Below are 144,179 nucleotides of genomic sequence, written 5' to 3'. Positions count from 1 at the left end.
AACTCTTCCCTGAACTCCACCTCACAGTTACCCTTTTTCAAATTCCACCATTTGATCCTTGGTGCTGCCCTTACACTCCTCCTCCTCTTGTTGCTCACCAACGTCATCCTAAAAACCACCATCCTATGCTGCCTAACTACACTTTCCCCGGTCACCACTTTACAGTCTCTAATCTCCTTCAAACTGGCCCTCCTACATAAGATATAATCCACCTGTGTGCATCTTCCTCCACTCTTGTATGTCACCCCATGCTCTTCCCTCTTGTTAAAATTCATATTCACCACAGCCATGTCCATCCTTTTCGCAAAATCCACTACCATCTGACCTTCTGCATTCCTTTGCTTAACACCATACCTACCCATCACTTCCTCATCCCCTCTGTTCATTTCACCAACATGCCCATTGAAATTTGCTCCAATCACCACTCTCTCACTCTTGGGTACAGTCATCACCACTTCATCCAACTCACTCCAAAATTTTTCTTTCTCATCCATTGCACACCCAACTTGTGGAGCATATGCACTAACAACATTCATCATTACACAATCAATTTCCAGCTTCATAAACATCACTCTATCCGACACTCTTTTCACCTCCAAAACACTCTTAGCATACTGTTCCTTCAGGATAACTCCTACACCATTTCTCCTCCCATCCACACCATGATAAAACAATCTGAACCTACCTCTGATACACCTAGCCTTACTACCCTTCCATATGGTCTCTTGCGCACACAATATGCCAACCTTCCTTCTGTCCATCATATCGGCTAGCCCTCTCCCTATACCAGTCATACTGCCAACATACAAAGTTCCGACCCTCACTACCACAGTCCTAGCCTTTCTTCTCTCTTCCAGCCTTCAGCCATGCCTTCCCCCTCTTCTTCTCTTTCAGCCAACAGTAGCCCAATTTCAGCCAGCACCCTGTTGGCTAACAGTACTGGTGGCAGTCGTTCTTAACCCGGGCCTCGACTGATCTGGTATGTAAATATTTACTGCTGTCCGCATGAATGTTTTGGCAAAGTTTTATGCCGGATGCCCTTCCTGACACAACCCTCCCCATTTATCCGGGCTTGGGACCGGCACAAAGAAATGCACTGGCTTGTGCATCCCCAGTGGCTGGGTTATAGAGGAATATTACCTCAAATAAATGGGCTGCAAGCCTAATGAATTTTATGGGGACTAGATTGCACCTTGGGACCCTAATTGTTTTATATGAGCTTTAAGTTAAACAGTCTCTAAACAAAATAGTGACTGGTATACAATCAGTATGCTTCTTACACAATTTTAGTCAGGAGTGATTTCAGCTCAAAAGAAAATCCTCAGGGGGCATTTTGTATCTGAACCTTATGAAATATTAACAGCACATTCTTTTAGAAATGACAGACTTAAAGCATTTTTACACTCTAAGTGTAAGGAAGGGCATTGGAAAAAAAACCACACACACACACACACACACACACACACACACACACACACACAAACACACACACGCGCATACATCATGATACTGATTTTTCATTTTGCCAGGGAAAATGCCAGCAGTTCATGAACTGGAAATTGTCTTAGTACTGGAAAACACAAGATCTTTATGAGATTTGCATTTCAGGCCACAGCGCTCATTCACTACAGCTAGTATTTCTTATAGTATTTACTACATATAACACTATCAGCTTGCCTTTTTGAGCATGATTTACTTAGAATTTATTTTTAATTTTGTCCATACATTGGTGCATCAAAAATTATAATGAAAACATGGTAATGACCAAACATTATACTTAAAAACCTAGTAACTAGCTACTCCTCATTGCACCATTATGAGATCTCTCAGAAATCCTGATTCTTTGATCTTAGACATTAGTTTTTTGACAAGTGGGAGTACAATGTGTACCGTAGGACAGTACAGGATTTGTTGAGTTATGTCTCAACTGAGCTCAGGTAATGGGGCACTGATGCAAAAAAAAAAATCAACAATGGTGGAGGCAGGTTCATAAGGGTGGGGTGAGGGTATTGATTGTTTATCAGGATGAATCAGTTGATTCTTACCTTCCCTAAATATTTTAGGGGTTAACGTTCTGCTTTGCAGGACTGTGAAGAAATTCCATTTTTGAAACACAGTGGTCTTTCTGTGGGAGATTACATTTTTCTTTTGTTGCTATAAGGTGGGAAGTTTGCCTACAGCATGCCCAAATTTGTCCCTACAAAGCATAAGGAAGCTTAATGAATCTGTCATCCATAGTTGCTGTGCACATTTTACCCTAAGGACTAGGTTATTTAGGATATCATCTATGATTTTATCAAAGTATGTTAATGCATCATTACCTGTGGGTAAAATTTCTAAGTTATATCAGTTAATGGCCTGGATAATGTGGTTGAACTGTTTTGGGTTTAGGTTTTTGTAACTCCAAAAACTGATGAACCTATGAAGTGGTGCAACTATGGTCAAAGGAGACCTGATGGCAAAGGCTGGCAGCTACTGCTGCAATATGATAGCAGGCTAGTGGCTTGACTGTTACAGGGGCGAAGATACTGTCCTAATTGGTCTTCTTGTCAGTGCAAGTGGGGATAATAGCTGAGTAAGGCCACAAAGTTGTAGAGGACCGTGTCTGAGACTAGACATATCTTTGCCGAAATCTCCAAGGCTCATTAATTCATCCTTGTTAGATTTTACTGTCCATTCTAAAGTATCTTCCAAGAATAACGTCAGCAGGTGCCTTTTTTCTTCAAACTGGGAAATTAACCTGCTTCCACACTTTTGTAAGGCTGGGAGAAAGGGAGAATTTTCCATTTTCCATTTCATAAACATGGTAGTATTGACAACCACAGTGCGTAACAATTTTGTCATGTAAAGCTGCATATGTTGCCACTATTTTTCTGTTTGTGTTGGAGAGTCTAAAAGTGCATTGCTGGGCTAGCTTAGTTAACAATATGTAATAAATAAAAAGGTGTGCAGCCGTTTGTGTAGTTAATGTCAGAGCAAAAGAAAATGGTGTCTTATCCTGGGGTGATGGCAAGTGACTTTCCATGATCTGAGCAATTGCAAAACAAGGGCTAGCAGTCAGTATTCAGACACATCTCTGATTGTACTGTAATGCAGATACATAGTGGTGGTAGTAATTACATTCTTGTACACATAAATCTTGTTTCATGGTGAACCTGAAGAAAAGCAAACCACATTACAAGTTGTCTTTCCTTACCTGCATTTCAGTAAAGTCTGCAAATTCCATTTCTGATTCACAGCTCTAATCTCACAAAAAATATACTTAGTAATGTTCCGCACTTGCAACATAAAAAAAACAGAGACATGTTGCATTTATAAGGTTTTATAATCATCTAATTTTTTTCTCATTATCTGATATATGTTGTAGACAATTAATGCAACAGTAAAAAGTTAAGATGCTCCTTTAATCAAAACTGTTTACAGAAATAAACGTAATGAAATAGTAAGTAACAGTGTCTCAAAATTAAAATAAAAATGTGCTTGTCCCATCTCTATGACAAAGATGGTTAAAGCTTTGATTGTGGCCCAATGGCACAGGATTGGATATAAATCTAGTTGCTGGAGGAGCCAGATAGGGAGGGTGGGATGAAGTGGCTGATGCTGGCTCTTTTGTCATTGGAAGAGGAAGACAACTTGCTTCTCTTCACTTCTTATTCTTTGGTGAGGGCTCAGCGGTACAGCATGGAAGACTGTATGTGCACATGTATTCTTATCAAGTTGAGATGCAGGAGGGACCTAAGCATGTACCATTAGCTAGAATTGTGAATCTGATGGTAAAGATGTCGTGGAAAGTGGGGGTTAAAAGCATTCAGGAAATTCTGATAGCTGCCTTGGATGACAGCCTCCCATGGCTATCTCTCACCCAGGAAGGAACAAATGAGCCTATCAAGTTATATGAGGGTTGATGGTTGGTAGACAGTGGAGATCAAATTAATATTAAACTATAATAATACTACTAATAATAATAGTCCCTGTTAGTACAGCAACAGCATTTGTACTGGTGCTATTTGAATCTAGTTGCAAAAACAAGCACAGTAATTAATGTTGAAGGGAATAACAACACTGCCTTAAATTGGTAGAACTTCAGAATAAACTGAGATATGACTGAAACAAAAAGAAAACCAAAAAAATGAGCCAGAATTCAAGACAGTAGTACTTTTACATTTCTGTAATCACAACCCATTCTTCAGGTAGGTGCACAAAAACACAGATTTATTTATCATTTACCAATAAGCCAAAGAAACTGCATGGCAAACAGCAACATTGTTATGTCACTGCATGTCAGAGAACAAAATACAGTGGAAAATAATGCATCAAGCTACTGAAATCTCAGACCACTGTGCAGAATATCTGACAAAGTTTTTTTCCTCTAATAATGGGTAGCAAGAAACAAATCCAAATCAACTCAGGCTTATAGTGAATAAGCATTTTACAAGTATGAGATAAATACAGAGAAATAGGAAAGCATAGAAATAACCACATGTAGCTAACAATGAATGCAGTTTTGTTTAAATCTATATAAATTCTTACTAAAAATAAAATATTTAATCTATATGCACTGACAAATAATATAGGTGTACTGTCCAAAGACTGACTGCAAAAACAGTTCAAAGGCTAACTGGAAAGACAAGCAACAACTGATGTAAAAATCTGCTAAAAATGTTTTCATCCAAAACTAAAACTCAGTGGATAAAGATGTTCAGTAAAGGTGGCCATCCAGATTTCCGCAGGCCAAAATAAGGCTTGAAATTTAATCAAGCTGGAATAAGGATACCCATATAGTTACAACAGTAGTAGGAGCAAGTGGCCCAAACAAAACGATTTCCAAATATACTTAAATATGTTATCAATGCAGGCAAATCTGTATGAACCAAAGAAAAAGTTCTGGCTACGTTGCATGTGGTGAAAAGAGCACTTTTGGAAAACATCAAATACATGGAAAAATGATTTCATAAAGTTTAACAAAACATTTAAAACACATACATAGGCACCCCCAAATGGTCCTATCGATGTGAGCAAAATAAAAATTCTGACACATGTTCCGTAATATTTTGGTAAGAAATAGTAAACTTACTTAAATATAAAGATTTACACTTGCAAATCTCCCTCATTGGACTATAAGATCCAAAGTCACTAGGTCTGGAAAAGGTGTACTAGTATGTTCAGTGACCTGACTCTCTGACAAAGCAAACACTCCAAGCACTCCAAATGCATGTTGAATAGATGCAGCAGTTAGCACTCAGTTATATCACCTTGAAAACCAGAAGTCTTGCTAGTGTACTCCAGTGCCATGATCTCACTGTGACATATATATTGAGGTACAGCTTTAAGGCCATTGAGCTAGCTGTATGTTATGTGGTATAAAGAAGTTCATAAGAAATCAGTTGGAATATAAACCTCATGGAGGTTAGAACTAAAAATGACATGCCAGTAATGAATTAATACACTGCATACATCTGTAGAGGGTTTTTGTTTGGAGCTACAGAACTACAGTTGCCATTTGCAATACGATTATGTTGCACTTCCTGGAATTCTTTCATGAGAAGTAACTGTGGCTGAAAACTGAAGCCTTGGGTCAAAAATTTGATTTATTCCTCCGTACAAACTGATTAGCTGAAAAGCCTGAAAACATTCAGTGTATTAGATTCCTGTATGTTGTCTGAAATACAGATATAAATGTAGTTAACTTGTTTACTTTTCTTGAAAAGATGAAAGACAAATAGCAGCCCAAATGGATATGTAAGCCTAGAAGGGATTTGCCATTTTTTAGGCATTTGTTCTGTATACAAAACCGCAAGGTCCTAGAGAAACTATAGATACTTATGTTGTTGATACAAAGAATACAACCAAAGGCTGTGATTTTACTGAGCTGCATAATTCTTTATTTAGGTATAAAATAGTTTGTGGTGTAAGAAATGGTGAAACAAAAGACTGGCTATTAAGAGGGTAGTCCTGACCTTGTCAGAAGCTACAAATGTGTAAGACAGATTAATAGTACACAGATAAAATAATTAATGGAAAATCCTTTGTGTAAAATAAAATATGAGTCAAATAAGTAAACAATGAGAAATAGACAGGATGTGCTGTAAAACTAATAGGCTTGCAAAAGATAGCCATCTAAGTGTCCAAGATGGGTAGCTAAATTATTAATACCATATTACTTGAAGGTTATCGTAGGTGTGACTAGAGTCTTGAATAGAAGTCTTACCTTGCATTTAATCAGTTTTGCATGGTCTGTGCAAGAAAGGGGCATATTCAAAGATATGCAAAAGAAAAATATGTTCAAAATAAATGTATGTTGAATAGAAATATGCAAGTGTTCTCTTTGTTAGTACTAAGGAATTGAAAAGATGTAATTCTGTGAAATCTGAAAACAATGTACCATTTTGGACATACTGTGAATTAATGGAGAAAATGTTTAGTTTAATCTATAAACAAATGCAGAGTGCACTGTCTTGTCAGAAAATACTTTTGGGCAGCTGGGTTAGAAGGCTCTGACGAGTGAGACCTGGTTACAAATTGTTAATCTAGGCTGGCCACTGGGGAAATAGTACATAATCAGTAGTACAGCCTTGTTTCTCAAACTGTAGCAATTAAGTTGATTGCAGTATTTTGGGTGTTGTGGCTTGTGAAATGCTAAGAATAATAACGTGAATTCACAGTGCAAAAGCAAACATTTTTATATAGAATCAATCATAATGGCATACAGTCAGATTACATATTGTGCGAATCTATAGCAATGATATGAAACAGATGTATGCTGATTCATTTGAAGGCTTTAGAAACTTTCCAGGAGAGTGTCACAGACAAAGAATAATGCTCTATCATTGATTTATGCTGCCAGAAAAGTACCTGTAGCACTTCAGTGGTAGAAGAACTAAAGAAACAATTAGAGCCAGTACAATAGGTGCATAATATGTTCACTGCTTTAAAGAAGGACAATATGTGCATTTGTGGTGATTCACAATATCTGAACAGAATGATTAAAAAAGAATATTATCCACTACTGACAATTGAAGAAGTGGTTTCGAAAATGCAAATTGCTAAGATATTTTCAGTGCTGGATGCAAGCCATTGTTTTGGCTGATAAAACTGAAAAAATCAATTCCTAGACTGTATAAAGATGCATAAAAAAATTCAATATGCCACTAAGAAGGTACAGGTTCATTAGACTTTCATTCAGTATTTTATCAATTACAAAAGTATTCCAAATAATTGTTGCTTGTGTAACTGAAAGTTTGGAAGGTTTTGTGAAGATAATTGTTTCTCTATTATTGTTGCTTCAAGCACTACAGTAGCATGACAAGAGACTGACATAGAAGGTTTGTAGGTGACAGAAGCTAGCAACAAGTCTTCCTTTCATGTGAAACAATCTGATAAGTGAAATACGTCCTCCATTGGATAGGGAGAGAAAGTTTCCTATGTAGGAGGTCCTTAGTTGAGTTAAAAGGGATATTGTTGCAAGACAGTGTATCTAAAGGTCATGGGTAACATTGCCCCAACTCACTCTGGGTGCAACTGCGAGCTGCCATACTGCAAGGAAGCCATTTCAGCTTTCTCACAGATATAGAATGCAGTGTAGCTTTGTGCTCACCATATGGTATTATTCTGCAAACACTTTCCTTAAACAGTATGCTCTCAACCTCTTTTAGGTTCATAGGTGTGTACTAGGCTAATGACCCTGGGGCCTTTACAAGCCTAGCCATAGGATTATCCTGGCATCATGCCACCCAACCTTAGTTCCCAGTGCCTCTGTTGAGTAGAGCCACTGGAGGTATCCCCAGCGTGAATTTTTGATTTCCCATCCACTCATCAAGATTTCTGTTGAAGAGGGTCAGCGAGGTGTTCTGCTTGATATTTATGGGAAGTCTATTCCATAGCATGGGCAATCTCTGGGTTATGAGCCTGTCCCTCCAGTACGTTCTGTTAATTGTGGTAATGAGGTTGAGGTCTCTAGAGTGTGTGGTGGGGAGAGATTGGGATTTCTTTGTATGTAGCATTTCTAATAGAGCTGGGTCAGACATGGCTTTGTAAGTCAAGCAGAGGTCACCTCTAAGTAGGCAATATGAGGCAGAGAATAGTTGGAGCTTTTTGAGTCTGTCCATATAGGACAAGTGTTTTAGGCCTAGTATCCTCTTTGTGAGGTACTTTTGTGGCCCCTCCAGTTGTTGCAGGTGTCTAGTGAGGTACATACCAAATGGGGTACTGCACTCGATGATTGGCCTAATGAGGGAAGAGTAGAGGGAGACAATGACCTCTTTCCTCCTGGATGCAAAACCTTTAGTAATGAGATGTGCCACATAGAAGGACTTTATGATCACAGTGGCAATATGGTGATCAAACGAGAGGTTGCTGTCAACCTGTGTTCCCAGAACTCTTATAATACCTTCTGTGTTCAGTGGACTACCATCGATGCGGTAATTCATGGGAACTGGGATTTTCCCAAAGGGGATGGTGACACATTTTATGGCATTGAGCTTAAGGCCATGGTTCTGACACCAGTAGTTGGTCTCAGTGAGGCCATTCTGTAGGATGTCACCATCACTTGGGGAGTTAATAATTGCTCCCAACTTGCAATCATCTCTGAACTTTGTCAGCCAGAGTCCCCTCATGTTGGCCTGGACTTCAGAGAAGTAGATACCAAACAGGAGAGGACCCAGGACTGAACCCTGTGAGACTCCACTCATGACTAGTCAGCAGTCTGACCTGGACTCAGCTACTTTCACACTCTGGGTTCTATCTGTGAGCCAGTTTGCAACCCAACTAGTAATATAGGGGTTGATGCATAGCTTAGTGAGTTTTTCCATGATTCCTGAGTGGGGAATAGTTTCAAAGGCCTTGGCCAGATCAAGGTAGTCTGTATGAACCACCTTGCCTTCATCCACAGCTCTGGTGACTGACTCAAAGAAGTCGACCAAGTTGAGCAGGCATCTACCCTTCACAAAACCAAACTATGTGGGATCCAGAGTTTGGAGATTTCCTATATCTCTGTTTATTAGGTCCATGATGATGCGTTCCATAGCTTTGCATATCAGACTCGTCAGGCTAATGGGGCAATAGTTCCCAGGGTCTGTAGTCGCTCTTCCTTTGTGGAGAGGGATGACTGTAACAGTGAGCCATTCAGTAGGGACAAAGCCTGAGGTGAGGCTGTGATTGAACAGGGCACACAGGTGAGGTGCCAGTTCACTCTGTAGTTCATGTAGAACACAGCCAGGGATATTGTCAGGTCCCATAGAAGCTGTATTCTTGGCCTTGGACAGTGCTGTTTTAACATGTGCAGCAGTAATACTGGGTGCCTGGCAATCTACTGATATTGTGATTGGTCCTTTGGGGAGGCTAGAGGGGTACAGTTGGCACTGAATCTGTCGGCCAGTATATTGGCAATATCTGTTGGCTTGGTATAGGAGGTACCATTGTGCAGTAGCTCAGAACAAATCTGGGTATTGCCGTGGAGATTCTTTACATAACTATAGAAGGCCTTGTGGTTATCTTTACTGTCTGCTGCAATTCTGTTTTCATAGCTAGCTTTAGAGGATTTGAGGCGGGATCCCAACTTTTTGTTGAGGCTGATAAGGGAGTTTTTCCAGTCTTGGGACTTCACCTTATTCCGCATCAGTTTCCTCCTTCTGTTGTAGAGTTTGTTTATGACAGGGGACCACCAGATTGGCTTCCTTTTTTTGGAGGAGAGTGTCTTGGTTCTATTGGGTATGGCAAGTTACATGCATTTGTGTATGTGTTTGTACAGTGCATTGGTGTATGATCTGGCTGTCATGCAACTATTCTCCATTTGCATGGGTGCCATGAAGTTAGCCACCTCTGTTTTATGAGCCCAAAGTTAGCTTTGGAGAAGTTTTTCGTAGTGGTTACCTTTGCGGGGGTGGGGGTGGGGGTGGATTTCCAAGGTGAGGTCGGATCTAACCAGGGAAAAGTTGACTATTGGTGTAGAGCAATGGATGCCCATGTTAGTAATGACCAGGTCAAGGATATTGCTACCTCTAGTGGGGATAAGAATGTGCTGGTCCAAGGGCATTGGAATTAATGAACTCCAGGAAATGGGCAACTGTATTGGTACATGAGTAATTTTCCCAGTTAATGGATGGGTAGTTGAAGTTACCTAGTATGAAAGTGTTAGGTTGGACCTTAATATTCTCCAGGGTGCTTAGTAACATGGAGTTTGAGTCATGGGGCATGGCTGGGGACCTATAACAGGCTACTACCTAAATCACTATCTTACCCAATGTTAGCTGCACCTGAAGTATCTCTGATGCGTTATGTTAGGCTATCAGTCTGGAGGTTCTTAGGTTCATAGGTAGGTACTAGGCTATTGGCCCTAGGGCCTATACAAGCCTAGCCAAAGAGGTATCCTGGCTTTTGCACCCAAGAAAATTATTTTCCTGCGCCCCTGTCGAGCAGAGCCACAGAGGTGATCCCTGGGGTGAATTTCCTATTTCCCATCCAATCATCAAGATTTTTCTTGAAGAGTGCTAATGAGGAGCTTTGTCTGATATAGATAGGTAGTTTGTTTCAGAGTATGGGAAGTCTCTGGGACAGGAATCTATCCCTTCAGCATGTTCTGTTTATTGCGGTGACAAGGTTTAGGTCCCAAGAGAGTGTAGTTTGGAGGGATTGGGATTTCTTTAAGTGGAGCATGTCCAACAGCTGTGTGTGTGACATAGCTTTGTATGTTAGGCAGAGATCGCCTCTGAGTAGGTGATATGCGACGGAGTAAAGCTGGAGTTTTTTGAGACGGTCTGCATGGGGCATCAGTTTAAGGCCAGTAATCCTCTTTGTGAGGTATTTGTGTGGCTTTTCCAGTTGTTGTAGATGTCTTGTGAGGTACATACCAAAAAGGGTGTTGTACTCTATAATGGGTCTAATGAGTGACTAGTAGAGGGGAACAATGACCTCTTTTTTCCTGGATGAGAAACCTTGTGATGAGGTGTGCCACATAGAAGGCTTTCCTGACTACTGTGGAGATGTGATTATCAAGGTCCCAAGGTCTCTTATCACACTTTCGGTCTTAGGTAGACTACCACCTATGTGGTAGCTCATGGGTACAGAGTTTTTACCAAAGAGGATGACAATGCACTTTATGATATTGAGCTTGAGGCCATGGATTTTCTCAGTGAGGCCCTTTTGTAGGCTGTCCACATCATTAGAAGTTTCAGTTATGGCTCCTAGTTTGCAGTCATCTGCAAACTTCATTAGCCAAAGACCTTCTATGTTAGCCTGTACTTCAGAAAAGTAGATACCAAACAGGAAAGGACCCAGGACTGAACCCTGTGGTACCCCACTTGTCACTGGTCCAAAGTTGGATATAAAGTCTGCTACTTTCCCAGTATGGGTTCTGTCAGTGAGCCAGCTGGCAACCCATCTTGTGACATAGGGATTTATACCTAGCTTAATGAGTTTATCTATAATTCTAGAGTGGGGGGGATGGTGTCAAAAGCCATGGCGAGATCTAGATTGGCTGTGTGAACCACCTTACCCTCGTCTACGGCATTGGTGACTGCTTCAAAGAAGTCAATCAGGTTTAGGAGACTTGATCTGCCTTTTACAAACCCGAACTGGGTGGGGTCCAGTGTTTGGAGATTACCAATGTCTTTGTTTATAAGTTCCATGATGATATATTCCATGGCCTTAAAGACCAGGCTCGTTAGGCTAATGGGGCGGTAGTTCCCGAGGTCCGTGGTGGCTCCCCCTTTGTGGAGATGGATAAACATCACTGTGTGCCATTCAGTGGGCACAAAGCCAAAGGTGAGGCTATGATTGAAGATGGTGCTTAGGTGGGGTGCCAGTTCATTCTGTAGTTCATGTAGAACACAGCCTGGGATGTTGTCAGGTCCCATGGATGCTGTGTTCTTGATTTTGGAGAGTGTGTTTTTTACCTGTGCAGCCATGATTACAGGAACTTTGCATTCTTCCAGTATAGAAATGGACCCTTTAGGGAGTGAGGGTGGGGTAAAGTTAGCACTGGATCTATCTGCCAGGATGTTGGCAATATCAGTTGGTTTTGTATATTTTGTGCCATTGTGCTGTAACTCAGAGCAGATCTGAGTGTTGCCATTGAGATTCTTGACATAGCTATAGAATGCTTTGTGGTTGTCTTTAGAATCAGTGGTGATTTTGTTTTCATAACTAGCTTTGGAGGATTTTATGAGGGATCTCAGCTTCTTACTGAGGCTGACCAGGGAGTTCTTCCACTCATGAGATTTTACTCTTTTTTGCAACAGTTTCTTTCTTCTGTTGTAGAGTTTGTTTATGGCAGGGGACCACCAGATTGGCGTCCTTTTTTTAGAGTATAGCATCTTGGTTCTGTTAGGGATAGCACGATCCATGCACTTGTGCATGTGCTTATGAAGTGCATTTGTGTAGGATTTAGCAGTTGTACCTCTATTGTCCGTCTGCATGGGTGTCGTGAAGTTTGCCACTTCTGTCTTAAGAAGCGTGAAGTTGGCTTTGAAGAAATTTTTTACTGTGGTTTCCCTAATGGGGGGTGGGGGCGGGATGTGGATGTCTAGACTTATTAGCTTGTGGTCGGTTCTGACAAATGAGGAATTGACCTCTGGTGTGGAACACCAGTGTTGGTTGTGACACTTGTGCCCTGGCCCAGCAATCAAGGTGCCTCAATCCTCACCACTAACACCAGTGAGGGGCATCTCATATAGGAAGAAAGGATAACAAATACACACAGTAAATTGCAATTTCCCTTAAGAGTGCACAGAGATCACAGTCAGACTGGGGCTGGTTGCTGCCTTGCTCTCCGGGTCCCCAATAAGACTCCCCACTGGCACAGCTATAGGGTCCTTATCTCAGCCAGCTGGGCAAGCTAAAATCTCCAGCACCCTCTCTGTCCAACCAGTGCTTTGTGTCCCTGTCCAAGTAGCTCACACACACACACACACACACACACACACACACACACACACACACACACACACACACACACACACACTTTGAGATAAGAGTTTATACAACCACACAGACAGTTTTGGGGAAGGCTGGCACAGGTTCTCCGGCTGTGCACCTTTTACCCAGATTATACGGTAGTAATCACTGCCACCACCTAGCTAATATTTATCAGCTACTAAAAGGCCCTTATGAAAGGGTGTCCAATTATTACTGCGCAATATTATTATCCAATTGGTAAGTGCGACTAAACAGTCCAGGCTTATTTGAAGTGACTTGGACAGTAATCGCTATAAATATGCAATGTACTCTAGAGCTTAAATTATCTCTATACAAAACAGCCACAGTTGAAAGGTTTAAAAATACTAAAATACTAAAAACATAAGACAATACTTCTTTCTACACAGTGCTAGTCAAGAGTTCAGAGATAACGGAGAAATACTTAAAATAATTCAGTAGTACAGTTATGACATCACAGAAAAACACTTAGTCTAATCTTTTTAGCTTCTAGCTATTTCTAAGAGAAAACACAAGTCTAAGATAACTTAACATATAGAGCAAGACAGTGCTGAGTTGGATGGTCAAGACAAAAAATGCTTAATGCCCACTGATTCTCTCCATTTTTAAAATCACATTCCTGGTTCCCATTATATCATTCTTCACACTTCCCTGGGTTCCCAGGCTAACAGAAACTACATTTACATTCTTAACATCTCCTTTTGTTATCTTGCAGCTGGTCAGGAAGCAGAGCAATAAAAATATATTTGCATGTTTAAATCTAGCAATTTAACTCTTGCTTAAAACAATAGAAAGTATGTCTTCATCTAGACTGGCCAGAGCTGACTTTAGATCAAAGGGTCACAACATGTTTTACGTGCTCAGCAAAGAGCACTGTTACATTTTTTTTGCAGTTCCACATCTAATAGCAGACAACAAGCCTGTGGTTCACATTAATATTTACAGATGACAGAATTATCTCCAAAATTCTATCTGGCTAGGCTGGCAGCCTTCACCCATATCTTCACATATCTCCCCCCCTTGAGAACTCAAGCTAGTTTTTCAAGTGACCCTTGACAAACGGTGCTTGAGAGAGTTAGGTGTATCTGAGTATACCTTACCCCATTCCCTGTCTTGAGAGCCCATCTGCATTGGCATTGCTAATTCCACTGCGGTGCTGCACTGACATATCATATGCTTGCAACCCCAGGTTCCATGTTAACAACTTGGCATTTTGCTGCGTGGCTCTATTTAACCATGTTAGGGGGTTGTGATCATAACAGTGAATTTCCTTCCATACAGATAAGGCTGAAGTTTCTGCAGTACCCATACTATGGCTAGACATTCCTTTTCTACAGCTGCATAGTGTTCCTCCCTAGGTTGGAGCCTAGGACTGAGATAAACCACTAGGTGCTCTTCTCCCTCTGAAGAGATCTGGCTAAGTACAGCCCCCCACCCCATGGTTCGAAGCATCCACCTACACAAAAAATTATTTGCTGTAATCTGGACTTCCTAACACAGGGGGGTCCTCCCAAAGCCTATTTAAGCTTCTGGAAGGCCTGCTCACATGCTGGGGTCCACACTACCTTATCTGACCTGTTCTTCCTTGTCAGGTCTGTGAGGGGAGCAGCTATGGTACTATAACTGGGGATGAACTTTCTGTAGTACCCTGCTGTCCCTAAAAATACCCTCACCTTTTTGGTAACAGGTGCAGGCCATGCTTGAATGGCTTCCACTTTGGCAGGTTCTGGCCTTATCTTACTGCTCCCCACTCTATGTCCTAGGTAGGAGACCTGTGCCATACCCATCTGACATTTGCTCAGCTTAATGGTCAACCCTGCCCTCTGTAGTCTGCCCAGCACCTGCCTGACATGTTGAAGGTGCTCTGGCCAGGAATGGCTCTAGATGGCAATATCATCTAGATAAGCAAGGGCAAACCCTCCTGCTCCTGCTAGGATATGATCTACCAGCCTCTGGAATGTTGCTGGGGCATTCTTCATCCCAAAGGGCATCTTAATGAACTCATGCAAGCCAAAAGGAGTCACAAAGGCTGACTTCTCTGTAGCACTGGGAGTCGAGGGCACCTGCCAGTAACCCTTGGTAAGATCAGTGGTTGTAGGATACTTAGCCCCAGCCAGCTGCTCTAGGGCCTCATCTGCCCTAGGCATGGGGTAAGCATCTGACTCTGTGTGACTATTTAAATTCCTGTAGTCCACATAGAACCTGGTGCTGCCATCCGTCTTTGGCACCAGCATCACTGGGAAGGCCCAGGGACTGTTGGACTCTTGGACTCTTGAATCACCCCCTAGTTCCAACATCACCTGTACCTCCACCCTCAGAGCCTGTTTGACTCTCTCAGGCACTCTATAAGGGGCCTGCCTAATAGGCCTTTGGGATCCTGTATCCACCTGGTGCTGCCTCAGGTGGGTGCATCCTAGTTTCCCAGTGAACATGTCCCCAACTTCCTGCAACACTGCTCGAATTTCTTGAACCTGGGAAGGAGATAGCTGCTGGGACATTGCTACCCCTTCCACTGAGGTGTCAGCCCGAGCCTCACTGAGAAAATCAGTCCCCAGATCTCTCTCAGACTCCTCCTGCAATCCACTGCAAATGCTCAGCACAAGGGCCTTCCTATCATGGTAGGGTTTCATCATGTTAACATGGTACAATTTGTACCCCTGCCTTCTGCCTAGCAGTTCCACCATGTAGTTAACATCACTTACCTTTTTTACCACCTTGTAGGAACCCTCCCAAGCTGCTTGCAGGTTGTTGTGTCTGACAGGAATGAGAACCATTACCTGCTGTCACACAGCATACTCTCTAGCTTGAGCATTCCTGTCATACCACACCTTTTTCTGTTGTTCGGCTTGTGTCAGGTTCTCCTGGGCCAAGCCCGTACGTTCCCTAAGCCTTGTCCTGAAGTTTAAGATGTATGCCACAACAGACTCCTTGTCAGGCTCACACTCACCTTCCCACTCATCTCAAATTAAATTTAGAGGTCCCCTCACCCTATGCCCTTACAGCAATTCAAAGGGTGAAAAAACTGTGGATTCCCGGGGAACCTCTCTCTAAGCAAACAACAGATGGGGCAAATATTTGTCCCACTCCCTCTTAAACTGATCTGCAAATGCCTGTAGCATGGACTTGATTGTAGAGTTTAACCTCTCAACAAGACCATTAGTCTGGGGATGGTAGGGGTTGGTCTTCATGTGCTTCACCCCACAGGACTTCCACAGACAAGCCAGCAGGTCTGAAATTAAATTGACACCTCTGTCAGTCAGTATTTCTTTTGGGAAACCTATCCTGCTGAAAATCTCTAACAAAGCATTTGCCACCTTCTCTGCCTCAGTGAAGGACAAAGCCACTGCCTCAGGGTATTGTGTAGAATCCACTACCACTAGGACATACCTTTTCCCTGTGGAACTTGGGGTACTCAGAGGGCCCAAAATATCCATAGCTACCCTCTGAAAGGGCTCCTCAATCACAGGCAAAGGCATCAAAGGAGCTCTCACCTTGTCTCCTGCCTCGCCTACCTTTTGGCACTGCTCACAGGTCCTGCAGTACCCTATTACATCTCTGGAAAGTCCAAGCCAATAGAAGTTCTGCATAATATGCCTCTTTGTTCATTTTATGCCCATATGACCTGCAAAGGGAATATCATAGGCTATGGCTAGAAGCGCCAGATTATAGGCTCTAGGCACTGCCAACTGCTGTACTCTCTCACCGTCTAGCCCTCCCTCCCTCAGGGGTCCACTCACTGTATAGTATCCCTTTGTCCCAGTATAGAGATTCCCCCTTTCCTTGAGAATCAGGTGCCTCCCTAGCTACTGGCCTCAGGCCTTGCAATGTAGGGTTTGAGAGCTGAACCTGTCTCAACTCTCTCCTTGTAACCCTTCCAAGCTCCCCTTCCACGGGAAGTCTGGCATCCTCTGACAGTGGTGCCTCACTGTCAGCCTGGGTACTACTACTCACCTTTACCTTTGCAGTTTCTCTGTCCAACGGACCATCAGTACCCACAAGCAGCTGTGGCTCACCTTCAGTCTCATTGCTACAGAGTAGCTCCCTTCCTGAAGTAACCAAGTCACCAGTCATGGCTGCAAGTATACAGTCTGTCTGAGTCTCCCTCAGGCTACCAGACTCACATGCTTGTCTCCTAGCCTGACTGCGTGTAACTGCATAAACACATGGTACTGCCTCATCCAAATCCTTCCCTATCAGGACATCTGCAGGATGGTAGTTTGGTACCCCTGTTGTCTCAAGACAACCTACTTATTCACATTTTGTCTTTCCCACTTACTGGCTCCCTCACCTTTTGTTCTCCACCTTACCTCCGTGGACACCTGTATGCCACATGGCCTCACTGGTTGCATTCAAAACATTTAACCCTAGCTCATGGATGTGTACCTGGACTAGTGGTTCCCCTGCTACTGGCAGATTCTATTGGAGCAGTCTGTGCTGCCCACCATGGGTTCCTTTAGACCCATGAGCAGTACTGGGTTCCCTTTCCTGTGCAGGGCTGCCCTGCTTGCCAGATATAGGTCTCCCTTCTTCCCCAACTCATCTGACATAGCACATTGTCTATTAGCTAACCAGATCCTCATGTCCTCAGGCAATGTGCTAAGGGCTTGTTCCCTCACCAAAAGGTCTGCCAGCCCTTCAAAAGTGGTGACCTGACATCCCCTCACCCACCTATGGAAATAAGTGCTCAGTTCAACAACATATTCACACACACTTTCATCTGCCTTGTGTCTATGATCACAAAACTTTTCCCTATACGTTTCAGGTGTTAGCTTAAACAATTCTAACAAATGCTTTTTAACAACAGTATAATCAAAACATGCAACGTCAGACATTTTTAACAAAACAGTTGCAGCTTTACCATAGAGTAAGGGGGTCAGGAACCATACCCAGAGCCTTTGGTCAACATCATACTGTTTGCATACCCTCTCAAACATATGCATGAAACTATCAAAATGATCCCCCTCTTTAAACTGCGGAAGAAATGTACTGACCTGTTGTGCTTCTGAGGTCCAGTTACTCCCTTCCCCATTACCTCCATGACTCTGATGAAGAGTCAGCATCTCCTTCTCAAGCTGCCTCTGCCTCTCCTTTTCCTCAGCTTCCAGGCATAGCAGTTTCTCATTCTCCTCAGCCTGCAAACATCACAGTCTCTCAGTTGCTTCTATTTCCGCATGCCTGGCCTCCAACTCAAGTCTCTTTAGCTCCAGATGGATTTTTAAGTCCTCTACAGAAAGGTTGAGCTGTCCATTCTCCAAGGGTATTATATCTTCATTGCCAGTCTGATTGTCCTCCTGGTTGCTCTTTTCTGCTGCAGCTGTAACCAAGGCTGCAATCAGGTCTGCCTTAGTCAGGTTTCCATGCACCAGTCCCCTAGCCTGGCACATCTCCACCAGCTGGCTCCTTGTCAGCTTTCCATACACCTCTGCTGACATGCTGCCTGCTCACCCTGACTACTAAGCTAACAAAAGAAATAAAACAGTTGTGATCTGAACTCTGAGTGTTCACTGCATGGTCGATTTAGAGTACAAAACACCTTCATAGCTCACTGTACACCAGCTACAGGAATTCACTCTACCCACACCACTACAAACCAATTAGTATTTGCCAACCAATTTATATATATGGTGTGGATATCCCACCACTGCCAGACAATTAATATGTGACACCCATGCCCTGGCCCAGCAATCAATGAGCTTCAATCCTCACCAGTAACACCAGTGAGGGGTGTCACATATAGGAGGAAAGAATAACAAATACACACAGTAAAGTGCAATTTCCCTTAAGAGCATACAGAGATCACAGTCAGTCCAGGGCTGGTTGCTTCCTTGCTCTCCAGGTCCCCAATAAGACTCCCCACTGGCACAGCTATAGGGTCCAGATCTCAGCCAGCTGGGGAAGCTAATATCTCCAGCACCCTCTCTGTCCAACCAGTGCTTCATGTCCCTGCCCAAGTAGCTGACACACACACTTTGAGATAAGAGTTTATACAACCACACAGACAGTTCTGGGGAAGGCTGGCACAGGTTCTCCAGCTGTGCCCCTTTTACCCAGACTATACAGTAGTAATCACTGCCACCACCCAGCTAATAGTCATCAGCTACTAAAAGGCCCTTATGAAAGGGAATCCAATTATTACTGTGTAATGTTATTATCCAATTGGTAAGTGTGACTAAACAGTCAAGGCTTATTTGGAGTGACTTGGACAGAAATCACTATAAATATGCAATGTACTCTAGAGCTTAAATTATCTCTACACAAAACAGCCACAGTTGAAAGGTTTAAAAATATTTAATAATAAATACTAAAAATACAAGACAATACTTCTTTCTACACAGTGCTAGTCGAGAGTTCAGAGATCACAGAGAAATACTTAAAATAATTCAGTAGTACAGTTCTGACATCACAGAAAACACTTAGTTTAATCTTTCTAATTTCTAGCTATTTCTAAGAGAAAAAAAAGTCTAAGATAACTTACATATAGAACAAGACGGTGCTGAGTTGGATGGTCAAGACAAAAATGCTTAATGCCCTCTGATGCTCTCTGTTTTTAAAATCACATTCCTGGTTCCCATTAAATAATTCTTCACACTTCCCTGGGTTCCCAGGCTAACAGAAACTACATTTACATTCTTAAAATCTCCTTTTGTTATCTTGCAGCTGGTCAGCAAGAAGAGCAATAAACAAGTAATCTCCGTGGTATCCCCGAAGTCTCAAAACAACCCATTAAGTGTAGTGGGTCTAAAAATAAAACAGTGTAAGAAACTTCTCTGTGTGGAAGATTTTCAGTCCATATATTTCTAGTTAATCTTTACTTCCACCTGTGTGAGAACTTTGTACATAGTTACTGCATATTTAGTGTTTCATATTATTAGCAGTTTACTGAAGTATTTTGCTGTAGATTTTTTTCATTTTTTTTACTTTACATTTGACCAGGATAGTCATGCTGTTTTCTTAAAGGAGTGTCATCATTACCACCACCACCATCATCAACCATCTTTTGTATGGAGATTGGGGAGGTGTGGGCAAGTCACCAGCCAAAGTCCCTTACTCCTTTCATGCATGTTCATTTATATCTGGTGCAAAATGGCTGGGAGATAGAGGAATACAGTGATCCTAATATAAAAGTTATTCATGCAAAACATGTGGAGTTATTTCAGTGTTTGGATGTTACTGAAGAAAACAGAAAGATGATGATGGAGAGAAAGAAGGCTGTAATCATGGAAGTATCAGAGGGTGGATTAGATGATATGCTATTGGAGAGACGTCTGGATGAGAAGGAGCCAAGGGATAGTTCTGAGTTGTGGGGAAAAGCTTTGCTGTATACTGATCCCCTAAGCAGTGTAACAGTAAAAATAGTGTTTCTGGTGGAGACAGGATAACCATTGTACAAGAATTGAAAAACAATTATGTGAATGGTATGGAGAAAGTGGTGAGAGACATTTTTTGTTGGTGGTGATATCATGAGAGAGTTGCCACAACAGGGCAGACATGATAAAAGAGCTTATACTGCAGTGGCAAGTATGAGGGGAGAATGTGAGACAAAAAAGATGCATCTTATTTGGAAGCCAATTGGAAGCCAATTGTAAGAATTTCAACAAAGACTGATGTACACGTTAGCAGGTATGTCATGTGGGATGAAGCCATTTAACCATTATATTTTGCAGTGATACAATGAGATGCACAAAAATATTGTAAAGTGACCTTTGATACTCCTGTGTTGCCTGAGATGTTTTCAAAAGGAAAGACAGATATATCAACAGAAAAATTAAGGCTAAAGAACTTACTAAAACGATGATGCCATCGCATAAGAAGAAGAAAAAAGGAAAATATCACCTGTTTAGGGAAATATTACAATTTCCTGAATGTACAAAAATAAATAAGAATATTAAATGGGAAATTTGTGAAACAGAAGAAGTTAGTATTCCGTCTGTGCAATGGATGGCATGCTAAATGTATGAAGAAGAAGAAAAAGGAAGACTAATGTGAAGAAGTTTACAGATGATGGGCTGGAAGAAATGAAGTATTACAAGAAAAGAATTAGAAAATGTTATAAAGCAAACTTAAGTCAGAGAGTGCCAGGACCAGACTGGATACACTATGATTGGAAGGAGATACTGCTGCCAGTGTTAAATGAATGGGTAGAAAATGAAGAATAGAACAAAAAAACATATGCAGGAATAATTACATATGTGTGAAAGAAAAATGAAAAGGTGAATTTAAATAATTAGAAACTGATTACATTGTGTAATTGTGATTATAGAATATTGATAAAAATCTTGCAGATTAGATTAGGAAAATGACAAAAATATTGTAGGAGAACGTGTATGTGGTGCACAAGGTAAACATGCAAAAGAAATGTTGATGCTAGTGTAGGAAGTAGTAAGTAGGATTTATAAGTTGAAAAGGATGGGAAAAATAGTCACAAGCGATGTAGAAAAGGCATATAATAAAGTGAATTCATAGGCAGTTGTGGAGAATTCTTAAGGAATGTGCTTTTGCAAAGAGAAGTCAGTCTATGACAAGACATGGGTTATAGTATAAGTAAATCGTTTGACATATGAAAATTAAGTAGAAAGGGAAGTGAAACAAGGATGTCCTTTTGGTGGGGTTGTATTTATTTTGCTTATGAATGTCAAACAAGAATATCAGAAAAATGTGAGTGGAGTAGGACAGGAAATAAAAACAGGAATAATAACGTTAATGATGGCATATACAAATAATTAAGTTTTGAAATCAACAAATAAAAATTGAATAAAAGAAGTGATTGTGAAGGTAGCTGGCCAATTATGAGTAGTTGGACTAAAGTTAAATAAATGGAAAAGTAAAAGACTATGGGATGTGGTAAATATAGAAGGTATTTGTTTTATACAAGTAGAGACAAAGGCTTTAGGGATTAACTTTGGGTAATAGAAATGTATGAAGAAACAGTGGAAAATGTAAGAAAGGAAATGAATGGTGTATTTGTGGAAAACTTTTAAGTTGAGTTTTAGAAAAAAAAATCTATGTAATTATATGCTAATGAGGAAGTTGGAATATATGGCAAATATTTATGCCTTTTTGGCAGGGAAAGAGTTAAAGTTATTGTCAGCAATCTTTTGAATAATATGGGTTCACATCTGTATCCAGTTACAATAGGGATTATTTATGATGTATAAGAAAAAGGTGGGTTAGGTTTAATTAACCCAATAGTGTATTTAAGTTCATAGGCTTACAGTCCAAGGGACCCATTAATGAGTCTGTTCTAAATTCCCAGTTGCCCCAAGCACTGTCTGTCCAAGTGACTTGCTAAAGGTAACACAAAAGGCAGAGAGACTTGAGAGCGTCAAACCTTGTCCCAGCTGCCATACCACAGTTTGTTGCATTTATTCTGGATAACAAAAATGGGGAAACTGAATATAATTGTCTATTAAGTAGGCTGCTGAATTAAAAACAAGCAAAGAATTTTAAGAAAATTGTCAAAAAATAAAAAAAAAGATGAAAGAAGGAAATGTGCAGAAATATTACAGGAAAGATGTGTTTTGGAAGATGAAAATGGAGTGGAAGAGAAAATATGGTTAAATAATATAGTAGAAAAATAATATTTAATCCATTATTGGAAAGAATTAGAGATAAAGGACAAGAATGTAGTATGGAAAAGACATAACAGATTTATGGAAGTGGGGTAATGGATGGATTTTATTGTGGAGACTAATGACAGGAAAATTACCAGTTAAATTTGCAAAGAAATACAATAGAATTAGTGTAGAGGAAACTGGATGTAAAATGGGGGGTATAATTGCTAAGGAACTGAATGTAAAATAGAAAACACAACTGAAAATATTATGTTTGGCTTTAGGCTTAGTGACAATATGGGAAGAGTAGATGTAGAGAAAATGTATGGTTTATGTATGACAATTGTTTGGTTTACCTGAATAGGAAGATTGAAGGAACATTTATGTAACAAAGAAATGGATTATGAGGAGGGAATTAAATAAAGTTATGGCTGTGGCAAAAAGAATGGGACAGATAGTAGAACTGAGATAAGAGGGTTTTTTTGTGTCTTTCGGGCTTTTCCTGGTTAGGTGTCGCCACAGCGGAACTCCGGACCGCTAGTGATTGGCAGTAGATTTTCATGTGCTGGCTTGCCGGGCCTAACACACAACGTTCAATGAAGGAACGCCCATTCACACATGTCGACACACAGAAGACGCTCTAACTGAGAATCGAACGGGCAACGTCTAACTGTGAGGCGACAACGCTACCGCAGCACCACCACCGCGGGAACTGAGATGAGTGAGTTTTTTTATAAAATGAAAATAATGTATGACAAAGTAAACACATGTAATTTTTATGTTTTCTAAATATTTATAAATTGTTTATATTTATAGATTTTAATGAATGTAAATTATTTATGAGAAAATGTAAATAAAAAGGTCCTACTATAGTTAAGTACTGTGGGATCTTTTGCATCTACCTGAGCTACTACCAATTCACACAGATGGGACTTTAGATTTACATTTCATCTGAAGGGCAGCACCTCAACAGTGTTTTACATTGCTCTACAGTGTCTGTAATGGAAAATAAATCCAAGCATCAGGAGCGAGAATAGAACCCATAGCTGTCTGACCTTTCCAGCATCAAAGGATAATCTGCTACCTATTGAGCCATTGGCAGTGTGTGCTGTCTTAGTGTTATAGATTATTGTTTGTACGTTGTAATGTTTCTCACCCTATGGAGCTTTCCGGCTTGAAGAAATAAAGACAGTTCTTTCCAATCCTGAATTTATATAGGAGTCACCTGTAGATGTACTTTTGGAGCCAGAAAGAGCAGCGTTAGTCATCAAAGGGAAAATCAAGTCAGGCTAGGTGAAGCAGCAGGTGGGTTATAACTTAGTGTTACAGTGACCTTTCCTGAAAAGATCTACTGTCATAGTAAGTATATTGCACCAAAGTACTTTAGCTTTATCTGTATGCCTTCTGATTCAAATCAACTTTTAGATGTACTTAGTTTAGCTTTGCAACAGACTCATTCATGTTTTTTTTCAGAACCTAAGCATAACCCCCAACTTTCAGAAAATTAATTTCCTATTCTCTCAAATAAGGCATTTCTCCCATCTCTTGTAGACGTAAAGTATGCACATTTCCCTTCCTCAAGAAAGGACTCAAACTATGATGGAGTTTTAAATGCAGATTGTGAAAGGTATGAATTGACATTGGAATAAGACATGCAATAATATAGACATCAGAAACAAACACAATGTTCATGTCCAAGTTGCAATGTATCTGTAACATGGTCTGGAAATGCAACCTGATCCAGTAATACAGGAATAAGAACTGAATTTAGCAACAGGGACAGTCTTCGGTGAACAACACGTATTAGGAATTTTGAGATTCATCTCAGGAACAGGGATATTTATTGGAATGTCCTCTGGAGCTGGAATGCTGGATAACTCACTCTGAGATAATCTTTTTTCACAGGCTAAATGCTGTGGTACAGTCTCAGACACATCAAATGTTTCTGATTCAGGCTAAACTCTACTCCTTGTGATTCCACAATGTACGATCTCGGCTCTGGGCAAACACTTTTCACAACTCCAATCCAATCAAAACCTTTGCATGTTTGCATTCTCACTGTCTCTCCTTCACACAATGCATTGAGCGGTTTGCTGGACTTATTGTAATAAGACTTCTGGGCTAGGTGTTTCTTTAACAGATGGGCTTTCACTGATCTGTTATTCTTAGCACTTGGAATCAATAAACTACTGCTGACTGATAATGTTGACAGAAGTCTCAGGGCAGGTGAACCAAGAGGTTTATCATGAGGAATATTTCTGAGATATAAGAGATTCAGGAAAACATCACTATTATCTAATTTCGACTTCTCTAGTAACTGTTTAGCACTTTGAACTGCACGTTCTGCCAAACAATTTGACTGCGGGTATTCAGGACTACTTGTAACATGGATAAAGTCCCATTCTTTGGTGAATCTTTTGAACTGCTGGCTAAAAACTGTGTACCATTGTCAGAAATAACTTTGTGCAGACTACCAGAGACTGCAAAATGATGCTTCATCTTAGTAATGACAGTACTGCAGGCTAGATTAGGAAGTAGGTCAATCTCAAACCAATTAGAATAAGAGTCTACTAACACCAAGTACTGCTGATCATTTCATTCAAAAATGTCAGTGGCTACTGTCGAACCAGGTAGTTCAGAAATCTGGTTTAGCTGAAGTGGTTCCTTCTGTTGATGTGGCTTTGTACTATTACATACAGAACAAGATGAAAATACTCTCTCGATGTCTTGTGACATAGGAGGCCAAAGTACTAGCCCTCTCGCCTTTCTCTTGGTAGAATCACTTCCTTTTTGGCCACGATGCAAGATAGCAATATACTCTGGTTGCAAGGACTTTGGAACAATGACATTTGGACCTTTCATGACGATACCATTGTCAGACAAAATCTCATCTCTGTAAGGAAAATAAGATTGCACTTCTTGAGGTAAACTAAACTGCGTTGACGGCCATCCTCGATTGATAAACTGGTTGAGCTTCTGTGGAACAGGATCTGAGGCTGTGTGATTTCTAAGCTCATCAAGACATGTAGAAGAAAAAATTCTCACTTCCATAACTTCAAAATCAAGTTGCTCATTTTTATGTTGTTCAGTGGTATTTCTGGGAGATCTGGATAAAGTATCAGCAAGGTAAATAAGTTTGCCTTTTGTGTAGACTAGATTGAATTTGTACTTCTGCAATCTCAGCATCATACACTGCAATCTGGCTGGAGCTGTATGCATAGGCTTTCTCAAAATAGTGACTGGAGGTTGGTGATCTGTTTCGATCTGGATAGGTCTACCATAAATATAATCATGGAACTTCGAACATGCAAACACATTAACCAAGAGCTCTTTCTCTATCTGAATATACTGCATTTCAGTTTGGGTTAGAATTCTGGATGCATAGGCAACAGGCTGACCCTCTTGAATGATTGCACCAAGACCAAATTTAGAAGCATCACAGGAAAGAGTAACTGGTTTGTGAACATCATAGTCTCTGAGAGTTGGTGGACTGGCAGTTCTCTGCTTCAGGACATCAAATGCTCTCTGGTGCTGTTCCAACCATGACCAGGATACATCTTTACGTGTCAGCTCTCTGAGCGTGCTGCTAGTTGGCTCAAGTCTGGAATGAACTTGCCTAGACAGTTAACCATGCCAAGAAAGCGTTTAAGGGCTGGAACGTTGTCTGGATCTGGCATCTCAAGAATATGTTTGCTTGGAAGGGTCTGGTCATAAGCTTGAACTGGTAAACAAATGACCAACGTAAGTAACTTCTTGTAACCCGAACTTGCACTTCTGAGGATTCAGCTTAAGATTCACTTGACGTGCTCTTTCCAGAACTTTCTTGAGGTTTCTGTCATGCTCACCTTCACCATTACCTCCTACTAGCAGATCATCTACTATAATAGCACAGGGATACCCAGAAAAATATTGTTCCATTACATGCTGAAAGACTTCACTGGCAGAATTTAGCCCAAATGGCATTCTCAAAAATCTGTACCTGCCAAAAGGAGTACTGAACGAACTTGGCAAAATTTGCCCAAATGAACTCTCTGTATCTAAGACAGAATAAACAGTGGCATTTGTCATCAGTGCTGCAACATTTTCGACTCTATGCATTGGATGATGAGGTATTTTCAGTGCTTTGTTCAAATCTCATGGATCAATACATATTCTGATATCATCTGAGCTTTTTTTATGAGCTACCACCATGGAAGATACCCATTCAGTTGGTTCTTCAACTGGACATATTACACCTTGTTGCACCATTTTATTTAGCTCAGTTTTGACTCTGTTCTCCATAGCTACTGGAACTTTCTGGGCTGGCCTGACAACTGGGCTGATATCTGGGTGTAACTTCATGGAGTACACAAATGGCAGCTTGCCTAGTTGTTTGTCTTCGAAAAGATCCGCATAGGTAGAGAAAATATACTGGGCAAAATTAGAAAAGTGGTCTTTTAAGCTAACATGATGGACTTCCTTATTAAGTGAAAGCAGTCCCATTTTCAAATTGTCTCTCAGCCCTAATAATGACTGTGCGTGCCTCTTGACCACATAAAATAAGTTGTAGCTTCTCCCAGCACAGCAACATGAAAGTACTACTGAGCCTTCAGTTTGAATCTCTTCACCACCATAAGAAACAAGCATCGCACATGTTGCCAAATCAAGCTTCTCACCAGCACTTACTCTAGCAAATGTTTCTGCAGACATAACATTACACTTTGAACCTGTGTCAACTCTAAGCTCTATGGGTCTTCCATTTATCTGAACAGTACAAAATACTTAATTCTCTGCCCATAAATCTACTGCATTGACTGTTTCTTGATGCACAGACACACCATCAACATAAAAGGTAGGGTCACAGCTTTCTAATTGATTAACCTGTTTCTTTGAATGTTCCCCTTTAATAAAAGAATGTGTGTCTTTTGATTTAAAAAAAACTTTTGAAATGGTTCCACTTATTACATCTGTGACATCGCTGACCAAAAGCTAAACATTTTTCCCATTTAGGCTGATGACTTCCACTAGTTATGACAGTTGGCAGTAAATCTGGGTGGGAACCCATTCTTTGAGATTGCTGACTCACTCTTATGCTTCACTGAGACTGTGCATACTCTGTAATTTGTTAGAAAGGTATGGGATTTCCCAGGGACTGTTGTGGGGTTTACAGTTGCTGACATGTGCTTGAGGCTATTTCTTTTAACCACTTGCTGCATACTATCAACATTAGCCTTAGAAGTTACTGGAAGCATGTATCTCTCATTTGTAAGCATATTTGTGTGCTTTTCTGTAAGTTCATATATCTTGCAAATCTCAGTGGCCTTATTCAAAGTTAAATCACTGTCATGAAGCAAAATCTTTCTCAGAGAATCATCTTTAATACCACACACGTCTGCCTTTTATCAACTCATCCCTTAAATCACCAGATCTGTATGTTTTAGCCTTGTTTCTCACATCAGTTATATACGCTGCAAAAGTTTCATCAGGCTTTTGATCTCTTGTGTAAAATAAGTGTAATATTCATTTGGGGGTTGCACATTTCTCTAAATTTACATTTTGAGCACTCGGGATCTTCCCTTGACTCAGCAAGTACAACTATATGATGGTTTTCCCTCTCTCCTGCAAAGACAGCAGGTGCGTACAGAAATGAACGCTCCCTTTCTATGGCTGCTGACCCAGCTAAATTAAGTAGAATAAATGCCTTTGTACGGTTATCTTTATCACAAAATTCAGCCTGTATGAAAATATTGTACTCTTGCTCAAACACTCTCCAGTTCTCAGCAATATTATTGTCAAACACAAGATTTTGCTTCGTGACAGTGATTTAACTTTGAAGAAGGCCATTGAAATTTGTCAGATATATGAACCTACAGAAAAGCACACAAATATGCTTACAAAGTGGACCTGGTTTTCGAAATCTGTCTGTTATGCCAACAAATTATGCCCAAACATACTATAATAATATGGCCCTTGTAATTATATATAAACAAGCTGCTATGTGTGCCCGTAATAACATTTAAATGCACAATAAACTCTTCGAAACAATGTACTTTGGAAAATATTCTCAAAAATGGCTGTACTTCATGAAATAACTATACTATAATACTGCACAAGCATGCAAACACTTCATACACTTCAGACAACGGAATAGCTTTGATTAATGCGAAAAAGTAATGTTTAGTGAAAAAATTTGTTTTTTCCCTTATTTTATACATTTTATGTTATTCAGACTTTATTTCAAACATTTTCTGTAGTTATTTTGAATATTTACCTGTGGAAACATGGAGGTGTTTAGGTGAAATGGCAGTGGAGTTTTTAACCAGATTGTTTAATGAAATCTTGGAGAGTGAGAGGATGCCTGAAGAATGAAGAAAAAGTGTTTTGGTACCTATTTTTTTTTTAAGAATAAGGGTGATGTGCAGAGCTGTAGTAACTACAGAGGGATTGAATTGATCAGTCGCAGCATGAAGTTGTGGGAAAGAGTAGTGGAAGCTAGGTTAAGAAGGGATGTGATGATTAGTGATCAGCAGTATGGTTTCATGCCGGGAAAGAGCACTACAGATGCGATGTTTGCTCTGAGAGTATTGATGGAGAAGTACAGAGAAGGTCAGAAGGAGTTGCATTATGTTTTTGTAGACTTAGAGAAAGCATATGACAGGATGCCTACAGAGGAGTTGTGATATTGTATGAGGAAGTTGGGAGTGTCAGAGACGTATGTAGGAGTGGTACAGGATATATACAAGGGTAGAATGACAACGGTGAGGTCTGCGGTGGGAGTAATGGATGCGTTTAAGGTGGAGGTGGGATTACATCAAGGATCAGCTCTCAGCCCTTTTTTATTTGCAATGGTGATGGACAGGTTGACAGATGAGATCAGACAGGAGTCACCGTGGACTATGATGTTTGTAGATGACATTGTGATCTGTAGTGAGAGTAGGGAACAGGTGGAGGAGACCCTGGAGAGATGGAGATATGCTCTAGAGAGAAGAGGAGTGAAGGTCAGCAGGACTAAGACAGAACATATGTGTGTGAATGAGAGGGAGGATAGAGGAATAGTGCGGATGCAAGGAGTAGAGGTGGCGAAGGTGGATGAGTTTAAATACTTGGGGTCAATAGTTCAGAGCAACGGTGAGTGTGGAAGAGAGGTGAAGAAGAGAGTACAGGCAGGATGGAGTGGGTGGAGAAGAGTGTCAGGAGTGATTTGTGACAGACGAGTACCTGTAAGAGTGAAAGGGAAGGTCTACAAGAGGGTAGTGAGACCAGATATGTTATATGGGTTGGAGACAGTGGCATTGACAAAAAAGCAGGAGTTTGAGCTGGATGTGGCAGAGTTAAAGATGTTAAGATTTGCACTGGGTGTGACGAGGGTGGACAGGACTAGGAATAAGTATATTAGAGGGTCAGCCCAGGTTGGAAGGTTTGGATACAAAGCCAGAGAGGCAAGATTATGTTGGTTTGGACATGTGCTGTGGAGGGATGCTGAGTATATTGGGAAAAAGATGCTAAGGATGAAGCTACCAGGTAACAGGAAAAGAGGAAGGCCTAAGATAAGGTTTATGGATGTGGTGAGAGAGGACATGCAGGTGGTTGGTGAGACAGAGCAAGATGCAGAGGACAGGAAGAAATGGAAACAGGTGATCCGCTGTGGCAACCCCTAACGGGAACAGCCGAAAGAAGATGATGATTTTGAATATTTGTATTAATATGTTACAGCTTTGGATATTTCTGTTATTTAGAAATTTGTTTAAAGCATTTTGAATGCTTTGTTTCATATTTTGCGAATAAGAAATCATTTAAGCAAGTTTTAATACCTGAAATTTGTTTCTGACCTGTTTTGCGTGTTATACGTGCAGAGATGATACACTCCTGTATATTCCTTCAGTCTTAACTGAGTGGCTCTTGGTCTCACATCTGAGGAACCTGGATTCCATTCTGGCACCATGTCGCTCGTCCCTCTCTAGTATACATAATGAACAGGTGGGGTAGTTTGTTTATATGCGCTATTACATAGAAACAGGATGGACAGCAGCATTACAAAATATAAACAAACGGAACTGATTAACTGGCAGACTACACAGACATACATGCTTACATCTCAACAGCTTACTACAAAATGGCAGTCAGGCTCACATGTGCTCAGTATTTATACACTTGTGCAAGCCCCTAGAAAGCTTCTTAAAAGCATACATACATATTGATCTGCATCTTCCTTCCTTTACATTAATGGCTAGCTGCCTTCACTAGACTTTACTTGAGGAAGTACTGATAGTACTTTACAAAACTAAAGAACTACAGATAACGCCATAAGAGACTGCAACAGAGTTTCTCTTTCTTACTTCACTCTTGAATCAAAAGATACCTACAGATGTTTTGGAATCTGTACAGAGAGTCATCCTGTAAGGCACAAACATCATTAGCTTTGGTCTACGACATAAAGAAAAGAAGATATAAGTGTTGAAAAGATGGCTATCCATCTGACTCTGAAATCTTCTTAGCCAGTTCTAGTTTAGGTACTCTTATAAGTAGCTACAGACAGTGGGTTCACTACTATCTGTTGAAATCAACCAGTTCTAAACACAGGTGCATGGCAACAACTGAACAAATCTATTTGCTGAAGTACACAATAACATCTAAACACATGTACCTGAACAAAAAAAAAAACAGTTTTGTGCAGCTACAGGCTATACCAAAGCAGAGAGAAAATGTTTCTTTGAAGGTTGACATGCCCCCCACCACACCACCTTATGTGTTAGGCTTTGCCCTCCCCACAACCTGCTTACTTTATTATTCCCATTCTAATCAAGGTAGCTCAGTCTCAAAGAATAAGCAATCAGTTAAAAACTAAACATACTATCTTGCACTTTCTCTAAGATGCTATCATCTTGGCGTATACTGCATGCTTGTATTTTAGCCCACACACATCACTGCAGTAAATAATGTTTAAACAAATATGTGCACATGATATCCTGCACAAGTATGCCCAAGCAGTGTGTAAAACTTGTCAGTAAGATTTTGAGCACCCCTATACACACACAATGCAGACTTGCCAGCTAAGCCTCACTCTACAAGATATTTGCATTCCAAGCCAGCAAGCAGTGTCAGACTGTTTGAAAAAAAAGATGGCTGATATGGAATAAGCTACCTTAATGCATCAAGCAGTGCAACACATTGGCAAATTCAAAAATACTAAACATTTGGACGGGCAATTTTAAATTCACCCAGGGGCAATCCTTGATCAGTGAGCCTCTCCCATCCAATTATTCTTGGGCTTAGCTGGCTAGGCTTTTTAACGGTCTTCTGGACTACATGCCTATGTCAGTCTGTCATGAGGAGAAGCTGGCCAGAGACATATTTATGCACAAAGTAAAGAAGTGAAGCTATCTAGAAAGACATCTTTTTGCAGCTAGTTCTGTGTGATTACCTGTGAAAATGAAAACCTACTTTTGACAGAAATATTATGGTTAAATAGCTTTTGAAAGATATTTTTTTCACTTGAGACCACCTAGACAATCAATGACTCCATCTTAGGATCTAAATTGCATAAATAAAAAATTAGCCTTGCTCTGTTTGATTCCACCTGTTCTAGTGGCCTCAGATATTTACCATGGAAGACCCTTTTGGCAGTGGCACTTACACCATTCTGAAAAAAAATGCGAGCTTTAATGTATAAACAGGAATATACAGTGTTCCAAGAGGGCATCTTTACAAAAAAAAATAAAATATCTTTTATGCCTAACATAGTATCTGGATTTACTTTGAATCATTTTTACTTGCTTCTTGCTGTCTTTGCCAAATAAGAAAATAATGGAGATTGCATAGAATACCATAAAGCTTTTAGGTATTAAATAAAAAGGACCAAAACCAACAAGAGTATAATTGTTTGACAGCACAGGTTGATTTATCATTGAGTAAAGTAATTCTTGATAAAATGTAGAAAACACAAAACACTGAACCTCAAAATACAGAAAAAAAGACTGAATGCGCAAAACACTGACTACTACAAATACTGAATCACAAAACACTGAACAGGTCTCTCCTGCTAAACAACATTTTATCAATAAACTTCAGTTACAAAACCAAGATCAAGTGTCATCTTGGTGGTGATACTGTTAGAGAAGGGGGGGGGGTTAATAATGTAATGTAATGTGTAGTGATGAAGTTTGGAGCAGAGTTAGAGTTAGCACATATGAATACGGTAGTGCAGCGGAGGGAACTCTTGTGCTAACCCCAACCCTATAGATTATCTTACTAAACAAATGTTCCCTAACAGTACCACTACAAAAACGGAAATGGAACATGCAGAACAATAAATTTGCACATCACTAAATCAATTCCGTTACCTATCCCTTCCTGTAACCCTAACCTACAGATTATTAGATTATCACAAATGTGCATTTAGTCATTTATGCATTCTATATTTTGAGTATTTAATAAAAACTTTCTATATTTTGAATACTCCACATTTTCATTTGCAACTATATATATATATATATATATATATAAATATTTGTGTGTGTGTGTGTAAATAATGGGGGGAATTCAACAAAGCCTACACGGATAAATTTTCCATTTAGGCATAGCGGCACGGAGCTTACACGGAAGTAAGCAGCCGTGCGACCCAGTAAATGGAGCTGAGGGGCGTGCACGAGTGTGCGAACATGGAAGTGTCCATGGCATGCAAATCACCTCATAAGCAGGAGAACTGCATGCAAATGAGGATATTGGAGCGATCCAGCAAGCAAATAGGCATTATTGCAGACCCTGTGTTGGTGTCCAAAGTGTACACGGAAAAATTCCATGTACATGAGATACAAAAGTGAACAGGGGCTGTAAAAGCCCAAGTAAAAGGACAGAAATAAAATAGCAGACACAAATATGTGCAAAACTATGCCCTGTGTATCCAAAAGGTAATGGAAAATAATGTAAAATCATTTTCTTTAATAACCATATTATTTTTGCGAGGCTCGCAGCAGCGGGCAAACATGCCGTTATGCAAAAAGAAAATAATTAAAAGTGTAAAAACCAAAAAAATAAAATATGTGACAATAATGCATTGGAGGGCCTTGCATGGAGTATATACAATGGTATATTTCTGTGGTTGCTAAGGAGGATTGGTTGCTAAGGAGGCAGGGTCTGGAATAATGTGGTTTTCTGGATGTGTGTATGGATCTGTATGCAAAGGAGCTGGGATTACTAAATAGCAAAAATGGGTATTCGTGATCGCAGATCAGAGGTAGCTGACATCAAAAAGGGGTGTGTCTGTATTTTTTTAAACACAATGGCATTCAGCGGTGTCTGTTTGCCTGCCGTGCCACTCAGCTGAGCAGGGTAGTGTGTCCAGTGACTGCTAAGCTTTCTTTACCTTCAGGGTGCATGTTTTAGCTAGTTTGAGTATATTCGCGCGGTGCGTCATTATGCTGAGTGTGCCCATCTATGGTGGTGTGTCCATTGAGTGCTGAGCATTGTTTATATTTGTGGTGCAGGTTTGAGCCCACACCACTGTGCTTAGCAGGGAAAGATGTTTAAAAAAATGCCTGGGAAAGCCAGTCTTATATAAATTACTGATGACCCCTGTACCACTTAAACTGGGCCATTAAAACACTGATAATGATGTACTTGGCAGGTAGAATGCATCATAGGTAGCCAATCACACAGGCTGTACCTACAGCAGAGCACTAGGAAAGTTGCATACACCCTACAATCTGATATCACCCCCATACTCTGCACCAGTGGAGTACAAACATGGGATGTTTAACCAAACCAATGCTAGGGGCTGCTGCAGTTCTGCTACATCTGTATGTGCTAGATGATAAGGTCATTGCTGCTGCTGACAATAAGCCTAGACTGAGAAGGAGAAGAGTGTTCAGGCCCAGGGTAACCTTCCAGGAGCTACATGAGCTGGAGATTATAGAGCACTACAGGGTAGACAGGGACATACTATAAAAACTCAACGAGGTCTGCTGCCCTCAACTCAGACCCAAAGCCAACAGAGGGGAACCCATCCCAATGGAAACAAAGGTATGTGTAAATCTTAGGATACTAGCTACAGGTATTTTCCAAAGACCAACTGGGGACATGATGGGGGTCTCACAGGCATCAGCATCCAGGGTTCTCCACCAGTTCCTGGATGCCATGTTAACACATGCCAGTGAGCACATTTATTTACCCAGCACCACTGAGGAGAGAGCTAGTACTATGTGACTGTTCTACCATGTAGCACACTACCCTGAGGTACCAGGTGCCATAGCCTGCACTCATGTGCACATCAAAGCACCGCCTGCTGAGGAGGGTAGAGTCTACGTCAACTGCAAGGGGTATCACTCCATCAACTGCAGGGTCGTGTGCAATGCCCAGGGCACTATCATGAATGTGTGTGCTGGCAGACATGGCAGTTATGACTCCCATATCTGGCATGCATCACAGCTGTACCAGATGTTTGCTGGGGGACATCCCACATGGCCATCTACTGGGAGATGCTGGCTACGCACTGGAACAGTGGATGATGACACCCATCAGAAATGCACACTCACCCACTGAAGAATGCCATAGTGAGGCACACACACAAACTGTGGACATCACAGAGTATGTATTTGGGCTGCTCAAGTCACAATTCCAATGTTTAGATATATCTGGTGGAGCTCTGCAGTACTCTCCAACCATATGTCCACATATGCTAACAGTATGTGCCATGCTACACAATATGATACTGTGGAAACAGCTGTGGCAGGATCATCAGAGGGAAGGGATACACAGCTCCCTATCAGTGCCCAGGTCCTTACAGCCACACCCTCAGAGGGACTCAGAGGAGGAGGAACCCCCTGAGGCTGTGCCTGTAGGCAGACGTATGTGTGCCCAGTATGCCCTGGTCTTGGCCAAGAGACAACACATAGCACATGCACTGACACCCTAGGGTCCTAGGGACTGACACTTTATTCCGACTCGTATACATAGTAAAAAGCATGCCAGCTAGACCACACAACCTGTACCTAACCATGTATTGGCTGTGTACTGCGTGCATCAGACAGAATCAGCCCTGAAACACAGGTCTCTCAACCACTGCATTTGCAAGGTAAGTCACTGTCCTATACAACAAATGTATGGAGTACTAGACTATGGTAACATATATATGGACCTGATGCATGTAAGCAAGGGAAATGAGTGTGCTACTGGGCTACTTGCAGAGAACTAACAGCTACTTGAGACAACAGGTACTCTGCCCAATACTGGGTGCCTCATAATATGCATTAGGCCACATGGCTGGAAACCCCACTGCATTATGCAAGGGAAATGCCAAACAGTGGGGTCACAGGACAGATTCACAACTGTCAGTGTCAGAGTCTCCTACCCCCAACACATCTGCATTCCCATACAACTGCAGTAACAGTATGTTTGCAAGGCTATATCAGCAGATCACACAATTCCAGGGCTGTCACAAAGAACCTGGCCACATGTATTTTCCACAAAATGCAGGGGTTACAGTAGGAGTCACAGTGTATGTCTGTATGCTGTTGATAGTGTGAGGAATTAAACCTCACTTTCTGGAGGCTGGTGTGGTTCACTGGGCTAAGGACATTAGCATGGTTGATGGTGTTGATGGTTCAAAACTGGCTGCACCTACAACTTTTGCATGTGAGTTACTCATATGGTAGGAGTCTCACAGGCTGTCATAACACCGTAATCTGTTACTGCAAGGAAGTTGGACAAAGCCATAGAAAATAGGGAGAAAGAGGTCCAAACCTACAGACATTATACATGCTCTGAGTAACCTAAAAGGTGGCTAGTATAACAGCAGGTTGCAACAGATCAGATTAGCCGCAGTATGTAAAGGCCATCACTTATCTGTGTCAGTACTTACAAGAATTCAGTGGACTGCATCTTATTTTATATTACCAGAAAAACACAACTGTTTGAGGAACAGAGCAGACATATGGGGCAGAATGCTGGACATTCTTCAAAATCATGTACGGTGAGAGGTATGAAGACTGTCACCCTGTGTGTAGTGTTACTTCATGTACCCCAGTCACATCATACCTCTCAACCTCTTAGAGCAGGGAATCTGGACAAAGGCCCAAATATAAGAAGAAGGATTATCTATTGTCCAGACAAATGTGGAAAGTTGATAGAATAACAGGTCTTGCATTAGCATGAATCTCTTGAAGTGTATGGAGTCAGTAAAATGTCTGTTATTGTCTAACATCAGTCTACAATATTTTGCCCTAATCTGCCAGAAAATCACAATGCTATGTAAAACGTACCAAAAATATGACACAATACTCTACATATTCTATTACAATTTGTACAGTTGATAGGTATGGGTCACATATTGCATTCAGCAAAGAGCCAGGGAATCCCTTGGACAAAATATAAGGGAGGTGCTGGACTGTGGAAACAGGTCCAGCAGCCAATTGGCTGCAGCACACAAAATCCCGGACTGGAGTACAGGTAGGTCTGGCCTGCAGTCACCTTCTATTTACTGACAGTCTCACTGGGCATGCTTAGCTAACTTGATCCCATGTCTGTTGCCTCATATGAGCAAAAAACTGCTATGTGGAAATATGTCTGTGCATACAGATAGCTACATATACGACTCTCCCTATCTCCCTTACGCACAATTTCCCTATCTCCCTTACGCACAATTTCCCTAACTGTCAGTATGTGGCACATATATTTAATATATGATAAGTAGTAGATATAGTAGATATAATATATATATATATATATATATATATATATATATATATATATATATATATATATATATATACATAGCTAAATAAATTTGTACACTGATATAGACTCTCGACATATATCTACATAACACAGTTACATAACGTACACACAGCAATAGTTAAGATGACATCCCTGTTTTATCCACACACACACACACACACACACACACACACACACACACACACACACACACACACACATGTGCATATGTGTGAGGGATGTACAAATATCCCCACTTGCAAGCAGAATGCTGGCATTATCTGCACCTACACATCACACCACTTGTCTGATGGTAACAGACCAAGGCTGGAAAATGACATAATTTACTTACTCCAGAAGCCTGTGCCTGTGGAATATCACCGTGTAGACAGACAATGGCGAGCAGGTGGTGTAATGTGCAATGGTTGCAATGCAGGACTTGGACAGGCCATATTGTCACTGGCCAGTTGTCCATCTACAAAACTGCAACTGTCCAGACATGGCAATACTGGTAAATGTATTAACAGGTAGCTGGGGCACTAGATACAACAACAGCATCAAACAGGTTCACTCTGCAGGCCACACATGCTAACACAAGGCCACTTAGGATACTGCACAAGTACTGTGCCTGCTTCAACATATACAACAGATGTAACCTGTGGTACGTGCGATAATTACAGTGAACTGTAGTATGTAATACTAGTTAAGTTGGAGTTTTAATCTTACATCCTCCAATTCTGTGAGTGTGTAACAACATATCTCCTCACAGCACTATGGGCATGCTCAGATGTGCTGTTGCCGGGCAATAGTATGCATTTTTGGCCCTACGACTGGCTGCTGGCCTCTAAATTCCCTACTCTACAAGGCCTGCTGATGTCATCCACCTTAAGAGCACTGGCTGTCAGTGTAGTTGCAGATAAACAGCATGGTGCATGCGATAAGTACTGCAAGCTATAGTGTATAATACTAGTTAGGTAGGGGTTCTAATCTCATAACATCCAAGTGTGTGTGTGTGTGTGTGTGTGTGTGTGTGTGTGTGTGTGTGTGTGAGTACATCCCCTTGCAGCACTTTAGACAAGCCCCTGTGGGCTATCTCTGTGCAATGGTTATGCATTTTTGACTAACTGCTGGCCTCAAAACAGTGGCCTCTGTTACAAGGCCTGCTGATGTCATCCACCTTAAGAGCACTGGCTGATAGTGTAGTAGCAGATAAACAGCATGGCACATGCGATAAGTACTGTGAGTTATAGTGTGTAATACTAGTTAGGTAGGGGTTCTAATCTCATAACATCCATATGTGTGTGTGTGTGTGTGTGTCTGTGTGTGTGTGTGTGTGTGTGTGTGTAAGTATATCCCTTTGTAGCACTTTAGACAAGCCCCTATGGGCTATCTCAGTGCAATGGTTATGCATTTTGTGCCCACTGACTAGCTGCTGGCTTCAACGGTGGCCTCTGTTACAAGGCCTGCTGATGTCATCCTCCTTAAGAGCACTGGTTGACAGGGTAGTAGCAGATAAACAGGGTGGCACATGTGATAAGTACTGTGAGCTATACTGTGTATTACTAAATAGGTAGGGGTCGGTTCTAATCTCACAACACTTGTGTGTGTAAATATGTCCCCTGACAGCACTATAGGCATGCCCATGTGGCCTACCCCTATGCATTGGTTATGCATTTTATGGCCCTGTGACTAGATGCTGACCCTAAATTGGCCCCCTCTATGTAAGTATAATTGATGTCCACCACCATCTACAGTTGTATGTGCAGACTACCCAGTTGACATGTATCAAGGGTAGTAGAGTGTGTCACAGATTATAAGAGCATGTTGATTCTGACTGTCCCCATTGCCCGTGACACAATGTTCTGCACATATGCACCTAGGGAGCCATGCACATATACTGGCATACTTGATGTCTTATCTCTGCTGTGCTGCCTTGTCATCCTGTGCCACTCTATTTCCACCATGTGCCCATAGCTGTATCACTCAGACTCCTGGGACAGAAACATACACAGCTCCATGACACTCCTGGCATTCTGTAACACTGCCACCAGTGTAACATCTGGCAACAAAGATGCACAACATGCGATGTGTACTCCTGACACATGCCAGCATACAGTACCTGTTGTGACCCACAACAACTGCCATGGCATAACACTACTGCACTACACAAACACACGTAAAGTTATATGGGCACCCTGTGCATCAAACACATATATGCAGGTCCCCACATTGATGGCATGGATGGCAGGGATGTGGCACAGGTATCACATGCATGGGGTGTGGTGTGGTGGTGGCAGAGGCCTAGGCTGTGCTAAACAGTTGACAGCATGTGTGTGAGTCAGGAAGGGGTGCTGTTGACATGGGTCATGGAATGGTGCTGTGTGTATCTGTAGGTGACCTGCATGTGACAGTGGTGTTGGAGTATGTGCATGTACACAGTCAAGCTCAGTGCTAGTCCTACACATGCATATGATGGACAGCTGTAGACCATACATGGTAGAGTGGACAGTTCACTATCTCCTGTCACGAACACGGGAACTGGCTCCTCCATGAGTAGCTTGGGCAGCACCATGGCCAAGGTAAGATGCAGTGCTAGTACCTGACAGTGAGTGCTGTCTGCTGGGCCTGTGTTCCCCATGGGACCACTAAGGACGATGTGCCCATGGCCTGCCATGTTATGGTGTGGATATAGCACTGGAGGTGCTGTCACTACAGGAATGAGAGTGTGCATGGCCACGTGGACTACAAGCAGATGGTTTTGCTGGCCTACATCTACATGTCTGATGCCCAACCCCAACCACATGTTTCAGCACAGACAATGTGCACTCAAAGACAGACACTGTCTGAGCCCATCTGTCAACTACATCAGTGAAATGTTCCATGGTGTCACCAATGTGGTGGAGGAAGTCATGGATGTCAGACTGTGCTACATCTATAACCCTAAGCATCCATCTGGTGTTGCATTCAGCTCGTGCCTGTGCCTCCATGACTGCCCAAAACATGTGGTGAGTGACCTGTGATGCGACACCTGTAACAGAAAGTGGACGGGCACCAGTCCTCCTTCGAGCATCCCTGTCACTCTGCCTGTGTGGGATCCCTCCAGCTGTCTGGCTATAGCCTGTGTCTACACTCACTGATGCAGTAGTTCTCACACTGTCTTGTACTATGTCACCCCCTCTAACTGTGCAATATCTGTGGCCTCTGGTGACTGGGTATGTGTGGGCATACTGACTGTGTGTGGGGACAATGGGGGCAGGAGAGGGATGTCAACCTCTGGGACAGATTCAGCCACTGACAACCCCACCTGTGCCTCACTATGGCCACCATCATCATCATCAGAGTCCGATGAGACACGGACATCAGGTTGTGAGGGGGACAGAATCCAACCCCTCTGTTTACCTGTGAGAAGCAAGACAAAAGCAGTACAATAACACCTGCAGTATTATGTATGGTATTCCACACAGACTCATACAGACAACTGCATCACATGTCTCACATCTCATCTCTGATCCCATACACAACACACACACCCACACCCACAGTAACATACACAGACAACTCAGGCCTTGTATAACATGCATGTCAGCTACATCCGGGTAACGTTGCCAGTCCAATACATCTATGAGGTATGCAATATGACACTGTATAAGACAGAAATACACATTAAACCCAGTACACCTATCTTGACAATGCTATGTATGCTGTAGTACCACTGCCTCAGGTGTGTACCTTCCCCCTATTGTGTCTGAATGGGCATCTTGGAGTAATTGCTTCATGTGTAGCATGCATCATAGTTGCTCATAACTATAAGTGTAAACACGTCAATGTTTGTAGAAATACACACTTGTCATTCCCTAGGCTATGCACTGTAGTTAACTGCTCTGAAATGGAACATACAATTATTCTACTCTAGCTAAGCAGAACACTTGTGCAAAAGGCAAAATGGCTGCCCTTAACATTCATAGGGTATATCTGATCAGGCAAAACAGGAGTATAACACCTTTCAGGTACAGGACCACAAACTCCGGCCACACATGTCATATCTGTGAAAAGCTGAGGAACAGGTATTGTCAACAACACCGAATGTTGCAGTGTTACAAGGTAATATGTGCTGATATCCACATGTACAGTAGCTAATGTGAAACTGGCTATATTACTGTCATTCTGAGTATGTCTGCACAACTGTGTTGAAAAGCCAACTCTCCCTCCAATGCAGATTGACCTGACACCTATGTACTGGTCTGTAGAACCTGCCACAGTGTCTGCAAATGTATTGTACTGGTGAACAGAGTTGGCTTACCTGGATGTTCATCTGATATGGATGCTGTGGCACCCACCTCCAGGATGCATGGCATGATGGTTGGCTGAGAGCTGTGGGTTGATCCTAGGTTCACCAGGAATTCCTCTGTGGCTGAGAGTGGTTGTTGTGTTGTAGGCCCTCCACTGGTGGCAGTAGGATCCCTGGCAACCACAGCTGCCCTTTGAAGTGTGGCATTGGCCATGTCTGTGGCCCGGTGTCAAACTTGATCTTAGGTCCTGTCCTGTTGGCCAATATCATTAGCAGCCTTCACAAGGTTGGCTCACAATGCTGCCGGCTGTTCTTGATTCTGGTGACCCCTTGACAGCAGAAGGTGATGGTTGAGTCTGAGGGCATCTACTGTAGTGTCATTTTCTGCAGATGAAAATGGAGGATGTTTCTGTCAATACATTGTACCTGCAAGACAACAACAGAGGAACACATTACAGGACCAAATACATGGATTCCATGATGTGCAGACCCTGCACATCCAAAATGGGCTGCACTACCCACCTCTCCCTCACACGTCATACCCCGCAGTCTATCAACACACTACATATGTGGCTATTAGCAAGATAGTAGCAATACCGGTTATGTCCCTGTGTGCTGTGACAGAGTTGTCTGTATGTCTCTACACCCATCAATGCAGTCTACTGTGATGTCTCCCCTAAGGGCAAAGTCCCACTACTATGTCATATAGCCACTGTCAGACAAACAGCTGTGTGCTATTACAACAACTATATGGGGGAGACAATCCAGCAACACCAGTGTGCCACAATGACAGACAGCAATGCAAACCTGCTGTAGTATATCTTCCCTGTAGGTATCATACCTCCTCACTACACAGATGTTTCTGGAATGTAAACATGTGCCTCATAGATGTGGTCATTGCAGCACACACATGTGGATGTCTGACAAATGGTTGGCTAGTCATTGATGGTTGTCGTCAGAATATAGAGAATCTGGCTGTCACACACCAGGCCCCTCAGAAAACACTTGTGCTACAGAAGTATCTGTTGGTCTATTCATACTCTTACTTTGTAGGGCCAATATGTATACTCTGTTACTGAATTTGGGACTGTCCCCCCCACTAATTATGGCTATGACCTGAATTCCTGCTGTAAGGGGTTGATAGGTATGTTAGCCATAACTCTCATGCATGTCAACAAAACACTGACCTAGCCAGATTACATCAGGGACAGTCAGGGATACCTTTACAATGTCATAATTATTTGTGTGTGAAATTGACAGACCGAGATGAGGTGAATTACAGTACATCATTTCATATTATAGCTTTGTACACCCTTAATTAATGTCAATATGTCTAACTCATAATCCACTAGCTTTGCTACAACAGCCGACCATTGTAGGAGGGAGTAACAGAGGCAGAGGTGTGATTTGATTCAAAGCGGGGACAGTTGAGAGGCCTGCCTACAGCTGTTGGACAGAAGAGTATCACCAACATTTCAATACCAAAGATGTATGACAGGCCTACTGTTGTAATCCCTATTCTCCATACCTCCATCTGCATCCCATTGTATGGGGACATGTATTACATACCTGGTAGAGTGAAGTACTCCTATTTTGACCCAAAACTCTGCAAACAGCTTGGAAAACCATTGTCTGTCTGAGTAAAGCAATATACAGACCTGTTCCCCATAAGCAGTTAAATGCCTTTTGTAGGTTATACTCATTAACAGGTTATTGCCTGTACACCAATATGTGGCTCAACTTGCTAATTGCATCCAAAACAGCTGGGTTGCACTTTCATTAGGAAATGACAAGGCACAACAGTGCAACATTTCAGGGCTTTATGTAGGCCTTGGCCCCTTTGTTAGTCTTTGAGATGGACAGTATTGAGGTGTGGAGACTACAGCATCACAGAGGGTAGGTCCACAGTTTTGCATGATATGTTTAGCTATTGTCACATGACATTGTGGTTATCTGGCAGTTCAGTGGTAAATATTGTTGGTTGTGGCCAGTAAGGAGAGAGAGAGAGACATGTGAGTGTCAGACATCATACCCATCAGAATATGCATGCTGATGCAGTAGCTGCTATTCTGTCAGCTCATTATCTTTGTAGGGTCAAGCTGTGAAACATGCCCCCTGTCACTGGACCTTTGCCCCCCCTTTATGTATGGTTTTGTATGGATCCCTTGTTCTAGGGGGTTGTAAGGTATGGTAGGTCTGTATCAGCTAGCTTAACATACAGCTTCATATGTCCCAGGACACATAGGGGGGAGTGAGAACACTTTGGAGGACAGCAAGGAGTATGTGTAACTGAGGCAGCAGTGTAAGCTCTGTTGTTACAGCACAGCCACGGCAAGGGTACCCTTTACAGTCCAGTCAAGGCATGTGCTTAAGGTACATTTGTTATGTAACAGTGCCAATCGCACTATACGACTATGTGCAGTGTGTTCCTACCTACAAGCCTTTGACTTCCGAACACTGGTAGCAGTTAATTCAGTATCAGCAACCTGTGTGGGTTAAAAGTGCATGTTTTGGTCATTACTTTCAGTGTTCACAACAATGTAATTAAAGTGCAACACACTGGGTTCGAACCCAGGACTCTGGGTGGCAAAATGTACTGCATGCAAGGTGTTTAGACTCCAAACTGGAGGCTAAGCTCTCTCAACTCAGTACTGGCATAACCAGTCAGGAGGAGAAGGAAACCACACTCACTACAATTCCAGTCTCACATAGACCTACCACGACAGCAAACCAAACACATAATCACACAAAAACATACTCAGAGGCTCTAAATAAAGATCTGCCTAAGCAGCAGAGACCTCCAAAGCAGACACCCAAGCAACTGCTACCCCAAAACAAAACTCATGCAACACATATCTCACAAAACCAGTGTGCCGAACAGTCACAGCCCTTAAGACTAAACAACACACCTGATACACTTCTAATAGATGACTCTATCATCAGGCACACTGACGTTCCGCTCACCAGGCTGAACAAGGAGAGGGTCACGGTGAGCAGCCTGTCGGGCGCTAGGATCCGCCACATAACACAAGCACTCAGGTCACTCCAAGGCAAGTACAAATATGACTCAGTCATTGTCCATGCTGGTGTGAATGACCTGAGACGTACCTCCCTGGACTACATGAAAAGAGACATAAAGGAGCTCTCTGAGCATGTATCCCAGGCTGGTATGACCCTGACCTTGAGTAGCATCTTACCCTCACCAAGAATGATGCCACAATATGAAGACAAGATGATCAATTTCAACAATTGGCTTAAGTACTGGTGTCATTGAAAGGGGATCCAATGCCTGTCAGCTTGGGATGATATGCTCGACAAGCCATGATGCTTCGCTAGGGACGGCTTGCACCTGTCACCCCTGGGCTTTTGGATATTAGCAAAGGCTCTTGCTACCCCCATAGTGCCTTTTTTAGGCAAGGCTCAAAAGACAAACCCACCTCCATAGGTATCACAAGGGATAAGAAACTAAGAGTAATGCTACTCAACGCCAGAAGTCTAAACATCAAGATGCACGCACTCGAAACTCTCCTTAGCATGGAGAACATCGATATCTGTGCAGTAACAGAAACCTGGTTCAGGGCTCCCGAGAGCACCCCAGCACTACCAGGTTATACCTCATACCATGCTTTTCGGCCCCAAAACTTGGACCGAACCACAAAAGGAGGGGGAGTATTGATATTCATCAAAGATACCCATACCTCTAGGTTGGTGGCAAAGCACGAAGCATCAGAGACTATCCATGTGCAACTAACAGTGGGTAAAACTGCCTTCCAGTTTATAGCCTGCTACAGACCACCCTCCCAAATCCAGGAACCCCACTCAGCCTTTCTGAGAACACTGGAAAATTTGAAGGTCTCTCCAAACACCATTCTATTGGGCGACTTCAACTACCCAAACATAGACTGTGAGCATTACTCTAGCTCCAACACCCTAGCCCAAAGGTTCCTAGAATTTATAAACTCAAATGCTATGGAACAACTTGTTACCACTCCCACAAGAGGGAAAAACATACTGGACCTGATCATCACCAACATGGGGACTCTATGCTCCAGATCAGAAGTGTATCCCTCACTGGTAAGATCAGACCATAAACTAATCTCACTGGATATTCACATCCCGACCCCACCCCCTGCCCAGAAAACCACAGTGAAAAACTTCTCTAAAGCAAATTTCACACTCCTCAAAACCGAGGTGGAATCCTTCAAAGCCCCCGGGCCTGTGGAAAATGCGGCCCAGACCGCAGAATCCTTTATAAACGCATTCTATGAACACCTTCAGGAATGCATGGATCATGCAATCCCAAATAAAACCAAGACCCAATCCTCCAAAGGCAGACGTCCTGTCTGGTGGACCCCAGCCATAAACAAACTATACAATAGAAGGAGGAAGCTACTAAATGGTAGAGCAAAATCCCAAAAAGGGAAGGCATCACTGATCAGTATTAGCAAAAAACTACGGGCACTCATAAAATTGTCTAAGGCCAGCTTCGAGAGAAAAATTTCACAGGACACTAAGGATAATCACAAGGCTTTCTTTAGTTATGTTATGAACCTGGGTGGTAATTCCCAGATATGCTCAGAATTAGTCCAGAATGGCAAAAAATACACTGAACCCACAGACATTTCCAACATCCTAGCTGACAGGTTCAGTGCAAACTTCTCCCCCCTTCCCCACCAAAAGGGCAAATATCTATCCCAGGAGAGTGCTGCCCCTTGAAATCTCAAATGCTCAGGTAAGAGCCGCCCTCTCCAAAGCAAAAAACACAGCATCAATGGGACCAGACGGTGTCCCGGGCTGCATCCTACATGAACTACAAGAAGAGCTAAACCCAAACATAAAACTACTGTTCAATCTCAGCCTTACTACAGGATATGTGCCCAAAGAGTGGCGTACAGCAACAGTGGTCCCTCTCCATAAAGGTAGTGCCTCAACGGATCCTGGAAACTATCACCCCATAAGCCTGACTAGCTTGGTCTGCAAAGCTATGGAAAGGATCATCATGGACCTCATAAATAAAGATATTGGGGACCTACAGACACTGGACACTACCCAGTTCGGCTTTGTTAAGGGCAGATCCTGCCTCTTAAACCTGGTTGATTTCTTTGAAACAGTCACCAAGGCCATTGACGAGGGGAAGGTGGTCCACACAGCCTACCTGGACCTCGCAAAAGCCTTCGATACAATATCCCACTCGGGCATTATAGATAAGCTCACCAGCTTAAATATAAACCCCTATGTCACTAGATGGATTGCAAACTGGCTCAAGGACAGAACCCACATGGTTAAAATTCCTGGAGCCATGTCAGACTCCAACCCAGTTACAAGTGGTGTCCCACAAGGCTCAGTCCTGGGACCTCTCTTGTTCAGTATATATTTCTCGGAGGTACAGGCCAACATGGAAGGACTGTGGCTGACCAAGTTCGCAGATGCCTGCAAACTTGGCGCCATAATCGACTCTCCAGCCGACACAAGCATCCTCCAAAAGGGCCTCATAGAAACAGACAACTGGTGCCAGAGCCATGGCCTCAAGCTAAATGCCAAAAAGTGTATAGTCATCCCCTTTGGCAAAAACAAAGTGCCCACAATTTACCACATAGGTGGTAATCCATTAAGTACAGAAGAAGTAATTAGGGACCTGGGGACCCAAGCTGATAGCAATCTCTCATTTGACAACCACGTGGCCAAAGTGGTTAGAAAAACATTTTATATAGCCCACCTAATCATGAAGGGATTCACATCTAGATCAGGGGAAGTCATCGTGCCTCTTTACTCATCCCTCATCAGGCCCATAATTGAGTACAATGCCCCTTTTGGGATGTACCTTACCAGACACCTGCAGCAACTGGAAAGACCCCAAAAGTACCTCACCAAGAGGATCAAAGGGCTCAAACAGATGCCATATGCTGCCCGGTTAAAGAAACTCCAGCTCTACTCAGTGGCATACCGCCTGTTCAGAGGCGATCTGTGCCTGACGTATAAAGCCATGTCCAACCTGGAATTAATGGACATGCTGCACCTCAGAAAATCCAAATCCCATCAAGCTATGCGCTCGAGAGACTTGAACCTCAGCACTGAAATAAATAGGACATGCTGGAGGGACAGATTCATAACCCAGAGGCTCCCTTCACTCTGGAATAAAATCCCAGTCCAGGTTAGGCAGAGTCCCTCATTAACTCTTTTCAAGAGGAATCTTTGTGAGTGGATGGGAGATCGTAGGTTTACCCCGGGTATCACTTCTGTGTCACTGTTAGACAGGGGCACAGTATACTAACCTTGAAAAAGGGCATAGCAAAATAAATTTAAAATGGGTGGTGAAAATCCAAACACATTCTGGCTAGGCTTATAAATGCCCTAGAGCAGATAGCCTAGTATGAACCTATGAACCTATGATACTGAGTCAGTGCTGCAGCAGGTGTATTTGCAAGATATATGTGCAGACATGCAGTCTGTGACACACGTCTGCATCCATCATTATGTGCATGGCTGTCAAAGGCAGTTGTTCTGCAGCAGGGTCCCAGTTGCCATTGGTGCCTTAGCAGGTGTGGTTAAAGATGTTGCTGATAAAAAGGTACATTTACCTGCTATCCCAGGCCTCATGTACATCCATTATTATTTATTTGGCTGTATACTGGTGTATTTTTGCATCAAGAGTCCCAGGGACACTCCCATTTTTACCAGTAGATGTACTTGCAGTCTGTCAGTGGCAGTCACTATATTCTGCTGGAAACATCTGTTTTAATTAAGACCTGAGTGGCCTAGTGGGCTAATGCACTATGCTGTAGTTGACAGGGTCATGGGTTCGAGACTTGGCAGGGGTGATTATTTTGTAGATGTGCTTAACACTGTGAGAAAAACAGAAGATCATTAAGGCACATTAAAGCGTATTTAAGTGGGTTTGTGCTGGCTTGTATGGCATGTTGCTTAGCTCCACGCAAAAATTTCAAAAGAAAAGAAAAAGGGGGTGAAAGGACAGTGGTGAAATGGGAGCACCAGGGGGGAAAACATACTGAAAGGTAGGTAGGGATGTGCAGGACAGGTGTAGGAAAGGACCATAGCTTTTAATTTCTTGTACAGCAACAGCTGCACATTTGTACAGATTTTGTATATGAATTTGGACCCTCAAACCCCAGGTGAGGACAACACAAATGTGTTGTCAAGTCAATTGGGCCAAATTAGGTGTGTCCAGTGGACACGTGCACAAATGCAGAGCTATGTATGGGGTGATATATATTTTTTTCTTGTGGGACAGGTGCCCATTTTTTTAAGGAGAGTGGAATGTTGGGGAAGGGATGTAAGTACATGTGGGGAGGTAAGATGAGTAGGAGAGGTTGCATTTGCAGATAGACAATACAGACAAAACAGCATACAGGGGCAGTGTGTGGCACATGAGGGGGGTACACACCTTGGACAGGGAGGGTGTTGTGGAATCAGAGATGCATGTGTGCCCCCAGATGGCAGCAGTGTGACTGAGCTCCCCATTCATGGGCAGTCAACATTGCTTCTTCACTGACCCAAAGGTGGCTGTGCTGGAGGCTGGGCATCAGGGCCACCAGGCCCCATCAGGTTGTTGAGCCTGCCCTCAATCTGGCGCAGGCATTGTTCATAGCTCCTATGCACAGTCCTGTGCATCATGGCCGGTAATTGATACTGGGTGACTACCACCCCTCCACCACTCCGGGGGGTCAGGCCCCATCCCCTGAAGTGGTTCCATCTGAGGGTGGTGCAGGGCCTGCAGAGGGGGCACTACTAGCTTGGGTCCCAGACGTGCTGGTACCCAGTGCCACGGATGGCTGAGGTAGGGTAGGTGGATTAGCAGGAACCAGCCTACCCTGCCATGCTGAGGTGCTAGAGCTATAGCAATGTGTATAGGTTAGTTATGAACAAAACATTTTGTTAGTTATAACAGCATGCCAGAACACTGGAAATAACCCATTAACATATCAATGCATTTTATATGGAACACAACAGTAAATAACATAACAGTTAGTATATTAATGGCTTACCAGTAACCATTACAGCATAAGGCCAATGACATAGATAATTCAACAAGATATGCTAATGTGCAACCATTGTAATACATAACTGTCACAAAAGGAAATATTGCCAGCCTAGCTATCTGGAATTTTGTAAATAATTATATGTCATTTGAGAATATTAATATGATTTATACAGAAGTGTGACAGAAGGAAATACTGCCAGCACAGCTGTCTGGAATTTTGTAAATAATCATATATTTGTGAATATCAACATGATTCATATACTTGTCTTACAAATGTATTAGAACTGTATGTTATGTCTATATTAAACTGCTGGTATAGAAGTGTGTGTTGAACAGAGTTTGTACAGTACTGAGCCTAGATGTGTGACCACAGTGTACCCTGCTGGATTAGAACAGAAATGTATATAAACTATTGTACCTGTGTAAATATACATGTTTTAACAGGGGAACTAGAACCTATGCAGAGGGTTAACTTGCAAAACATCAAGAAAATAGTTGAAATTAAATTGTTTTATGATTGTGCTATAAAAGTTAGTTTCAATGCAGCAATGTCTACAACTAGGGAGCCTTCTGCATTATGTTGTGTTTTATTGTTTTATGACTTCCATGATCTGTAAACGTTTGAAGGCTATATATTTTCACAGGGAGATGCTAGATGCTGCAAGTGGGGGTTGTTTGTGAGCCTAGGAACTGAAGTCAGGTAACAAAAAGAGATGTCATGCTGCAAATATCCCAGCAGCAGTATTTGAGATATTAATTTAAGAACTCCCTGAGAGAGAGAGGACATTTTGCATGTTGTCTTTGACCTGGAAACATCCACTCACCACGTCTGCCTGTTTATTGTTCTGTAATAAGTTAACTAGGGTACAGTAATTTCTCTTAGATACAATTAGGAATATACTGAAATATAGCTTAGATGTTTTTTTTTTATTTATTTGAGACTGTCCTGCAATGTTGTTTAAATATTTCCTGTGATTTTGAACTCTGAAATTACTCTGATGATTTATTGAGTATTTTCTTATTCTTGTATTATTTATTATTAAATATATTTAAACCTTCGTGGCTGATATTCGTGAGACATATTTAACCTCTAAGAGTACTTGCACATTTATTTGGTAACACTGTGGGCCACTCCTAATAGCCTTGTCTCTTGATCAAACTACCATTTGGATTAATAGCAACATTACACAGTAGGATTGGACACCCTTTATTAGGGCTTTAAAGTAGTTGATAAAGAGTTGGCTAATGGCAGTGATAACTACCTTATCGTCTGGGCAAAAGAGGGCATAGCTAGTAAACCTGTGCCAGCCTTTCCCAGGTGTGTGTGTGTCTGTGTGTGTGTATATAAATCAAATATCAAAGTGTGTGTGTGTCAGTTACTTGGGCAGGGACACGAAGCACTGGTTGGACAGAGAGGGTGCTGGAGGTCTTAGCTTGGCCACTCAGCTGAAATCTCAACTCTATAGCTGTGCCACTGGGGAGTGTTATTGGGGATCTGGAGAAAGAGGGAGAAACCAGCTCCAGACTGACTGTGATCTCTGTGTGCTCTTAAGGGAAATTGCGCTTTATTGTGTGTGTACTTGTCATCCTCCCACTGTGTACATTCCCTACTGTTGCCAGTGGTGAGGATTGAGGCTCCTTGATTATTGGGCCAGTGTTGGGGTGTCACAATAACAATAATAAAACACATGCCCCAAAATAAAGTTTAGAAAACAACATATGTTAATAGTAAACCATAACCAATGAATGACAATAATAAATTTAGAAGAAGATAAGGGGTGGGGAGAGAGAGAAATACAGTCCATTAATACTGGTATAGGCTATATAGTTTACAACAGTACTGCTGTATGCTCTACATGTCTGTCCTTCCTTTATGTTTAACAGTACCCTATAGCTGCTGTAGCACATATATACCTCTCAAGCTATCTGCCTGGGACAGTATGGGCCAAGCAGTAACATCTGGAGGTACACAGCTACAGAGAATACTTAAACATCAGGTGGACCTATATAACTACCAAGGTGTACTGTAGACTGATGTAGTGTGACTGTGTTATTGACATAATCATGTCAATGATATAGCTGTGACAGAGGGATTACACAACAGTAATTACATTATATGACAGCATGACACTTGAGAGACATGTATGTGTACAGTACAGACAGTAAACAACTATCATGCCTTCCTTGTCAGGCATGGGGATAGAACTTCAGCAAACTTTCACAGATACTCCAGGCATACAGCCATACCAAGATTACAGATTTTATTTTATTTTATTATTATTGTAGTTTTTGCCTTTATTTTATGAAGTCATATCACATTCTTGGTCAATGCTAACAGTCTGTTACATCTGAACACACAAATTATTTACACATAATAAGGGGTACTTCACCCATTTACCTGTATTTCTTGTGGAGAGAACATCTGTCATCAATACGTAACTGATTTAGTAATATTTATCACTACATGGCACTGGATTCGAACCCTGGTCTGTGTGTGGCAAAATGTACTTCAGACAGAGCATTTAACAAACTGAGCTACTGAGCCACTGCTGATTACTGATTGACCGATGTTTGCCTAGAGCTCACCTGGAAACAAAATATGACCTGGTAATAGTACTACAGTTGTATACTAGACTGCAGTGACAGTTGAACACACATGCATGAGGTTCATGCATGACAGAGACACTAGGTAAACTACACAGTACTACATAGACTGCAGGTGTACACAATATACTGTTAGTGGGTGAAAATATCTGTGAAGTCTACACACCATATTAGATTACTGGGTTGGCTACATCACCCATATACAGTTGCAAATAGTATATTTGCAGTCTACAGTTATTACACTGTCATACTTGCCTGCAGCACTGTACCTCAGAACGTGAATGCATATAGCTGAAATGCAATGGTTAACACAAGACAATCCTGATATACACAATATATCTTGGGTATTAATGCTATTGCTTCAGATGTCATTGTAGAACAGCAATCATAATGCATTTCTTGTAATACAGCTCTGAATCTACAGTTATTTCATAACACTATTAGCTATAACTTGAGGCAGGTAGTGGTATTCTTTTTTTGTTTTTATTTCAGAGCAGTTGTCATAATTGATTTCATGCAAAACAGCCCTAATTACACACACACACACACACACACACACACACACACACACACACACACACACACACACACATTGGTAACAGCTTTATTAGGGGTAACTAAATGCAGTTAGTGCTATAGTTTTGAGTCTTTATTGCACAACAGTTGATGTAATGCAGGTGTTGCAATACAGCTTTAATTCCACAATTATTGCAGTAAAAACTTTATTTCATTTACATTATCAGGGTTAATGCTTTAGTCTTCCCTGTTTATTGCTCTAAAGTTTGCAGTTGTCACATTGCAGTACAGACCTACGTCCACATTCATTGCAATACACAAATCTTTACTGTATGTACCTATTGGCAGTTAATGCATTTCACTTTCTTGCCTATCTGACTATAGCTTGCAAATTAATCTGTACTCACCATACTCATGGCGCAACCTGGCCAAGCACCCAGCATGCACCTCTAGGTTGCGAGCTCTCTCCTCTGGAGCTGTAGGGAGAGTAGCACACCATTATTCATACCTTTCTAGCAAACATTCAGATTAGGTATTTGTAAAACAATGCTAACAGTAGTTACAAACTTGTGGGGCATTCCCAGCTCAAGCTTCCCAGACCCAGGTCTCCAGAAGATTCCCCTTCCGACATTTCAGGTTGTAAACCCAACAAAGCGAAGAACAATGTACAAAAATGCAACAGGCGTATGCAGAAACAGAAGACTCCCAAACAACAAGCAGCTAAAATTGCAAGCTTTTATTGTGAGCGCTTTCGTAGAGGTCAATACCCCCACTTCTTCAGACAACTTGCAAACATCATTTCAAACCTTATATATGTTTAATTGACATCCTTAATTGTTTAATTATTTCTCTAATTGGTAATTTACTGCTACTAAAAACATAAAATAAAAATCTGGAATAAAAACATATTGGTGCACTACTATATAAAATAATAGCCCAACATATACATTATTTAAACAAATACTTTTCTTGAAAAACTTTTTTATATGTAAATACATATATTATATATAAAAATATATATGTCATATCAAAATAAAACTAAAAATATGAACAACATTAAAAGTAACTAGCAACTGTCTATTATATGTTTTTTGCACAATTTCCATATCGCAATAACTCAACCATTATCTACATAACGCTTTGAGCTTTAAAATACTTTTAATAGACATATATTCATTTAGTCCAGGGGGGGAATATGCTGAGGTTCTTATTTGCCAAAATATTTCTTCTTCCTCCAAGTTGAGCTGCCAAGGCCCTCCTCTTGGATCATGGGGAATTTGTTGTAACACCGAATATGTAAATTTATGAGTTGGGTGATCCATAGTGTGCTTCGCTAAAGCGTTATTGGTATCCCCCTTTAGTATACTATATTGATGTTCATATACTCTTTGCTTAAGCTTTCTTTCGGTTTTCCCGATATAAAAAGACGAGCATGAGTCACAAATCCCAACGTATACTACACCCTTTGATTCACAATTGAATCTCCCATGTATACTGTATGACCTTTCCTTTACTAAAATAGAAGTCCCTGTTTTAATAAACCTACAGTATGAACATGCTCCGCATTTCCTCATTCCTATAGAATTAAGTTCAATACCCTTCACATTTCTCATATTTTTCTCTCTACTATACTTTTTAGGTTTAAGCCCCTTCTACAGGTAAACTTGGGTCCTAAACCAAATGGCTTGCTAATCATATGGTCCTCTGATATAATGGTCTAATTTTTAATAAAAATTTCTTTAATCACCCTAGAATCAATGGAAAAAGTGGACAGAAAGTTCAAAGTTAGATTATTGTTTTTATTTTTATTTAGTTGGCCCTTGTTATTCGTACTTTCTTGAGATGGTGTATCAATACTGTTTACATCCACTTTATTATAAACAAGGGGCTTAAAATGTTCAGTTTCCCTCTTTGCTCTAACCTCAAGAATGATGTCTGTCAATAAGCTAAAAGGATAGCCTCTTTTGAGGAACATGGTTCTCAATTTTTCACATTCCTCAAGAAAATCCTCATCATCGGACACCATTCTTGCTGTCCTTACCAACTGACCCTTAACCACAGCTTTCTTTTGGTGGTAAGGATGACAACTGGAAAAATGTAAAAGGGCATTGGAATGTGTGGGTTTTCTGTAGATTGTAATTTTATACTGACACTTACTCCTATCCTATTGAAAGCGCTCATAATAAAAGCTCGCAATTTTAGCTGCTTGTTGTTTGGGAGTCTTCTGTTTCTGCATACGTCTGTTGCATTTTTGTACAATGTTTCAGGTTGTCATAGTGGTGATGGACCTGCTCACCTGTGTGGGAGATAGCTGTAGCACTGGTGAGATCATGTGCCAGCCAGTCCCAGGCCTCTGCCTTGCACTCTGAGCCCTGGAACTGCTCCTGCAGATGTCTTCATGCTCTTTCACCAGGAGTCCAACCATGACCCTGGACTCCAGAATCCCCCACCGCTACACCCGGAAGCACGCACCCTCTCCAACACCTGCTATAGTTCCTGCACAGTTCAAACTCCAACTGATTATGCTGTACTCCTGCCTGTTGTGCTTAATATAGCCTATTTTCTGACCCTTATATGTCACTGGGCAATTTTAAAAAATGGGGCATGTCACTTGGCACCATGCAAACCAGTACAGCTGAGGTGAGCAGTGTTTAAACTGGCAATGCTTAGTATTGCTTAGCAGTGCACAAACCAGCTAAGCACAGCCAAGCAGTGCCTAAACAAAGATTGTTTAAGCAGTGCTTAGCAGGTCTGAGCAGTTCTTAGCAGAGCTTAGCTGAGCGCAGCAGATCAGGATTGAAAAATAATCATAATAATTTGTCTTTGGAAAATAAATGCTTAATTTCCCTTCCATGTATTCAAATCCTACATCTGCTGCACATAAGGCTGTAACTCTAACCACTTGGCCAGGTGGATATGTACAATGCTGCAATACATTTACATATACCTCTGAGTTAACTTTAAGCACTACTTAGCACCGAGCCGAGCCACGCAAACCTGCTAAGCTGTGCTTAAACTTGACCTTTGCATCACAATTTAAATGCATCTAGTTTCTATTTTTAGATGTCTGGCACATGTCAATTGCTGTGCTCCATTCTGCCCCGTGGAAACAAAAAAAAAAATTAAATACATTAATATAATGGTCTTGGACAGTGCAGAGTGTGTGTTACTCATTTGCAGAACAGTTAGTCACACACTCCCTGCAGTGATTCAATAACCGTGTTCCACGGCTCTCCCTCAGCAATGCGCCATCATTAATATGCATGGTGCGCAACCGAGGGGAAACAATGTATATGGACATGATAACTTCTGTGTATGCTCTACACTATGCCTACACTGATTTTGTTAACTCTGGGTGAATGTCTATTGTCTATAGATGTATTATAGAGAGCTCCTTATAAATAATGTCTATAGCAGTGTTATACTGAGTTCATTGTAAACAGAATATACATGTATACAACATATACATACTAAATCTAGAGCACTTGATAATAGTTTACAATCTTACTCACAAACACTGGCTAATCTACAATGTATGTACTGTACCTGTGTACTATGTATGTATTCTACCCATGTTCCAAATTTCAGCTGTACACCACAAATCTATTAATTACCTTTATTTTTAAAATTTATATTTTTTTGTTTGTTCTCTCCACTGTAACTGTTTATGTGCTGCATACCACTGTAAAAACATGCCTCTTGTAATTTGTGTGTATACTGATCATGTCTAAATAACTAAATGTGTCTGTAATTTTTCTTTGTGGAGCTTTTCTCCCCGGGCCTCTGCTGAAAAAGGGCCTTTTCGGCTCAGTCAGACACCCTCGGTTAACAAATGTAAAATAAAAATAAAAAATAAATAAATAATGTTTCTTTAAATAAATAGCATTTCGGCACTTGACTCTTCAAGAACAGAAAGATACTTGGCTATATTATTGTCTGGGAGTAGGCTTTGGTTAATAAATTCTTTATTTATTTGTCTTTGTTGACTAGGAAAAGTCCGACATGGCAAAACACATTTTCAACAGAGGCCTAATGAATGTAATATAAAAAAAGGCTGAAAGAAACCCATAAAGGAGACATTTTCTCTTTACTAAATAGGACTTGGTGTCCGCAGCAACTGGCTCTGGGAGACAGAAGCAACTACAGTGAATGAAGGTCTTTAAGGAAAAAATGTAAACTGTCCTTAAGAGAGGAACTGAGAGAGACATAACAATATAGATTGTTTCCTAGCAGTATAAGAACGAATGTAAGTTTGAGTTAAAAGGCACTTGCTGTGCTTTTGGTTAAACCACTAAACTTTAATTGCCTTTTATTTTGTTTGTATATAATGAGCAATAAGACTCTAAAAAACCCAACGAAGCTGTGAGCAAAACCACAAAGTATAAACACAGAAAACTGCCAGGACAGAAGGCAATACATCAAACAAGGGCAATACACCAGCAGCTGTAGGATAAAGAAACTTTATTAAAAGGTGAGCGCTTTCGCAGTGAGACCCACTGCTTCTTCAGATAATCAAACAGAACAACATTAGACATTTAAATAGTTAAACAATTAATATATTGTCCAATTAAAACAAGCCCTCATCCAACACAATTAAATAACTAATTAATTAAAACACCTAACTTAAAGTGCAAGCCACAGCAGTGCATTCATAAACATTAGTTCAATTTCTTGGCTTTAAGTGCAGGTTTCAGGGGAACACTGCCATTGAGACCATACCACTTGTGTGATCCTAATCGCAAAATCCACTGTAACTCAATATTTTCAGTTTTATTAATGATATCCCCTAGTCTTGAACCTATTTCCACAGCATGCAAAACCTGAAAAACAAAAGTACGATTGCTGCCAGCCTGAATCGTATGCTTAGCCATACAGTGTTCCCCTGAAACCTGCACTTAAAGCCAAGAAATTGAAGTAATGTTTATGAATGCACTGCTGTGGCTTGCACTTTAAGTTAGGTGTTTTAATTAATTAGTTATTTAATTGTGTTGGATGAGGGCTTGTTTTAATTGGACAATATATTAGTTGTTTATTTAAATGTCTAATGTTGTTCTGTTTGGTTGTCTGAAGAAGCAGTGGGTCTCACTGCGAAAGCGCTCACCTTTTAATAATAAGCAATAAGATTATTGGTAGTGTGTGTGTGTGTGTGTGTGTGTGTGTGTGTGTGTGTGTGTGTGTGTGTGTGTGTGTGTACAAACACACACATATATATATATATATATATATATATATATATGGGTCTATTGTCTATGACCAAACCAGCCCGATGTTCAATATAAAACACTAACCAAGTAAGTCTGATCATACACAATGACAGAAAAAAAATGAAAACAATAATATCAAGAGAGGGAAACTACTTCCTCTCCCAATATTAAAAGTAACCCCCCTCCCCATAACACTAGCCTCAAATTTGTCTTAATAGTGGCAGTGTTACAGAAGGTTTTAATGACGTTAAGATGTAGGGTTAGGGTTAGCACCCATTAATAAAGAGGACAGGGAGTTTCTTCTCCCCTGCACCACCTTAGTAAAGAAGTTTTTATTTCTAAACAAGTTGTAATTACTTGATTACTCTGAGGTCTCAACTGAGCTTGTCTACCATGCATGGTTCTGTTTTCCAGATTTTTTTAGGATTCTCAGCCAACAGCTTTGCTGCTCAAAAGTACCAGTTTTCCCTGTAGTCTTTTGCTTTTCCTTAAGGGAGGAGACATCTTACCCACCTAAGGCTGGAAAACGATTGTGCCTTACTACATGGATCTGTGCTTTTATGCACACACACACACACACACTCACACACTTTCACTTTGGCACCAAAAACAAACAAGGAAAGGTAAATTATGTTCCATTTTATAACTGGGCTGGACATTAACAACCACAGCATCACAATGCACCCACATGACTTGGGGGATATCTGACTGCTGAAAATGTCTAGCCAAAAATGGATGTCTGCCTCCAGCAATATTTGAAAATGTGTTTTTTTTTTCTGTAGCCTTGATCTTGTTATTTATATAGCTACTGTTATCTGAAGTACCTCACACAATCTTACTTAAGCTTGCTGCATAACTATAACTTTGAGAAATGATATGAGAACCGGGAAAACTGTTAGCTAACAACATTTTGTATATGCTGTAGGAGAAGGGTAAAGATTCCTGAAGACTATATGAAGGGCAGATGCAATTCAGCGTCATATGATCTGGGATCAAGATTAAGGCAGGAAAGACTAACTTGTCAATCTGACTTCAGAAATAAAAAGGTCATGAAATTGCTGCAAAGGGAAATCACTCTTAATACATGTAGAGGACACTCGGCAATATAGATTCACATCAAGATAGTTATGCCCAAGAAATCCCATTAAGAATACTTTGACTAGGTAACCAGGCTGTCCATCTTAGATAGTAGAGGTGGTCTAATTAGACTTTTGCAAGGCATTTGGCAGAGTACCACAGAATAGTTCATTAAACACATTAGGAAGCCAAGTGGGTTTTGTCATGATAGAATGGTTAAACCATTAGTTAGGCAATATGACACAATGTTTCATAATAAATGGAGGCAGCTGAGGTGAAAATATGGTAGCATGTTGTATATAGCAATGCAGTATAGCATTGCTAGCCTAGAAGCTGACCATTTTCACTGATCATACATGCAGCATTACAGAATAAGTAGAAGGAATAGCTTTTCTTTTTTTAACCTCATCCCCTTGCAGTAAAGCTTCACTCCCCTTACAAACTCATTCAACCCACCTCCCACAGTCTGTAAGGTGGTGGTGGTGGTGGGGGGGACTAGCACCATGGAACTCATGGCCTTACAGAGTCTGAGAATATGTGCTTCTACTCCCCTTTTCCACCTTTTCACTGGCAAGTGGAGTGCAGTGTTTGCTACACCAAGGCTTATGTAGGTGTGTGCTTCCACTCACCTGCATCCTCAGGCTAGAATGTCTGAAAACTCATAATTAAGCATATGGTCAAGAGTCTGCTATCTTCCCTTACCCTGGGATAGGCAATGCTGGCCATTCACACCCACCCTTCCCCTTTAAACTCACCCAGTACCTCGGTCTGCTGATCAAGGCTGGGTTATCTGGGGTGCAGTCAGGGTGAAAACCTGTGCACCATGGAGGGGCTTGAAGAAAATATTTGTTATTTTTGCTGATTACAAAAAAATTCTCCAACACGTTTGATAAAAATGAGAACACGAAAAGTAGGATCTGAGTATCAGTTTAAACTATAAATCCAAAATATTGAAAATGGGATGTAAAAACCCATATGTGGAAAAGGCATCACCACTAGAAAACAAGTATTCATCTGCACAGACAGCTGATAAGCCATGATTTAGAATAGGATGATTTTTAGAAATATTGTTCTAAGGATATAGATACAGGCATTGCAGAGGAGGTTAACAAAACTGGTGCATAATCTACACTAGAAACCTGACAAATATTATAAAGGGACACTTCAAGAGTATGAACCTATATAATCTTAAATTAAGAAAGTGTGGGGGCATAATAGTAACTTTCAAGTACCTCAAGGGTACCAGCAGAGGCTAGGTTTTTACCATCTTTCAGACAAAGAACTATATGAGAATAAAATGACACAATCTGAAATTACATGGTAACAGGCTGTGGGGAAACGTGAAAACCCTGTTTTGCTGAAAGAGTTTTTAAAGACTGGAGCACTCTACCTGAAATAGCATTAGAATAATAAAGCATTAACACAGTTCAAGAATGTATGATGTAAATGTAAGGTGATTATTATCAGGGAAGGATAAAACAAGAAAGAGAAATAAGTTGTTGATTAAGTAGGATTTGTAGCTTTTCCATTAGGTAGAGAGATTGTCAGACTAGACTATACAAATGGTCTTTACTGTTAGACTTCATTTTCTTGTGTTACTAGTACATTGTGATTTGAGAGTTTAGATAACTCTAACTCTAGGTCAGAGACAGCCTAAGATTGTATATTTGGACGTGACTCAGTTTTGTTTTCTAAATGATCAACATAAGCAGAATGTTATACTGATTTTATTCAGCATTTAATTCAGTTTTTAATTGGCTGCCTTTAAGACACTGCATTATGCTCTCTAGGATGCCTGAAAAGAATTAGCCATGCTGTTCAGTTTTTGACCTGACATAGCTCGGCTTACGCAGTAAAGCTGTTGATACAGAGGAGGTACTGTTAATATTTCTTTGTTCTGGCAGTCAGGTTTGTTAATTCTCTAGGCCCAGCCCTTCCAGATTAGGATTTGCTTGTGAACTCTATGTACTGCCTTCAGAAATGGTTAATTATCATATCGTTTGCTCTAAATAAATACTTACAAATCTTCTGAAAGCTGTGTTGCTGTGAAATACATACAGCCTGGCTGCAGTGTGCACATGAAGCCTAACTCTGTGAGAAAGCTGGAGTCAGCATGCCTCCTAACTGGCTGATGCAGATCTGAGTGACAGCAAGACTGGCATTATGCAAATCAGGAAGAGCTAGCAAAGGAGACTGAAAAGAAGCACAGCAACCACGATTAGCTTTTCCGTGCTGGGGAACTGCATCGTACAGGCTCTACTTATGAAATGATGCTGCCTTTAAGGTTACACCTAAATTGTAAAAATAAGTTTAGTTTCCAGATTTCTTTAAAAGCTCTGTAATATGTGTCTTTTAGTGGAACCAAGAAAATTTATTCACAGGCAACCAGTTGTGAGTTTAATGAGAGAAGCTTACTTCCTTAATTAATTGCAATTTAAGATATTTTAATTGACAAGCTACTCTGATAACAGCTCAAGCCTCATACAGCTGCAAAATACTTAAGTGCTGCTGATTTGAGTACCTCAAGCATGCTTTGCCTTTTCCTGCAGCTTTGTTGTATTATAAATCCTTAACTAGGTCAGGCTTGGCTTAAACCGATTTGCTGTTTTCTGCGTCAGCCTAAGCCACAAGGAGTTTCAATAATAAGCCCTCCTTGTTAGGTGTGGGCCTACTTGAGGGCTGGCCTAGTTAAGCCTGATCTTTTTTTTTTTTGCTTTGATTTTTGCTTACATGCTCATGTTTGAGCTAAGCAGTAGCAGGTCAGGGACAGTAAGACAGTGCTGACTATCTTCTTACCAGTAATAAAATGGTTGGGAAAGCCAGATCTTCCAACTTTACTTTGCAAGAGAAACTTGATTTCATAGAAATTCTAAAACCATATGTGAAAGTCCTGGAGGAACACACCAACAGGCATTCTGTCATTATAGAGAAAAACAAATGCTGGGATACTATAGCAAAAAAGTATAATAACACTGGAGGAAGTCGGCCTCATCGGACTGCAATAGGGTTGCGGATGCTGTATAAAAGGCTTAAGGAATATGCCAAGCAGGAACTGATACAGCAGGCAAGGACTCAGCATGAACAGCCAGGTAGACTGTCTGAAGCCACCAGGAAACTTGTAAGGCTGATTCCTCAGATGTCCCAGACTCTGTTACAGAAAGACAACAGTGACTCTAGAAGGTAACCTTTATGATATTTAACCTGTCCTTTGCCCTTGATAGGGCCAAAGCTGTTTACAGATGTCTCTACAAACTGAGCTGTTAGTCTTCCTTTTAGATCTTGAAATGTTGTTTTATTGTTATGCTTCTCAGTAAGGCAGCCTGACCATTACACAAAACAGTGGAATCTATGAATCTATGCTTGGTAAGACGATGGCAGGATATAGTCATAATATAAACTTTAAACAACAAGCCCTACATTTTATTTATTTATTTGAATATTTTTGTATGTGAACTTGACTGGGAAGTTCACTGGCAGCGAACTGCTTTATCTGATGTTCAGCCTGGACTCTGGTTAACTTTATCAGTACCAGTCCTACTCCAACAAACATGTTTTCAAAATGTTTAATTGCATGTATGTTTCCTTTATTATTAAGGAGAAAGGCTGTTCATAATTGTGGGTTTATTCATCCAAGGATTTTTTTATGTGATAGAGTAATTGCTTGAAAGCAAGCTACTCAAAGAACTGTGCTTGCTTTTAATGTTCTTGTTTAGAATAAAATGCATTTCATGTTCATTTACCAATGTAATGCAACTTATAGGAAGGGTACTTAAAGCAGATGTGCGTAAAACTGACATTTCTGGACCATTGGCACAGTATTTCTGCATAGTTGCATTTCCTTGTTTTCAATCCTAGCTCAGGGCTTTGAGAGTTTGTGGCCATTTATGCTGATGAAGATGGACATTCTCCTTGCAGTCTGTTTAGCTGACCGCAGGATTAGGAGCTCTAGACTATCATGAACTCTTGTTGTAATCTGCGCCAACAATCCGGTGCAGGTTGTGTGTTTCCAGTATTTAAATTGCCATGTCAGACTGAGTTGTCCTCTTACCCAGAAACATTGATGCATTTCTTTTGTCCTTCTGTAAAAGCTCAATGTGACAGTGTTCAGGCTCATAACATTCTCAGCAGCTCTCCTTCAAATCCTTCTGTGCACAGATAATTATTTCCTGTGGTTTGCTTCACCTCCACAGAAACTGAAGTCTATTGACTTCACTCTGGAGCACAAATGTCGATTGTCTTGCATCAAACAGGACAATGTCAATGCTATTATTTCTTTGTTTTCTTCCTTGTTTGTTTGAATCTTCACTGAGCTATATCTACTTTTGTAGAATATGCCCCCCCTTTGAAACTATATATACTGCTGTATGGCATTTGTTATGCAAGATTTAATATTGATGTCAGGGAGTGCCCCTTCCTCAAGGAGTAGGTCTGCTTCCCTATCCTTCAACTAAGCCTAGATGATTCACTACTACCCTGTTGTGTAGACAACAAGGCATATGCATAAACCTAAGTAGTTCTCACTACAATGCCAGTTTAACTTTATAAATGTTTCATATTCGCTGATTTTTTAAACAGTTTGCAAGTAGTTAGTCACTCTGTGAGTGCCTTATGTAGGTATTAACCTCTCACAGGGTGGTGTTCTGTCTTGTGCCTTAAAAATCATTGGAGTGTTGCAGAAGCTCTTACACAGTCTGAGTGCCTTAATGTGCTTAGAAAATAAGTTAAGAAAATAAATTAAAATTGAGTTAGCACAAATTAAACTTGTTTGGATTCCTTCTGACTACTGTTACATTTATGATGTTATCCAAATAAAGTAGTATTTTGCATAGTTTATGACAGTGTAATGGAAACTGCAGAAGGTATGAATTCTTACTTGCAAACTTGAAACACTCTGCATCTCTGACTGTATTAGATATGTTTTCCTTAAAATGTGGGATGGCTATTTACTTTAGGATCCCCAGTACTCTAGATATGTAATAGACAAGCTCACTTTCTAATTTGCTTTGTGTTGTGTCATGTCCCGCTCACCACATGACACAGTTACAGTGTGGTAATACTAACTGCATCCTTGGTAAATCAGATTATTTGCTATGAGTAATATATATCACAAGTTCTAATTTTCTATATGCAGCAGGAATTGCTAAATCAGTATGTATTGGAGAACAGCAGTAATCAAAGCAACCATAACACAAAGCAGCAGATTAGCTTGAAGCATAGTTTGTCTGCAGGAGGCACCCCCTGCCCCTTTAACCTGCTGCCTGACTTAAATGGGAATGAATAAAAGACTGAGGGACTGGAGAGTGCCCCAGCTCACCCAACAAAGTACAGAATCTAATCTGTATGGTCCCTGCTACTTGAGAAAAGGAAGGGCATAGTTTTCTTGTATTAGTACGCAGATTACCCTCATTATTGGTCCAAAAAGAAGAAAAATAGCCATGTTATAGCCAACTTCATATGCAATAATTTTGACATTATAAACCTATCCAAACCTGGCATTGCCATACAATATGGCATGCAAAAGGTAGCAGCACTGATAAACAATAGCTTTAAAAGCTCTGAACATACTTTACACTGTTTCACAAACATCAGTCACATGGACACAGCATCAGAAACTGGATAACATCTTTAAAAGCTTTTAACACAGTTTGGTTACACACAAACAGCATTAGAAAGCAACTATCAGACTTAAAAGCTGTTAATATGGCTAATACGTCAATACAAATGGCATCCATATCATGAGCGCATCTTTAATCAACTAACAGCTTTATAGCATTTACACACTTTGCAGTGGCAAACAACATCTTTTTAAAGGGGTAGTATCAGATGTACCAGCTAATACTCCTCATGTGTTACAGAACACTATGATCAATTCTCTGATCATAACCAGATGCTGGTGGGTGTTCTCAAAATGGATGTCAAGAAGTTCACCGCCCAAGCTTCACTTTCAAGATGAATTTCTTGATATCTAATTCTTACATGCATAGCAATATGATTATAGTTGGAGGACCAATAATAATCCTCTACATTGTAGTCAAGATAAGAGCACCACAGTAGCTGAATTTGGAGTTTTGAACTTTATTACCTAGGCTATATAGAAAAAAGAGACCCTTTACTTACAGCGGAAGAGAATTTGCAATTTATGACCAGTTTCACTACAGAGATTTTTTTATGAAATTTTGATTACAAAAGCAGTTAAATAAGTTAAGTTCATTAGAAGCGTTTTACTGGTTTTCATTTTGCATATTCTATATTAATGTTTTACCCAGAGATCCCCAATTAGTTTTAATTTTGGCCACCTGAAGAATCTGATAAAATCTGTGGCATGTAATCCACTAATGAAGAACAGTAAGTCCTGCTAATGCATGACTTTCCAGTTAATGTATTATAGATCCTCATTGTGATTAGGAACTCTGGTTGAACATTAACCTAACTGAAGTCTAAGAAAAATAACATAAGCATACAGACCAACAAATAGAAAGTAGTAAGCTTTAAATCACTAAGTGCATACCCATTACAAGGAAAACAGGGTGCTATTTTTATATATCTTATTTTAAAAAGTGTTTTCTCTATCCCTATTACTTCTATAGTAAATGTGTATTATAAATCATAATTATGTCATAATATCAAGCTATATAGACTCATTCCTAAAAAATGCAATTTTCTGAGACAGCAGGAATGTAAAACAGCTAACTCAGTTTATACTGGTACACCTCTTTAATTGCTAATAACAAGCAAGCAGTAATGCCCAAGGGGTGGTGGTTACAATGAAATAATGGACCTAGGGGTGTTATGAAGCCTAACACCATAGGTGGAAGGTTCATTATTTAAATAAACTGAAAAAATGGGCTAACACACCACAATTTCAACTTAATAACCAAAGAAATGGTATGTGTGCAATGCCACCAGCATTTAAACAGTGAAATACTGGATAAAAACTTTCATTTCATTGTATATCGAAACTTCATCAGAATCATTCAGTATAAACAATTCCTTGTTTAAATATACTCAACAACCAATCATAGTCTTACATTTAAAACTGTACACACACAATACTTGCCCTTATAACATTCCCCATTAAAATCTCCTGTTTAGATTACATTTTCTTCTACCCTTTTTTAAAAACTGTGTATTAACAATTGAAAAAATCCTTGTAATATGGTTGAATAAATGCTATTTTTTAAAAACTTTAATAAATAGTATTCAAAACATAATAGTAATATGACTTTATAGTTTAGCTTTATAGCTTAGCTGACCTAAGCTTTAAAACAGGTGTAATTGACATTCTCATTCAATCCTGGTGCTATAGTAGCATTCAGTCTAAGCTGCCAATAAAGCTCCCTGTACTCAAGTAATGTCTCCCAATCACTTCTCCTAGGGGGTAGATTAACTTTGTCTGTAATACCAAATCTAAACTTTTCAAAACCTGCACATTTCACTATATTTAAACAGAGCACTATTAATATTTTTGATAGATGTATCATTAATATGTTCATATATCATTTTCTTAAAATTCCTCTCTGTTTTGCCTTTTTTAATTTCTCCAAATCTTTTGGGTTTCTAACATCATGATGGGAATGGACCCCATTCCTAAGTCAAAGTACAGTTAAAGTTCATGAAATTAGTATTGTTTCAGTCTTTGATGTCAACCAAAAGTGCTCTTCACAGCACCCGCAATGTGCTCAGTAATGACTCCTTCTGCAATTCATATGGGGTTACATGTATTGGTAACATATCTAAATACTATTGTAGATTCTTTTTTTATAAGACCCATTGCTTCTACTACTATTGGAACTGTCTGGGTATCTTTCTTCCACTTTGCTCTCATTTCTGCCTGCAGATTCTGATATTTTCTGACTTTGTGTCTCTCTGTATGCAAGACACTGTAGTCACTGGGCGTGGTGATTTTAGTGATCAATGCTACTTTTGTCTTCTTTTCATGGACCACTATATCCGGTTTTCTAGCATCTATCTTTTGAACTGTTGGTAATGGGTGATCCCATGTGATGTAAACTTCATTTACTATGATGCTTTGTGACTCATGTTTCCAGTGTTTTTCAGCCACTTCAATACCATAATGTTTGCACAATCCCCAATGCAACAGTCTTGCCACATTATTATGCCTTTCAGTATACAGTGCTTCTGCCATTAGTAGGTCACAACCAGCAACGAGGTGTGCAACTGTTTCGAATTTGGTTTTACAAATCCTGAATTTCTCTGTTTCTCTCATATGTTCAATGGACTTTGTAAACTAGCATGTATGCAGCCCACTATCTTGGGCCGCCAATATTAAACTTTCATCTCTTGGTTTGAATTCTACTCCCGTTAATCATTCCTGTATTCGCTTTAACATGAGGTTTTTCCAGACGTTTTCTATACTTGCAACTATATTTATGCATTTTCTAAATTTCTTGCTTTCTCATCTGGTCCTTCACCTTATTTATATTATTTCCTTTGTTTTTTGGCACATTCAGCTGCTGCCTGATTTTTATCTGCTTCTGGTTTGATTTTTAGTCCTGCTTGACACCGATATGCTTCTGCTAGATTAAGCAGAGAAATCATCTCAGATTTATTCTCCTCATGTTTCAAAACTTTCACTACATTTGAGTCTTGCGAGGTCAGCAGATATGTGTGAAGTCCCACAATTGCAGATCTTTACATGTAATCAGTGTCAAGGAGCCCATCTTTCCTTCGGAACAGGGAATATATAATGTTGGTATGCACTGATTTTTATAAATCATTTGGTGAGCATGAAGCATCCTTCTTTAATCTGTCCAACACATTTTGGGGTCAGTCAATCACTCTAAAACTGTAAGTTAGGACAGAAACAGCGTATTGGTTTATAGCTTGGATTTTATTCCTAGATGTAAACACTGTTTTCAGGATTAATTTAAGTTTTCTAAAGTATTCCTTATTAAGTTTTATTCAAATTGCTTCATGTTTTATTATTGATCCTTCATTTTATTATTGATCCTTCATCAGTTCCCAAATATTTGTACACTCCATCTTGCTCAAGTTTATTTATATCACATTCTTGTCACAAACTAATGTTTTCCTGCCTTAAAGGTTGGTTTTGCACATTTATCAAGAACAAATGACATTCTTATATCATCTGAAAAAGTTTTGACAACTTGCAGTTGTGATTTCAGTTCCTCATCTGATGAGCTATACAGTTTTAAATTATCGACAAAGAGAAGATGAGAAGTCTTTACACTTTGTTGCTTGCTAGGAGCCAAATTATGGCCATGGCCTAAGCTGTTAAGTAGACAGCTTAGTGGTTAAGTGCAAGGCAGAATAGCAGCGGTGACAGAGTCACCATGGAATAACCCCATTTTAATTTTTATCCCTGGGATAATAATTTGTCCTTTATCATGGCTTAATTGCAAAGTGGTCTGCCACTGTTTTCATGGTCACTGTAATGTAGTCGATCAGTGTAGGGTGTCTGTTATACATTTTTAAGCACTCTTTTATCCATGAATTTGCGATACTATCAAATGCTTTTTTGTAGTCAAACCATGCCATACTTAAATTCTTCCTCTTTTAACAGTTCTCCACTATGACTTTATTTAACAACAAATTATTATTTGTCCCATATGACTTTTTTATTGCCCTTTTGTTCTATTGCCATAATTGAGTTTTCTTCTAAATGACTATAAACTCTGCCGGCATCAATTCCTGTGTATAGTTTATAAGTCATTGGAATGCGAGTTATCGGTCTATAATTTTTAGAGTAGCTTGCAGGTTCAGTCTTAAGTAGAAGCATAGCTTTTCCTGTTTTTAGCCAGTTGGTGTCTGTTCAGGGTGTGCATATAAATAGTTCTTACTCATGGCTAAATCTTTGTTCAAAGATGTTAATACTTTTAACTAAAAGTTAGGTACTGGGCCTGAGGTTTTCCAGTTAGAGGCTTTTCTTAACTTTGTTTCAGTCTCTCTGGCTGTTACTTCATCTCATTTCATATCTCGTACCTTTAAACTTCTTATTCTTTCTTTTACTTCTTTTGCCGATTTAGCATCTTTGTTATGTTCCACAGGATCTTCATAGATACTTCTTCAAAATGTATCTATTTGTTCTTTTTTTGGCAGTATTTCAATTCTTTTTACCCTGTTTCCCAATTCTCTATAAAACGTTTTGGGTCATTAATAAATTGCTTATTTTGTACTTTTCCTTTATATTTATCTGTGTAGCTTCTAAGTTTTTCCTTCTGTGCTGAGATTTTTAGTTTATTTGCGATAGTTCATGATAGATCCTGCTCTGTTCTAATACTGCACACTGCTTTTATCACGTCTATCTTTCTTAATATTTTTGTTGATCTATTCCCTCTTCTATATTCTTCTAACAGTGACACTTCTTGTCTTAATTACTTTATAGTTTTCTCGATGCTTACGTATTATTGCAACCAGATTCAGAACGTGTCATAATTGTTGAAGTTATGCAACAATGACCTTTTGTGGTTTTGCAGGAATTCAGGAAGCTACTAACCTGCTATCTGTGACATTGGGTGATCACCCAGGAGCAGGATTAAGCCCCCAAATTCCTCTTCCAGCTTGACGTCCTTCAGCGACGGATTTCCTTTGAAGTTCTGTGGACCCAACTGCAAAAACAGAACATAGCAAAGCAAAGTAAGACAGAGTAATTACTCTGAATCCCAATGATAGAGCAAGCTGAGGAAATGTAGAAACTGTGGAAAATATGTAGTCATGAAATGATCACAACTGTGTTGTTTCTGTCTACTTTACCAAAAAGTGAATCCAGAACACACACTGACAGCAAAGAAACGTACTGCTGTCAAGCGATGACATTTTGCGGCTATTCCCCTGCCCGGAAAGTTTTTAAAGGTTGACAGTTATGAGACTCTCCAAAAAGGGGGGAAAACAACGTGTACCAACTTGACACTGCTAACAGTATGCTTATCTGCCACTTAAGAGACCTGACAAAGGATGCCACTCCTGGGGCCAATGTAGAATGTGAAGAATGTAAAAAGAAATGTCAGAAACTGCATGTCCGCTTTTTCTCAGCCGACTGTCAGTGCAAGCAAATGCATTTGGTTCACATGGCACTCGGCTCGGCTCAACTAGTCACTGCAGTAAAGGACGGTCCCAGGAAGACAAACTAGATATAAATTCCTGTTCCTCTGTCACAGACAAGGTGAAGCAGTACTGATTTACAGTCTACACCCCCCTTTTCACTTCACAAAACCCTTGTCTCGCGATAACATCAGGAGTTATGCCTAGTCCCAAATCTGGTTGCAATAATACGTAAGTACCATTTTCTCTATTCAGTACTTGCATGAAGGTATTCACTTTCTCCCCTTCCTTTCCCTCACTACCCTGTGCTCTTGTGGTAGAACTTTATCAGTTATTAATTTAGCTACACAGTAATATATCCCGTTTACTTTTGTTATAGCACATAGATCTCTATGGACAGCCCTAATTATGGTTTTCATTTATTTTATCAAACTTCTGCCTTTTTGGGTTTTATCGACCTTCTGCAGGCTATTTCTTTCATTGATCTTAATATGTCTATGTCTATTAAATCAAGCAACTCTTCTCTTAGCTCATTTTCTTCTAAATTGAGGGCACATTTTTCATTTTCCATTTCCTGTGGCATTCTATAGAAAGTTCTATAGCATCTTCCTGTGGCACATTCTCTCAATTTCATTCTGTGCCATCCATTGCTCTGTGACATGGGAACTCACTAGCCTATCATTCCGCAACATTGATTGCATCACAGTTTCCTAATCCTTCCTGTGCTGTCCACCATCAAGTGAACTTTTAAATTGGTTTCCTGTGGAAGGCTCCAAAATATCTTCATATGGCACTTGACCAATTGCTTCCCGTTCCACTGGTTTCCCCTTAATTTGGATATCCATTGCTCTATCCTGTTGCGGTGCTTTCTGAATTACATTTTCTACACTGAATCCTTCACTTTGCAGGTACTCCATAATCTCAGTTTCTATTTCTTTAACTTCTCCATTACTAATCTCCTTTTCTACTTTTCCTCTTTGTCTTCTTATTTTTGTATTGTAAAAATTTCCATGTCTGAATTCCTTTGCATTTATTTCTCTTCAAATATTTTTGATGCTGCTCTTTGTATTGATTAGTTTTGTTTTCTCCTTTGCATAAATATTACAGCATATTAAATCTCTTTTTCTGTCCCCTGTTCATATTTCTTCTTCAGATGTGTACTGATCTTCCTGCTTCTCCTTACTTTGGGGACTCACTCCATCATGCTGTGATGTAACCTGTGTTAGACATTCTACATCAAATACTTCACTTTGCAGGCACTCTGTAACTTCATCTTCTATTTTTTTAAGTTTTACTTTACTAACCTTCTTTTCTACATTCCCTCTTTGTGATATTGTGAAATTTTCCATATCAGGATGCCTTTGCATGTATTTCTCTTCAAATATCTTTGGGGCTGCCTCCTTTATATTGATTAATTTGGCTTTCTCCTTTGTATAAATATACTGCACCATTTCAAAGCTCTCTCTTTCCCATGTCCATATTTATTTTTTATACTTTTCAAAAATCTCTAGGTTTTGTTGTTTGTATTTTCACATTTCTTTAGATGCTTCTTTTTCCAAACAGATCAAAATTTCTTGATCTATATACTGTTTTTCACAAATCTGTTGTATTAATGAATACACATTTTTATTTGAAGCTTCTGATAAGTTTTCTTGTGGAAGTATTTTTCTTTCCTCTAATTTCTGTCTTAATTGTTTTGTATATCTTGTCTCTGGAAATTCCTGGGCTTTTTGTATAATAGTACCAATACATAATTTCTTTCTTATCCTCAATAGTCCACTTTACCTTCTTTATGGCTCTTCTTTGGCCTATCAGTGTTTGTGATTTTTGTGGACTACTACTTCCTTCTACAACAGGGTGAGGGGGCATCTGTTTTCCCTATGTAAAAAAAGCATGTGCAGGTAGAACATTGTGCTATATATACTGTAGCCTTACTAACGCAATTTCCATCTTGCAAATGGAGTAAAATTCCTTGTTCACTCCTCAGATTAATAATTTCCCCTTTATAAATGTATGGGCAGTTATTACAAAAAACACACTTTCTAGTCCCTTGTATTTTACCATCCCAATACTTTTTTACATTTCTAGAATTTTTGTAAACGAAACATGGGTGTTTACCTACTATCAGGGGGATGGTAGTATTAATTTTCAAAATACTCATCCCTGGTTTGGCACCTATGTCTCTAATGGACACAGGCAACCTGGTTGTAAATGTTTCATCTCCCAACCCCCTGCTGACACTTATCAAGGGTATTAGAACTTGTCAGAGATTTGGGATGCATGGCTAGGCTTAAAAAGGCTCTTGTGGTCGTTAGCCTAGTAAACACCTATGAACCTAAGAACTCCATTTTTTATTATGTTTTTAATTGCTCCTGACCCCACATTATGCTGGATCACATGTACCCTTTCATAATTACCCCCTGTTTGTGGATTATATTTGGTGGAATTAATCTACCAGACTCATCACTTCCAAGAAGGGGGTTGTATTGTATACCCTATTTATCCACCACCTCCTGAGTTACTTTCTCAATTAATTTTTGGGATATCCCCTCCCCCAAACATATCTTGGAGCTTACACATTTCTTGAATTAAAAAACACCTCTGTTAAAAATCATCTGTGTTGGTCAAATGCAAGGGCCTTTGATCAAACTTTTTTTTACACTTTAAAGGATGGAAGCTATAAAAGTGTAAATATCTGTTGCTAAAGGTCGGTTATCTGTAAACATTGGAATGGAGCCCTTTGTCTACCATAGTAGTATAGATGTCCAAGTAATTTTATTTATTTATTTGTCATTTGTTAACCAGGTTAGTCCAAGTGAGCGAGAAGCCCACTTTCATTGGAGAACCAAGGAGAAAAGCTCCAAAAAAAAAGTACAATTCAAAATAGATTCTAACAATAACAATTCATGATAGATATTTAACAATGTACATCTGTAGGATAGCAATTACATTTGAGGTTTACAACAAGATAAAAAGTTGACTGTCAGTAAGGAGCAGAGACAGCAATTACATTTGAAGTTCTCAACAAGATAAACAAATAGATGGTCAATATAGGGCAGAGACAGAAATCAGTAAAGTAGCAACTGGAGAATGCAAATGATTGTTCAGAGCAAAAGCAAATTATATACAAGTGAGGGTAACAAAGCATTATAAACACCATCTTTATAGACTGCTTTAACTAAAAGTGATGTAGCATGAGAGTGGAGAATATTTACAAATTAATTTAGTTAGGAAGAGAAAATGCAGGGATAGAGCAAACATGTTAGGTCCTCTGCGGGTGATGCAGGAAGTCTAGAGAGATTTTAGCTGAAGTGTTAAGGCAGGTGGAGAGAGGATGGGGGGCTCTATGTAGGGTCTTGACAGGGGCAGGACCATTTGTTAGTTAGGTAGCTTTTTAGCTTTTTTTAAGTAATTAGTATGTTTAATGTTTCTAATAATAGTGGGGAGTGTGTTCCAGGCTTGGAACACTGCATTTGTATAAACGTTTGCCTGTGTTTTTGTTAGGATTGTAAATATCCTGAAGATTTTGATCGGAGCTACGGAGTGAGCGAGTAGGGGTATAATAGGATACTAGAGAGGAAAGAAAAGAACAGGTCATAGGTTTATTAAGAATGGAGTGTGTGGTTTGTAACTGGGACAGAAGCAGAAGTTGTGGGAATTCAAGCCACTGGAGTTAAGAGCGAGGTAGTGATGGGCTTTGTAGAGTTGGCTGTTGGCAAATCTAGCTATTTTATTATATGTTTGTTCAAGCTTGTTGATTAGGGTTATTTGTAGATGTGTGAATTTTGGTGAGGCATAGAGAAGGCAGGGAAGGAGGAATGCTTGAGCCAGAGAAAGTTTGGAATTAGGTGTTAGGAATATTTTGTTCCTATAGATTAGTCCAAGTTTTTGATCTGTCTTTTTAATACAGTGTTGTATGTGGAGGTCAAATTTCAGTTGGTCATCAGTTATGGTTACAAGTAGCTTAGTGTGAGATTCTACTTTGATAGTGGCGTTGTTAAGTGATGAGATAGTGAATGTGATTTTCTGATGGGAGAGTGATTTGGGTAGGAAAAGGAGGAGTTTGGTTTTATTTGGATTTAGGATGAGTTGGTTTTCAGTTAGTCATCTTTCAATGGTGAGGAATGTGTTTTGAGTAAGAGAATGAAGTTGAGTGATGTTGCCAGAGCAGGAAATGAATATAGAGTCATCAGCATATTGTATAAGAGAAGAGCTGGAGCAGGATGAGTGAAGGTTATTGGTAAAGATATTGAAAAGAAGGGGTCCAAAAGCAGAGCCTTGGGGGGGTGTCTGTCTGGATATGTAAACAAGGGGAGTAAGAAGTTTGTCATCTGACAGACTGTAACCTGTTGGTAAGGTAGCTGGATAACCAGTGAATAGTGGAAGTGCAGAGATTGAGGTCAGATAGTTTTGTTAGTAGCTTAGAGTGAGATACAGTATCAAAGGCTTTTGAGAGGTCGTGAAGAAGGCAGGATACCAGCTGTTTTTGTCTGTAGCCTCTGCAACAGTACAAGTGAAAGATAGAAGTTTACTGGCAGTACTGTGATCTGAATGGAATCCATGTTGGGTGGGGGTCAGAAGGTTTTCCTGGAGAAGATATTTGAGAGGCTATGCATGTATGCATTTTTTGAGGATTTTGGAAAGGGGGGGTGAGAGTGGCTATGAGTCTGAAGTTGGAAGGATCAGTGGAGGTGGACTTTCCTCCTTTGTGGAGGGGATTGATATAGAATGACTTTCAGATGTCTGGGACAGTAGATTTTTGGATTGATCTGTTAACTAGTAAAGAGATGGGGTAGGGAATGGAGTCTGTGGCGAGCTTAAGAAAGAAGGGAGGAAGGTTATCAGTAGAGGGTGAGCATGGTTTAAGTTTAAGCAGAAGTGATTTTATGTAGGCACTGGGGATAGGTTTGAGAGATAGAAGGTTTTATTGGTAGTCGTAGAGGAAGTAGTAGAGGGATTGTTGTTTTGGTCCGTATGGGTTAGTTTGCAGATAGAGTTGATGAAATAACAGTTGAGAAGGATGGCAGTTTCTTGTGGAGTGTTGCTAGGGTAGGGGTTTGGGGTAGAAGGACTATCAGGGTGTCCTTTTTGTCAAACTGATACGTAAAATCTAAAAATTTGACATAGTGATTAAGTTTTGAGATAAAATCTTTCATTGATTTGTTAGATCCTTTCTATAAAATAAAAATATCATCCAAGAAACTTAAATATAATTTACAAAATTTATAGTCATCCAACTTAAAAACATAATTTAATTCCCAATGGGTTGAGCCTAGGTTTGTATAAACTGGAGTGCAGGCTGTGCCCATTGCCACACCTGTGTTGTTTAAAAAATTTCCCCTTCATAGTAAACAAAATTGTTACCTAGGATGAGTTCCATAAAATCCATTATAAGATAATAATCACTTAGTTGAAGGAAAGGACACTTTAAAAGGCTCTTTTGAAAAATTGTAATCCTTCTATTTTAGGAATGCCACTAAAAAGATCTTTAACATCTACGGTTACTAAAATCAAATTTTCTACCCAAAGATAATTTTTTACATATTTAAAAAGTCCCATGAATCCTTTAGGGGCTGTATAAATAGTGCATGCACAGGTTTGAGCATATAGTCCACAAAATAGCCAAAGAATAAGTTTCTGAACCCTGTGCAGCCACTGTAGGTCTAAGAGTGGGTTAAAAACATCTTTGTGTACTTTGGGGATACCAAATATAGTAGGAATTTTAGGTGAAGTGCCTCATGTATATTGACAACCAATTACTCCTAAAACAAATACCCTATGTGAGAGATGTAATTACATTATGAAATTGGAATCAATTCTCTCACATAACAAACCAGACATCAAACAGGTTGTCAGCAGACACACACACACACACACACACACACACACACACACACACACACACACACTTCACCTGTCACACAAAATGAGGTCACGACACACAAACCCACATATGTAGAGACATCCTAAATGTAAACCTCTTTCACACCCTGCTATGCAAATAGAAACCACTACACATAATAACACATACACCAGTGTTTCAGCAAATGAGCTGCTAAGGCAAAACACCTCAAAAGCTAGGTCACAAGAAACTACACAGTGAGACACACAGATGTTCCCCTCACCAGGCTGGACAAGCAGAAGGTCACAGTCCCCTGCCTGTCTGGTGCAAGGATATGTCAAATTACACATGTACTCAAGTCACTCAACAACAAGTACCATTATGACTCTCTCATAGTCCATGTTGGGGTGAATGACTTGAGATGTACCTCTTTGGACTGTATGAAGAGAGACATGACTGAACTCTCAGATTATGTGTCCCAGACAGGTATGACCCTAGCTCTAAGCAGAATTCTACCTTTACCCAGGATGATGCCACAATATAAAGAAAAAATGATTGACTTCAACATTTGGCTTAGCTTGTGTTGTCAGTCCAGGGGGATCCAGTATCTGTCAACCTGGGAAGACATGGTCTATAGGCTACGCTACTTTGCCAGAGATGGTCTGCACCTGTCTCTTCTAGGTTTTTGGATACTGGCAAAGGCACTTGCCTCCTCCATAGTGTCTTTTTAGGCAATTTCAAAACAACAACATTTCTGACATAACAAAATCCACTCAAGACAAACTCAAGGTTCTGCTGCTTAATGCTAGCAGTCTAAACATGAAACTGCACTCCCTAGAAGCACTCCTCATCTTGGAAGATGCTGACATCTATGCATCACTGAGACATGGTTCAAGGTCATGAAGAGCACCCTGACTGTGCAAGGCTATAATGCTTTTCACATGTTCAGACCTCAAAATGAGCATGAAAAAACAAAGGTGGAGGTGCATCGATCTTCATTAAAGCCAAATTCACCTTGAGACTGGTCATACAGTACAACTCCCTCAAACTACTCCATGTCCAATTAACTATAGACAAAATACCCTACCACATCATTGCTAGCTATAGGTTCCCCACCATGAACCAAGAAAAGCACACCTCCTACCTGGACTTAATGAAGTCACTTGCCATACATCCTAATGCCTTAATCATAGGATATTTAAACTATCCTTCCATTGACTGGGTGACATACTTGGGCACAAACATGCTTGCCCTGAGGTTCCTGGACTTTGTCAATACAAATGCTCTGGAACAGATAGTCTGCACCCCCACAAGGGGCTCAAATATCCTAAACATAGTACTCAATGTCAAGATGTGAGGTATTGTCAGCTATACCAGGATAAGTAGGGCAGTGAATGTGTAACAGATGCTAGCATAGCAAGCTGAAATTTTGTAAAGGATTATATGTCATTTGTATATGAAACTGATTTATACAGATGCTTGTGTTAAAAATGTATCAACAGTGTCTCCTGCTAGACAGAAAAGAAATGTACATTTATACAGACTGTACTGTTGTAAATAGGATACTGTAAGAAAAGAGCTTAATCTCAGTCCAGCTAACTTTGAAAAATAGTGAGAAATTAAATTACTTAATTTAGGCTGTAAAGTTTGTATCTTACAGTTCTGATTGCAGCCAGAGACAAAATGCCTGGGAAAACAAGTACAAGGAAGCCCATTGTATTGTCTTTAGCAGTGAACTAATTGCTACTCTGAAAGGGTAGACATTTGAAATTGTTTTATGACTTCCAGAAGCTGCAACAGATCTTAGCAAAGCTATATGCATGGATATTATTGACACATATGTGCTAAATCCTGGCAGCTTCTAGCCAAGGGGGTAGTATGGAACCAGAAGTCATATGACCAGATGTGTGTGATGTCATTCTGTAAGCCAGGTCTGTTATATTTTAATACTAGGTGAGACTGAAGTCTCAGGCACTCTGATTTGGAACCTGCAAAGAAGGACCCCTCACATACTTCATCTTGCCTTGCTGTAGTGAGTGAACCAAGGAATAGTAATTATTTAGATCAGTCAGGAAAATATAGTGAGATTAGTTAAGTACTGCTTTTCTGTATCTGTGTGAATATATTCATCTGTGTTATCTTACTATTTCCTGTGATTGAAACTCTGGTGTTTATTGTTAATAGATATTTAGTATTTTCATATTCCTTTATTATTTATTATTAAATATATTTAAACTCTTCATTGTGGCTAGTCCTTTACAGAATATTTTAACCTTTGAAAGTACTCATATCTATTTGGTGACTCTGTGGTCACTCCTTAAAGCCTTACCGCATTGGTCAAAATACTACCATTTGTATTAATATTAATTTCACTCAGTATAATTGGGTACCCTTGTAAGAGCCTTAGAGTAACTGGTTTTGGAGTGTCTGGTAGCAGTAACCTCCTTATAGTCTGGGCAGAAGGAGGAATAGTTAGTAAATCTGTGCCATCGTTTCTTAGGTTTGTAGGTGTTTGTGCAATTCAAATCTCAAAGAGTGTGTGTGTCAGCTGCTGGGAACAGGGACATGAAGCACTGGTTTCACAGAGAGGGTGCTGGAGGACTTGGATTGGACACTTGGCTGTGGACTCAACTGTAGCTGTGCTAATGGGAAGTCTTACTGGGGACCTGGAGGGAGTCAGAGACAGAAGGAGTGTGTTCACTGTGTGCGCTTAAGAAAATTTGTGCTTGATGCCTAGAGCTTCATTTGGAAGTTCTGTGTGTATCTATTTTTGTTCCAAGAGAATTTTCCTCTTCATTGTTAGTGGTGAGGATTCAGGCTTCTTGATTACTAGTCCAGAGGGGGGAAGTCACACTCACCAACATGGGGGCTCAGTGCAGTCCCTCTGTGTGATGTCCTCACTGGTAAAGTCAAACCATAAGTCAGTCTTGTTCAAAGTAACCATTGAACCTGTCTCCACCACAGGAGCAACAACACAAAAAAAATTAAAAAAACTTTTCCAAAGCAAAATACAGCGTACTAAGCAATGGTATAAAATGTTTTATACCCTCCGCAGTCACAGACAACAATGACTCCTATGCAAGAGTTTTACACAAATGCCCTCTATAAACACTTAAGCAAATGTATAGACTCGGCTGTACCTGAGTGGATTAAAATCATGTCCTCCCAAAAAAAAAAAAAAAACAAGCCACCCTGGTGTACTTCAAGTATAAACAGGTTACATAGCAAAAGGAAGAAAATGATGTCTAAGAACAAGACGGAACAGACTGAGCAGAGGAAGAATTCCCTTCATAGCTTAAACAAGCAAATCAGAAATCTTGTAAAGACCTCTAAAGCTAATTATGAAGCTAAAATAGCATTCCTAGCCAAGGATAATCATAAGGCATTCTTTAACTACAGCTAAAATATCAAAAGGGAATGCCCAGCTATATGCCAAACTGGTAGTAGATGGCATCACTTGTACTATAACTGGAGGATATTGCCAATCTGCTAGCTGACAGAATTGGCACAGACTTCAACCCCATGTCCCCAGCAGCCATACCCCAAAGCATACCTGACACCAATCCTCTGCCTAGTATCTCTTGAGATCAGGTCATATATGCACTCTCCAAAGCCAAAAATGTGACCTTAATGGGACCAGATAGCATCCCAGGTTGATTATTAAGCAATCTAAAATACAACCTAGTGGACCCCCTTGGCATTCTCTTTAACTATAGCCTGAGAACTGGCTTTGTTCCAGCAGAGTGGAAAACGGCAACAGTAATCCCCTGGCACAAAGGGGAGCTATCAACCGACCCTGGGAACTATAGACCCATATGTCTAACCAGCCTTGTCTGCAAGGCCATGGAAAAAAATCATCATAGACCTTAACAGGAACATAGGCAACCTTCAAACTCTAGACCTAACCCAGTTTGGCTTCATTAAGAATAGATCATGCTTATTAAACCTAGTAGACTTCTTCAAGAAAGTTAAGTCACCAAAGCCCTAGATGAAGGTAAGACAGTACATACTGCCTATCTTGACCTAGCCAAAGCTTTTGACACAATCCCCCACAAGGATATCATTGAAAAACTCTCCCAGCTAGGTGTTAACCCTTACATCACTTGATGGGTAGCTAGTTGGCTCAACAACAGAACACATACTGTCCAAAGTTGGTGACTCCACCTCTACCAATAGACCCGTCACCAGTGGCATACCACAAGGATCTGTACTGGGGAATTTACTGTTTGGAATCTATTTCTTGGAAGTCCAGGCTAAAGTAGACAGCCTTTGGCTTACCAAGTTCTCTGATGATTGCAAATTGGGTGGAGTCATTGAGTCCCCCAATGATGTTAACATATTACAGGAGGGGCTAACACAGACAAATTACAGTAGTCGAAGTCACAGTCGAAAACCTAATGCAAAAAAAGAATATTATTGTCCCCATTGGCTAAGCGGAATTCCCTGCTAGTTACAATATTGACAGCACCCCCACCAAGTTCAAACCCAGTGGTGCAAGATCTGGGAATATATACAGCAATCTGAGCTTTGACCACCAGGTTTCTACAGTGGTAAGCAAAGCCTTCTACACTGAGCATTTCATAAGTAAGGCCATCACACCCAGGTCTAAGGATGTTATAACGCCACTGTACTCAACCCTCATCAGACCATTAGGAGAATACAATGCTTTCTTCTGCATGTACCTCACCAAACACCTGCAGCAGCTGGGAGACCACAGAGGTTTCTCACCAAGAAAATACAAGGCCTCCAAACCATAACGACTGAAAGCCCTGTCACTGTACTCTGTATCATATAAACTGCTGTGAGGTGACTTGTGCCTGGCCTACAGGGCAGTCTCTGACCCTGCCCTGATGGATATGCTGCACATCTGCAAGTCAAATGGCACAAGAGTCACTCGCTCTAGGGATCTTAACCTAATCTGTGACATTAACAGAACATATTATAGAGACAGACATATCTCCCAGAGATTGCTGCGACTCTGGAATAAACTTCCAATTCACGTGAAACAGAGCTCCTCACTGACCCTATTCAAGTGCAACGTGGACAAATGAATGGGAGACTGCAAATTCACCCCAGGGATGGAATCCATATCCCTCATGTACAGGGATAGTCAGGGTTTATCATGGATTAGCTCTGCGAATTATGCCCATCTAACCAAGGGCAAATGAGGCAACTTGGGAATAACATGGCTAGGTTTGTAAGGGCGCTAGGGCTGCTAGCCTAGTAACCTCATATGAACCTATGTAAGGAAATGAAATAAAGTACGTGTCAAAAAACCCTGCAACACGGGATCTTCCAACTGGATGTCTATTTTCTAATAATTATATTCACCTTCTTTCTAGAACTAATAATATAAGTGGCACCATTGTGTAAAATCTCAAACATCTTACTAAAAATAGTCTATGTTGACAAATAACACCATCATCCCACCTTTGTTGGGATTCCTAACCCAGTAAGGTTAAACCACAATCTTCTCTAGTTTTGATGGACAAATTTGTAAATATCAGATTCACATTATTTCTCAAAGGCCAACACCAAGGGGTGTAAGGTGGAGTTGAAAATACTTTTCTTTGTACATCTTTGCTTTTGGGCTATGCATACCTCTCGACTGTACAGATTATTGCAGAATGTCCAGATTTTTGCCTCATATTTTTGGTCTGTTTTTCATAACATTGTGGTTTTCTGTCAAATTAGTGGCAAATAATTGAAGACTGGAATTAGAAAATAATGATAGACATTTGTGTTTCAGACTACATACCCTTCAGAAAATCCATGCTAATGCAAAACCTGTTAGTCTATTGACTTTCTAAGTTTGTAAGATCAATATTTAAAAACTGTCCCTATTTTTGGTCTGTTGTCCCACTTTTAGTACTGCCTTTGTCCAGATTTCTTGCTGGAAGAGGTTGAGAGGTATGGCTATATGTTGTTGACCATCCAAGTTAAATAAGATGGCTAAATTAAATTTTCTTGTATACAATTTTAGTTCAATAATAGCATCCACAACATCAAACTTTTTAGTGGGAACAAATTTAAAACCTTTCTGGAACAAACTAAAATGAGGTGGAGTAATATGCAGATGACTGTAATTAAATGTAGTGAAACCCTTTTGGGTCAAAATAATTCCTCCACCATCAATAGTAATCAATGTTTCTTCATTATCGCCCCTCCTTTGTTGGTGGGCTTTTTGTGTCCCTTCCCTTGATGGTCGCAGTTCTGTTATCAGTTGGGGTTGCATTTGTCCCCTCTTCTCTGCTAGTCTTTGTGACCATTTGTGCGAGGAGAATTCTAAATGGTCATTTAGACTAACTGGACCAAAATTGTTCCTTTCTGTGCTGACCCTATAATCTTCCCCTAACAGTTTGTTGAACAGATGCACATCCCCCTGTGTTGTTAGTGTGATGGTAAAACTTATGTTTGTTCTTGTTACCTTTAATGAATAAGCTGTGTTGTCCCTATATTGTAAAAGACCCTTCCTCACTTTCCTATCCCTAATGAGTATGCACTGTTTATCCACTCTTTTAAAAACATTAAAATACAACTCTTCATATCTATCAAATAACAGATGATCTGTATTTTTTTGTTTAAAGTGTCAATTTCATTTAACAACACTGAAATCAAATTAGTTCAATGAGTTGAAAGCCTTGCTTGTTAAAGAAATCAACAAAACTTAAAAAAAAATATACTGGTCTTGTCCAACCCATTAGGGAACTTGTTAAATTGCAGTCCCTGTGAGACTACATTGTACTTAATACATTCTAGTAATTGTTCTCTAGTTGCAAACCTTTTAGCCAAAAAGGTTTTATTTTTCAAAAGAAAAAAAATCATGTCAGCCAACGCAGGATACACTGCATCGGAAGTCACAATTACAGAACCTACAGTCATATTTTAAAAAAAATGGAAAGGCATTCGACAACCAATCCTAAAAATTAAAGTTGTTCCTGTTGTTAAACTTAGGATGAGAATCAACAACAGTACCAAGTAAACTATAATGACATATTGCTATTATGTTGTGAATAGTATTTATTAAAGATTTTTAAGATTTTTAAAAAAATAGTATTTATTCAATCATATTCAACCTTATTATAAGGATTTTTCAGTTGTTAATACACAGTTTTGAAAGAAAGGTAGAAGAAAATGTATTTTATTTATTTATTTTACATTTGTTAACCGGGGGTGTCTGACTGAGCCAAAAAGGCCCTTTTACAGCAGAGGCCCGGGGAGAAAAGCTCCACAAAGAAAAATTACAGACGCATTTAGTTATTTAGACATGATCAGTATACAGACAAATTACAAGAGACATGTTTTTACAGTGGTATGTGGCACATAAACAGTTACAGTGGAGAGAACAAACAAAAAATATTAATTTTAAAAATAAAGGTAATTAATAGATTTGTGGTGTACAGCTGAAATTTGGAACATAGGTAAAATACATACATAGTACACAGGTATAGTACATACATTGTTGATTAGCCAGTGTTTGTGAGTAAGAGTGAAAACTATTATCAAGTGCTCTAGATTTAGTATGTATATGTTATCCGCTTTCACTAGCCTGGGGAGCAATAATGGCACTGCCAACTTTGCTTGAGATGTTGCCTGATGAGGTCTTTAAAGAAGGCTTTGGATGATGTATTTTGAATGCTAGTAGGGACAGAGTTCCATTGTTTAGCCACTGAACAACTATATAGTGCATCTCCAAAGCTAATGTAGCTGTTGGTGACTTCTAGTAGTAGTTTGCTTGATGATCTAAGAGGCCTTTTGGCTGAGTGATGTTGTACTAGGTTTTTGAGGGCAGGACACTTATTGGGGAGGTAATAGATAGAATGACAGAGGCAGAGCTGATTGTAGGTTAGGAGGTTGGGCAGTTCAAGCCAGTGGAGCTGTCTCAAAGCAGTACAGTGATGAGTTCTATATGAGCAATTTGTAGCAAAGCGGGCAATTCTGTTATAGCAGGCTTCCATTTTGCTTAGTTCAGTTTTGTTGAGATTAGTCAGAATGGGAGATGCATAGAGTAGGGTGGATAGAAGTTGGGAGTGAGCAATGGCTGATCTTGTGTTGTTGGTAAGAAATGGTTTGATACGGTAAAGTGACCCCAGTTTGGCATGTACTTTTTTAATAGTTAAGTTGAGATGACTATCAAATTTTAGGTGGGAGTCTATGGTTATTCTCAATAGCTTAGCCTGTGCCACTGAAGCAATTGGAGTAGCATTTGTAGATAGTGAATTGACTGTTAGTGTTTTTGTTAGAACTGGTTATAACCATAATCTGAGTTTTCTTTGGATTGAGGATAAGTTGGACTTTGGTAAGGTAGTTTTCAATGTCAGAGAATGCTAGTTGAGTTGTTTGCAGGAGGGTGGGAATGTTTATGCAGCACAGATTAAGGTAGTGTCATCTGCATACTGAATTATAGATGCATGCTGTGTGGAGGTATGGAGATCATTTGTGAAAACTGTGAATAGTAGTGGTCCTAAGATAGAACCCTGTGGGACTCCTATAGTTATGGGCAGCTGAGGAGAGAGAGAGAATTTTCCCATTTCACAGCTTGGTACATTGTCAGTTAGGTAGCTTTTGAGCCAGGTAAGAGACAAATTTGATAGATGCTATTGGTTTAGTTTGTTTAGCAGGCTTTGGTGTGAGACTGTGTCAAATGCTTTGGTCATATCCAAAAAAAGAGTTGACACTTGTAGGTCTTCATTTTTGAGATTGTTTACTGTGTCAGTGAAGCAGAGGAGGGCTGTAGTGGTATGGATGCATTTTTCTAGGATTTTGGCCAGGGGGGAGAGTAAAGCAATGGGTCTGTAGTTATTAAATTCAGTGGAGGTCCCACCTTTATGTATGGGTTTAACATAGGATATTTTCCAGAGATTGGGAACATAGTTTTCAACAATTGATCTGTTTATGAGAGTGGAGACTGGGATAGCAATAGCATCTGCTGTGAGTTTCAAGAAATAGTTGGGGAGTAGGTCGGCTGCTGTTGATGAGGTTTTTAGTTTGGAGAGCATGCTTTTGATTGAAGTGGTGGAAACAGTTTTGAGGGTAAAGCTTGTATTAGTGTTATTTGTGTTGGGGGGGGGGGATAGTGAGGAAGGAACTGTCCTGTGATACTAAGGATAGAATTGAGTTCACAAAGTGAGAGTTGAATTGTGTTTCGATGGGAACTTTAGTGTCAGGGGTGGTTGGTTTGGGGGTAGCCTTTGGGTGGATTTTAGTAGCTGGTTTAAATTTTTCCAAAATTTTTGCAGGTTGTGTTGGTATTTACTTTGTAATGTTGTGTAGTATGATTTTTTGTCCAGCCTAATGCATTTTGTTGCACGGTTGCACAGTTCTTGGTACTTAGGTTTTGTGTTTCTTTGTTTTTTTGATAGTAAAGCCAGACGTGTCTCTGGACTTGAGGATTTGTTTGGTTTCTTTACTGAGCCAGGGGTTTGTAGAGATTCTAATCTTGATTTTGCACAATGGAGTGACAGTGTCTAGGTGTTGTAGAAATGTTTTGTTGAAATATGCTACAGCCTGGTCAAGTGGGAGGGTTTTTAGGGGGGTCCAGTCACAGTTACAGAGTAAAGTGTTGAGGACTTCAGGAGAGAATTTTTTTGTGTTTCTAGTGGATATATAGTTAGTGGTTTTTGCATATGCTTGTTCTACTACATATAAAGTATATTATGTTGTGGTCACTTAAGGTGTCTGGGAGACTGCCAAGTGTGAGGGTACAATGTGGGGTTGTTAGTTAGGACCGAGTCAAGGATGGATTCCCTTTTAGATTTTTTATCACATCTAGTTGGAATTTGGACTAGCTGCTGGTAGCCATGGAGATTTATTAGATTACTTGGTGGTTCTGATATACAGGTGAACCAATCTAGGTTGAAGTCCCCCAGAATAAGGGTTTCTTGTGAGTATGTGGAAGAACACCAGGATAAGAAGTCTTCAAGGCTAGCAGGTGTATTACCAGGTGGAATATAGATCACAATTGTGGTGATGACCTTTTTAGGGTGAAGTTGAATTTGTGAGATAAGTATGTCCCAATTATTGGGGGAGGGGTAGGAGTTTGGTAATTGACGGACAGTTAAGTTGGACTTGTACAGTAAGGCAGTTCCACCCCCTTTACAAAGTGGTCTGTCTTGTCTAATGATATTATAGCCGGTAGGGAGAACTTCTGAGTTAGCTATGTTTTTATTTAGCCAGGTTTCTGTTAAAGCAACTATGTCTGGGGAGTAGTGTGCTATTGTGGCCTGGAGTTCAGGTATTGTATTGTTGATACTTCTAATATTAATATTTAGCGTTAAAAGATGGTTGGTTTTGCTACTGTTGTTGATTTGCCCAGGGATGAAGAAGGTGGGGGTGTTATGTTCTGACATTTGTGTTTGGAGCAGTTTGTGTTGGATAGGATGGATTTGGGCTTGGGTTGGGGTAGATATCCCCACTTATGGTGCCTGGAGTTAAAATGGTTATACAGATGTTGGAGTTTGGTGAGGAGTGTGAGAAAGTATTGTGTTTTTGGAGTAGGAATGAGAGCATATGTGTTTAGTTCTGAATTGGTCCGTTATGTAGTTCTTGAATAACTGTGGGCAGATATTATTATAATGTGTGGTGTCTGTATATGAGAGTGCATAATGTAGTGTTGTGCTACTAAGTTTAGGGATATTGCTAGAGTGATAACTTGTGGTGTTGTAAAGAATTATCAGAAGACAGACTAGTCTTAGTTGTGTGATAGTTATGGTTATAAAGTTTAAGTTGTTTCTAGGTGGGGGGGGGTCTGAATAGGAATTATAGGGTTGCACTCTACGTGGATGGGGAAGTAGTGTGGGTGATGTAAGAAATGCCTAGTGGGAATGAGAGTGATTGGGAGTATTTTGTGTGGAGCAAGTTGGTGTGGTATAATGTAATATGACTTGAGGAGCTGTGATTGGTGGAGGTGATGTGAGGGTGAGCTGTGGGTGTGGCTGTGATTACTATAAATGTAGAGGTAGTGGGGGCGGGAGAGAATAGGGGGCAGGGCAGGGGAGCAGAGAGAGCCCGAGCGTTAGCAAGGGCGAATGGAGCGGGGTAGAGCCAACCAAGACAAGAGAAAAAAGTAAGTATTACTTTACAAATCTGAACACTTTAAACAAATTCCTGAGGTCTAATGGCTTACCAGCAAGCAGAATGTAATTGCTGAAGAGCACTTGTGTCCTGGTGGAGACTAGAAATTTAAAGATGGCTCCATGCTCAGCAGAATTCTTATATAGACTTTGTATTGGGGGAGGGAGATAGCACAAGGGGTGTAAACCAGGTGGAATGCAAAGAAACCAGAGAGGCAATCAGTGGAAATCAGTGAAGGCCTCAGAGGGGGTAAGTAATAATTCAAACTACCTGTAAAGTGAAGGAGAGAAGAGACAGCAAAGTTTATTAAGGTTGGGAGTGTGTCTTCACATTGACTTGCTGATTAGTAACCAGTTTGTGCACAGATTAGAGCAGGGAGATACATTAGCAATGAAGGGGAATGTATAGAGATGCAAATAAACAGGTAGGCCTCCAAGTGATACAAACTAAGGCAGAAAGCACTGAGAGGGCTGCTTGATGGTTAATTTAGTCACAGGTATGTGAATTAAATGTATACTGTCTATTGGATAGTTAGGATTACTGTACTAGCGGGGGGGGGGGAGGACACAAGGCTACAACAGTCAGTTTTATTAGCAAGCTGAGAACTACTAAGAAATACTGCTAATTTAATAGCTTCACTCTCATAAAACATACAAGTAGAATGCCTGGGTGGACTGACCCTGCTCTTGAGGCTCAAAATGTATATCCTTGTTTAGTTTGCAGTACTGATTCCTTCGTATACTGTATGGGTGTCGTGGTAGCCGCAGACTGCAGATTTGCTTGAGTGTGCTCCTGCTCTTGAGGCTCAAAATGGATATCCTTGTTTAGTTTGCAGTACTGATTCCTTCTTATACTGTATGGGTGGAGTGGTAGCCACAGACTGCAGATTTGCATGAATGTGCTCGGCAAGCAGAATGTAATTGCTGAAGAGCACTTGTGTCCTGGTGGGAGACTAGAAATTTAAAGATGACAAAATGTCTTCTAAACAGGGGATTTTAATGCTAGAGATTATAAGTGCAAGTGTTGGTGTGTACAGCTTTAAAAGTAATGAAGAATATGAATGGTTGTTGAGTATAATTAAACAGGAAATTGTATTGAATGATTCTGATGAAGTTTCGATATACAGTGAAATGAAAGTGCTCAATATTTTTATTAGAGTTTTGATCCAGTATTTCATGGTAGTGGCATTGTACACACACAATTTCTTTCGTTAAAGATTCATTATTTCCCGATAATGGCCATCCTGTTGAGCATTATTGCACTTAGAAATGGGCTATCTTTTAAACTGTTTTGTTTTTATTAGTAGTATGTACATTTTTTTTATATTTTTTATGTAATTGGTCTAGGATATGTAATTGTTGTAAGAAGCATTTTATATCCCAAACTAAATTATGTAAGTATTTAACAATGTATATATATATATATATATATATATATATATATATATATATATATATATATATCTACAGAGACAGACACACACATACATGCAAGTATATGCAGAAATAGACACATATATGCAGATGCAGAGACTGTGGGACACAGTGTCTCATTTATATACATAAACTCAGATGCAGGCAGACATTCATAACATATATATATATATATATATATATATATATATATATATATATACACTGATGCAGAGAGAAAGACACACAGACACCCATGCACACAAATACACTTTCTGTATAAACCTCAGATGTTTTACTCTGATCAAATAACTGAAGAAATTCATAAATAATAGCAACAGTAATATATATAAGTCACTGCTGTCAGAGATTTATACTGCAAAGCATTGCATCTCCCCTGTTCCTAGACAGACACACACATATTCACTTACTCACTTTGTTAACTATGGAGAGCTTACATGTCTGATTGTGCTCAAATAAATGATATAATACATGAACAACAGCCGATGCAATGTATTTTAGCTGGTTGCTGCTAGAAGTAGTTCAAGCACAAACAAATACACACACATACATATGCAGGTCCCTGTAATTGCTGTTGCAGTTACATGCTTTGTTTGTTTTTTTTTGTGCTTTCTAAGCACAGCTTTTTAAGAATGGAAGGGAGATGCCAGGTTCTTATAACTGCTGCAGTTACTTGTTTGTTGTGTTATTTTTATTTTTCCCTCTCAATAGCAGTGGCTTTTTAAGAGCCACATTTAGCAAAGATAAAGGAAATGATGTCTTCAGTAAATAATTTCAGACTCAGTTCACAGATTTCATGCCACATTAGGTACCGGGCTCTCCCTGTACATTAATTCCCCACTTTGGAAAACTGAGTGGTCAGTGACGATCGCTGATTCTCCAAGCCCATTTTCCAATAGTAAGTACATCAGACTGAGGCATAAGGCCTATAGGTACACAAGACATAGAGACAGATGTTCCACTGAAGCTTTATTCACAAGTGTCGAGTCAACCCAGTCACATGACTCGGATACCCAAGTTACTTCTAACGTCTTAAAGGTCTACTATACCAACTTAAATAAGTCTGAACAAAATACTTGGTTTGTTGATAAAGAGCAGTAATGCTGGCTTTTATTTTTAATTGTGAAGACTTTACGTGTCTACATCACACAGCTACAGACCTCAACTTAAAGGCATTTGTGCTTGTAAAAAAACACTTATATGACAAACAAGCAAAGCATGTATACAATAAAACCTTGTGGTTTATTTGATGACTATTGTTTTATTTATACTAGATTTAGTGCCAGTCTTGGACACAGAACCCTCACTGTAATAATTTTGCAAAATATGTAGAATAATAGATACTGGAATGCAGTCCGGATCTAGTTGCAGAAACAAAATAAGAATATAATTGTTTTGGTTGAGTTTTGGAAGATTTAATTATAGTTTCATTAGTATGCTACATTACATTTCTTTTGCAAGTGACACAGAATGTTGGCTGTAAGGATGCAAAGAAAACTAAAAAAAAACTATTGTGGAAAACACAAAATAAAATAATTCTGCTTTTAGATAGAAGTTTCACTATCCCTGGTATTCAGAAATATTTTATAGATTGGACTAGATGAATTAGGGTGCTACTCAGAGATACATTGAGTTCAACTGCACTAGGATGCAAAATGCCAAGCCCAGCATACTATGCTAATGAGTGGATAATGAAATAGAAATGAACAGCGATATTAAAATGAGGATAAAGGTGAATGAAAAAGAAAGGATAAATAATATGGTAGCATGATTTAAAAATATATAACTTTTGCATGATGAGACATGACCACTGCAAAATTCTGGAGCTACTAGAAAGAGACCATGAAAACATATACAGTGTAGTTGCTACTTTGGTAGGTATGTATATGTAAAGTACATTTATGTAAGCAAACTTGCCTTGACAGTAGATATTTGACTGATCCATGGAATAGCCTTAGCTATACGGGTTATATTGTGATAAGGATATAACAGCTGGACAGCTTTCAAAGCTACAGGGCACCTTCCAAGCACCCAAACTGTCTGTCAGCTTGAGCTGAACTGACTAAAAGACAAGTTTGGATGAGAAGCCCTTCAGTACTTTCCTGCCAACAAAGAGACAGAGGCTGATCCCTGAAAGAACAAAGCTAGGAAAACAAAAATAAAAAGCACACCAAAAAGAAATTGGGATGGTGGGAGGGAGTGGCTTGTCTAGTGGTGATCATTAAAACATCTACTGTTATGGCAAGTTTACTTACACAACTGAACTATGTTCATCATATTGATCAGTACTGCAGTAGCCTTAGCTATATGGGTATATTAGTCTAGCTGGCTACATTTGGGAGGCAAAAAAAGAACAGTCCAGGAGCCCCTGGAGAATGGTCCTAGCAAAGCCTGATCTGGGCCTAGAGAAGGAATCAAGCTTATAGTGCTTTGTAAAAGTATGTACAGAGGACCCAGTTGCTGCTTCTAATATACTTTTAGAATCCAACCCTTTCTAAAAAAACATAGATGAAGACAAAACCCTGCCTGGATTAGTTTTGTTTTTATGGTCAGTATAGCAACAGGTAATAGCCTTAGACAACCATTTGGAAATAGTTTGTTTTGACACAGGTTGTCCCTTCTTACCTTCACAAGAAATGAACAATTGATCCTAAGCTCTGAAAGATTTAGTTCTGACAAGATAATACCTTACTTGTCTGTGGGCATTCAAGGTGTGGAATATCCTTTCTCCCTCATTTTTAGGTTCAGAAAAGAAAATGGGTAGATGGATAGTTTGGCTTAAAGTTAACTCTGATACCACTTTAGGCATAAAAGAAAGATTAGTTCTCAAAAAAACATGCCCTATGGAAAATGAGATAGGGTTGAATCACCATAACAGCTTGCAACTTAGATACTCTTTTTGCAGTGGTCAGAGCAATCAGTAAAACTGATTTCCATGTTAAGAACCTCAAGTCAGCCAGGTTAGCTGGTTCAAATGGAGCACATATTAGGTTCTCTAACACAAATTAAGATCCCAACGAGGGCCACCAATTTTCTTGGAGGTCTCTTATGCAAAACCCCTTTGAAAAACTGTATTGAAAGAGGATACTACATGGGCATTGTGATGTCCCCACTATGGGTTAGTAATCAAGGAACCTGAATCCTCACCACTGACACTGGAGAGGGACATTCACTTGAATTACAGATGGATGAACTCAGTATTTCCAGATGCAGACCTCTCTGCATCAAGCACAGTTTCCTTTAAGATCACTCAGGGAACATGCTCAGTCCAGGGGCTGGTTTGTCTCTATATCTGTCCAGACCCCCCCCCAATAAGACTCCCCACTGACACAGCTCAGAATTGAGTCCTTAGCTGGGGTACCAACCTAAGTTTTTTCATGGTCTGTCTGTGAAACCAGTGCTTTGTGTCCCTGCCCCAAGCGCAGCTGTCTCTCTCCCTCTCTCTCTCACACACACACACCCACACACACACACACACACACACACACACACACACACCTGGGGAAGGCTGGCACATGTTTATGAGATAGGCCCCCTTCTGCCTAGACTATAAGGTAGTTATCACTGCCAACAAGCACTACAAAGCCATCTACCTAAGGCTCTTGCAAGGGTACCCAATTATACTGACTGAAATTAATATTAATACAAATGGTAATGTTGACCAAGCAGTAAGGCTTTCAGTAGTGGCCAGGGCTGTCACCAAATAAATATATGCAAATACTCTCAAAGCTTAAATATTTTCTAAAAATGACCAGCCACAATGAAAAGTTTAAATATGTTTAATAATAAATAATAAAGGAACATGAAAATACTAAATTTCAGTCACAGGGAATATTAAAAATAACACTAATGGAAAGTTTCACACAGTCATAGAAAAACAGTATTTCACTGTCACTGTATTTTCCTGACTAATCTAAAGAGAATTATTGCTCCCTAGTTAAGTTACTTAGTACTGCAAGGCAAGATAGGTGAGTGGTCCTTGTCAGATCCAAGACAGAATACAGAATGCTGAGAGCAATCTCCTACTAATATGTAAATATTATTTCTGAGTTGATTACACAATGACATCACACCTGGTCATCCGACTCTGTTTCCCACACTCATCGACACTAGGAGCTGACAGAATTTAGCACCTATGTGTTACCATACGCACAGATAGAACTTTGCTCAGATCTCCCAGAAGTCATAAAACACTTCCCTTCTTCCTACAGGGTCTCCAACCTATACTCTAGCACAGACATTACATCTCTGGCTCCATTCAAAACTGTGGACTAACATCTTTATGGCTTAACCCATAGCGTAATTTAATTTCAGATATATTTTGAAGTTTAAGATTGATCTCTTCCCTTCTGTTGAAACATAAACATTTAATTCACATGCAATAATGCATGTACATTTGTTTTCCTTCCTGCAGGGCACACTGTTGATACATTTTAACACATACAACAGTTTGATATACAAATGACATATAATGATTTACAAAATTCCAGCTAGCTCTGCTGGCATAGGTTATGCATACACTATCCTACGTCTCCTGGCATGGCTGGCAGTACCTCCTATCCTCACATCTCTTCCCCCTTTGAAGACTCAAGCTAATTTCTCAAGTGCCCCTTGAGAAAATTGCTTGAGAAGAAAGAGCCTGACTGGGAATGCATTACCCCATACCCTGGCTTGAGAGCCCATCTGCATGGCATTGTTAACCCCACTACGGTGCTACACTGTCATATCATATGGCTGTAACCCTAGGCTCCACCATAGTAACTTGGGATTTTGCTGGCTGGCTCGTGGAAGGCCATAGATCCCCCTTAAACTCTTTCTGACTCTGACTGCAAATACTTAGCACAAGGGCCTCCATATCATGGTAAGGTTTCTTCATGTTAACATGGTACAATTTAGCCCCCTGCCTCCTACCTATCATTTCCACCAAGTAATTAACACTAACCTGACTCAATGACCTTCCTTACCACTTTTAAGGGTCCCTCCCAAGCTGCATGCAGCTTATTGTGTCTGACAGGAATGAGAACTATCACCTGCTTCCCATAGTATATTCTCGGATTCAAGCATTCCTGTCATACCAGACCTTTTTCTGTTGTTGGGCTCCTGCCAGGTTCTCCTGGGCCAAGGCCATGAGCTCCCTGAGCCTTGTCCTGAGATTTAGGACATATGCCACAACAGACTCCTTGTGGGATTCACACTCACCCTCCCAATCATCACCAATCAAGTCTAAAAGTCCCCTCACCCTATGCCTATACAGCAACTCAAAGGGTGAAAAACCTGTGGATTCCTGCAGTACCTCTCTGGAAGCAAACAGCAGATGGGGCAAATATTTGTCCCACTCTCTCTTAAACTTGTCTGCAAATGCCCATAGCATGGTCTTTAGTGTAGAGTTTAACCTCTCTACTAGTCTGGGGATGGTAGGGGGTGATCTTTAGTTGCTTCACCCCACCATGCTTCCACAGACAAGCCAGCAGTTCTGACATGGAATTGGCACTTCTGTCAGTCAATATGTCTCTCTGGAAACCTACCCTGCTGAAAATCTCTAACAAAGCATTTGCCCCCTTTTCTGCCTCAATGGAGGACAAACCCACCACCTCAGGGTACCTGGAAGCATGCTCTACAACCACCAGGATATAATTCTTCCCTGTGGAGCTTGGGGTACTCAGAGGCCCCACAATATCCATAGCTACCCTCTAAAATTGCTCCTTAATCATAGGCAAAGGCATCAAAGGAGCTTTGACCTTGTCTCCTGCCTTGTCTACTTTTTGTCACTGCATGCAGGCCCTGCAGCAGTCTGTTACATCCCTTGCAATTCCAGGCCAGTAAAGGTTCTGCATAATATGTCTCTTGGTATGCTTTATGCCCATATGACCTACAATAGGAATGTCATGGGCTATGGCTAGAAGTGCCAAATGGCAGGATCTAGGTGCTACCAACTGCTATATTACCTCACCTTCTAGCCCTCCCTCAGGGGTCCTCTGTCTATACAGTAACCCTTTGTTCCAGTAGACAGACGCCCTTTTTCCTTGAGAATCGGGTGCCTCCCTAGCTACCTCCCTCAAGCCTCTTAGTGTGGTGTCTGAGTGCTGAACTTGTCTCAGCTCTACTTTTGTGACATTTCCCAGCTCCTCTTCCACAGGAAGTCTGGTATCCTCTGACAGGGGTGCCTCACTGTCAGCCTGGGTACTACCACCTATCTCTGCCCTTGCAGTCACTTTGTCCAAGGGAACATCACTACCTTCCAGCAGCTGTGGCTCACCTTCAGGCTCACTGCTACAGGGTAGCTCCCTCCCTGAAATAGCCACCTCACCAGCCCTGGATTCAGGTATGAGGTATGTCTGGGTCTCCCTCAGGATGCCAGATCCACATGTCTGTCTCCAAGCCTGACTGTGTGTAACTGCATGCACACAAGGTAATGCAGTATCAGAATCATTTCCTATCAGGACATCTGCAGGGTTATCCTCAAACACACCTACTTGCTTGCTCTCTTTTCCATCCTCCCAGTCAAGGTGAACTCTGGCCAAAGGCATTTGGAATGGGGTCCTTCCTAAAGCTCTGACTGGAGTGGATTTCCCAAGCAAGTACTGTTCCTCTTTAACAACTGCAGGCTTCACAATGATTATGTCAGAGGCTGTGTCTCTCTTAGCAGTGGCCTGTTTTCCATCCATAAGATTGGATATAACCTCTGGTGATAGTTTGGTTCCCCTGTTGTCTCCAGACAACTTACCACTGGCATATTGTTACTCCCACTTGCTGCCTCTCCCACATTTTGTTCCCCACATTGCCTCTGTGGACATCTATATGCTACATGGCCCCACTGGTTACATTTAAAACATTTAACCCTTTATCCTGGCCATGTACCTGAACTAGTGGTTTCCCCTGTTACTGGTGGACTCTGTTGGGGAGGTATAGACTGCCCACCATGGGTTACCTTATATCCGTGTGTGGCACTGGGTATACCTTTCCTGTGCAGTGATGTCCTGCATGCTAAGTAGGGATCCCTTTTTTCCACAACTGATCTGCAGAGTTACATTCTTGGTCTGTCAACCAGATTCTCATGTCCTCAGGCAAAGTGCTAAGGGCTTGCACCAAAAGGTCTTCCAGTCCTTCAAAAGTGGTGACTTGACACCCACTCACCCACCCATGAATATAAGTGCTTAACTCAGCAATATAATGACGCACACTTTCATCTGTCTTGTGTCTATGCTCACGAAACATTTTTTCTGTATGCTTCAGGTGTTAACTTAAACCTTTCAAGTAAACATTTCTTTACTTTGTCAGTTTAAACAATCAATATTTGACAATTTAGAAACAGCAATTACAGTTTTACCATTGAGTAAGGGGGTCAGGAACCGTACCCAGAGCCCTTGGTCAACATTATACTATTTTCATACTCTTTCAAATATATTAATAAAACTATCAAAATTATCACCTGTAAATTGTGGAAGAAATTTACTGACTGTTATTGCTTCTGGGGTTCAGTGATTCCCTTCCCAATTACGTCCATGACTCTGGGGAAGAGTCAGCATCTCCCTCGCATTTTGATGCTGTTTCTCATTTTCTTTGGCCTCCAAATGCCACAGCCTCTCTGCTGATTCTAATTCCCAATGTTTGGTCTGCAGTTCAAATCTTTTTAACTCCAGGTGGATTTTTAAGTCCTCTGAGGAAAAGGTGAATTGTCCTATTTGTGAGGGCTGCAAATTCCCATCACTAGACTGGTTATCCTCCCGGTCGCTGGTCTGAGCTATGACTAAGGCTGAAATAATTTCCTCTTTAGTCAGTTTGGCATACAGCAGTCCTTTGGCTTCACACACCTTGGCCAACCAGTTCTTTGTCGGCTTGCCATAATCCTCTGCTGACATTTTTGACTGCTCTCCCTGACTAAACTAAGCTAACAAAAAATAAATGAATAAAACTGTTGTAATATGAAACTCTGAATGTTCACCTTGTTGCTGCTTGAGAGTATACACCTTTAGTGACAACTATTTACAGGCTACAGAAGTTCAATATCCCACCACTGCCATCAATATGTGATCTACCCACTCTGGGCCAGTAATCAGGGAGACTGAATCCTCCCCACTGTCACTGGAGAGGGACATTCACTTGGAATACAAATGCATGCACTCAGTATTTCCAGATGCAAACCTCTCTGCATTAAGCACAATTTCTCTTAAGAGCACCCAGGGAACACGCTCAGTCTAGGGGCTGGTTCCTCTCTATATCTGTCTAGACACCCAGTAAGACTCCCCACTGACACAGCTCAGAGTTGAGTCTTTAGCTGGGGTTCCAAGCTAAGTCCTCCCATACTCTCTATGTGAAACCAGTGCTTTGTGTCCCTGCTCCAAGCAGCTGACATGACAGACACACTTCTGTGAGATTTGGTTAGCACACACACACACACACACACACACACACACACACACACACACCTAGGGAAGGCTGGCACAGGTTTACTAGCTATGCCCCCTTCTGCCCAGACTATAAGGTAGTTATCACTGCCACCAAGCACTACAAAGCCAGTTACCCAAGACTCTTGCAAGGGTACCCAATTATACTGACTGAAATTAATCTTAATACAAATGGTCATGCTGACCAAGCAATAAGGCTTTCTGGAGTGGCCAGAGCTGCCACCAAATAAATATATGCTAATACTCTCAAAACTTAAATATTTTCTAAAAAGGACCAGCCACAATGAAAAGTTTAAATATGTTTAATAATAAATAAAAAAGGACATGAAAATACTAAATATCTACTGACAGTAAATACCAGAGTTTCAGTCACAAGAAATATTAAAAATAACACCAACTGAAAGTTTCACACAGTTACAGAAAAACAGTATTTAGCTCTCACCATCTTTTCCTGACTACTCTAAAGAGAATTACTGTTCCCTAGTTAAATTACTTATTACTGCAAGGCAAGATGGGTGAGTGGTCCTTATTTTCAGATCCAAGACAGAATACAGAATGCTGAGAGCAATCTCCTACTACTACTATTTAAATATTATTTCTGAGTTGATTACACAGTGATATTACATCCAGTCATCTGACTCTGTTTCTCACACTCAGCAATACTAGAAGCTGACAGGATTTTAGTACCTATGTCTTATCATAATTAGAGATAGAGCTTTGCTCAGATTTCCTGGAAGTCATAAAAAACATAGAACACTTCCCTTCTTCCTACAGGAGCTCCAACCTATTCTCTAGCACAGACATTGCTTCTCTGGCTCCATTCAAAACTGTGTTATAACATCTTTATGGCATAATCCATAATTTTTATTTATTTATTTATTTTATTTGATGTTTGTTAACCTGGTTGGTCCAACTGGGCTAGAAACCCATTTTCGGTGGAGACCTGAGAAGAAAAACTCCAAAACAGACAAATTACAGTACAATAAATTACAAGCACTAATACAGAGAATTAAAAAACATCAATTCATCAGTTCCAGAAGTACAGAGAAAGTATAGTATATAAACATGATAAAAGCAAATAAATAGCTTTTTTGACAATGTATTCAGCAATTGTATTTCCCAAGAGAGTGAAAAAGATTTCACAGAGTAGAGGGGTATTTATTGATGAGCAGACAGTATGCACATATATACATGTGGTGGAGAGGTAAAGCCCATAGGTGAATTCTTAGAGTAGGAATAAGGCTGAAAGGAGAAACATTTGGAGGTGTTGTAGAAGGAAGTCAGAGTAGTAGGGGTGAAAAACATAAAATAGTGCAGTGGATTAGGTAGGGGCCTGCCAGGGGCAAGTCTTAGTGTTAAGAAGATGAAGTTTAAGTTCCTTTTTGAAGTGTTTAGGGTGGGGAATAGATCTTATGTGAAAGGGGAATTTATTCTAAGCTTGGGCTACGATGGATTTATAGAGTAGTTTACTGACAGTTTTGTCGGTTTGGTAAATATCCCGGAGTAACTGTTTGGAGGTGCGGAGAGTGCATGTAGGTGTATAAGAGTTTACCAAGGAGAAGAGGGCTGGGCAGGTAGATGGTTTGCAGACAACAAAGTGTGTAATTTGTAACTGTGATAATAGGAGTTGTTGAGGGAATTCAAGCCATTAGAGAGAGTCGAGTGCATGGCAGTGGTGAGAGTTGTGAGGAGAGTTGGTGACAAATTTAACAACTTTGTGGTAAGTGTGTTGGAGTTTGGAAAAGGTTGTAGCCTGTATGTTAGTTAGGATTGGGACGGCATACAGGAGGGAGTGGAGGAGGAGAGCCTGAACCAGGGAGAGTCTAGCATTGTGAGTTAGTAATTTTCTATTACGATATAGAAGACCTAGTTTTTGGTCCTTTTTTTTTATGCTTTGCAATATATGCAAGCTGAATTTGAGTTCAACATCTATGATGGTACCTAGGAGTTAGTGTGGGGTTCAGATTGTATGATGGTCTTATTGGACAATGTGATGACAAAGGTTGATTTATGTTGAGAGAGAGAGAGTGAGGGAGAAAAAGCAGGAGTTTAATTTTATTTGGGTTTAAGATGAGCTGATTATCAGACAGCCATTTTTCAATGGATAGAAAGGCATCTTGGGTCGGAGTGTGGAGATCTGGGATGTTATTGGAAATGGAGATGAGAGTGGAATCGTTGGCATGTTCTATTAGGGAGGATTGTTTGCAAGATGTGTGAAGATCATCTGTGAAAATGTTAAACAGGAGGAGACCCAGGATGGAACCTTAGGGTACACCAGATGTAACAGGAAGAGAGGGGGAGCAGGAAGAGTGCCATCTGACAGATTGTTGCCTACTGGATAGGTAACTATTGAACCATTGAAGTGAAGGAGATCAGAGATTGAGGTTAACAAGTTTAGATAGAAGAATAGGGTGAGAGACAGTGTCAAAGGCTTTGGAAAGATCAAGGAAAGAACAGGAAAAAAGTTGGTTATCTCTAGCCTCGACTACTATATGGGTAAATGATAGGAGGGCAGAAGTTGAGCTGTGGTATGGCTGGAAACCATGTTGAGTGGGTGTGAGAAGGTTTTCCTGAAGGAGAAAGTTTAGCAGCTGAGTATGAATGCATTTTGCAAGTGTTTTAGATAGAGGGGAAACTATGGCTATGGGTCTATAGTTAGATGGGTCAGTAGAATTCCCCCCTTTATGCAGAAGAATGGTTAAAAAGGATTTCCAAATGTCAGGGACTGTAACTTCTTGAATGGATCTATTGATTAGCAGGGATACAGGGAAGGCTATGGATTTAGCAGCTAGTTTGAGGAACAAAGGTGAAAGGTTGTGGAGGGAGAACAGGGTTTGAGCTTAAAAAGCAGTGATTTGACGTAAGCAGTAGAAACAGGTTGAAAGGGGAAGAGCTTTTTGTTGACTGGGTTTGAAGGGGTAGCAGGGGTGTTTGTGATGGGGTTAGTGTGTGTAAGTTTTTGGACAGTATCAATGAAGTGATTATTGAGAAGGGTAGCAGTTTCAAATGGAGTGTTATTTGGGAAAGGGGAGGGAGTAGAAGGGCAACTGGGCTGGAGAATTTTGTTAAGGGTGGTCTAGAATTTACATGGGTTGTATTTATAGTTTAGTTAGGGAGAGTTGTAGTAGGATTTTTTATCATAGTTGATTTGTTTTTTGACAAGGTTCCTGAGTTCCTTGTAGTTTTGGAACAGGTGTGATGCTTTGGTTTTAGCACAGGCTTTCCAAGCACTATCTCTTTTGTGCATAAGATATCGGGTTTCCTTGGATAGCCAGGGGCATAATTAGTAATTTAATTTCATATATATTAAGTTTAAAATTAACCTCTTGCCTTCTGTAGAAAAATATATATTTAATTCAGTTGCAATAATACATGTACATTTATTTTCCTTCCAGAAGGGCACACTTTTTTTAATAAACATCTTTATTAAATTATCATGTATGGCACAGGCAATCTTACATTTATATAAATGAAAAACAAACAACATTGACACCACTTTAGTTGCAAACATTATACATCACAGACACCATTGAAACAACTGTAGTTGCAAACATTATACATCACTTATAATCTATCCAGTCATTGCCAGTTAAATATTATATGGCTCATTCAAATCCTGCCTGTTAAACCTGGTTCCTTCTCTGCATATATTGTCCCCATAATTCCTATTTTTTCTATGTTGTTTGCTCCATCCATTTTCTAAAGATCCCAGTTCCCATTGTTTTATCTCTGTTACTGTGTTCACTTCTAGTAAAGGTGGTCTACACTTTGATTTCCATTTTCTAGTAATTGCTTTTTTGGCAGCCACCATAATTAGATTTAGCAAGGCTTTACTATGTATAGGCAATTAGGATTCTGTATCATACCTCAAAAAAATCTCCTCAGCCAAGCTAATCTGCTCACCCAGCATCTCTGACAGAGTGGTTTGCAGGGAATCCCTAAAGTCTGACAGCTCATTACACTCCCAAAAAATATGTTCCCAGCCATCTCTTTCTTGCCTATCACACCTCCAACATTTGCTATCCACCTGACAAAAAAATTCTTTGGAGTCTACTTGGGGTATAAAAATACCTATGTAAACACTGCCAGGCAAAGATCCTAAATCTTCTAGACTTTGTTGCATATTTGGGAGATGTACACATATCCCCCATTGTCTCTTTGTGAATTGCTTATCCAGTCTCTCTTCCCTATCCTTTCTGAGATCCTCTGATTGATTCTTATAATTATCATGCAATATTTTATATTCACTACTAATTATTCCTTTTTTAATGGCAGCTTCTGTTCTAGATTCTATGAAAAACTCTACCAGTGCTGGTCTTTTATTTACAACCCCCCTATTTATTTCTCTTTGCCTATACTCTGATATCTATCCTTGATAGGGAAGGCAATCTCTAACCTGCAGTCCAAATATATTATTGGCCTCTTTCCATTCTGTTACCCTTCCTTTTCTAGTTATTTGCTCCCAGTACCTTGATTCCTTTGCAGTTTTCTCCAATAAATTCCAGCCCCCTCTTACCTATTATCTGTATTCTTGACTAGAGTCATCCCTATTGGCAGAATCTCCTTTCTCCGTTCCCATGCTGGTTTAGTTCTTAGAATACTCCCTTCTATTTTATGGATATAATACTCTGTATGGTTGTTTTCCTTAAGAGTCTTCATCCAAAATCCCAATCTCTCCTTATTTCTTGAACTTCCTCCCTGTATCATTATCATTCCTTTCCACTTTGAATTACAGTTTTCTGCCTTTGCTATGTATAAGAGCCTTAACTGTGTTGGTCTAAAATACCCCCTCAAATTGGGTAATCCTAGTCCGTCTTGTTCTATTGGAAGAATCGGCTTATCCCACTTGATCCTTGCTGTCTTCCCTTCCCAATAAAATCATTCAACTCTTTTTTTGAATTGCTATCTACAGCTTCTCCTCTGGTTGATAAAAAATATGCCTGACCTGTGTATAAGACTAAAGGGACTAAAAACGTTTAAATTGCTTATATCTTAGTATCCATATCCATATAACAAAGCATCCAGTTCCTCAATTTTTGTATTACCTTCTGTTTAGTCTCTTCCCACATATCCTTAGCTGCCACAACAAAGTAATTTCTAATCCATACTCCTAAATACTTCATTTTATCATGTCCCCATAAATATAGATATTGTTGGACCAGTTCATGTGTGGGTACATAATTTACCACTATTGCCTTGGTTTTAGCTTCATTAATTTTGTATCCTAAGAAGATTTGAAACTGTCTTAAAATGTTCCACAACACTGTAATGTCCCTTTCTGTTTTTGTCGTGTATAAAATAATGTCATCTGCAAACAGAGCCAGCTTTTCCTGACTACTATGCCAATCAGCAAGGCACACTGTTGATACAGTTTAACACAAGTAAACCTCACAAATACATTATCAGCACAAGCATTTGTACATATCAGTTTGATATACAAATGACATATAATTAATTACAAAATTCCAGCTAGCTGTGCTGGCATAAGTTATACATCCACTACCCTACTTCTCCTGGCATGGCTGGCAGTACCTCCTATTGTCACAGACATACACACTAAAATGGCCAATAAATGGACCTTGATAGAGGAATAAGAAAGGCTGTAGGATATTAACTCATTGAAATATTGTAAAACCGGTGGGTGCTGGTTATGCTGTTGAGACTGACTAGAAAACCTTTTCCATTTGCTAATATATGATTTTCTAGTAGCAGGGGTTTCTTGCCTCAGTAAGTACCTTCTGCACATCCTCAATAAACCGTTGCCTAAAACGATTAAGATGTAGGATGCCTGAAGAGTGAAACTGTGCTGTGACGCTATATCCCAAGCTAACATGTCTAGTCTACAAAGGGGATATGGCCTGGTTCCCCCTTGCTTGCTGATGTACCACATGATGGTGGTATTGTCTGTAACTACTTGAAGAGGTCCCAGGGGCCAAAGATGGTTCAGAGAGTTGAGTGCCTTGATCAGGGCAGCATCTCCTTGATATTTATGTGTTTGCATCTGTCCTTGGTGTCCAACAACCCCTGTACTTTTATCCCTCCTGAAACTGCTCCCCCCAGCAAAGTATGAGGTATCTATGGTGACTGAGATTTGCATCACATGAACAGGCTTCACATCCATGTGAAGTAAAGCTCATCCCTAACCATACTAAAACATAACTTGGATCAATGGATAGGAAATAACAGATTTACCCCTGGTTTGGCACCCATGTCTCTAATGTACAGGGGTAGCATGTGAATGCTTGTTGTGTACAGGCCTATATCATAACCATAAAATTCATTGGGATATTGATACATGTCAATAATATTTTGGTAAATTTTGCAGTAAGGTTATCTCGGCTTAAAGTTACTCTTGGGCTAGTAACCTAGCTAGTAATCAGTTATGAACCTATAAGAAGTTGCACAGTTGTGTAAGGTACTGTAGCAGTAGATGTTTGAGGAGAAGTCACTCTAACTGTAAAACTTCCCTTACTTTTTGCCCTTGTTTGGGAACTTGTGTATAGTTCCTGTTTTGACTGTTTCTAGGCTTGGAAAAGGCATTTATCAGTTTTTTTTTTAATTAGTGTTTTTTAGACAGGAGTCCCCATGGACTATGATGTTTGCAGATGACATTGTGATCTGTAGTGAGATTAGGGAACAGGTGGAGGGGACCCTAGAGAGGAGAAGAGGAATGAAGGTCAGCAGGACTAAGACAGAATATATGTGTATGAATGGATAGAGGAATGGTGGGGATGCAAGGAGTAGAGGTGGCAAAGGTGGATGAGTTTAAGTACTTGGGATCAACAGTTCAGAGTAATGGTGAGTGTGGAAGAGAGGTAAAGAAGAGAGTACAGGCAGGGTGGAGTGAGTGGAGAAAAGTGTCAGGAGTGATTTGTGACAGATGCGTACCAGTAAGAGTGAAAGGGAAGTTCTACAAGAGGGTTGTGAGACCAGCTATGTTATATGTGTTTGAGACAGTGGCATTGACAAAAAGGCAGGAGTTAGAGCTGGATGTGGCAGAGTTAAAGATGTTAAGATTTGCACTGGGTGTGACGAGGGTGGACAGGGTCAGGAAAAGGTATATTAGAGGGTCAGCCCATGTTGGAAGGTTTGGAGACAAAGCCAGAGAGGCAAGATTACGTTGGTTTGGACATGTGCTGAGGAGGGATGCTGAGTATATTGGGAAAAAGATGCTAAGGATGAAGCTACCAGGTAACAGGAAAAGAGGAAGGCCTAAGATAAGGTTTATGGATGTGGTGAGAGAGGACATGCAGGTGGTTGGTGTGACAGAGCAAGATGCAGAGGACAGGAAGAAATGGAAACAGATGATCCACTGTGGTGACCCCTAATGGGAACAGCCGAAAGAAGAAGACTGTTTTTTATACTTGTTTTTAGCTTAGGTCTGGGTATTTATCTATCACAAGCACATGTCCCTGCATGGATTCCATCTTGAAGCACCAGTGTGAGCAAAGCACAACTGTGGGGTCATCTACAGTAACTGCAACACATATAACTTTAACTGCAGCTGTTAAAAATATAATACACTTTATAACGTAACAATGAACCTCAAATTTACTGTACCGCCATTAAAGTAAAGCCTCCCTGAATTTTTTACAACACTGCTACTTGTATTTATTAACTCCATGATTTCTGAAACTTGGAGTAAGATGAATATTCCAATGTACCACAGTCTTGGATTTTACATTCCCCATTTCACTCAATCAGTCTTGCTTTTCTAAGGATAACAGTTGTGGCCTTCCAAACATGAACCACCACCATGGGTACGTATGACAGTCTTACACTTCCTGCTTCAATACCTTCCTAGGCATCAAAACCAAAAACTAAAAATGTCACACAGACAAAAAATTGTAAGAAAGACCAAGCTAAGCTGGAGTCCTCACAGTGCATTACCTTAAACCTGCTGTAGTGGAGATCCATGGGATATATGCAAATGATTCCTTAAGGACATATCAGTGTTTCAGCTACATGGCTTCTGAATACCCTGGACTTTTCAGTTTTTTACTTTTTTAGAATTTATGGGTGCATTCAGGCTAATAAAGCAAAACCCCTCTAGCTGTACACATTCCATGTTTTGGCCTTATGTTTACCCATAAATACTAAAAAAAATGATAACATTGAAAAATCCAGGGGATTCAAAAGCCATGCAGCTGAAACACTGGTATGTAGTTAAGGGCTCATTTGCATATATTCCATCTGGGCATCTCCTACAGAAGGTTTAAGGTATTACACAGTGAAAACTCTAGCTTGGCTGAGTCTTTCTTACAGTTTTATATTCCCAGGCATCAGGCAAGTGTTGCTACTCATGGAGAAAATAGGGGTAGTTAAGTAAATGTGGCTGAGATATAGGGAAATAGAAGGAAAGTAAACCCAAATATAATAATTTACTGTTACACTGATTCCTACTCAAAGACCAACTACTGATAACTGCATGGGCCCAGTGTGCTCACCTTCCAGCTAATAATCCCATTATTGATACAAGGGCATTGATTACTGTCATTAGCCATAATGGGTACCTTTTGACACATGAAAAAATAGAATTCCTCAAAAGAGAGTCCTTTGTTATACATGTGGCAGTCACCTCTAGTACTGAATGCTTGCCTTTGGGCTTGTACTTTGCAGCAATTACTTGCAGTACTGAATGCATCCATCCGGGCTTTACTTCACTCTGAGAATGTTTTACCATGTGTCTGGTAGTGCTAACAGACGTTCTTTGATGCAGGGGTCTTCTGGTCTTTTTGTACCTGAATCTCTGGTTACTGGCAGTTCTGTACCAAGCCTCTGTTGGCCTTGGTCAGTATTTCTGCCAAGTGGAACAAAACCATTTCATATTGTTTACTATTTTTTTTCATTTCATATGGTTACTTTTTAGGGGGCACTCTTCAGTCCATTAGGTGTCAAGTATTTCCCTTTTACAGAAGTACAAGACATGGCAGAATCCAAAATATTGGAAACCAGACTGGTTGTGTTTCCTGACTTCATAAGAGTTTAGGCAAGGGTCCCTCTTTTACCTGCTTAAACTTAAAATAGTGTCCTTTTCCACAGTCCCTTTGTAGCCCATCTCCAGCTAACTTTCCAATAACATTGTCTTTAAAGTTGATGTGTAATGTAAGATTCATTTCTGGTTTTGGAACCTTGCTGCTTTTTTGTTAATATGGAAGTTCTGTTTCCAAAAAACATACATTTGAGTTGTCCATTCCATCCTCCCACCCTGAAGTAAATTTTTACGTTATGTCAGTTGGTGGGGTGCCTGTTGAAATTCTGAAGACTGTAAATGCACTTCTCAAAACAGTGCAATTGTAACTGCAAACATGGCAGCTATATGGTCTCTGAGTCTGTGGTACCTTAGAATATTTCCACCTTTTCTGTGGTACACTGAACTGAAGTAATGTATATAGAGCGTGGGTTTCAGGATGCATCCCACCATGTCAGGAGTGAATAGAGGAAGCTTCCCTCTCCAACACATAATTTTGTAGTTTAACAGCAAGTTTTGAAACATACATTTCTTGAATTACATTTTTTTTTGCATATTTGTAACCAACATTTTTGAGTTTCCCATTTGTGATAGAGATCCACTTTTCTAGACAGACAGGAAGTCCATCAAAGCACTTTTCTCTGCATCAGCCTCTTCTAACTCAGGACTCTTGCAGTTCAGGCACAGGGGATGTGCCCCATTCTACCTCCAGACACCTCAAATGGTACCTTAGTTTTTTTAAATTCTTCCAGAAAGTCTTCCATTAAAATAACACAAAAGGAGGGGGGGTATCTATATTCATCAAAGATACCTACACCTTCAGGTTAGTGACACTGCACGAAGCATCGGAAACCATCCATGTGCAACTAACAGCGGGCAAAACTGCCTTTCAGTTTGTAGCCTGCTACAGAACACCCTCCCTATTACAGGAACCCCACTTGGCATTCCTGAGAACACTGGAGAATATGAAGGTCTCTCCAAATACTATGTTATTGGGTGACTTCAACTACCCAAACATTGACTGGGAAAACTGCTCAAGCCCAAACACCCTCGCCCAACGGTTCCTTGAATTTATAAACTCTAACACGATGGAACAACTGGTCACCACTCCCACAAGAGGGAACAACATATTGGACCTGGTCATCACCAACATGGGGACTCTATGTTCCACACCAGAGGTAAACCCCTCATTGCTAAGATCAGACCATAAACAAATTTCCCTGGACATCCATATCCCATCCCCACCCCCAGCCAAGGAAATCACTGTAAAGAATTTCTCAAAAGCCATCTTTGCACTTCTCAAGACTGGGGTGGAATCCTTCAAAGCCCCTGGGCCAGAGGATAATACAGCCCAATCCGCAGAATCCTTTACAAATGCATTCTATGAGCACCTGCAGGAATGCATGGATCGTGCTATCCCAAATAAAATCAAGACTCACTCCTCCAAAAACAGGAGACCGGTCTAGTGGACCCTGGCCATAAATAAGCTATACAACAGAAGGAGGAAGCTACTACATGACAGAGCAAAATCACAAAAAGGGAAGGCATCTCTGATCAGTATTAGCAAGAAACTTCAATCCGTCATAAAATCATCAAAGGCCAGTTTCGAAAGAAAAATTGCCCTAGACACTAAAGATAATCACAAGGCCTTCTTTAGTTATGTCAGGAACATGGGTGGAAACTCCCAGATATGCTCTGAATTGTTGCATAACGGTACAAAGTATACCGAACGTACAGACATAGCCAACATCCTGGCAGACAGATTCAGCGCAAACTTCTCCCCCCCCTTCCCCCTCAAAGGAGCAAATGCCTATCCCAACTGAATGTAACCTCCCTGACACCACAGATGCACAGGTGAAAGCTGCCCTCTCCAAAGCAAAAAACACAGCATCTATGGGACCGGACGGTGTCCCAGGCTGTGTCTTACATGAGCTCCAAGAAGAACTGAACCCTCACATTAAGTCACTGTTCAGAATTAGCCTTACTACAGGATATGTACCCAAAGAATGGCGTACAGCTACACTGGTCCCACTCCACAAAGGTGGTGCCACAATGGACCCCGGAAACTATCGCCCCATAAGCCTGACTAGTCTGGTCTGTAAAGCTATGGAGCGTATTATCATGGAACTCATAAACAAAGACATTGGGAGCCTCCAGACACTGGACCCTACCCAATTCGGCTTTGTTAAGTGCAGATCTTGCCTCTTAAACCTAGTTGATTTCTTTGAAACAGTTACCAAAGCCATAGATGAGGGCAAGGTAGTCCACACAGCCTACCTGGACCTCGCAAAAGCCTTCGACACAATACCCCACTCGGGCATCATAAATAAGCTTACCAGCTTAAATATCAACCCCTATATCACAAGATGGGTTGCAAACTGGCTCAGAGATAGATCCCACATGGTCAGAATCGCAGGTGCCATGTCCGAATCCAAACCAGTTACAAGTGGCATCCCACAGGGCTCAGTTCTGGGACCTCTCTTGTTTGGTATATACTTCTCTGAGGTTCAGGCTAACACAGGGGGATTATGGCTGACAAAGTTCGCAGATGACTGCAAACTGGGGGACATAATCGAATCTCCAGCTGACACAAGCATCCTCCAAAAGGGTTTCACAGAGACGGATGCTTGGTGCCAGAGCCACGGCCTCAAGCTAAAAGCTAAAAAGTGCATAGTCATCCCCTTTGGGAAAAACAAGGTGCCCACAAATTACCACATAGGTGGTAATCCATTGGCACGGAAGAAGTAATTAGAGATTTGGGGACCAACGTAGATAGTAATCTCTCCTTTGATAATCACGTTGCCAAAGTGGTTAGAAAGACCTTATATATAGCCCACCTTATCACGAAAGGGTTCGCATCTAGATCAAGAGAGGTCATTGTGCCCCCTCTACTCGTCACTCATCAGGCCCATAATTGAATACAATGCCCCTTTTGGGATGTACCTTACCCGACACCTGCAGCAACTGGAGAGACCCCAAAAGTCCCTCACCAAGAGGATCATGGGCTACAAACAGATGTCCTATGCAGCTCGACTAAAGAAACTCCAGCTCTACTCAGTTGCTTACCGCCTACTCAGAGGCGATCTATGCCTGACGTACAAAGCCATGTCAAACCCAGAATTAATGGACATGCTCCACCTCAAAAAATCCAAGTCCCTTAGAGCTACACGCTCTAGGGTCCTAAACCTCAGCACAAAAATAAATAGTTCATGCTGGAGGGACAGATTAATTTCCCAGAGGCTCCCCTCACTCTGGAATAGAATCCCAATTCATGTTAGACATAGCCCCTCACTGACCCTCTTAAAGCTAAATCTGGACGCGTGGATGGGAAATCGCAAATTCACCCCTGGGATCTTTTCTGTGTCCCTGCTAGACAGAGGCACAGTAAACTAATCTTAAAAGGGTACCTTCTGTGACCTACTTTACAAAGGCACAGTAGGCTAATCTAATAGGGAGGCGGAAGCCAAATACACTCTGACTAGGCTTATAAATGCCCTAGGGCAAATAGCCTAACCTATGAACCTATGAAGGCCGATTTTGAAGAGTTTATTTTTCTAGATCATAAGGCTCTCCATCCTCTTCACCCCACACATTTTTGTGTACTTTCATGACTGCCTGTTTTATTTCAGATATAGTATCTAGATGGGTCTGCTATTTTCACTTTTAAGGTTCTGTTTTGTGCCTCCATCCATGATTTGGAAGAGGGTTATACTATCATTCAATACCACCTGATTTAACAGTTCCTGAATGGCCCAGGTTCTGTGGCACACAAAATCAAATCTCTGTGCTCTGAGATAACCCAACATCGATCAGCAGCTTGGGTGCTGGAAGAGCCCAGTGGGGGTGAGTGCTTAATGCTGTCTTGACCATCCTATAGGCAAGAAGTGGTGGTTCTGGTCAGTGAATTGTAACATGCACAGAGAGGCTTATAAGTAATAAGTATGGCTTAAGATTAGATGTGTGCTTAGTCCAGCAAAGCCAGTAATGGTACCCCGCTGCAGTGTGTGTGTGTGTGTGTGTGTGTGTGTGTGTGTGTGTGTGTGTGTGTGTGTGTGTGTGTGTGTGCGAAAGCACACATGTATTGGAGGAAGGCTTAGCAAGACCTTCTGTAATAAGACAGATATTAGTGTCAGCCGGAAAGGGGGGGGGGGGTGGAGTTAAAGCTGTAAGGAGAAAAAGCTCTGAAGGCTACCAAAGTAATGGCTTCTGTTACTGGCTCTCTCCTTTCAGGGAATGAATGGGCTGGAAATGGTTTTCATCCTCTGCGGAACAAATGGGCCAATAGATCGCATTGCAGGCTGATGGTTACAGACAGCAAGGGCTCAAAAAATAAAGTGTTCAGAAAGGGAGTCTTCTGAATTCTTTTGTGCACAGGCTCTCTAGCAAAAATGGCTTCCCATCATGGGACATGAAATTTAAATAACATGATTTTATTGTTGGGAACTGCTGATTAATTGGATCTCAGTACTGTGTTCTGAAATACATGATTTTTGGTACTTACTGCTTTAGATTGCTTTGATAGGTCAATTAACAGAGAAGAGGACTGTAGTGATTTCCAAATGGCATCCTTATGTCACTGGTTCAATTCCGGTTTGAAGGAATTTGACATTAAATCAGACTGGTATACTGGTTAAAGTGTTTACCTCACAAATGTAAGGTACTGGGTTTGAGTCTCACCTTTGAAAGGGAAATTGGCTAGTCTTAAAATGACCCATAAGAGAAGATAGCCTAGTACTTATCTTTGCAGGAAGGGTTGGCATAGTTGTTAAGGCCTTAACCTCACAGTACAAGATACAGGGTACAAGGTTTGGTTCTGACCTTTAGCTATTGGTTAGGTTTGTAACAATCTGATAGCCTAGTATTTACTTATGGGGGTTGGGTGTTGGCATAATGGTTAAGGTGTTTTCCTCACAGACACAACCTACTGAGTTTGATTCTTACCTTGAGAAGCATGGCTATGCTTAAAAAGGGCCCCTGAAGTTGATATCCTAGTAATTACCTATGAACCTATGGATATTTCAGGGTTCCAGGCTCTTGTATGTAATGAACATTATTTAGTCTGTTAGGAAGTGGTTTTCTTTCACACCGAGCTCATGCCTTTTGCTGAATGTTGTCTCAGATATGACTCTGAATCAGTCTGTTTACCTCTTTTTATTAATCCCTGATACTCAGAATAGGAGGGGACTATCATATTTTTCTCATCTTGTATGTTAAAATGTCATTTGTGATTCAATCTCGAGTGTCCTTCAGAGTAAACAGAGAGACTACTGATTTTCTTTTTCTGCAGACAGAGATGGTTCACTGTGCTGATATGCCTGATATATGCATTATGTTTTACCATCTGTAGGTCAACAAGCACTTGACTCATTTTGTAAAAGGTCATTTCACTAAAGAAGTGACTGCTTCTAGTGCATGGTTTCAGCAATTTATTCACAGTTAACATATGTGAAGCTGAAACAACAGGTAAACTATGCATACCTCTGCTAAATTGCACTATCTGAACCACCAGTGCAGAAGCAAAGGTTCTTTTGAAGAGGCAGTTTTTACAACATTTTATCCTGTAGTTTTCCTTAGGCTTGTATGCCCTGTGTTCTTGTTTTTTTATAGGTGTTTTTGTTTGGCATTTCGTCCAGTTCAGTACTTCCTGAAGTGGTTATAATAAGGTGTCACTGCTATCTCTGTGCTCATTATATCTGCTGATCTTCAAGAGGGTCTTTTGCAGGACCACCTTTTTAAAATAATTTTTAGCCCCCATTCCCGATGCCTACCAAGTTCATATTGGCCCATTCTTTCACCCCCCCCCCCCCAAGGAATTACCTGTTCCATTTCTATTGTATCACTGCTGAAACTCAGGGCAGCTAACTTGTACTTTCTTTTTATAGGTATTAAATGCACAATGTGTTTATACATTTTTCAATATAATCTTAATTGATGTGGTAGCATATTTATTTATTTAAATTATGGAATGGATTTTTAAATTGTTTAAATATGTATTTTTAATTGATTGCTTGGAGTTAAACATATGACATTGCTCTTAATATTTAAATAATTTGATTTGACACAATTTCTTAGCTCTGATGAAGTCCTGATTAATTGTATTAAGGGATGAAAGAAGTCAGCTGGTTATTAAATATTTGCTGCTTCACTTAATTGTGTGGCATTGCTTTAAGCCTCTTGACATGAGAGCTGTTTCTTCTTGGTTTATTGCAGGTATTTTTTTCCTGCTCTCCTCTGTGTTTGACTTCAATTGACTTAACTTCTGGGGTCATTCAAAGAGGTTGCAATATATATCAGCCTGGGAAGAGATGGCAGACAGTCCTAACTGTTTTGCTAGTGATGGCCTCCACCCTCCCCAAGACTTCTGTATATTGATCAAAAATGTGTGCAAGTCCATAATGCCTTTTTTAAGGCAGTGTCAGTCTTCTAAAAGTTCCAACATAATTAAATAGAATCCAGACAGTATTAAGGTATTATTGTTCAATGCTAGGAGAAGAAACTAAAATCTCCACAAAGAACTATATGCACTACTTACCCTGGAAAACATTGATATATGCATCATCATAGAGACCTGTTCCATCAGCGCAGGGCTTCAATCCTATCACTCGTACAGGCCCAGCACATTAGATGATTAGATGACTGGACTAAAAGTGGAGGTGTCTCTATATTCTTAAAAAAGAAGTATCACCCCCAGACTCATATCACCCCCAGACTCATTAGACAAAATACTGACCTATAAATTTCCCAAACTCCAACTAACTATGAATAAAACCACGTATCACATTGTAGCTAACTACAGGACCCCTCTTTTATGCCTGCTTGTCCCATACCTCCTACCCAATCAGTATAGAGTTCCTATGTATTAAGACAAACACCATTCTCCTAAGAGACTTCAAGTATCCCTCCATAAACTGGGAGACTGATACATCTTCAAACATGTATACCCAAAGATGTCTGGACTTCATCAGTACAAATTCTCTGAACCAGTTAGTTTGCATCCCAACCAGACATGATAAAATCCTGGACTTGGTCCTTATCAGTATGCGGTAGCACTGCTCCTCACCAATGTTAACCTTCTCCCTGGTCAACTTAGACCACAAGTCAAGTCACATTCACTGTAAGACTGAAACCTGAAGCACCCTCCAGTATCTCGGTATTCAGATGCTAAGTGAAGGCTAATCTACCAAAAGTGAGTGATGACCAGGCTAAATTCAAGTCTCCCCTCCACCTTCATGACCCCATTGCTTATGTAGAATCCTTTAGTGCCAAATTCTATGCACATGTAAACAGCTGTGCAGATGCATCTATCCATTCAAAAAAAATCGCTTTGATAGACCCCTAATATAAACCAGCTCTATAACAAAAGAAAAACATTAATTGCACACAAAAATAAATAACTCTCAAGAAGCCAAAAATATTTTTGCTAAATTAAACAAGAAACTCTGGATCCTGATCAAATCAACCAAAGCCAGAAATGAGATAAAAATAGCCACCCAGGGGAAAGATAACTACAAAGCCTTATTTAACTGTGTTAGACACCTCACAATGCCCAGCACTGCACAGAGCTAATACTATGTCATATCACATACTTGGACCTAAAGGACATAGCCAGTCTACTGGGTGAAAAATTCAACTCCAATTTCATCCCCTCACTCCTCCAATATTCTCAGATCAAATAGCTGCATTTACACTCCCAAAACTCTCCCAAGAGCAAGTTCTCAAGGCATTATCTAATGCAAAGACCACTTAGTCTACTGGGCCAGAAAACATATCAGGCTGTGTACTAGTTAGCCTGAAACATGACTTGTCAGACCTCTACATAGACTGTTAAATATTATCCTCAAAACAGGCTTTTTGCTGGATGACTGGAAGACAACACCTGTCATTCCCTTGCACAAATGTGAGGCTTCAACAGACCCAAGTAATTATAGTCCCATGAGGCTGACCAGTCTCATCTGAAACAAATAAATAGGGGATATAGGTAACCTACAGACTCTCAACCTAACCACTTTGGATTCATCAAGGGCAGATCCCACCTACTTAACCTGACTGATTTCTTTGAAAAAGTCAGTGACCCAATGGATGAGAGCAAATCAGTGCACACTGCATATCTGAAGTTCACAAAGGTGTTCAACACCATCCCAAAATCAGTCATTATAGATAACTCTCCCAGCTAAATATTAACCCCTACATAATTCATTGGATAGCAAACTGGCTCACAAGCAGAACCAAGAAAATAGGGTGGGTGGCTGTACCTCCTCCAGAATATCAGTCACTGGTGAAGTGCCCCAGGGTTCAGTCCTTGGGCCACTCCTCTTTGGCATTTGTCAAAGCTAATGTTAAGTGTTTGTGGCTGACCAAGTTGACTGCAAACTTGGTGCTACCATATATTCAGAGCTTCATAGGTTTATAGGTATATACTAGGCTAACATCACAAGGGCCTTTATAAGCCTAGCCATGTATCCCAAATGTATTCAACAACTTTTGGTGCACTACAGCTTATTTTAAGGGGTATGGTGGTCAAGTGTTTACAGGTTGCCTCTGTCTATCAGAAACACAAGTGCCAGACCAGGGGTAAATTTCTGATTTGCCATCCACTATTTCAGGTTACACATGAATAGGGGTAAGGAAAAACTTTGCTTCACATTGGAAGCCTCTTACAGAAAAGGAGTATTCTCTGAGACACACATAAACCAGAAGACACCATTAGCTTAAAATAAAGCCTGTCCCAAATAAATAGTTGGTGTCAAACCTGTGGACTAAAACTTCTTGCCAAGAAATGTGTAATTGTATCCTTTGACAAGCATGACTCCCCTTGGCAGATAATATTCCTCTATAAATTGAGCCCATAGTTAGAGATCTGAGAACATATGTTAAGAATGAGCCATCCTTCAATCCCCGTATATCCACTATTGTAAGGATGTCCTTTTCGGAGCACAGCTTCATCTAAAAGTATGGTATCCAGATCCAAGGATGTAATTATTCCACTGTAATCAGACTCCTTAGTTCGATCATTGAGTTTAATGCCTCTTTTGATATGCACCTGTCCAAGCACGTCTCAACTAGAATGACCATGCTTTCTCACTAAAAAAAAAATAAATAAATAAAATCGGGTCTATATCATGACGTTGAAATGCCGTAACAGCGAATTCCAAAAGGCCGACACATAGTCAACGAAATATATTTCCACAATTTGCTGAATTCTTACAGGGCAATGATGTAGTTGGCCAACTACACAATTTTGCCCTTTTCTCCACTGTAGTGTGATCTCAGTTTGTATATTTAGTTAGGGGGGGGGGTATGGGGGGTGAAGCCCCCATATGGATGGGTTTGGTTTTGGTAAAATTAGTTATGTAGCGTTGCGGGGCAAGTATTTGTTTGCCCGACAAGTTTTCAGCAAATCACGGAAATGGATTTCGTTGAATACTTGTCGGCCTTTTGGTATTTGCTGTTACGGCATTTTGACATCATAAAAACTGCAGTGGTGGAACTGCAGTAGCATTGTCACCTCACATCAAGACGTTGTGCCATTCAATTCTCAGCTAGTGAGTCTTCTGTGTGGAGGCATGCATGAATGGGCGTACCCTCGTTGAAGGTTGTGTGTCAGGGCTGGCAAACTCAGCACGTAAAAAATCTACTGCCAATCATTAGCGGACCGGAGTTCCGCTGTGGCGACCCCTAACCGGGAAAAGCCGAAAGACACAAACAAACAATATAGACCCAAAAAAATCAAGGATCTAAATAATAAAAAATATGCAGACTTTCAAAACCTTGTCTCTCTCTCTGTCTCTCTCTCTCTTCTCGGTATTATACAGGCTAATGTGATGCATCCTCTGCCTCAAATATAGGGCCTCAGCAGACCCTATCATGCTAAACCTGTTACACATTTGCAAATTCAGTGGTGTCATAAGCACTCTCTCAAGGGACCTAAATCTTTTTTTTTTTGCAAAACTAATAGAACATGTCAGAAGGATAAATATGTATCACAGAAAATACCACTCCTATGGAATCATCTTTCACTCCACATAAATCGTAGTACTTCCCTTTCTCTATTCAAGTGAAATTTGGACGAATGCATGAGAAACCACAAATTCACACCTGGTTTAGCACCAGCGTCCCTTGCAGATAGGGGAAGCGTAATAATTACAACATGTTCTTGTTCGGATATTCATATTACAAAATATAAGGGCTAATAAGTACTATGGGAATGCAAGGCTAGACTTCTTAAGATCCTCACAGATGAATAGCCTAGTAAGTACCAATGAACCAATGAGCAGTAGCTAGAAGCTAAGTAGATTTTTTGCAGCCAGCTCAACATCCCCACATTTTCTCTGATGCAAGTTGGGGGGTAGTAGTATCATTCTGGCATTGATTGCCTTTTCAGATGTTACTGTTCAGGAAATGTGCTGAGTTGGCGGACAGCTATAAATGGAATAGTAAGTAATCTCTACTTTCAAGCAAAGCACCATTCAAGAGTTCAAGAGGAGGACTGGAAAATCACTTTCAGAATTTTAGTGTTAGAATCTTTAGAGCCTTAACATAAAGTAAGCTTCTCCTCCCAAAACGCAGGTGAAAGTTCACGAGAGGGTGTGTACTTAGAATTCAGTGGTCTCTTGTTGGCTAGAAAGACATATTTCTTACCTGAAACATGTGTTTTATTGGTTAAAAATAGGCCATAACAGCCAAGTCTGTCCTGATTGCTTTTCTTCCATTTGCATATCTAAGATCATTGCTAGACATTAGAGCTTTTAATATATGGGTGCTGCTGGTGAAGGCATTACTTGAAATTCAGTAAGAAGCCTGTTTCAGCAAAACTGCCAGAACTGAATTTGAGATGAACTGATCACCAGTCTAAATGACACTGGTAAGTAGGTCACCTGTTTCACCAAAAAGGTGACAGAATTTGGATATGAAATGAGATTGACTCTGAGTAACCCACTGAGTAACTTGTTTCAGTTCCCAAGCGGATGTCTAATTACCAGAGCATGCTCCATCTACTCCTGGAGGTGTATGTTATAAACTAGGTTTGACATGATGGGTGAAGTATAGCAGTATAATGTGAGTATGATAAAGTGGAACTGTAATAAGAATACCATGCAAAGTGTGGAAGCACAAATATGTAACTGCAATTCACAATATATGTAAAACTAGACGGGAAGAGGTGCTGCTAGTATGGCTGGAAATGAAGACTATTGCTTAGTTTAGCTTATCAGAGTTATTTGTTGGCAGTCTAACCAATGTTTTTCTTGTGTGTCCAAGAAAGTACTGGTAATCTAATGTCTGTGTTTCTAGAGTAAGTGCTGAAGAAGAAGAAGAAGAAGAAGAAGAGAGTGCTTTGGTTTCTGCTTCTCCAGTTTTGCCTTTGGTCTGTCCATCTATTTCTGTGACTGTCGATTCTGAATCAGATGAAGATCCAAAACCTGCATCGTTGACTGTCTGCCTTGAAGACAGTGAAAGTATAGAAGGTGAAGATTTTGCAGATAAATGTTTATCCACACCATGTGCTTCTGCTGACATTGGAACAGAGTCTGTTCAGTTTGTTTCCCTCCAAGAAAATGCAATGCCATCTAGCTCCCAGGCTGGACCTAGCCAGAGACATGATAATTATGTTCAGAATCTGCAGTTTCTAGAGATGTTTGCAAAAGAGCATGAACTTATCATGGAAAATAGAAGGAAAGTGGGTCTTTACATTCATGACAAAAGGGAAGGACTGAGAAGAAAACAGGAACTAGAAGAGGAACTTCTGAGAGTGAAAATTGAAGTGGAGAAACTAAAGGAAATGCAGCTAAGGCAGATGATACCTATGTAAGAAGACACGCTGTCCTGGTCAACATGGATGGACTTAATCATGTTTCAGTTTAGGACCCTTTCTTTTACCTGACTGCTTTTATGTGATTTGTAGTCTGTACGTGAAGTCCTGTAATTCTTTTTTTATGTTCCGGAGCTAGTGTACCATCAATAATTTATACTTCATGTAAGTCCAGTTAAATATTAGTGAACTATGTAAAAATAAGTTCAGTCCTGAGGCTTTCATTATAATACATTATGATATAGTATGTAGGTATTAATTTCCTTAACTTGGTGTTCTTAAGTAATATACTGAACTGAATGGACCTTTACTGAGGCCACATGTCTGCCGTTATATTTCATCTTGGTTAAGCAAGTGTGCAAGCGTCCTCTGAAAAAAGAATGGTTCCTTAACAGGCTGCAAATAAAAGAGTTAAAAACTCTTAAGTTATAATTTCATTATCTGCCATTTGGATGTGGTATTCGTTGCAAATGTTATTATGGTTTGCTGGATTCAATTTTCAACATTTCTTTTGCTGCCTGTTTTTCACTGTTGAATAACGTTTAGAGTTTTCCAAGATGCTATCATGTTCAACCTTCTGTATGCCATATCTCAAATAATGTTTTCTTTTCCTACTGCCAAGTCATAATTTGGGGCTTAGAAAGTAGCAATAGATAATCCAAAGAATCCAAGCTATCCTGTCTTACAGCATGCTCATTCTGTTAAATGTGAAAATAAAAAAAGGATGAAAGAAAGAAGCCTGGCAGATTGCTGTGACTACTTAAGACACAGTGGGTGGTGTGCTTAGGTCCATAATGGAGATGTGCAAAATGATTAACTGATGTACCGTTTGCAGTGAATGACTACTGTATCACTCTCCCAGCTACTGTATAGCATCTTTGTTCATCTTCTTTGCCATTCTTTTATAGCAAAGGGCTATGATCTAAGAGAAGAGTCACTAGGCTGTTGAGATTTCACCCACAAAACATATATTGAAACACTCACCTAACAGCTTTTGGGGGTTTGTGAGCTTGTCATCTTCCAATTTTGGGGATTAAATCAGCGGTAAGGGAAATAGTTTGGATCCAGGTTGGTGCCTTAGTGATTCATTTTTCAAGAGTTTTCTCTGAGGAGAAAGATATGCTCTTCAGCAGCTATCAACTAGTAGTTTCATTAATTATTCAATTTCAGTTTCTTTAGACATTTATTTTTGTCACACTTTGCTCCATTGCCTGCCTATTATCCAATCCCTGCTGGTCAGTCATCCCACTTGTTGCACATTAGTGGGGTGAAGGTTGACGAGGAGGTCATCATCAAGGCAGCTAGCAGAGATGGTTCATAAATTTCTGGCATATATCCATATATCCCTGCCAATGCTCAGGTATGCCATGGGCTGATTGTGCTGGATATTTCCAGACTTCTACAAGGAATAATGCCAGCAAGCAGTACCACCCACCAACAGTGAAGCACTGGAGGTGGTTTCTCCTGGTCAAAACTGGAGAAATTGCACCTCCCTGTGTACCCCCATCATCTCTACCCTGGAAAAAGTGAATTGGTGGGACACCTTAACTCCTCTCCCTCCCTGCCTGGTTTCTCCAGTGCTGCATTCACTAATCAAACAATGGTTGTATGGGTTGTGCTCAGGGCTTGGAGCCACTTTGAATTACTTTATACGTTTTAAAAATGTGTTCCAGGAACCCAGAAGGTGAACCACTAAATATGCACAAGACGCAGCAGTTTGAATGAATCCAATGTAGATTAAATATAAAGTGGGCCATTCAAGAATAAAAGTGTTTTTAGATATGTTTCCCCTCTTTCCTTAACTGGCATAAACATTTGAAATCTGAGAATGAACATTTCTGATGAAAATTAACAGGACACTGTGGAACAGATGTGTAAAAATAGAAACAAACAAAAAAAATTCAGAACTATAAAGCTCTCATCTGCTGAATACAGTAAGCCAAATAGTTACAAAAAAGTCAAAAGTAATAGATTACCATTAACAAACATTTTCTTTAAAATGATACTGTGATGTTTTTGAATGAAACTTAACGAAACAGAAATACATAATATTTTTGTTGCCATTGATATTGAGTCTTATCCTCAAAAGGCCCAGTCATCCCTCCCTTTCTCTGAATGCCAGGAAGATGAAGTGAGAGTTGGTCATCATCCTGTTAGGGTTAGGAGATTTTTTTATTGTTCCTCTACAGGTATGGTACACAGGAATGCTGTACCAAGGCAAAGGGCAGGTATGCACTTCCACATACCTACAAAGATGGGCTAGAAGGAGGAGAATCCCCATGCTGGGCTATACCCCTGTATCCATGTGTTCTTCTTGCCCCACCAAGAGACTTATAATAACTTTATCTAAAGGAATCTGTGAGTCAGTATCAGCCATTCACCTAAGTCGCCCTTCATGCCTCCTCCCACATCCAGAGCAATAATCAAACTATGGTTGGCTGAGACACAGTCAGGGTTGCATCCGTATGTGCAATGGTGTTAGCTCTAGACAATAGATTATTCAAATGCAAACTTTAAGCAGCTTTAAAAAATGACTGATGTATCCCTGTATAGTCAGTAAAGAAGCTGGTGGAATTGGAACACTCAGTACAGTAAGATGCTGTATAATATATGATTTCTGTTTATTGACTTCAGTTTTTAAAATGTTTTGCTAATTTGCCAAAGTACTAAGCTAGTAGCACTTTAACAGTCATGGAATATACTATAAAGATAACCTTGTTAGCAGCTGTGTGAAAGTGTGTAAAATCAGCCTTCTTTGACAGTGACATGTCAGAAAAACTCTTTTAAATAAAATAGTCAAGTCTATTAATTGCAACTACATAATTTATTCATCTATTGAATTGTTTGCAGTCTTCAGCTTGATCCTTACCCCACTGATTTCATGTTAATAGTTTTTGTATCAGAATGGATGGTCAGTGGTGATTCTACAGAAACAAGTTGTATGTGATGCTACAGATGTCTGTGATGGCTCACTTATTTGTCTCTTTCATTCCATATTTTTTTATTGTCTTTATTTTGTTTACATGCTCAGAGCTCACTGTCTTTCCATTAAGTGGTCCACTTTGATGCACCAATTTCTCTTGCATACTGAGAGCTCCCAACGTAACTGCACTAAGTATTTTTAGTCACAGAAAGTATGTTAACTAGAACCATTTAGATGTTTTTACAGTAGTAAGTTTCTCAAAGGCCCTGCTTGCTCCTTCATCAGGGGCCAGATAGCTGACATAATTTTTTTTCCTCATAACCTTTGGGTCCTGAGTTTTTATCTAAAACTTTTAAATGTTAACCTCTTCATTTGCTGAGTCTAGTATTGCTGAAGTCTGAAATCTGGAGACTAAATGAATGAAAATTAGGACATACATATACTTACATCCACTGTTGCCATTGACTGAAATATTCCCTTTTCTTTGAGATATGGCAATCTTGGAGTAGGTGTATATAGATTTAGAGGATATATGGGGCTTGTTCTAACACTGGGAGTGCAGGGGCTTGCAAGTTTAAAGGACAAAAGGAATGCTCAATATCTGGCCTTATCTTATGTTTGCGGTCTTTTTGTCCAGCATTTTGGGGACTTGGTATTGGAAGTTCCATCATTTTAGTAATGAACTCTTTCAAGCACATCTTACCAGGAGATGCCATTAATCATGCAGTATGTGACAAAATAATTCTAAAACACTTTTTGAGACTGAGTCAATATAAAAATATAATCTTGCAGGATCTTTACCCAGACTAGAGGTTTTACCGAACAAGAGAGGTCCCAGGACTGAGCCTTGTGGGACGCCACTTGTAACTGGTTTGGAGTCTGACATGGCTCCAGCAATTCTAACCATGTGGGTTCTGTCCTTGAGCCAGTTTGCAACCCATCTAGTGACATAGGGGTTTATATTTAAGCTGGTGAGCTTATCTATAATGCCCGAGTGGGGTATTATATTGAAGGCTTTTGCGAGGTCCAGGTAGGCTGTGTGGACCACCTTCCCTTCGTCAATGGCCTTGGTGACGGTTTCAAAGAAGTCGACCAGGTTTAAGAGGCAGGATCTGCCCTTAACAAAGCCAAACTGGGTAGGATCCAGTGTCTGTAGGTCCCCAATATCTTTATTTATGAGGTCCATGATGATCCTTTCCATAGCTTTGCAGACCAAGCTAGTCAGGCTTATGGGGCGATAGTTTCCAGGGTCCGTTGAGGCACCACCTTTGTGGAGAGGGACCACTGTTGCTGTACACTACTCTTTGGGTACATATCCTGTAGTAAGGCTGAGATTGAACAGTAGTTTTATGTTTGGGTTGAGCTCTTCTTGGAGTTCATGTAGGATGCAGCCCGGGACACCGTCTGGTCCCATTGATGCTGTGTTTTTTGCTTTGGAGAGGGTGGCTCTTACCTGAGCATCTGAGATGTCAGGGGGGCAGCACTCTGCTGGGATAGATATTTGCCCTTTTGGTGGGGAGGGCAGGGAGAAGTTTGCACTGAACCTGTCAGCTAGGATGTTGGCAATGTCTGTGGGTTCGGTGTATTTTTTGTCATTTTGGACTAATTCTGAACATATCTGGGAATTCCCACCCAGGTTCCTAACATAACTAAAGAAAGCCTTGTGATTATCCTTAGTGTGCTGTGCAATTTTTCTCTCGAAGCTGGCCTTAGACGATTTTATGAGTGCCCGTAGTTTTTTGCTAATACTGATCAGAGATGCTTTCACTTTTTGGGATTTTGCTCTATCATGTAGTAGCTTCCTCCTTCTATTGTATAGTTTGTTTATGGCTGGGGTGCACCAGACAGGACGTCTGCCTTTGGAGGATTGGGTCTTGGTTTTATTTGGGATTGCATGATCCATGCATTCCTGAAGGTGTTCATAGAATGCATTTATAAAGGATTCTGCGGTCTGGGCCATATTTTCCACAGGCCTGGGGGCTTTGAAGGATTCCACCTCAGTTTTGAGGAGTGTGAAATTTTCTTTAGAGAAGTTTTTCTCTGTGGTTTTCTGAGCAGGGGGTGGGGTCGGGATGTGAATATCCAGTTGGATTAGTTTATGGTCTGATCTTACCAGTGAGGGATACACTTCTGGTCTGGAGCATAGAGTCCCCATGTTGGTGATGATCAGGTCCAGTATGTTTTCCCCTCTTGTGGGAGTGGTAACAAGTTGTTCCATAGCATTTGAGTTTATGAATTCTAGGAACCTTTGGGCTAGGGTGTTGGAGCTAGAGTAATGCTCCCAGTCTATGTTTGGGTAGTTGAAGTCGCCCAATATAATGGTGTTTGGAGAGACCTTCATATTTTCCAGTGTTCTCAGGAAGGCCAAGTGGGGTTCCTGGGTTTGGGTGGGTGGTCTGTAGCAGGCTATAAACTGGAAGGCAGTTTTACCCACTGTTAGTTGCACATGGATAGTCTCTGATGCTTTGTGCTGTGCCACCAACCTGGAGGTGTGGGTATCTTTGATGAATATTGATACTCCCCCTCCTTTTGTAGTTCTGTCCAAGTTTTGGGGCTGAAAAGCATGGTATGAGGTATAAACTGGTAGTGCTGGGTTGCTCTCGGGAGCCCTGAACCAGGTTTCTGTTACTGCACAGATATCGATGTTCTCCATGCTAAGGAGAGTTCCGAGTGTGTGCATCTTGAGGTTTAGACTTCTGGCATTGAGTAGCATTACTCTTAGTTTCTTATCCCTTGTGATACCTATGGAGGTGGGTTTGTCTTTTGAGCCTTGCCTAAAAAAGGCACTATGGGGGTAGCAAGAGCCTTTGCCAATATCCGAAAGCCCAGGGGTGACAGGTGCAAGCCATCCTTAGCGAAGCATCGTGGCTTGTCGAGCATATCATCCCAGGCTGACAGGCATTGGATCCCCTTTGAATGACACCGATACTTAAGCCATTTGTTGAAATTGATCATCTTGTCTTCATATTGTGGCATCATTCTTGGTGAGGGTAAGATGCTACTCAAGGTCAGGGTCATACCAGCCTGGGCTACATGCTCAGAGAGCTCCTCTATGTCTCTTTTCATGTAGTCCAGGGAGGTACGTCTCAGGTCATTCACACCAGCATGGACAATGACTGAGTCATATTTGTACTTGCCTTGGAGTGACCTGAGTGCTTGTGTTATGTGGCGGATCCTAGCGCCCGACAGGCTGCTCACCGTGACCTTCTCCTTGTTCAGCCTGGTGAGCGGGACGTCAGTGTGCCTGATGATAGTCACCTATTACAAGTGTATCAGGTGTGTTGTTTAGCCTTAAGGGCTGTGACTGTTCGTCACACTGGCTTTGTGAGATATGTGTTGTACGTGTTTTGTTTTGGGGTAGCGGTTGCTTGGGTGTCTGCTTTGGAGGTCTCTGCTGCTTAGGCAGATCTTTATTTAGAGCCTCCGAGTATGTTTTTGTGTGATTATGTGTTTGGTTTGCTGTCGTGGTAGGTCTATGTGAGACTAGATTTGTAGTGAGTGTGGTTTCCTTCTCCTCCTGACTGGTTATGCTAGTACTGAGTTGATAGAGCTTAGCCTCCGGTTTGGCTATATGGTTGCATCTCTCACATGTGTTGGAATTTGTTGGGAGGAGGAGAGGGTTGTTTTTAAAACAGTTCCGAATTTCTTCCACATGCATATATTTACTCTTACTACCAGGGATAGACATACTGTTGATGTAATTAGTTTTTGTTGTCATTTTGGATCTAAGAATTAATTCATGTAAGCCTTTATGAGTTAGGAATAATAATTTAATCTGATTTTTTTATGCTACTGGAAACCTTAATGTTATAGTATCTTCTGAAAGCCTACACTCAGTTTTTTTTCTGATAATAAACCTTTTTCTAAATTTTACATTTTTAACTTTATTTTTCTTCGAGTTCCAATAAGTCTTTATCCCAGTGATTTCTGTTACTGTAGTACCAAGTTATGACTTTGCTGTATAAATATGCTTTCATTGAGTCTCATAATATCACATCATAAACTTTGCCAATATTATTAAAGTCTACAAACTGCTGTATCTTTGTTAGAAACTACTCTAAAATATATTAATTTTATTTAAGTGGGCAAGTTATTTAAATGAACTAATTTTCTTGTGCTTATCATTACTGAATAAGTAATTGCATTGTGCACTGACAAAGTAAATATCTCTGTTACCTTTTCTATTTTAAAAACAAATAATTTGACATGTATATCATGTTAGTTCTTGCCTGTGTAACAAATCAATGAGTAGAGTGTAAAATGAAAAAAAAAACAGAATCAGTGACGTTATTAACATCAACAGGATTAAGTAATTCAGTAAAGGTTACTAAAGTTTTAGATTATGCTGAAATTCTAGGTCTGTTAATTGCACTAGTAGTATAAAAATAAGTCTCATACCATCACCATACTTCCCTTCATATTCAAAGTTAAGGTTTCTAGACACTTTCAAGAGAATGTGGCTCTATTTCCCCATAATCCATTGCACATTTTCTGAAGTTTTGTTTTTGATAGTCAGTAAAGACTATATACATGATACCTTTATCATCAATGTTTGCATCAATAACTCTAGGCATTATGACAGAATTTCATCAAAATAATATATTCCCCTTCTCTTTCTTTAAAGCTACAACTTGCTAGTACTACATATTCTTTTATAGTTATCTACTATTATCTTGCAAAAAATGTGTTTCTTTTACAAAAGACAAACTGTATACATTTTTAAGTACTTAAATTATTTCTCTTATTGCCACTCTGAAGACCATTACATTTGAAGAACACATTTTAAAGAAGGTGGGCAGGATTCACGAAGGCTTGCACGGAGTGTAAGAGACGTGTAAGACTCCATGCAAGCCTCGCAATCCAGGAACAGCCCGAAACTCCGTGTAAGAGACCAGCTAAAACGTCTCTTAAACGGACTGGGCATGGATATGCTAAATACCTCACTTGCAGCCAAAAGGCATGCAAATGAGGTAGAGTAGCGATCCACGAAGCAGAAAGCAGCCCGTGTAAGAGCCGTTTTAGCTGCAGAAATGTACTCAGTTGACAACTGAGTACGTTTCTGCAAAAATCACAATGGAGACATGTCAGCTCCAAATAAAGGGTGCATATGTGTCAGGCAGCATGCCAATGGCCAAATATGTGGCCACTGGCAAGGTACCCCGATGCAAATATGAAAAATAATGTTTAAACGCAGCGCAGCCCCGTGCCAACGGGTTGCTCTGTATAACACATAAAAATGAAGGTTATAAACCCACAAATGTGGGTTTTATGCAATACATGGATTTACAATACAGGGACCAGCAGACCAAAAACAACATGGCCACTGTTTAGTGGTTGATAAGTGGGGAAGCTGAGTCTAAGAGATGTAACTAAGCATTAGTAGGCAATCTGATGTAAATGAGTGTTAGGATACTGAATTCCACTGTCACATAGCAAATGAGCACATTCTGAGTAGTGTAAGAGATACATAAGGGGGAGGAATAGAGTAGGAGATAGGTGACATCACAGGGGGGAATGGTAGAAAAAAATGCAGTTCATTGGAGGTCAGTGTTACATGACAGATGTCAGACACATATCATGGAAAGAGGAGTGCCACAAGATAAGCATGGGAAAGTCAAGAAATGGAAGGTGTACACTGTTGCTTACACCAAAGTTTCTTGTTGGGCATGCATGCGCACGTGTGCGCGCCATGAGGGGCTGGTAGGGCAGTGTGCACGTGTGTAAGGCAGACTGAGCATGTGGGAGCATGTTGGTAGACTTCTAAGACTGTTTGCACTGGTGTGCGCGCGTTTTAACCCGAATAAGCAGATTCTGAACCGTGTAAGCATGTGTGCGCGCGTGTAAGCCACTGTGAGCGTGTTTCTGCTGGTATGCACGTTGCTCCCCCCTGAGGAAACAAAAAGGAAAAAGGAAGCAACAGAATTAGTAGGAAGCTAGCAGGGAATACTGCTGGAGCTAGCAGGTGAAAACAATTAGAAGCAGGCAATTACACAGGCAGAATAGTAGCTCAGCCAAGCACTTAAAACTCTGCAAACAGCAGTGCAGGATGTTTCTCTCAAGAGACACTGCAAGACAGGACTAAGCTATTAGAAGTGAAAACTGAAAAAGCTAAACTCAGAGCAGAAATGCTAGGGGCTGCCATAGCTGTCATAAGGAGACATAGGCGACTTGCTGAGGGTGGTGACAATGCAGATGGTGCCAGACAACCCACAATGAGGAGACGGAGAAGAGTGTACAGGCCCAGGGTCACTTACCACGGGTTACATGAGCTGGAGATAGTAGAGCACTATAAAGTGGACAGAGACCTCCTGCAGAAAATTGTCGAGCTGTGCAGGCCACGCCTCACACACAGAACCAACAGAGGGGAACCCATCCCAGTGGAAACCAAGGTATGTGTTGGCCTAAGAATACTAGCAACAGGTACCTTACAGAGACCAACTGGTGATATGATGGGGATATCACAGGCATCAGCCTCCAGGGTACTGCACCAGTTCCTGGATGCCATGTCAGCACATGTCGGTGATCATGTATATTTCCCCAATGCCTGTGAGGTATTGGCCAGCAATATGGGTCTCTTCCAGCAAATAGCGGAATACCCTGAGGTAGTGGGTGCAATAGACTGCACGCACATATGCATCAAAGCACTAGCTGGTGAGTGGGGTAGGGCCTACATTAACCGCAAGGGCTTCCCCTCCATCAACTGCCAGGTCGTGTGTGATGCCCAGGGCATAATAATGAATGTGTCTGCTGGCTGCCCTGGGAGCTACCATGATTCCCATATCTGGCATTTGACACAGCTGTACCAGACATTTGCCAATGGGGACATCCCACACGGACACCTAGTGGGGGATGCAGGTTATGCACTGGAGCCGTGGCTGATGACACCCATCAGAAACGCACACACACCTGAACAGGAACGCCATAATGAGGCACACGCACAAACACGTAATGTAATAGAGCGTGTGTTTGGGCTGCTCAAGTCACAGTTCCGGTGTCTGGACACATCTGGTGGAGCCTTGCAGTACTCACCAACTACATGTACCCAAATTGTCATGGTATGTGCTATGCTACATAATATGATCTTGCGAAAACAGCTGCAGCAGGACCAGCATAGGGCCGGGCCAAACGGCTCCCCACCATTGCCAAGGCCATCACAGGCAGAGCATGACTCGGAGGAGGAACAACCTGAGCCTGCCCCAGTAGGCAGAAGGAGGCGTGCCCAGTATGCCCTGGCCTTGGCAAAGAGGCAACGCATAGCACATACACTGGCTCAGTAGGAACCCTGGGAATGATACCCCTCTTTGACTCACTCATATAATAACATGGATGCCTAAAATGACATAACCTGCTCACAAACATGTACAGGGAGTGTAATATGTGCATCCGACAGAGGCAGCCCTGCAGCACCACCTGAGGCATGAATACCATGTGTTAAGTAATGTAACACCATGTAGTATATGCACACTTGAGGACCCTGACTAACATCCTACCCTCACCAAGCATGATGCCACAATATGATGATGGGATGATCAATTGCAATAATTGGCTGAAGTATTGCAGTTAGTCAAAGGGGATCCAATGTGTGCCAGTCTGGGATGACATGCTGAGCATGACATGATGCCCCACCTGCTAGGGGTGGCGTGCACCTATCAGTCCAGGCCTCATGGATACTGGCAAAGGCTGTCATTATCCACAGCGTGCCCTGAATAGGTAAGGCTCAAAACACAAACCCACCTCCATAGGTACCACAAGGGATAAGAACCTAGATGTAATGCTACCCAATGCCAGAAGTCTAAACAACAAGATGCGTGCAGTGTAAACTCACCCAGTATGGAGAATGTTGATATCTGTCCTGTAACAGAAAATTGGGTCAAGGCTCACAACAGCACCCTAACACTGCCAGGTTACACCTCATACTGTGCTGTACAGCCTCAAAACATGGAACAAGCTACAAAAGGAGGGTGACTAGCAATAATTGTCAAGGATAACCACACCCCATGTTGGTACCACAACAAGAAGCAGCATGGACTAGCCATGGTCAAGTAACAGTGGCTAAAACTGCTTCCCAGTTTATAGCCTGCTACAGACTACCATCCTAACACCAGGAACTGCACCTGGCCTATGTTGGAATACATGAATATATCAAGCCCCCCAAACCACATTATATTGGTTGACTGAAAATACCCAGACATAGACTGGGAGCATTATACTAGCTCCAACACTGTAGGAGAAAAGTACCTAGAATCCATAAACCAAAATGCCCAGGAACACCATACCACTCCCACAAGAGGGGTAAGCATACTGGATGTGATAATCAGCAACATGGGTACTGGATGGCAAGATGAGAAGTGTATCCCTCACTGGTAAGACCAGACCATAGAGTAATCACACTGGATATACACATCCTGACCACAGTCCCTGGCCAGAAAACCACAGTGAAAAGCATGTGTAAAGCATAAGTTGCACCCCTCCAAACTGATGTGGAATCCATTAAAGGCCCTGTGCAGGTGCAAAATATGGGCCAAACCTCAGAACCTGTTATACAGGCATTCCATGAACACAGCCAGGAATGCTTGGATTATGCAATCACAAATAACAACAAGACACAATGCCATACACGCAGGCATCTGGCATGCTGGACTCCAGCCATTACCAAACCATGCAAGAGAATGAGGAAGCTACTACATGATAGAGCAAACATAAAAGGGAAGTAATCACTGATCAGTAGTATGGCAATAAAATATGTCCACACATACAATCCACTAAGGCCAGCTACAACAAGTTGAATTTGTGAATCCTGAGGCAATGTTACACCTGCCCCAAGTACACAGACAACCCTCAACTCCCCCCAAGAAATACAAATATATGTGAGAGATGCAACCATTTATCCAAACCGGAGGCTGAGCTCCCTCAACTCAGTACTGTCAAAACTAGTCAGGAGGAGAAAGTAACCACACACACCACAAACCCAGTCCCACATAGACTTATCACAACTGCAAACCAAACACATAAACACAGAAAAACATTCCCGGAGGCCCTAATTACAAACACACCACACCAACAGAGGCCTCCAAAGCAGACCCCCAAGCAACCACAACCTCCAAACATAGCACATGCAACACATAGTACACAAAGCTGGTGTGCCAAACAGTCACAGGCCAGAAGGAGAAACAACATGCCTGATACAGTTGTAATAGGTGATTCCATAGTCAGACACACTGCTGTCCCGCTCACCAGACTGAACAAGGGAAAGGGTACAGTAAGCTGCCTGTAGGCTGCTACAATACGCCACATAACGCAAGTACGCAGGTCACCCCAAAGCAAGTAGAAATATGATGCAGTCATTGTCCATGCTGGTGTGAATGACCTGAGATGTACCTCCCTGGACTACATGAAAAGAGACATAGATGAGCTCTCTGAGTATGTACTCCAGGCCGGTATGACACTGACCGTTTGCAGCATCCTACTCTCACCAAGAATGATGCCACAGTACAAACACAGAATGATCAGCTTTAACAAGTGGCACAATTACTGCTGTCATTCCAAGAGGATCTAATGTCTGTCTGCTTGGGATGTCATGCTTGACAAGCCATGCTGCTGTTCCAGGGATGGCTTGCACCTGTTACCCCTGGGCGTCTGGATATTGGATAAGGCTTTTGCCACCTCCATAGAGCCTTATGTAGGCAAGGCTGAAAAGACTAACCCACCACCCTAGAAAACATAAGTGGTAAGAAACATAAGGGTAATGCTGATGTGTAAACCGCAATATACATGCTCCTGAGGCCCTCCCCAGTATGGAGAACATCGATGTCTGTGCAGTGACAGAAACCTGCTGCAAGCCTACTGACAGCACACCAGCACTACCAGGTTATACCTCATATCATGCATTATGGCCCCAAAACCTGGACCAAAACATAAAAGGAGGGGGAGTATCCATATTCAGCACAGACACCCATACGTCCAGGTAACTGACAATGCACGAAGCATTGGAGACCACCCATGTGCACCTAACCGTAGGCAAAACTGCTGTACAGTCTGTAGCATGCTACAGACCACACTCTCACACATAGGAACCCCACCCAGACATCCTGAAGACACTGGACAGTATGAATGTCCCACCAAATACCAAACAAGGTACTCACAAATTACCACATAGGTGGTAAACCATTATGTATGGAAGGAGTAATCAGGGACCTAGGGACACAAGTGGACAGTAACCTGTTATGTGACACTCACATTGCCAATGTGGCTAGGAAGACTGTCTATATTGGACACCGTATCATGAAAGGATTCACATCTACGTCAACAGAGGTCATTGTGCCCCTGTACTGTTCTCTTATCATACCCATAATCTAGTACAATGCCTATGAACCTATGAACCATTTGGGATGTACCTTACCTGACACCTGCAGCAGTTAGAAAGACCTCAAAGATACCTCACCAAGAGGATAAAGGGTCTCAAATATATGTCATATGCTGCCTGGCTGTAGACACCCCAGCTGAATGCAGTCACATACCGCCTACACAGAGGCATTGTATGTCTGTTGTACAAGGCCATGTCCAACACAGGAGTAATGGACATGCTCCACCCCAGAAAACTCAGAGCCATTGGAGCTGTGAGAGTGAGAGATGTCAACCTCAACACATAATGAAATAGGATGTGCTGGAGGGACAGATACATAACCCAGAGGCTCCCCACACCCTGGAACAGAATCCCACTCCATGTTAGGCAGAGCCCCTCACTGACACTCTTCAACAGGAATCTTGCCAAGTGGATGGATGATCGTAGATGTACACTGGGGGTCTTCACTGTGTCACGTCCAGACAGAGGCACAGTAAAGTAAATCATAAATGGCCATAATATTCACATAGCAAGGGGCGGCGAAAGACACACACATTCTGGCTAGGCTTACAAATGCCCTAGGGTGGATAGCCTAGTATGAACCTATGAAGATATAGATTGTACAGGACACTAAGGATAATCCCAAGGCTTACTCAACTGATGGTAGGAACCGTGTTGGGAATTCACAGATATGCTCTGAATCACACAAATATTACAAACAACATACCAAACAGACACACATATTGCCAACATACAACCTGACAGGTGCAGTGCAAACCACCCCCCCCCCAGAATACAAAATATCTATCCCAGCAGACTGCTGCCCCCCTTGCATTGCAGATGCTGAGGTAACAGCTAGCATCTACAAAGCAAAACACACAGCAGCAATGGTATGAGATGGTGTCCTGGGCTGAGTCCAACATGGACTCCAAGAAGAATGGAATGCCAAATCACACTACTGCTCAATGTCAGCCTTACCACAGGATATGTACCCAAAGAGCAGTGTACAACAACAGTGGTCCTTCTCAACAAAGGTGTTGCCTGAATGGATACTGCAAACTACCACCCCAGAATCCTGACAAACTTGGTCTGCACAGCTATGGAAAGGATCAGCATGTACCGCAGACATAAAGATATTGGGGCCCTACTGACACTGGACCCTACCCAGTGTGGCTTTCTTAAGTGCAGATCCTGCCCCTAAACATGTTTGACTCATTTGAAACAGTCATTGAGGTCATTGATGAGGGCAATGTGGTCCACACAGCGTAGCTGGACCTTGCAAATGCTTCCATACAATACCCTACGTGTTCATTATAGATATGCTCACCAGCTTAAATATAAACCCCTATGTCAGTAGAGGGGTTGCAAACCAGACCAAGGACAGAACTGACATGGTCAGACATGCTGCAGCCATGTCAGACTACAAACCAGATATAACTGGCATCCCACAAGGCTTGGTCCTGGGCCACCCTCGTTTGGTATATATGTCCCATAGGTACAGGCCAACATGGAAGGACTGTGTCTGAACATGTATGCAGAGGACTACAAACTGCCCACCATATCTGACCCTCCAGCTGACACAAGCATCCCACAAAAGGGCCACACAGAAACAGACAACTGGTGCCATAGCCATGTCAGCAAGCTAATTGCAGAAAAGTGTATAGTCAACCCCCGTGGATATACAGTAAGTGCTCACCAATTACCACATAGGTGTTAACCCATTATGTACCTAACATGTAATGAGAGACCTGGGGACACAAGGTGATAGATATCCTGCATTGGACAAACATATGGCTGTAGTGTTCACAGAAACATACCATATACCCACCTAATCATGAAGGTTGTCAGATCTAGATAAGGGGAGGTCATTGTGGCTCTGCAGTCATCCTTCATCAGCATTACAATTGACTACAATAGCCCCTGTGGGATGTACCTCAGCAGACACCTCCATCAACTGTAAAGTCCACAACAGTACCTCACCAGGAGTATGAAAGAGCTGGAACACATGTAATGTGTTGCCTGATTAAACAGAGTGCAGCTCCACACACCGCCATGCTGTCCACCCAGAGGCAGGCTGTGCCTGATGTATAAAGCCATGTCCAAGCTGGAATCAATGAACATGCTGCACCTTGTACAATCTGAATGGCAGTGAGCTATGCACATGAGAGACCTGAACCCCAGCACTGACATACATAGGACAAGCTGTACTGCATGATCCATAACACAGAAGCCACCCCCACTCGTGAGTAAACTCCCAGTACAGGTTATCCATAGAGTCACTCATCGATTCTCCTCAAGAGGAATCGTGATGAGTGGATGGGAGATGGTAGGTTTACCCTGGGTATCACTGTTATGTCACAGGTAGACGGAGGCACAGTATACTAACCATGACATATGTCATGGCAAACTCCACTTACAATGTGTGTGAAGGGCAAACACACTCTCCGACTAGCATTAGAAATGGCCTAGGGCACATCGCTACTGTTTGCCAATGTACACCTATGTTGTGGAATACACTACCAATGTTGGACAAGCCTGGTATAAGTAGTTCATATCTGAACATAATGCAGCATGGTCAGATGTGCACAACTGGCCCCTAACCAGGCTGTTGTGCTCACTATGGAAATGTAAAGCAGTGATAGGACTAAAGCCCAGGATACTGTCCACCACAGTGAAAGTACTGAACCAGTACACTATAGGTACTACAGTGTTAGGTCAGTATGAAAGGATGTTGACAACTGTATGCAAAGTATCCCATGCAAACCCTGCAGGCACAGTATAATCCCTGTTGTGTTCACACACAAAGCAGTTGGACAGTAACTACACAACATGACACACAACACACAACCATAAACGGGAGATATTGTTGAAGTTCACACTCATCCACAAATGTGGTGGGCTGCAGAGTTCAACATATGGAAAGCACACACTGGGCATGCTCGCACACTTTGATAAATGAGACATATGTCAGACAACATGCCATGGGAAGGCTGAACTGGGCATGCTCTCACACTTAGGCCAAATCTCAGTTTAGCAGTTGGCCACACATATCTTGTATGTGTATGTGTTATTCCAGGAACCAACCACATTACAGCAATCTGCCCAGTGCACACAGTTAAATGACTACAGAGACATACGTGATATAGTGGATCCCTCCCATATGCAAACATCTTCCACAGATACACACGTTGTTCATACAAACAGGGAATGCTATGGCAATAAAGACCTGCAAACAGTCTATCAGCAACAAGTAATGTGCATCTGACAATTAAACATACGGGTGTAGAGGTCAACACTAGGCTGTTTTCCCTAGGGAATGACAGCTTAGCCAGAGTGTGCTTGGCGTCTGCCTCCCCAGTACAGTAGGCTACTGTGCCACTGTAAAGTAGGTCACATAAGGCACCGTGTGAGGCTAGTGTGCTGTGCCTCTGTCAAGCAGGGACACAGTGGAGATCCCAGGGTTTGAATGTGCTAAGCCACATCCATGTTGTTGGTGTGTGCTGGAAGAGGGTTGCTGAGGACCTCTAACAGTAAGTGGGCGTCAATAACAGACTGAGGGGAGCCTTATCTGCAGTGTCTGGACAATTTCACTGTCAACACTGTGTCGTGATGATTATGTGGGATTGAAGTGTCGTGCCGGTACTGTTCAGAGATGTCCTCCCTCTGTGGGCTACTGCTCTGCAATGTATTAGCTCACTCTGTCTGTTGGACAGCTCATATATGGCTGGTGTGCACCTGACAGGTGTCCTGTTGTGGAGCAGTCATGGGTATATTTGGGACAGCATGATCAATGCAAACCTTCCACATGCTGATAGAATGCAATTGTCAAGGATTGTGCAGAGTGGCCTGTATACTCCCCCAGCATGGGTCCTTTGAAGTCTTCCACCCCAGTCCTCACAAGTGTAAAGTCTGCTTGTGATAAATACAGTTTGTTTGCAGTGACAACCTTGCCTGGGGGTGGGGATGGGATATGGATGTCCAGGGAAAGGTGGGTATGGTCAGATATCAACAATGGTGGTCTACCTCTGGTGTGGAACAGTGAGTACCCATGTTGCAGATGGTCAGGTGCAATATGTATTCCCCCTTGTGGCTGTGGTGAGTGGTTCTGCCATAGCACATGGACTCACAAATTGTAGTGGCTGTAGGGTAATGTTGTAGAGGCCTGAGTAGTTCCCACACACAATATGCCTGTACCTGACGTTAACAACTGGAATGGTGTATGTGAACACCTGCATATCCTGGCACTGTTCCCAGGAAAGCAAAGTGTGTGTCCTGGATGTGGAAGGGGTGTTCTGGACTGGTTGTGCTGTGTGTTACAGGTCCTGTGGTCACGAAGCATGGTATAGAACATAACCTGCCAGTGCGATGTGGATATCTGACCCTGAAGTAGGTGGCTGCAAATGCATATATATGCTATCCCCCACCTGACAGGTAGTACTAGATGTACATACCTCTGTAGAAATAATGATGTCAGCACCCTATAAATACTGCAGGTGCAGAACAGATGCCCAGTAATTCGGATAGTGCTCTCTGCTAATGCATCTCCCTCAAGTGTCATAATATAGTTAGGTAGGGGTTTGAAGCCTGCAAATGCTCAGTGTGTGTGTGTGTGTGTGTGTGTGTGTGTGTGTGTGTGTGTGTGTGTGTGTGTGTGTGTGTGTGTGTGTGTGTGGGTGAGCGGGGTTGTTGTGTGTGCAAGTCTGTGTGAGGGAAATGTTCCTTTTGGTAACTGGGAAAACACACTACAGGATGCACATTCCCCTTTCTAAACACTGATGATGTCAGCACCCTATAAGTACAGCAGGGGAAGGGAAACCTCCCAGTAATGCGAATAGTGTGCTCTGCTAATGCATCCGTCTCGAGTGTCATAACATAGTTAGGTAGGGGTTTGAATCCTGCAAATGCCCAGTGTGTGTGGAGGGGGGTTAGTGTGTGTGCAAGTCTGTATGAAAGAAATGTCCTTTTTGGCAACTAGGGGAACACACTACATGATGCACATTACCCTTTCCAAACACTGATGATGTCAGCGCCCTCTAAGTACAGCCGGAGAAGGGAAACCTCCCAGTAATTCGAATAGCGCGCTCTGCTAATGCATCCGTCTCGAGTGTCATAACATAGTTAGGTAGGGGTTTTTATCCTGCAAATGCCCAGTGTGTGTGGAGGGGGGTTAGTGTGTGTGCAAGTCTGTATGAAAGAAATGTCCCTTTTGGCAACTAGGGGAACACACTACATGATGCACATTACCCTTTCCAAACACTGATGATGTCAGCACCCTATAAGTACAGCCGGAGAAGGGAAACCTCCCAGTAATTCGAATAGCGCGCTCTGCTAATGCATCCGTCTCGAGTGTCATAACATAGTTAGGTAGGGGTTTGAATCCTGCAAATGCCCAGTGTGTGTGGAGGGGGGTTAGTGTGTGTGCAAGTCTGTATGAAAGAAATGTCCCTTTTGGCAACTAGGGGAACACACTACATGATGCACATTACCCTTTCCAAACACTGATGATGTCAGCACCCTATAAGTACAGCCGGAGAAGGGGAAACCTCCCAGTAATTCAAATAGCGCGCTCTGCTAATGCGTCTCTCACAAGTGTCATAACATAATTAGGTAGGGGTTTGAATCCTGCAAATGGCAAGTGTGTGTGTTTGGATGAGGGGAGTGTGTGTGTTTGTAAGTCTGTATGAAAGATATGTGCTTTTTGGCAATTAGGAGAACACACTACATGATGCACATTACCCTTTCCAAACACTGATGATGTCAGCACCCTATAAGTACAGCCGGAGAAGAGGAACCACCCAGTAATTTGAATAGTGCACTCTGCTAATGCGTCTCTCTCAAGTGTCATAACATAGTTAGGTAGGGGTATGAATCCTGCAAATGGCAAGTGTGTGTGTGGGGGGGGTAGTAGGGTGTGTGTAATTGCAAGTGTGAGAGAACAGTTCCTTTTGGCAACTACTACAATACACCAGATGCTGCATATTCCCCCAGTAAACACAGGTGATGTAACCACACTATAAGTACAGCCAAACAGGGCAAATCGCCCAGTAATGCAAATAGTGCACTCCTCTACTGGGTCTATTACTACTGTCAGAGCACAGATAGGTATGTTTTGGAAACCCACAACTGCCACGTGTGTTTGTGTCACACAAAATGCCCATGTGTGGGTTGTTGTTCATAACAATGCATGACATTGCTTAAACCAGCAATGGCAATGCACACATGATGTATGTGTGTGCCACATACACATATATACCTGTGACCTTCAATAGTTCCCATGTCTGACATGTGCCTCAAGTGAATAAATGGTATTTGCACTGCATAACATTATGACTGTGTCTTACTGTGAAGGGGCTGCATGCGGTATGTGTATATACAGTGTGAGTTGTATATGGTATCATCCTAACAGCGGGGGATACACATCTGGTCTGGGCCATATAGTCTACATGTAGTCGATGAACAGGTGCTGCATGTTCCCACCTGTTGTGGGAGTGGTAACATGTTGTTCCACTGCACTTCAGTGACTACATGCTGGGAACCTTTCAGCTAGTGTGTTGTAGCTACAGTAATGCTCACACACAATGTTCGGCTGGATGCAGTCCAGCCATATAAAGACATATGTAGAGACCGTCATATTCCCAGTGTTGTTAGGGAGAACAGGTGGGTTTCCTGTGTATGGGAGGGTTGTGTGTGCCAGGCTATGAACCAGAAGGCAGTCCAACACACTGTTAGCTGCACATGGATAGGCCTTGATGCTTTGTGCTGTGCCAACAACCTGGAGGTGTGTGTATCTGTGGTGCCTTGAGATACCTCCCCCCTGTTCATGTGTGGTACATGTGTAGGGGATGACGGGCATGGTATGAGGTATAACCTGGCAGTGATGGGTTGCACCTGTGAGCCGTGAATCAGGAATCTGTTACTGCACAGATATTGCAGTTTACCATGCTGAGGACAGTGTCCAGTGCATGCATCTTGCGGTGTACACTGCTGGTATTGTGTAGCATTACTGTTAGTGTCCTATCCCGTGTGATACCCGTGGAGGTGGCTATGTAATCTGAGCCCTGCAGCAAAAGGCACTATGTGTGTATCAAGAGGCTTCGCCAATATACAATGGCCCATGGGTGACACGTGCAAGCTGCCCCCTCGCAAATCATTGTGGCTTCCCTAGCATGTAAGCACACACTGACAGCCATTGGATACCCTATGAATGACATTGGAGATTGAGCAAAATGTAGACATAGAACACCCTTCCTACATATTGTGGTAGCATACCTGGTGAGGGTATGATGGCAACCAAGGTCAGGTTCATACCAGCCCATGCCATATGCTGAGAGAGCCCTTCTATGTTCCCTATCATGTAGTCCAGGGAGGTACATCTCAGGTCTTCCATAGTGGCATGGACAATGACTGAGTCATATGTGTCCATGCCTCTGACTGACCTGTATGCATGTGTTATGTGGTGGACCATAGTGCCCCACGGGCATATCACTGTGACCTTCACCATGTACAGCCTGTTGTGCGGGACCCCACTGCACCAGCCAAGAGAGGTACCTGACACATCTGTAGCAGGTGTGTTGTGTAGCCCTACAGGCTGTGAGTGTTTGGCACACAGGATGTGTGTGCCATGTGTGGCATGTGCTCTGTTCCGACTTAACGTATGCCTGTGTGCCAGCTGCGGAGGTGTGTGATGCTCAGGCAGGATGCTATTCTGAGGCTCCAAGTATGCCCCAGTGTGTTCATGTGTTTGGATTGCTGTCAGTGCAGGTCTATGTCAGACTGGTATTGTAGTCACTGTAGTATGTCATGCCACCTGACAGGGTATGGCAGTACTGGGTTCAGAGTGCTCAGTCCCCAGATTGGCTATGTGGTTGCATCTCACACATGTGTTGTACGTTCCTGGCCAGGGGAGAGGGTTGACTGCATATATGTGGCAGCTGTGACATTGCCACATGACTCACATATACCACAACTGGACCATAGAGGTGATTCACAAGTTACCTTTGCACATGCTACCATAGTAGTGTGATTGCCATGGTGATTACCAACACATAGGGCCAATGGGGAACAACATACTGAAGGTGAGTATGTGTGGGTGTACTGCTTCTGATTTCATAGCTCTGGCATTTATGACTGCACACGTGGGCAAATGCCAGGTAAGTCATATGCAATGTGTCACAGGCAACGTACATGCGAACAGGACAGACAGTGACGTTCTGTCAAGTGAGACATTGACATACGTATAGTACGCTATGCAGATGTCACTAGGAATCCACAGAAGCTCTGTAAATCTGCATTGCAGGTGGAATCAGTGTTCCAGGGAACCTCAAGCAAACATGCATGCAAACAAAGCTACAGTAAGCAGAGCTGGAAGTAGTCCATTGTACAACAAAGAAGGGGTACCACTTCCAGTAGGTAACAGTGCAAATATGCAGGCACTATAAACATGTACCCAGGAATGCACAGCTCAGATGTCCATGGTAAAACTGATATTATTTAAAATGTAATTTAATTTAAATTAAATTGGTACTGCACACACATCAACATGCGCAAACATCCACATTGCATAGTCGTTGTGGGCAACATGCCACCATTAGTGTACATGTCCATCATTGCCTATCACTACTTGCATTACCTTCTCTCCTGTGCTACCTATGTATGTGGCTATCTGTTGACATCCTTACCACCGGTATGCAATAATGTGCAGCTGTTACACTATGGTACTTACTATGGGTGTAGATAACAATTCAGGACAGTCATACAGTTACTGCATCAGGCATGCTGGGATATACACACAATCATATCAGCACACTGTACTGTTACCAACATGATACTAGTAATACACTTCTATGTAGTCACCCTGTGCATCAGCAACATGTTAACCTGTTCCTGCACTGATGTTGGAGATTGCAGGAGGTGGCATAGCTTCATCATATGCACAGGGTGTGAACTAGGTATGCCTGAGTCTGCCACTGATACCACCAATTGACATGTATGTGTATGTGTGTTGGTGAGGGACAGCAGTACAGGGTGGGGCACTGTTGATTCAGTGTGTGCGTGTATGTGGTAGCCCTAGGTGTTAACATTTCGCATGTGTGTATGCATGCACACAGTTCCACCTCATGGGTGCCATATACTGGAGTTTGTGGACAGCCACAGACTGCACCTGGCAGGTCATACAGATCAGTGTCTGTGGCCACGGACATGGTACCTGTGCCTGGCAGGGGTGCTACGGACCGTATCCAGTACTAAGCCAGACTGGGTACTGTCATCAGAAGCGGGTGTTCGTTGACTGGACACAGGTCCCTGTTGGGACTGTCCAGAGCCACGTGCATGTGGTCTCCTGGGGCAGTCTGATGACAGCACAGACCCAGCATTGCTGGGGCTGCTGCTGGCACTATGGGGGTGTCCGTGGGCCTGTTGTCGTCCGCGCCGACTGCCAGCTGCTGCTGTTGCTGGCATACGGCCACGTCGACGCCGCAACCGTCCACCATTGCCCTGGCACATGGACATGTAGTTGTGGAACTGCTGTAATATGTCCACACAACGTCTGTCTATGACATCGGTGAAATTACGGATAGCATCCGCAATGTCACGCATACTGTCAGTCATGGATGTGCGACATGCTCTCAGCTCCCTCAGACCCTGTCTGGTGTACCTTTCCATACGTGACTGTGCCTGCATGACAGCCCAAAACATAGCTGAGGTTGACAGACCTCTTTGTGCATGTCTGCCAGAGGCAGTACGCCCACGGATGCTCCCACGAGAACCCATGGGCAACTGTCTATGTGGTACCATCTCAGGACCCTGCCCATGGCTGCTGTGTGGGGAAGCATGTGCCACAGATACCACATTACCCTGGTCAATGCCCTCTGTATCCTGTCCATCACCTAGGGACATTGGTGACATAGGATGTACTGGCAGGATGACTGTGCGCAATGATGGGGTTGACAGCTGTGTACTGTCAATTGGCTGACCAATGATGGACCCTGACACACCTTCCTGTGCCATTACACAGATATCATCATTATCAGTACCTGTGGCACCAGATTCAGGTTCCCTGCTGCAGGACACCAGAGCAGCACCAGAACATGTGAGAGGAAGACAGGAAACACAGTTTACAATATCTACACAATGTTACCAGTGATGCACACATGCACACATGCACACGTGGACACATGCACACATGCACATATGCACACGTGCACATATGCACACATGCACACATGCAGACGTGGACACATGCACACATGCAGACGTGGACACGCACACATGCACACATGCACATGTGCACACATGGACACACGCACACATGCACACACCGCAGTATACACACAGAGCACTACTGAGTTACACTATTATTACTAGCACTATCAGAACTATTATAGGTATTGTTAATACACACTCACCAGCATGGATGGGCTGCCTTGCTGTAACACCAGAGGGACCTGCAGAAATGAGGGGATTAATGTTAGTGGGCACAACTGTGCCATTGATACTGCATATGATACAGTTCATTAGTACAACAGTTGCCTTTCACATGTCAGCTGCTGATATTGGCAATATCACACCTGCACAATTACATACTATGTTGACAGCTACATACCAAGGACACATCTTACACATGCATAAACTAACAGTGTACAGAACAGTCAAGTGTACATATGGCATATTACCTGCATGCTCCATGTCGTGTTGGTGTGTGGCTCCAGCCTCCATCATAATGCAAGTGTGTTGCTGTTGATGTTCCTGGGCTGGAGCCACAATACTTAGGAGTAGCCCCTCCAGTCTGGTGAGGGGGGATGTGTGGCCACCCCACCTCCTGTGGCGACCTGTTGCCTGTGGATATCCGACGCACGCTGACAGACATTTCTGATTAAATCACTGCAGTGATGTACCTGCTCATATGTCCTATTATGCGTGCCAATGTCATTTACCCTACGGACAAGGTCTTGCCACAGTGCAGCCCTCTCCTGATGATTCTGGCTGGTGCGGGAAAACAGTATGTCATAATCCCGCACCAGGCTCTGGTGCATCTCTTCATCTTCTGCAGCAGAGTAGGCAGGATTTCGCTGACGCGCCATGTCCCTGAAAGAGAACACAAACAGGATATCAGCAAACTATGTCAGCAAAATATGGCACACATACTATACATGATACTCAACTGTAGTGATATACTACTGCTCCCATATGTAGCACGTGTGTGTCTCTTGGGGGATACACATGTACATGGCCAGATATCAGTGCTCAGCCAACACCTGTGCAACAATACCTGCCATATTCCATACAACATAGTACCAAGCCCCATTAGTCAGCACACTGAGACAGGTCCAATGCACCACCTCACTCTGGGGGTTCATAACATGGTACTGTATGTGGAAAGTCATCCACTAGTGTGATCTGGACACAAACTAATCGGCCTGGATATACATATCCCACCACCACCACCAGCACAGTAGACTACTTCGAAATATATGTGAATAGACAGATTTTCACTTGTTAGGACTGTGATGGTATCCATGCAGCCCACTGGGCCAGTGGAAGCCACAACCCACAATGCTGACCCCTTTGCAAATGCTTCCCACGGACATCCCCAAGAATGCATGAAACATGCACACACAATTCTAACCCAGATCCTATGCACAAAGGTTAAGCATCCTGTCTGGTGGACCCCAGCCAAAGACAAATTGTATAATGATAGAAGGAGGCTACTGAAGGACAGAGCAGAATCACATAAAGGGAAGGCATCTGTGGTCAGCACTAGTAAAAAGCTAAGTTCTCTCATAACAACATCCAAGGCCAACTCTGAGAGAGAAATGGCCAAGGACACTAAAGATAACCACAAGGCCTTCTTCAGTTTTGTTAGAAACATGGACCAAAAGCCTCAGATATGCTCAGAGTTAGTACACAACTACATAAAATTCACTGAACCCACAGATATTGGCAACATTCTGGCAGACAGGTTCAGTGCAAATATCCCCCCTCCCTCTCCCCCAGAAGAAGAAATGCTTATCACAGCTGAATGTAACCTCCCTGTCATCTCAGATGTCCAGGTGAGGGCCGCCCTCAGCAAAGCAGAACACACAGCATCAATGGGACCTGATGGTATCCCTGGATGTGTGCTACGTGAACTCCAAGAGGAGCTACAACCGCATATAAAACTGATATTTAACCTTAGCCTTACTACGGGATATGTACCTGAACACTGGCGTACAGCAACAGTGGTCCCACTCCACAAAGGAGGCACCTCTACAGACCCTGGGAACTACCGCCCCATAAGCTTAACCAGCCTGGGCTGCAAAGCTATGGAAAGATTCATTATGGAACGCATATACAGCGATATTGGGGACCTACAGACACTTGATCCCACCCAGTTTGGCTTTGTGAAGGGCTGATCCTGCCTTTTGAACCTGGTTGACTTTTTCAAAACAGTCACTACAGCCATTGATGAGGGCAAAGCAGTCCATACAGCCTACCTGGACTTGCCTAAGGCCTTCAACACAATACCCCACTCAAGCATCATAGACAAGCTCATCAGCTTAAATGTTAATACATATGTCACATGATGGGTTGCAAACTAGTTGAACAACAGAATCCATAAAGTCAAAATTGCGGGAGCCATGTCAGACTCACAGCCAGTCACAAGTGGTATCCCACAGGGCTCTGTCCTAGGACCCCTCTTGTTTGGCATTTACTTCTCAGATGTGAAAGCAAACATGGGTGGGTTGTGGATGACAAAGTTCCCAGATGACTGCAAACTAGGAGCCATAGTTGATACACCAGCTGACACACACATCTTACAGACAAGCCTCACTGAAACGGACAACTGGTGCCAGAATCATGGCCTAACACTGAATGGCATGAAATGTATAGTCATCCCCTTTGGGTAAAACAACGTACACACAACTTATCACATAGACATACATATAGATACAGACCAATAACACATATGGAGGGTTCACAGTATGTAGACTATTAAATTGTTACTTTACATTACCTGTGTTTGTCACAGCTGATTGCGTTACCGTTTGTATAGGTTCCTGCTGCTGCTAGCCCAGCTTGATACTGTCACAGATGACAGCTTCAACTTAGTTTTTCTTAAGTGTAGTTTTTGTTTGTGTTTTTCTTTTCTTTTTTTCTTTCTTTTACTCTCTCTCTCTCTCTCTCTGCCTCCAGATGGTGCAATGAAAGTATTGCATGCGTGGACTGGGAGTACAGGATGCTTTTGTAGGTATCTGCATATGTCCATGTGATGGCCTCTGCACCAATTGTTAGCCAGCATTTGCTAATTGCATGCAGCCAGTTGTGTACTGATTGCAGTTCTCACTGTGATTTCAGGACAGTGCTATAAAAGGGTATGTGAGATAGGCGTTGCCCTTTCAGATTGTAAGGGCGGGGACCATGCTGGTATGCTGTGGACACTGTTCTGTGAGTGTAAAGGTTAGTATCTTTCTCATAATTCAGGCTGTGTTGTAGATTAATATTTCTCCATTCATCTCTCCTGTTTCCTGTAC

The 144,179-nt window shown here is 41.2% G+C and overlaps 1 protein-coding gene across 1 annotated transcript; it reads left to right on the top strand.

The window, feature by feature from the left end:
- The first annotated feature begins 60,891 nt into the window (after positions 1-60,891).
- LOC122797199 (fibrinogen silencer-binding protein-like) lies at positions 60,892-120,211 on the top strand. The gene is made up of 2 exons (XM_044066026.1): positions 60,892-62,034; positions 116,890-120,211. Exons 1-2 carry the CDS (start codon positions 61,661-61,663, stop codon positions 117,404-117,406), a joined length of 891 nt encoding a protein of 296 aa, XP_043921961.1. The 5' UTR covers positions 60,892-61,660; the 3' UTR covers positions 117,407-120,211.
- Positions 120,212-144,179: the final 23,968 nt, after the last annotated feature.

Source organism: Protopterus annectens, chromosome 3.part0 (genome assembly GCF_019279795.1).
Source record: "Protopterus annectens isolate FY-2018-M chromosome 3.part0, PAN1.0, whole genome shotgun sequence".
Classification (NCBI taxonomy): domain Eukaryota; kingdom Metazoa; phylum Chordata; order Ceratodontiformes; family Protopteridae; genus Protopterus; species Protopterus annectens.
The sequence above is the reverse complement of the archived record's forward strand: the minus strand, read 5'-3'. Positions and strand labels throughout refer to the sequence as shown.

Bases quoted from the DNA above. Each gene is read 5' to 3' on its own strand.
- LOC122797199 (XM_044066026.1), top strand. From the start codon at position 61,661: ATGGTTGGGAAAGCCAGATCTTCCAACTTTACTTTGCAAGAGAAACTT. The intron at 62,035-116,889 runs GTAACCTTTATG...CTGTGTTTCTAG, and splicing joins GACAACAGTGACTCTAGAAG to AGTAAGTGCTGAAGAAGAAG.